The 124,215-nt window shown below is 52.3% G+C and overlaps 5 protein-coding genes and 1 long non-coding RNA gene across 17 annotated transcripts; 5 read left to right on the top strand and 1 right to left on the bottom strand.

Annotated features, from left to right (window-relative positions):
• Nucleotides 1-9,709: 9,709 nt before the first annotated feature.
• On the top strand, nucleotides 9,710-23,431 carry CSF3R (colony stimulating factor 3 receptor). Of its 4 annotated transcripts, none has more exons than XM_047085847.1 (18): nucleotides 9,710-9,839; nucleotides 10,914-10,968; nucleotides 12,908-12,991; nucleotides 14,947-15,015; nucleotides 15,112-15,408; nucleotides 16,333-16,456; nucleotides 16,606-16,793; nucleotides 17,631-17,800; nucleotides 17,915-18,068; nucleotides 18,161-18,240; nucleotides 18,667-18,874; nucleotides 19,849-20,037; nucleotides 20,419-20,520; nucleotides 21,147-21,293; nucleotides 21,408-21,548; nucleotides 21,785-21,878; nucleotides 22,119-22,200; nucleotides 22,628-23,431. In XM_047085847.1, the coding sequence occupies exons 3-18, from the start codon at nucleotides 12,928-12,930 to the stop codon at nucleotides 23,105-23,107; spliced, it is 2,589 nt and encodes an 862-aa protein (XP_046941803.1). In that variant the 5' UTR covers nucleotides 9,710-9,839; nucleotides 10,914-10,968; nucleotides 12,908-12,927; the 3' UTR covers nucleotides 23,108-23,431. The 4 variants fall into 4 exon arrangements, with proteins under 4 accessions (XP_046941803.1, XP_046941805.1, XP_046941806.1 ...); XM_047085849.1 differs by having other exon boundaries at nucleotides 22,122-22,200; XM_047085850.1 differs by having other exon boundaries at nucleotides 9,711-9,839; nucleotides 14,986-15,015.
• Nucleotides 23,432-23,920: 489 nt separating this feature from the next.
• MRPS15 (mitochondrial ribosomal protein S15) lies at nucleotides 23,921-32,121 on the top strand. Its single transcript, XM_047082960.1, has 8 exons — nucleotides 23,921-25,543; nucleotides 25,821-25,865; nucleotides 26,905-26,980; nucleotides 28,132-28,180; nucleotides 28,657-28,741; nucleotides 29,930-29,988; nucleotides 31,527-31,718; nucleotides 31,965-32,121. The coding sequence occupies exons 1-8, from the start codon at nucleotides 25,408-25,410 to the stop codon at nucleotides 32,100-32,102; spliced, it is 780 nt and encodes a 259-aa protein (XP_046938916.1). The 5' UTR covers nucleotides 23,921-25,407; the 3' UTR covers nucleotides 32,103-32,121.
• Nucleotides 32,122-35,980: 3,859 nt separating this feature from the next.
• On the top strand, nucleotides 35,981-65,975 carry OSCP1 (organic solute carrier partner 1). 3 transcript variants are annotated; one of them, XR_006962593.1, is made up of 11 exons: nucleotides 36,148-36,329; nucleotides 45,790-45,944; nucleotides 50,139-50,306; nucleotides 51,076-51,156; nucleotides 58,322-58,425; nucleotides 59,128-59,256; nucleotides 59,796-59,865; nucleotides 61,245-61,384; nucleotides 62,867-62,930; nucleotides 63,197-63,423; nucleotides 65,787-65,975. XR_006962593.1 is itself a non-coding variant. In XM_047082185.1 (11 exons), the coding sequence occupies exons 3-11, from the start codon at nucleotides 45,813-45,815 to the stop codon at nucleotides 63,311-63,313; spliced, it is 1,005 nt and encodes a 334-aa protein (XP_046938141.1). In that variant the 5' UTR covers nucleotides 36,260-36,329; nucleotides 44,583-44,723; nucleotides 45,790-45,812; the 3' UTR covers nucleotides 63,314-63,544. The 3 variants fall into 3 exon arrangements, 2 of the variants coding, with proteins under 2 accessions (XP_046938140.1, XP_046938141.1); XM_047082185.1 differs by lacking the exon at nucleotides 65,787-65,975 and adding an exon at nucleotides 44,583-44,723 and having other exon boundaries at nucleotides 36,260-36,329; nucleotides 63,197-63,544; XM_047082184.1 differs by lacking the exon at nucleotides 65,787-65,975 and having other exon boundaries at nucleotides 35,981-36,329; nucleotides 63,197-63,544.
• Nucleotides 36,566-38,823, bottom strand: LOC124514129 (uncharacterized). The gene is made up of 3 exons (XR_006962594.1): nucleotides 38,608-38,823; nucleotides 38,179-38,468; nucleotides 36,566-36,849 (listed from the first exon to the last, which is right to left on the bottom strand). It is a non-coding gene; the product is annotated as an uncharacterized LOC124514129 (long non-coding RNA).
• On the top strand, nucleotides 63,335-75,239 carry LSM10 (LSM10, U7 small nuclear RNA associated). 3 transcript variants are annotated; one of them, XM_047082188.1, is made up of 2 exons: nucleotides 63,335-63,423; nucleotides 74,443-75,239. In XM_047082188.1, exon 2 carries the CDS (start codon nucleotides 74,466-74,468, stop codon nucleotides 74,835-74,837), a length of 372 nt encoding a protein of 123 aa, XP_046938144.1. In that variant the 5' UTR covers nucleotides 63,335-63,423; nucleotides 74,443-74,465; the 3' UTR covers nucleotides 74,838-75,239. The 3 variants fall into 3 exon arrangements, with proteins under 3 accessions (XP_046938144.1, XP_046938143.1, XP_046938145.1); XM_047082187.1 differs by lacking the exon at nucleotides 63,335-63,423 and adding an exon at nucleotides 72,686-72,973; XM_047082189.1 differs by lacking the exon at nucleotides 63,335-63,423 and adding an exon at nucleotides 72,757-72,843.
• Nucleotides 75,240-81,243: 6,004 nt separating this feature from the next.
• On the top strand, nucleotides 81,244-121,519 carry STK40 (serine/threonine kinase 40). Of its 5 annotated transcripts, none has more exons than XM_047082258.1 (11): nucleotides 81,244-81,267; nucleotides 101,524-101,643; nucleotides 103,401-103,486; nucleotides 103,833-103,976; nucleotides 106,387-106,614; nucleotides 107,493-107,545; nucleotides 112,903-113,018; nucleotides 116,902-117,046; nucleotides 117,191-117,310; nucleotides 117,749-117,833; nucleotides 119,179-121,519. In XM_047082258.1, exons 2-11 carry the CDS (start codon nucleotides 101,532-101,534, stop codon nucleotides 119,395-119,397), a joined length of 1,308 nt encoding a protein of 435 aa, XP_046938214.1. In that variant the 5' UTR covers nucleotides 81,244-81,267; nucleotides 101,524-101,531; the 3' UTR covers nucleotides 119,398-121,519. The 5 variants fall into 5 exon arrangements, with proteins under 5 accessions (XP_046938214.1, XP_046938213.1, XP_046938216.1 ...); XM_047082257.1 differs by lacking the exon at nucleotides 81,244-81,267 and adding an exon at nucleotides 81,559-81,702; XM_047082260.1 differs by lacking the exon at nucleotides 81,244-81,267 and adding an exon at nucleotides 82,071-82,323.
• Nucleotides 121,520-124,215: the final 2,696 nt, after the last annotated feature.

The following is a 124,215-nucleotide window of genomic DNA, read 5'->3' on the forward strand; positions in this document are numbered from 1 at the left end:
CTTACATATCAAACATTAGAAAATAGTCTTTCAATAAATTTTAAAAATATGTCTAGGGACAATTGGTGAAATCTGAGCAAGATCAATAGATCAGGGGCGCCTGGGTGGCTGAGTTGGTTGAGCGTCTGACTCTTGATTTCAGCTCAGGTCATGATCCCAGGTCATGATCCCATGGGATCAAGCCCCACGTCAGGCCCCATGTGGAGTCTGCTTAAGATTCTCTCTCTCTCCCTCTGCCCCTCTCCCTTGCTCATGCTCTCTCTCTCTCTCTCTCTCTCAAAAATAAGAAAATAAAAATAAATTAAATTAAATCTTTTTTAAAAAGATCTATAGATCAGATAATAGGATTATTAATTTTCTGATGTTTAGCATTGTGCCGTGGTCATGTAAAAGAATGTCCTTGTTTTTAGGAAGTACACAGTGAAAACACTTAAAGATAGTAGAGAATCACATGTGCAACATACTCTCGAATGGTTCAGAAATGGATTGTAGATGTAGATGTAGATGTATACACACACACAAATTGCTTGCTAGGGCTGTCATAGGAAAAGACTGGATGGCCCAAACAACAGAAATTTATTTTCTCATAGTTCTGGAGGCCAGAGGTCTAAGATCAAGGTGTCATCAAAGCTGGTTCCTTCTGAAGACTCTCCCCTCAGCTTGCAATCAGTCACCTTCTCACTGTGTCCTCACCGTGAGGTCTTTTCAATGTATGTGCTCATCTCTAGTGTCTCTTCCCCTTCTTATAAGGACATCAGTCATATTGAATTAGGGCCCTATATTAATGGCCTCACATTAACTTAATCACCTCCTTCAAGACCGCATTTCCAAATACAATCACATTCTGCTGGGGGTTGGGATTCAACAACGAATTGAAGGAATAGGGCACACAACTCAGTCCATGATAGATAAAGGATAGATGATAGATGGACGGATAGATAGATAAATAGATAGATATATAGATAGATAGATAGATTAGATAGATAGAAGATAGCATATTTGGTAAAATGTTAAAGATCTGGGCAAAGGGTAGATAAAAGTTTTCTGTACTATTCTTGGAGCTTTTCTACAAACCTGAAATGATCTCAAAATTAACAGCTTAAAAGCACATATGTATATAGTTAAATACGCTTAAAACAAAGCCAAAAATACAATTACAATTGTACATTGATGCATATATGTTACTCCTCAATAAAAACCCATGAAGTCAAAAGGAATAGGAGGTTGACATTGGCAAAGCCAGCAGCCCAGCTGAGTAAGGGGAGGACTGAGAAGGATCTGGTCACCAGAAGGTTGTGGATGATCTGAAAAAAGACACTCTTTGGGAATTACGAGGTGGAAGCTAGATTAGATTGGGCAGTAAGGAGATGGAAATAGCAAATGTTGACAACTCTTTACCATATTTTGGCCTGAATGGGAGGAGAAAGAGTCATACCGAAAAGGAAATCATGTGAAAGGAAGAAGGAATGGAAGAAGCTGGATCACGGTGAAATGTGCTGGCAGAACCACAGAGCAGGAAAAGCCTAGAAGCCCATGGTATACACACAGTGGAATCAAGCTGCCTGGCTCAGAACCAGATCCTGACTCTGCCACTTGCCGGCTCTCTCAGTTTTCCCATTTGTGATATGGGTTTATGTGATAATAGACCCCACCCATAGAACAGCCATAAAGATTAAATCAATGAATAAATGTAAAGCACCTCAAGGAAGTCATGGTGGTTACAGTCAGCACAAAAGCAGGAGGAGAAGTCATGGAGAAGATGGTGGGGAAATGGAGGAACTTTGAAGAGGAGTGGAGGGTGAAGGTGGACCATGAGAAGGACCCCCATCCTTGGGAAACGCCCGGAGAGGCATGTTTTGATGGCACAAAACCAAGAGTGGTCTCGCTTCCTGGCCAACTGAGAGTTGGTGGGGGAAACTCTTGAGAAGGGGCCTCAAGGGTCTCAAAAGTACTGAAGGGACAGTTTGAGGACAAAGGACAAGAACAGACTTTGAGAGACGGCTTGAAGGCCCAGGAGAAATTGGACGAGACCCCCGTCTGATCTTCCACAAGCGTCTTCACAGGACCCACAACAAGCCCGGCTTGGGTGGGGAAGAGGAAACAGCTGACGACAGCCCGATCTGGGGGGCCCTTCCGGCCAGGGAGGTGGGAGCACAGGGCTGAAAAAGTATTGAGCATACAGGTAAGAGAATCACCGATGAGTTCAGGCTGGTCTCCGAAAGCGGGAAGAAGGAAAGAGATGAGGTCAAGGCGGATAGCAAGGAAATAGGAGAACTGGGGCCTGGAGGCCTCCCTGAGCTCACAGAGCAGGAACCTTGGAGGTGGACGGGAGAATGCTAGACAAATGAGGGCTATGGTCAAAGAGGGAGGTATGAGGTATAAGGTCGTAGAAGTTGAGCAGTTCCAGGTGCCAGTAAGGGCCACAGTGTGACCACTGTATTGGTGGCTAAAGTGACAAAGCCCCTGGAGATGACTGGTCAAGGAACTGAACAACCAAGGTGTGGGTGCATCATCCATGTGGCTGAGAAGACCTCCCAGATGGTGGCAGGATGGTAGTGGAGAGGATGACCATGAGGCAGGCACCCAGGTCAAGAGAATAAGGCCAAGTGACTGGAGATCAGTAGAAGAGAGTGATGGGGCGGAAGAGACTGTCACAGCTTCGCAGGCAAGAGCTTCGAATGAGGACCCAGGAGCCATGTCTAGATCCAACACTGGGATCAAGAGAAAATTTAACCATGCTTCTGGCTCCTGGTCTACCTGGAGCTTGAGAGGAGGAGCCGCCTCCATTCGCAAGGGCTGTAGGGAGGCGTCCTTAGGGATGGGAGGCACTCAGAGGTTCTGCGAAGAGCTTGAGGATATGGGAAGTTTGTTTGTCAAAGACCACTCCATTCATACACTATCCTCAGGCTCAAGCGCAGGGCCCGGTTGGTAGCAAATATTTGCTGAATAGATAAATGGGTGGTTGGGTGCGTGCACTTGGGTGGTAAATGAATGAAGGAATGGGAGTGTGATGGATGGATGGGTGGCTAAAGTGGGTGGATGGATGGATGGGTGAGTGTGATGAATAGGTGGGTGGCTAGATGGGTGAGTAGGTGGGTGGGTGGGTGGATGGATGGATGGATGGATGGGTGAGTGAGGGGACGAACAGAAAAAAGAATGAGAAGGTGGGGATGGGGGTGAGTGAGTCAACAAATGCAAGAACTGAATAAACTGGGCATTCCAGGAGAGACCAGCCTGGGAGACCAAAAAGGTGATGGAGATGATTTGGGAAGCCCTACCCTAGCAGTCCAAACCACTCACAGGACAGTTATAAGCACAAGGAGGTTGCAAAAGCCATCATCCCTCTGCTCCCTGGTGCCCCCCAGCCCAAAGGCTAATCTGTGGCCAGAAGCCCCCACCTGTGGCCCTTGGACCCAGACTGGTAAGGCAGAGGAGCACTAGAAACCACTGAGGACCCCTCTTCCCTCTCAGCATCCAGATCGAGCACCCCAGGAAGCAGGGGAGAACGCAGACCCCAGTTGTCAACACAGAGTTATGGACCCGTCTTCACCTCTCTCTTGCCTTAAACAGGTCATTTTGTTTCTCCTGGATACCCTTCCTCACAAGATTTTTAGGAAAAATGCCCCTGTCTTATCCCTTCCGTGGGCCCACCCCAGTGAGGATGTGAACCAGCTGCCTTGATCCAGCTCCCTCCCCCAAGGAAGCCCCATGATGAGGGCAGATGCTGGCCCGGCCTGGGGACTCTCCCCTTATCTGGCCACCCCCCACCCCTCCTGCCAGCCACAGGCTTGCAGAGGGAATAGGTTTCCTCCAAGCCAAGATAAGTATCTGAGCTTTATCTCCCCTCAGCCTCTGATCTCCCCACCCCCTACCCCCAAGACTGTACCCCCTCCCCGGCCACACCATGGAGAGCAGAGATAAGGCCCTCCTGGCCAGCAGACCACAAGGGAGGATGGGGGCTGTCTTCCCTTTTGCCCACCCAAAGTTAGAATTCTGCTTCCTTCCCTAGAGGCAGGCCCCAAGAGAGTATCTGGACAGCCAGCCCAGCCCCTTCACAGCTTGGGCCCTGCACTTTTCGATCTAGCACCCAGCATTGATTACATCCTAATTGGTTCATTTTTCATTTGGGGGCAGCAATCAAAGGGAGAAAATCCTGCCAACCTGAGCGCCGGAGAAGCAGGATAGTGGAGTCCTAGCTGCCACCAGGTGGAAAAGACTCCTCCAGAATCTTGGCAGGAAACCCGGGGACCCCTTGGCCCTGAAGACCCAGGTCCAATGTCAAACTGTTCTGCACCCTTTCACGCACCCCCTCCTCTATGCCAAGTCCCACGCTGGGTGCTGGAGTCACGTATCAAGTCCCTGCCTTCACAGAACACCTGGGAGCTCAGGTGAGCAGCACCTAACCCAGCCTGAGAAATCCAGGGAGGCTTCACAGAGGAGGTGACATTTCAGCTGGGTTTTAAAGGATAAAAGGCATTCCTTCAGACACAGAAATAAGGCGAAGGGCATTCCAAGCAGAGGGAACAGTGTGGAGAAGTCTTGGCACTGTGAAAAAACAGCACACGATAGGACGGCTACGATAAATGGAGTGGTGGGGCTGTCGGGCCCACGAAGGGGAAGAGGAGGTTTAGAAAGGGAGCATGAAGGGATGAGGCTCGAGCATCAGGGAGGGTTAAGGGCTGGTTTTGAAGGGCCTCAAAGGCCGTGAGGAAGACTTGGAACTTTATCCCACGGGCAGCGAGGCACCAATGGAGGGTTTTCACTCGGACAGTGGCCAGCCGGGATTGTGTTTTGGAAGAAGCTCTCCAGCCGAGTATAGCAAGGGTGGCGTCCCCGGAACTAAGGTGGGGAGACCAGGTGGAGGCTGCCGCAGTCATCCCGAAGAGCAAGGACAGTGGCCTGACTCCAGCAGTGGCAGTGAGATGGGAGAGAAAGGACCCACACAAAGGGGTGACAGGCTACATGTGGGGCATAAGGGACAGCAAGGAGGGCAGGTCCAGATGCCATCCACCGGGACAGAAATTTTCAGGGAAAATGTGGAGGGGCCCAGTGTGGGGCACGATTAGCCTGGGGGGCCTCTGGAGTATCGAGGAGCTGATGGGGATCCGAGAGGCAGGACCATCCTGCAGTCAATGTCACTGCTGGGTCTAGAATGCAAGCCGGTTCCTCCTGTTACCTCCTCCTACCTCTCTGATGGCCTCCATCCACACTCTTCCTGCTCCCAGGCTTGATGCCTTTGCTCTTGCCCAGAGTACCCCTTCCTCCTCTGCATAATCCCACCCACCCTCCAGTTCCAACTGGAGTCCCAGCTCAGTTTAAGGGCCGGAGCGCAGATCCACAGTCAGAGGATGGGGTGGGTTTCAAAAGAGAGGCAGAGAATATAAGAGAAGGCGCAGAGACCAGACTCAGAGCCCAGCTCTGCTGCGAGCTGGCTGTGTGACATGGGGCAGTCCCTTGCCCTCTCTGGACCTGTTCCCTAACCTTTCAGAGGTGAACAAGGAAAGGTCCTTGCCCCAGGAAGCTCAAGGTCTAGAAAGTGCCGTGAGACCAGGGATTTGAGGTGTACTGAATCCCTTGGGCACGCAAAGCAGGAAAAAGTTTATGGAGAAAGACTTAGTGGTATTTTCTCCGAGCCATGAAGAATGGGTACAATTTCAGCAAGTGGAGATAGAGGCAGGAGAGGGCCCTCCAGGCAGAGAGAACGTTCCGAGCAAAGGCTGGGAGGTGCAAAATTCAGGGTGTGTCCAAGGAAGAATGAGTGTCCAGATTCTGGGGTTTTTTTTGTTTTTTTGTTTTTTTGTTTTCTGAGTCAACAGCTCGGGCCCTTTTTGTAAGCAGACAGCCCGAGCCAGGCAGCCTCCAGTAAACACCTATTTGCACAATCGAGGTCACACACAGGGACGTGTTTGCACAACGACCTGTTTGCACAATCTCAGCCGACTGCTATATTCCAGCCAAACCAGGCCCCGGCGGATGAGCACGGCCTCGGCTTCCGGACACTCACCCTGGCTGGCCCACCGGTTCCTGCCCCTCAGGAACAGGCTGCTCCTTGACCCACCCCCTGGCCCCACGCACGACAGGCCATAACACACCGAACCGATCCGACCCACGGGAGGGCCGCCCTCCCCAGGGCTCCCTGACTGGGCTTTCCAGCCCTCAGAGGTCACTGTCTGATGGAGGAGGGGGCCCTGGCCCCAGCAGGAGAGCTGGAGGAGGAAGTATCCACAAAGCAGACACTAGGTGATGGAGGGGTGGACTCCACATGTGTCTCGTGTTTGCCAGCTCTCACCAGAGGACACATTTATTGAGCCTTTACCGCGTGCCTGGCTCTGTGCCACAGGCCTCACGTGCATTCTTTCGCCAGTTTCTCTCACGAATCCCATAAAGCAAACGCTACCATCCCGATTTTAAAGACGCTGAAACCGAGGCTCAGAGAGGTTCCACAACTTGCCCGGGGTCACACAGCTAGTAAGTGGCAAACCCGAGCAGTCTCCTCAGCCCCTCTCTTGACCTCTCTATGCTAACGTAATGTCTCTAAAGTCTCTCGCCCTGAGGAAAGTTCTTCCTTAAATCTCACTTTCATTTCAGCTGCTGCAGTTTTGTTTCCTGGTGCAGGTCCCCGGTGGAGAATGGAGCACACATGAGCAGGAAAATCCTGCTCCGAAACACTGAACTGTGCAGTGATGGGAAAAGGAAAGGAACTTTATTGAACACCTACTACATGCTAGTTAGCACACTGGGTTTCATACCTCCCATAGCTCAGTTAATCCTCCCAAAACCCCTGGGAGGAGTTATTATCTCTGTGGCAGATAAGGAAATGGAGGCTTGGAGAGGGAGTTTCTGCAGTCCAGTAGATCCTCACTGGGAATCCTCTGTGCCGAGGCTGGAGGCGGAGATGGGAAGAGGGTTTCTGCCCTCAAGGAGTTCACAGTCTAACGGAGGAGGCAGACAGCCAACAGCCCACTGCAATAATACAGGATCGCCAACGAGGGAGGGCACCTGACCCGGCCCAGAGAGGTGCCCAGCGCAGGCTGGAGGTCTGAGCGGGGTCAGAGGCTGGACTCAGCCAGCCAGAGGTGACCAGGGGCTCGGCGAAAGCAAACACACAGAGGTGTTCCAGAGCCCGGGGCAGGCAGGAAGATGTAAGCAAATCCTGCACGACTACAGCCGGAAAAAATGTGTCTGGGGAAGTGGAGGCAGATAAGGCAGGAGAGGGAGGTGGGGCCAGCTGGTGGGGTACCTTGATTGTCCCGTTAAGGAATTAGGGTGCGTCATAGGGCCTCTGAAGAAAGGGGACTGGCATGGTCACCCGTGCCTGCGTGTAGGAACGCTCACTCTGCCAGGTGCTGACAAAGGGTGGAGTGAGAGAGCCCAGAACAGGGGGCCCGCGGGGAGGCTGGGGCACGCCCAGGTGAGGGGTGGGGAGACCTGACAAAGGCAGGGTCAGGAGATGAATTTCAGAGCTGTGGACAAGCCCAAGAGCTCCATAAAGGCAGGAATGAAAGCTGCTTTTGGTCACCATTGTACCCCCGCATCTGTTCTGGGAGCGTGTTTTCTGAATGATGAACCGAAGGCCCGTTCTCCTTCATTAAGGACTGGTTGGATGTGGGAGTGTGGAGAAGCAGGTGTGAGGAAGGATTCCTAGGCCCCTGGGGTGGGTGACTTGGGAGGAGTGGGAATGGTGATATACTCTACCAAAATGAGGCACGTGAGGATTGGGGACAGGTTTGGCAAAGTGGGGGGAAGATTCATCCATTCAGTCATTCACTCGACAAAAATATATTGAGGGCTCACTAGATAGCAGGCAGTGTTGAAGACAGTGGAGAAAAAGGTTTGAACAAAAGAGACTAAAACCCTTGCCCTCGTGGAGCTTCCATTCTGGTGGGGGGTGGAGAAAGCCAATGACAGATAGTGAAAAGGGATATGGAAGAAAAGAGAGATAGGAAATGAGGGGGGTCAATTTTTTAAAAGGGTGGTCAGAGAAGGTCTCAATGAGGTGATATCTAAGCAAAGACCTGAAGAAGGGGAGGAAGTGACTCCTGTCATTATTTGGGGGGAAAGAATCCAAGCAAAGAAATAGCAGGTGCAAAGGCCCTGAGGCAGGAGGGAGCCTAACAAGTTCAAGAAAAAGAGAGTAGCTGGAGCAGAGCAGTAAGGGAAAGAATAGGACAGGAACCAGGGAAGGAATGGGCCCCCCCCCCCCCCCGGGTTGGGTGAGGCCTTGCAGATCATCGAAAGAACCTGGACTTTGACTCTGAGTGACATGGGGGCCATTGGGGGTTTGAGACAGAGGCTGACATGAACCAACTTTTTTTGGTCAGTATCACACTGGTTCCTGAAGGTACAATAGACAGGTTGGTGGGGGACAAGGATAAATGGAAATAGGGGACCAAGAAGGGGACTATTGGAAGGATCTAAGTAGGAGAGAAGGGTAGTTTGTCCTGACTGGTATTGGTTTAAGTGATATTTATATTTTCCAACTTTTTATCATGAATATATTGACACACAGAGCCAAGCTGAACTGTATAGGGAATATCCATCTACCTGGGATTCTGGTTATATTTTGAAAGAACAGTCCATAGGATTTGCTGAGCATGTGGGGCCTATGGGACATCTTGGGGAGGTTGCCACAGACAGTTGGGTATTTCCATCTGGAGCCTCGACTGCAGCCCAGGTCTGTCCCTCACCCCAGACTCAGAAGCCCGCTTTTTTCTAAAAAGGATATGTTAGGGACACTCTCCTAGTCAGTTGGCACCTAATCTTATTGGGTCATAAATCCAACAAACTATGAACAGTCTGAGCCCTCCTCGGAAAAATGCACAGAAAATTATTTGTAAACAGTTTCGGGGGAATCATGGATACAGACAATGGAAGACGCTAAATGCAGTCTACTTCACTCAATCAAAAAATGTTCAGGGTAGCAGAATCCTTGCGAGTAAACCAATTTCTTTTTTTTTTTTAAGCTTTTTTTTTTATTTTATTTTATTTATTGAGAGAGAGAGAGAGAGCATGGGAGGGGCAGAGAGAGAGGGAGATAGAATCCCAAGCAGGCTCTGCACTGTGAGCACAGAGCCCAATGTGGGACTCGAACTCACAAACCGTGAGATCATGACTTTAGCCGAAATGAAGAGTCGGACCGACTGAGCCACCCAGGCGCCCCGATGAGTAAACCAATTTCAAGTGAGCATGTGAAGGCTGAGCCTCACCAGCTCATCCCCTTATTTTGTTCCCAGAATCCCCATTTCTCCATCGCCTGTCCATGGTGGAAAATGTAGCAAAGAGGGGCACTGTGAGTAAGGTGCTGGGTCACAAAATTTCCTGTCACCTGGAAGCTGCCGCCTAGAGTACTGGGAGGATCAGAGCCCCAAGCCTAGAGCCAAAGAGGCTTAGAGCCGAGCGAGCCTTCGAGCCAGGGTCTGTCTCTGACTGATGTTCCCCCAGGAGTGGACCATGGGAATGGCACCCAGGCGGGTTGAAGCCTGGGCCCTGGCCAGCCTCAAAGCTTTGAGGTCAGGAAATCCGGAGGCAGGGGAGAGGGACACTGTTGCCACATTCCCCGGCCCCTTTGAGACCCCCGAGGCAGGAAGGCTGCCCGGCCCCACCGGCTTCCCTCCCAGGCTCCTTCCTGTGCCTCAGCGACTGAAAGCGCAAGGGAGAGAAGGAGGCCGGGCAGGTGTTGCAATCCACAGCTCCTGGGCCTGTCACAGACTGAGCCATTAACGACAGGGCTGGGGAGAGAAGCCGGCCTGCGGCTGTTTTCAGGAACTTGCCCTCAAAAGGAGAGCAGAGACGGTTCTCCAGGGCGGTCCTCCAGGCGGGTGCCCGCTGCAGGCTCCAGCGTGAGTAGGGGATCCCCAAAGAGGGCTGCATCTCCGGCTTGACGAGTCCCAGGTCCACTCTCCCCCGAGCTCTGCCAAATGCCCGTATGCAGGCCTGGGACCAGGGCTCCTGCCTTTCGGATTGGTCCCTGGGAACCAGGAGCCCTGGACACTGAGTGTCTTTGACCAGGGCTGCCTCCTCTTTGGGGGCAGGGGGTGTGCATCGGGGAAGTCATAAATAGCCGAATATTTCTTTGGGGACATCAAGTTGGGCTCGGGGAAGGACACAATCGCCATCCCTCTCCGCGTCCCTGTCTCGGACCCTGTGTCTCAGCCTGTCCCTGTCTCCCCTGTTTCTGTCTTCCTCCCCAGCCCCTCCCTGGCCTGGGCTCCGGGTCTTTCTCTGTCTGACTCAGAGTCTTGCTGTGCCTTCCCCCCTCTCTTACATTTTCCTCTTGAATCTTAAATTATTTTGGGGACCTCTTGCTTCTCAGCCTTGAGTGCTGGGGTCTCTGGGTCAGCGTCCTTATCTCCTGGGCTCTTTCTTTCTCAGAAAGAATCAGTCCCAGATTCCTTCCCCCCAGAAAGAATCTCCATGTAGGAGAGTAAACACAACAGGAGAGAGAGGGTGTGAGCTGGGGAAGGGAGAGCAGGGGAGAAGGCTGAGTGCAGGGAAAGGAGAGGAGAGCAGGAAGACGTGGGTGATAGCAGTGCCTCCAGGAGGCAGCGGGTTCGACTGGAACGGAGCGGGAGAACCGGGCAGATGGCTGGAGAGAAGGCGAGACTGGGGTCCCAAGGAGCCACAAGTAGGGAACCCAGAAATGGGGCTCTGAAGCCATGCCGTGTGACACGGATGAAAGCAAGGTGGCGGTCCTGGGGGGCTGTGACCACACAGCCTATAAGCGGGAGAGGAGGCCAGGAGGGTTCTGGATTCCATGATGCAGTGCCCCGCTTCATGGCACGTGAAAACAACCGACGGTCCCCGAGGGCTTCTTCTACACGGGCTCTGCGCTGAGCGCGTTTATCACAGACCATCTCAGTGCATCCTCACTACAGCCCTGAGAACGGGGTGCTGATGTTCTCCCCCTTTCACAGATGGGGACGCTGAAGTTCAGAAAGGTGAAGTAACCTGTCCAAGGCCACAAAGCTGGTAAGTAGCGGAGTCGGGGCTGGAGGCTGGTCTAACTCAGAGCCGGACTCCCCACTTGTCTACATACCGGCCCCTAGAGAGTGAGACCACGCTCCAACAGGCCCCAGGTCACTCTCAACACTCTCAACTGGGGTAGGGGTCACCCAGGGCTGCAGTGGGGGACCAGAGACTGATGTCAGACATGTCGACACTCAGCAGCAACCCAGGCGGAGGATGCCCGGCCTCTCAGGGTGGGGTTTGGCTACCCATTCTGGACAGGAGTCAGAGGACAGGGATGAAGTGGTATCTCACTGGGCACAGGCTGGGCCTTATGCTGATCCTTGCTAGAGCAGCAGGGCTGGGGTATGATCAAAAGCACAAAGAAATGGAAACCAGTGTCCCAAAATCTGGGCCCAGGAGGCTAAATCTTCCCCAACAAGTGTTTGGGGGGGGGAGGCAGGGGGGTTGATGCTAATCAAACTGGTATAATGTAGTAAGAAAGCCGCCGACCACTGATTAGTAGACCGGGGTGCTCTGAACAGTGGTGCGGGTTTCTCACTGCACAAAGCTGCCCAGCTAAGGAGTAAGTAGAAGCTGAAATCCAGTCTATTCTTCAGTTGCCAGGTCTTAGTGTGAGCCTGCATCTGCCCAGAGGAAGGGGCGCTTTTTTCCTGATTGGCAAAAAAGTGACTTACGGGCTAGCAGTCCCTTGGCATCCTGATACCGAAGCGTATACAAATAGCCCAGGGGTTGGGGTAAGGCCCCTGCCTTGGGTGTCTGGGAAGTTCTTATTCATACCCCTGCCTGGGAGGAAGAGAAAAAAGGAGAGAAGCTTTCCCCCTTCTGAGCACAGGGGGTCTGCTGGGACACCACTTACATGCATGTGTTCCTATATGTACACGCAGGCTAGACAGTGATTCCCACTGACCTGCCACCGAGGGTGCCAATTAGTGCTGAAGAAGCAGGTGCCTGGCCCCAAGACCCCAATGGGAGCAGAATGGAAGGTTAGGCTAGAAGCCCGCCATGGCAGAATACCTTTGGCATACTTCCAGAAACAGAAGCTGGAGGCTTCCAACAGGCAGGCACTGTCGCCAGGACCACAGGGCACCTGGCTCCAGAAAACCTCCAGAGGTCTATGCCCAGAAGCGGGGGTGCATGGACCCCCGTGCCCTCCCTTTCCCACCATCGCCACAGAGGCCAGCCTCCCCCAGGTGTAACCTGACAGCCCCTTGCCTCAGCTACTCCATGCAATTGTCACTTTCCGCCAAGGGGCGCCTCTGACCTTTCTGGCATGGCTCACTCAGGAGAACATGCCTAGTGCTCACGCGTGTGCAACCTGGACGTGCCAGGAAGTTAACACCCCAAAGAACAGCCCTTGACTGATGGGGGATAGAAGTCAGTAGATGGATGTTCCCATCCTCCCTCCTGTTCAAGGGATAAATTGTCCCTTGGGTGGATAGTTCTGACGTGTGTTCTACACGGCTCCTCGGAAGGTTCCAGCAGGATGGAGCCCCAAGTCTGTGATACACCCTTATGTCGGCTTTCCCTCCTTACCTGTGATCATTCTCCCCACCCCCTCAGTGTTCCTGGGATCCTTCCTATTAAACTACCTGTGTGCAAGCCCAGCTCAGATAAAAGGGAAGGGGGAAGAATGCTATTCCTTGACGCTCCTGTCCCCGCTCTCTCCTGGAAGGCAAATATAATAACAACAGTGGCAGTCACTCACACAGTCATTTCCTACGTGCCAGGCACTATGCGAAGCCCTCGTCTTGCACCATTTCTTGTCTTCCTCCCAAAGCCCTTTGCAGTATAGGCTGTTGTTACCTCCATTTTGCAGACAAAGAAACTGAGGCTCAGAGAGGTCAAGTCACCTGGCCAAAGCCACACTGTGGCAGAGCAAGGGTTAAGCTCAGCTCTTACTCCGAAGCCCATGACCTTCACCATCCCCCTCTGCCTCCAGGTGAGCACCAAGTTGGCACTATGGTGGAGCTGGGAACCTGGAGCCTGACCAGAGCTGCCCTGATTATCCTGCTGCTCCCCAGAAGTGAGTGTGGCCGGGGATAGGGGTGCCGTGGGGAGGGAGAGGAGTCACAGCGAGAAAGACAGAGTGGGTGGAGGCGGGAATCATTTCCCTGCACTGCCACACTGCTCCTGGGGTCCCCAGAGAACCAAGGCTGGGCCACAGATGTGGGGTAGCCGGCTCCCACCCACAGGCCTCTGCGGGCAAACCACCATCCACGAGGAATGGTGAGCGGGCCTGGGCTGGTCAGCCTGGAAAGGTCTGGGTGACCCAGGCCTTGTCTGCAAATCTCTGCCAGGCTGTCAGAAGGAAGCTCTGAGTCCCCTGCAGGCTTCGTGGGCAACAAAGAGATCAGGGTGGGAGCCACAAGGAGGCAGGATTCATCCTGGAATCGGGAAGCCCAGGCAGAGCTCCCCAACTATGGAAACTCTATCTTGAGAGGTAGAGAGCTTCCCATCTCTGGGGATATGCAAGCCGAGGCCAGGGTTGACAGGGAGGCTGCGCAGCAGGGCCCAGCGCACTCTGCTTGATAGGACTATGGAGGCCACATACAGTCTCTGTTGCATGCTGTTATCTGTTTTCTGTTCTGTTTTCACCCTTTAAAAATGTAAAACCCACTCTTCGCTGGCAAGCCATACAAAGCAGGCCACCCTCAGCCCTGCTGAAAAGGATGCGGTGCCTGGCGAAGTTCTGGAGTGCACAGTTTTGCGAGGTCCCTTCCAGTCTGAAATTCTGAGTCTGTGAAGTGATGGGAGCCCCACGTTGAAAGTCATGAACTTGCTTCGTGATCCTGGGAGAATCCCTTCTCCTCTTAGGACCTCAGCCTCCTCATCGGCAAAACAGGCCCAGGAACACATGACAGAGGAGAGGAGGCATTTGGGGGGGGGGGGGGCAAAGTGCAGCGCTGCCTTATTTGTTTAGACAAGAAATATTCACTGAGAGCCTACTCCGTGCTAAGCTCTGGGAATACAGTCGTGAGCCAAACAGCCAAGGTCTCTGGCCTCACGGAACTTCTGGCCTGATCTCTGGGGAGACAGACAAACAACTAACCACGTGGCTCCGTAATTAGCAAGGATGAAAAGAGCTTTAGGAAAGTTCAGGGCACTTGGCCTGGTCTGGTTGATCAGGGCCTGGTCTGGTTCCCCCAAGATGCTAAATGTTAAGCAGGTGAGAGAGAGGGAAAAAAAGAGCCCCTGAGAAAGGAACAGCAGGTACAAGGATCTGGAGATTGGAGAGATCGTGGCATTTTCAAGGAATAGGAAGAAGGCCAGAGTGACTGCCGACGAGAGGGGGTGGTCTGAGCTAGAACTGGGAGGCGTAGCATGGACAAGGCCAGGAGGGCCCTGAGAAGGACCTGGGTTTTCATCCTGATCGTGGCAGCAAAGACATTGGTGGTGCCTGGCATGTCATTACATCTAATCCTTGCAGCAACATGAAAGTAGGGACTATTTTTCATCCCCATTTTACAGATGAGAAAATTGAGGCACAGAAAGCCTCGGTAACATACCAGGATCACACAACGAATAGGCAATAGAACCAGGCTCTGAACCGAGGCGGTCTAGTTCCAACATCCGTGCTCTTACCCACCGCACGGCTGCAGTGCTGAAGCGCCGTGATCCGGAGGCAGTAACACAATCAGATCTGAATTCGGAGAGCTGGGGCTGTGGGCTGCCTATCATTCCAACCACCGCTTTCACCACCTTTGGGGAGGGTGCTGCAGGGGGGACCTGTCTCTGTCCTGCGGGGTGCTGGAGCTGGCTTGCGAGACCTAAGGGCGCACGTTTCCTCCCAAGTTCACATTCAGTGATGTCACACGGGTGGCTGGGAAATCAGTCTTGGTGGGACATATTTACACCAGGGAAAGCAGCCCATACTACAAATCAGGATGTGGCTTTCTTGTACAGTCAGTTGATAAGCATTGATCAACACATCATTCTCTCTCTCTCTCTCTCTCTCTCTCTCTCTCTTTTGCCCCTGAGAGCCCCTCACCGTCCCCATAGACATTCTCCCCTTTCCAGCCCCCATAACTTCGGCGGGGAGGCAAGAAGGTAAGGGCCCTGAGTCTAGGAGTCCAAAGACTTAGCTTTTTGGCCCAGCTCTGCCAGGCACAGGGGTGACTCATGGCCCGTTCTCTCCCACCCCAGGCCTGGAGGAATGCGGGCACATCAGCCTCCCAACCTCCACTGTCCGCCTGGGGGACTCCATCACAGCCTCCTGCACCATCAGCCCCAACTGCAGCCACCTGGGCCCGGAGTCACAGATTCTGTGGAAGTTGGGAACACAGCTTCAGCTCGGAGAGAGGCAGCAGCGTCTGGCAGATGGAAGCCAGGAATCCACCATCACGCTGCCCCCGCTCAACCGCCCGCGGGACCTTCTCTCCTGCTGCCTGCGCTGGGGCAACAGCGTGCAGATCCTGGACCAGGCTGAGCTGTGGGCAGGCCGTAAGTCCCTGCGGCCGTCTACCCACTCCGCCTCCGTGCCCTCCTGCCAACACGAATAAGAGCTAGGATTCACCGAGCACTTGCTCAGTAAGCACATTTTGGGCATGGTATCAGATAACCTTCCCTACCAGCGAGGAGTGCTCTTTAGCCCCATTTTGCAGATGAGGAAACTGAGGCTCGTTTGGTGAGGGGCACAGGCGAATAAGGATGTGGCCGAGATGTATATCAGCCGGCGTGGCTCTGAAGTGAGTGTAGTAACCACTACTCCATATGGCTGCCACATAAGCCCAACTACCCAGCCACTGGAGGGTGGGCCCAGGGAGGACACACTTTACCATCTGGGCCTGCTCTCAGTTTCTCTGCAACTCAGTCTCAGCCCTCTGCTCAAACTGAGAAGCAAGGAGACGATGCCAAGCCAGTGCATGAGGAAAGAACTAAGACCAGGTTTCCTTGTTAAGAGTCACTAGGAGTAGAGCAAACACTTACACAGCACCTGCCATGTGCCAGACATTGCCCTGAGCACTTTGTACATAGTGAGTCACTCAGCCCTACCCAGGGGGTAGGCATATCACCATCGACCCGTTTTACAGATGAAGAAACTGAGGCACAGAGCGGCTAAATGACATGAAGATCACAATGGCTAATAAATGGCAAACCCAGGATGAAAACCCAGACCTACACTGTCACGGTCAAAGGGGGCCGAGCTGAAGGGGTCGGAGGCTCTGTGATGCCTGCCCTGTACATGCCTATAATTTGACTTGCCCCAGGGATGCCCCTCCAGGGTCACCCCGAAGGAGGCAAGCGAGTAGACAAGGTGACCCCAGAGGGAACAACCCCGAGCAAGGAAACGAAAATAACTGATTCCAGTCAGAGCTTTCCGAGTGGCCCTACTCCAAGCCCTCACTCTCCCCACCCTTCGTGCAGACCCTCCCGCCGCGCCCCACAACCTGTCCTGCCTCATGAACCTCACAACTAACAGCCTCATCTGTCAGTGGGAGCCAGGACCCCACAACCACCTGCCCACCAACTTCACCCTGAAGAGCTTCAAGTAAGGAGGGGTCTCTGGCCGCGTTCCTCTGGGTCCTGGGGTGGGGCATGGGCAGGAGTGGGGCTGGGGGAGCCAGAGGCAAACACGGGAGGGAGAAGGGAGCCTCGCTTTCTTCTTCTGCTAGACACCCAAGCCTGGCCTATTGGCAGGAGCCGGGACAACTGCCAGACCCAAGAGGACTCCATCCTTGACTGTGTGCCTAAGGACGGAGATAGCCACTGCTCTATCCCACGCAAATACCTGCAGTTGTACCGGCACATGGGCATCTGGGTGCAGGCAGAGAACGCACTAGGGACTGGAAAGTCGCCACAGCTGTGCCTCGTTCCCATGGATGTCGGTGGGTGATGCCGGGTGTGGGGGAGGGGAAAGGCCTCCACAATGGGCAGATCCACAGAGGCACAGAGAGGGACTCCCAGACCCAGTGACAGACAAGGAGATCCCGGATGGCCTAGAGATAGAGGCAGACGAGAGAGACGGAGACGAAGTGGAATGCAGATGGGGACAGAGCTACGGACGGAGACACAGACACACAGACGTGGGAGAAACACCGAGGCAGGGAGACACGTTCTTTCAGCAAGCTTCTTGAAGTGCCCACGGCACGCTAGGCAGGCGTTGTTCTAGGTGCTGGAGACCTGAACGAAATATCAGAAGTCCTGCCCTTGGAATGTTACGTTCTAGTGGGCAAAATAAATAAAATAGAATGTCAGGCAACCAGAGTATGAGGAGGGAGTTAACACAGAGGGAGAGGTGGGGAAAGCCGGGGGGGGGGGGGGGAACAATTGCTCTTTCAGTAAGGTGGTCAGGTGTGGCCTCACTAAGAAGGTGACATTTGAGAAGATCCTTGAAGGAAATGAGGGAGCAGGCTGCTGGATATCTGAAGGGTAAGATCTCCAGGCAGAGGGAATGACGAGTGCAAAGGCCCTGGGGCAGAAGGATGAGACAGAGACCTAGGGAGAGGCAGACACATATATACAGACAGACCTCCAGAAACATGATGACATGGAGATGAAGAGACACAGAGAGACGGAGAAAAAAAGAAGCAGGCTGACAGAGACCCCAGGGGTGGAGACCCCAGGGCAGAAAACGGAACAACAGGCAAAGAGAGAAGCAGGAATAAGGCAGAGCCCTATAGGATGGGGCAGGGAAGGTTTCTGACAACCCCTCCTCCTTACAGTGAAGCTGGAGCCCCCCACACTGTGGGCCCTGGCCCCCAGCCCTGAGGTGGCCCCACCCCAGCCAGGCTGCCTGCTGTTGCGCTGGGAGCTATGGAAGCCGAGCCTCTACATAGAACAGAAATGCGAGCTGCGCCACCAGCCACAGCTCGGAGAAGCCAGCTGGGCCCTGGTGAGGTGGAAGGCAACCTCAAGAGCCTGGAGTGGGGGTGGCTGAGGGGAGGGTGGCTGAGCTGGGCCTGAAGGGCACAAGGATCCAGGCTCAGAGCCACGGCCATCCCACCAGGTGGGCCCCCTGCTCCCTGAGACCCTCCAGTATGAGCTCTGTGGGCTCCTCCCGTCCACAGCCTACGCCCTGCAAATGCGCTGCGTCCGCTGGCCCCTGCCTGGCCAGTGGAGCGACTGGAGCCCTAGCCTGATACTGACCACCGCACAACGGGGTAAGTGGGTGGGGAGGGGCCAGGAGCAGCCATCAGGACAAAGTCCAGCCTTCAGGGCCCTCCCTGAGCCCCTCTTCCTGCTCCGTCCCCAGCCCCCATCGTCAGATTGGACACATGGTGGCGGCAGAGGCAGCTGGACCCCAGGACTGTGGATGTGCAGCTGTTCTGGAAGGTGACCCCTTCTGAAGGCCATCCCTCCACCCCTGAGACTTCTCCCAACCCAGACAGATCCCTGTGGGCTGGGGCTCAGGACTCCAACAGTTCTGGGAGGTTTGGATGCATTTGTATGTGATTTGCATGCACTTTGCATGCACCTAGGAAGCTGGGTAGCACCCTTCTGGAGAGACTACAATGTAGGACTCACCTATGGCAAAGAGTCAGCTCAGGGAATGGTTAAGTGCCAACCTGCTCCTTCCTTTCCTCCCTCCTAGGACCTGGCATGGGGAACAGGGAAGAAGGAAGGGAGGGAGGAAGGTTGGCTCCCAGCCTGTGGGGGCTCAGTTCCTATGACCCACCCACCCCATCTAGAAGCCGTTCCCCACTCAAGATGAGCTGTGCGCCCCCACCCCTTATCTTCTTCTTCCTGTGTCCACCGCAGCCAGTGCCCTTGGACAAATACAGCGGGCAGATCCAAGGGTACCTGGTCAGACCACCAGGCCAGACTGGGGCAGTCCCAGCCCTCTGCAACACCACGGAGCTAAGCTGCACCTTCCACTTGCCCTCGGAAGCCCGGGAGGTGGTCCTTGTGGCCTATAACACAGCGGGGACCTCTCATCCCACCCCAGTGGTCTTCCTGGAGAGCAGAGGTAAAGGGCGCTGGCGGCTAGTAGAGTGTAGTGGGTGAGCATGTAACGTTCAGAGGCTAGACTGCCTGGGTTCACAACTAGTCCCGTCACTTGCTAACAGTATGACCCAGGCAAGTGACCCCTGGCCTCGGTTTACTCACCTAGCAAAGGGGGACAATCCAGTGCCTACCTCAAAGCCCTGTTGTGAAGGTCACATCCATTAAGACATGTGCCTGGCACCACGTTCCCGCTCAGTATGTGTTAGCTACTCTCGTTATCATCAGCCGGAACCAAGTTAAGCTGGTGGTGGTACCACACAGGCTCACATTCACTCACATGCTCACAAATGCAGACGCTCATAGACACGCATTCGCGTGTGCATGTATGCACATGCGTGCATGCGCGCACACACGCACACACACACAGTCCATTCTGCCAAAGAAGATAGGAAGAAAGCCCTACATTTTTCCGGCTGGAACACGGTCCCTGAGTTAACTGCTCATTCTCAGTGGATCGGCCACCACCACCCCCAGGTTCCCCTGAACATGGGTCCTCACAAGGTGACACCAGCGATAACAAGAGCTCGTACTCCAACTTACGAGCCGCATGACCTTAGGCAAATTGCTTAACCTGTCTCAGTTTTCTCCTTGATAAATTGGGGCCAGGGTAGCGCCTCCCTCCTACGACTCTTAGCAGACTCAGTAAATTCATACATACCAAGGCCCATAGCCGCACAGACCATGAACTACACAGTGTTAGCACTGATCCCTGTCAGACACTCCTCGGCACGAGGCACTGTGCCAGGCTCGTTCTAGGCATCATCTCATTTGATCTGCGCCAGGACCCTTACAGAGGAGCAAACTGAGGTCCTGATGTTGACTTACTCAAGGCCACCCGGCTTGTAAGTAACAAAGCCAGGATTTGAACCCAGGCTTCTGGCTCTGGGACCCGCATTCTTCTTGCTTTTGCTCTCTCACCTCCTACCCTGTCTCCAGGCCCGCCCCTGGCCAGGCTCCACACCACAGCTCGAGATCCCCACAGCCTCTGGGTGGGCTGGGAGCCCCCCAGCCCTCGGCCTCAGGGCTATGTGATTGCCTGGGACCTGGGTCCCCCCAGCCCCAGCAGCAGCAATATGACCTGGAAGATGGAACACAACGGGAACATTTCCGGGACCCTGCTGCAGGGTGAGGCAGGCCTGGGGACCTGGGAGGCAAGGAGGCAGTGTTTGTCAGGCAGAAAGCAAGGGGCGGGCTGAACCCCCCTACAGAAGAAGCAGACTCCCCAGTCTTTCTTGACTCCTTAGTCTCGTCTCATACCCCCAGAATCAGGAAGTTCTTCCCCCAGTCTAGCCAGATCCTCCCTTTTCACAGCCCTGCCCTGCCACCTTCCTAGCTCTCCTCCATTTCTGCCCTTACGTCCATCAAATGATCTGAAGAAGAGATAGACGAGGCTAGCCCTGCAGCACAAGGCCTGGGTTATTCCCCACTGGAGGTCTGAGGTTAGCTCCTGATCATCTGCAGAGGTTAGCCCCTCACCAGGGGGCCTGCCCCATTTTCTCTCCACAGAGAACATCAGGCCCTTTCAGCTCTACGAGATCACCGTGACCCCTCTATACCAGGACACCGTGGGACCCTCCCAGCACATCTATGCCTACTCCCAAGAGATGGGTGCGTCAGCCACCAGGCTCCTCCCAGAATCCTCCCCTCTCAACGCCTGCCTGGGGCCCCACAATCAGGACTATGAGGGAACATTTCCTTCCTCCCCCACCTCTGACCCACAGGAGACCCTCTCCCAACCCTAAGATGACCCCGGGCTTACAGTGGACCCCTGCAGCCGGACAGAAGTCAGGTGGTGGGGTGACAGAAACTGGGGAGTGAGTTGGGCAGAATTCACGAAGCGAGTCTGGCAAAAATCAACCAGTTTCCCTGAAAGAAATCAAGTGTCCTGTGTGGCAGAAATTAGACAGAAGGCCCGCCATAAAGTCAGAGAGCGAGTGGCAGAAATCAGATAGTGAGCCCAACAAAATCAAGCCTGGCAGAAATCAGGGGGCAAGGCTTTGGAGTCAGAGAACCAAGTGCAAATCCTGACTTAGCCACTTATTAGCAGTCTGTGGAATTCAGTCAAAGGTGCTGGCAACATGAGGCTTGGGCACGGGTCCCCTTGGACTCTCTTCTCCCACTCCCCGCCATAGTGTGGCTCAGTTCTGGGCTCTGGGGAGCCACAAGATGTCCAGCTAGGCTCTCCACTCTTCCCTGCTCCCCGTCAGCCCCTGCACCTCTCTCTCTCCCGGCAGCCCCCTCCCACACCCCAGAGCTGCATCTAAAGCACATCGGCAAGACCTGGGCCCAGCTGGAGTGGGAGCCCCAGGCCCCTGAGCTGGGGAAGAGCCCCCTGACCCACTACACCATCTTCTGGACCAACGCTCAGGACCAGTCCTTCTGTGAGTCTCTGCTCAGTACCTCACAGTCCCTGAAGGCCCGGGAGGGGACGCCCAGCAGCCTTGGAGGGAGCCTCGGCATCTGGGCCCAGGCTGACCATTCTCTTCTACTCCCAGTCACCACCCTGAATGCCTCCTCCCATGGCTTGGTCCTCCACGGCCTGGAACCTGCCAGCTTGTACCACGTACGCCTCATGGCTTCCAGCAAGGCCGGGGCCACCAATAGTACAAGCCTTACCCTGATGACTTTGGCCCTAGGTAAGGAGAGCAGGGGGCTGGCCAGCCAAGGCTGTTGGGAAGGTTCATCACCCAACGGATCTCTCATTTTGAGGCCCTGCCTGGATCTGCTAGTCTGAGGGAGGAGACTGAGCCCAACCCATGAAGCCCAGGCTGAGGGAGGAGGCCCATTCCTGCCCTCAGAGCCCAGTCTGAGGGAAGAGGCCCGGCCCCACTTGCATGCACTCTAATCTCTTCTGGCTTTCCCCTCACCCCAGAGGAGTCTGAGCTGCATATCCTCCTGGGCCTCTTTGGCCTCCTGGTCCTGCTCATCTGTCTCTGTGGGGCTTCCCGGTTCTGCTGCAGACCCAGGTGAGTCCTCTCAAGACTCCTAACACCTAGCTACCCCCGCCCACAGGGAACTGCAGGCTGGAGTGGGACCGTCCAGGTCCCTCCTTGCCTTCCCAGGCCTCAGGGCCCATGCCTGGGTCCAGCCCCGCACCACCTTCTCTCTGTACTAGGGAGCCTTCAACTGCTAGAGCGGGTGGGAGAAAGGATGGCAAGATGGGAGGGGGCATGCCTGACCCAGCCTTCACCTGCCTTCTTCTCCAGCAGGAAGAATCCCCTCTGGCCAAGTGTCCCAGACCCAGCCCACAGCAGCCTGGGCTCCTGGGTGCCCACCATCATGGTTGAGGTAAGAACCCCCATGGGAGAGGGAAATGGGGCCGGGGGCGCCGGCCCAGGCTCAAAGTGAAAGGAACCTCCCCCAAGGATGAGTCCTCAGGCCTTCCCATCACTTCCTAGCAAGGTGCCCTCCCTCTGGAGTAGAGCAGATCCGAGTTTGCATCCCAGCTCTACCCATTTCAAAGCCTCAGCCATCTCACTGTGAATTGAGGTGAATCTCACACAGAATCATTGGGGACATGCACCGAGCTAAGTCTGAAGCCCATAGCACGCGTCAGGAATGTATGAGGTGCTTTGCAAGTGTCACCCTTTGGGCTCCAGCAGAGAGCAGCAGGAATATCCCCACAACTGGCCCACCGCAGGAAGGCACAGTGGCTGGGATGACTACGAGATAAATCATGCCCTCACCCCACGTCCCCCCACGTCCTTGTGTCCAGGAGGCCTTCCAGCTGCCCAGCCTTCGGGACCCCGGCATGCCACCCATCACCAAGATCACAGTACTGGAGGAAGAAGAGAAGAAGCCGGGGCCCTGGGAGTCCAACGACAACTCAGGGACCTGTGGCCTCCCCACCCTGGTCCAGGCCTATGTGCTCCAGGGGGACCCAAGAACACCTTCCACCCAGCCCCAGCCCCCGTCTAGCACCAATGACCAGGTCTTTTATGGGCAGGTGCTGGGCAGCCCCACAGGCCCAGGTCCAGGGCACTACCTCCGCTGTGACTCTACTCAGCCCCTCCTAGGGGGCCTTACTCCCAGCCCCAAGTTTTATGAGAACCTCTGGTTCCAGAACAGCCCCCTGAGGACCCCAGAGCCCCTCGTCCCAAACCAGGAGGATGATTGTGTCTTTGGGCCACTGCTTGACTTCCCCCTCCTGCAAGGGCTCCAGGTCCATGGGGTGGAGGGGCTGGGGGGCATCTAGCGCTTCCTGGGACCCCCGCCCAGGCCTGCCTCTTGAAAGGCCTGGGCCATCCAGAGGAGAGGAGAATATCAGTAAACCCATCATGAAAAAATCATCTCGTCCCAGAAGGGCAGGAAGACTACCAGTATCTCCCTATCTCTGGTCCCCAGCATCCTTCCTCCACCTCCCAGGCCCCATGGGCTGACCCTGCCTCTCACTTTAGTGGCCAGAGAATGCTTCATCCAACCCTGCCCACTAGCCTTCTGTGTTTAATTCCTGTAATTTTAGTCTCTTAAACCGGCTCAAGGTTTGGTTTGTTTTGGTTTCGAGAAACTCTTGAGTGTGCCTGAGTCTCTGTTCTTTTTCTTTTCAGGGCCCTAGCAGTGATGGGGGGTACTTATCAGAACTGTTCGTTTGTGTATTCTCTCCTTCGCTCATTAATTCCACCAGCTCACATGTAGCATTTAGGTCCTGTGCTGGCAGCAGGGATTCAAAAATGATTTGGCTCAGTCCACCCTTAGAGGGCTCCCATTCTAGTGGTGGAGACTTGAAAACTGGCCATTAGGGCACAGTGGCCAGAGTTATCTTGTGAGGGTGGGGGTGAGGGGTCACAAAATGCTATGGGATATGGGGAATACACTTCAGAAAAGACCAGTCCCTGTTGGAAAAATATAATTAAAAACAAAATCTCCTGGGCTGCCTGGCTGGGTCAGTCAGTGGAATGTGTGACTCTTGATCTCAGAGTTGTGAGTTCCAGCCCCATGTTGGGTGTAGAGATTACTTAAAAATAAAATATTAAATATATATATTAAATATTAAATATATATTTTATTTAATATAAAATATTAAATATATATACATATATATATATATATATATATGTATATATATATCCTGCCAACCTAGAAAACCTCTCCACAAGGGTAGAAGAAAAAGAAATCTGTTTTATTATTGAATGAACATTAAACCGGAATGTGAAACACATGTGCATCACCAGCAATCCCCTAAAGAGCTTGAAAAGACAGAAGTCTTACCCTTGTATATAGCCAGGTGGATACAGGTTATTGCATACATTTTCTTAAGATAAACAGTAACTTGTCCTCAATGACACCATCTGTCTTTGTCACACAGAGTTCATCCTAAATTCTCCTGGTAAATGGGGTAGCCACGCAAGTTTACTAATTGTCTTTACCCAAAAGAAAACTAAATTTCTCATATCTTTATGAGAAGAGTCAGGTTTGCAACTCAGAGGCAGGCAGAAACTGGGAGACAGGGCCACTGCCTCCCTTAATGATTACATTTCAAGAGATGGCTCCCAGATCCTTGAGAAAAACATGTTGTAAAACTGGCAAGAGGCTTATTTAGCTTTTAAAAAGATTTACGAGTGCCTCAAAAGGGCAGAGAAAGAATTCACAATTACAAGTTTTGAAAAGTAAATGCTTTAAGCAAAGTGAAGGGGAGAAGAGCTTTCTCCCTCTTTGCACCAGGGAGGATTAAAATTTTATTTTTGTGTCATCAAAAATTTATTTTCCCTACTTCTAATTTGTAGTTGTCCTTACACCCCTCATTTCACCAATATTAACACAGCAAATATTTATCAAATGCCTACTATATAGCGGGTCCTTGGCACACAACTGCCTCAGGTAATCCTCCAACAATGCAAAAAACTGATACTGTTATTACCATTCCCATGTGATGAATGAGTACACCGTGGCCCAGAAAGGTGGAGTGACTTGCCCACAGGATCATACAGTGAGTAAATACTGATGAGTAAAATGAGCTATGATTTCAGCCCAGGACTGTCCCATTCCAAAATCAACGACCTTCATCACGAGGCTTACCAGGCTGCCCGAGAGGAGGCTGGAACCCAGTAGTTCTTAGGGGGCCTCGTCGTGGAATACAGGAGGAGAGGAGGTGGAAACACTAGGTTGGGGGAGAAGAATACGGCAGGCCCCACGGGAGCCTCCAAAATGACCGGGGCCCGAGGCCAAGTACATAGAGTGGGATTAAGGGCGGGATGCCCAAGGGGGAAAATGGCATCTTAGAATTTATACAGCACCGGACACCACTCACCAGGCCCGCAATCACCCAGGCCCCAGCCCCGCACGGCTGCTAACCGGACCTCTCCCCTGGACCCAATCGCGCCGCATCCCGGGTCTTGCCTTTCCCATCCATTCTCTCGGTCTTCATCTGCTCCGGTCTCGCAACTGCACTCCATTGGTCGAGCCTGAGCCAGCATGGCGGCGCCCTTGTAACGCGGTCCGTGCAGCAAAAGGGACGGCGGCGGCCGTGGCGCCGGCCCCGCGGGGTCACAAGTCGGCATGCTGAGAACAGCGTGGAGGGCGCTGAGGTCGATTCCGACCCAGGCAGTGGCCCAGGCTCCAGTCCGCGGGCTGCCGGGCGGAGCGTGCGCCAGGCCTCCCTTCCGCCAGTGGGGCCTTTCCTCCCCTCCTGGAGGTGAGGAGCTGAGAACCTAAGCAACTCGAGCAGGGAGGTGGGGTTGGGCGGAGATGGGGGACACGCGGGACGAGGATGGGGAAGAAAGGCCATTGGGTGGGGAAGAAGTAAGACGAGGTGGGAGAGGCGTGGGGCCGCGGGGTGCGGAAGAAATGGGGCGGCTGCTAGGCGCCGAAGCGCCAAGACCTTACAGGAAGGGTAAATGCAGGGGCCACAGAAAGGAGTCGAGGCTGGACTGTTTAAGGAGATGGGCCTCGGCCCTTTCTCTTCTGCACAGGTGTTGTCCTTCCGGCCGTTCGCGGATATGCCATCCAGAAACCAGGTAGGAGCTCTTGGGGTGGGATTTCCGCGGAGAGAGGGACGTCTGGAGGGACGCCGGGTGGCCAAGGGGACAGAGGCGGCTACTTAGAACCACTCGATGGGGGTGGGCCAGAGGTCCTGAGCAGAAAACCCCCACGTCCGCCTTGTCAAAAGACTGTAACCTGAAACCTGCCCGGGACCGGGTGGGGGGTGGGGGTGGCGAGCCGGAGCGGGAGCTTTCGGACTGGGTTTGAGTGAGAGTGAGCTAGCAGGGGGAGGGCGTGTTGGGCGTACCCAGGCCTACCTAGAGTCTAGGTAGACACTTTGTGTCTACCCTTACGTGGTGGAAGGCTTGGTTTCCCGTTCCAAGGCAGTCTGCATCTCTCTTACTAAAGAGATCTCTCTTCCTGGGCACATGATATTGGGCAAGTTATTTCCTCCAGTCACATTCTAAAAAGATTGTAGAAGTTATCTATTTGAGAGGATTGTTGTTAGGATTCAGTGATAACACATGAAAAGCATTCTTAGCACTGAGCGCAATAAATGCAGTCTATAGTTATCTCCCTTGTACCTCTCCCTCATCCCCGAGGGAGGCACACACCGAGGCCCGAGGTCGAGGGTTTCCGATTTGTGCTTACATTTCAGGTGTCCTAAAGCTAGGGGTCCTTCCTTAATCCCCTTATTTCATTCATGCAGTCAGCCAGCAAGCGTTTGTCAAGTACCTGTTCTACATGAGGCCATGGACCAGACCGGGGATTCAAAAGGAGTCAAACTCAGTCCGTCCACAAAAGGCCCCATCCTGGTAGGGGATTCGATAACTGTAGAGTCAGAGATGTAAGAGGTGGAGGCACAATATGGGATCTTAGGAAAGGCAATCTACTCCCAGCGTGAAATATCAAGACAGTTGCCTGCGGCGTTTGCAGAGGAGAAGCTGAGCCCAGAGATATCCAGTGTTTTGCTTGAGACCCTGGGTGCCTCACGGAGTTGGTGCCAAAAGCCAGAACTGAGGGGGTGGGCAGTGAGAGTTGACTCTTGGTGTTTTCCATCTCTACACTTGACAGTCCAGCGCAGCCAAGAAGATGACCCGCCCCCTTCCATGCTGCTCAAAGACTACCAGAACATTCCCGGAATTGAGAAGTAAGCAAAAAGAAATCTCTTTGATGAGGTAGGGTGCCCTAAGAGGAGTGAGGAGGAGGAAGGGAAGACAGTGACTGGTCCGGCCTGGCCCACTGTATCTGAAGCTTGGTTATAGAATCAGGCAGAGGACTCTTGAAGCCCAGGCTTGGTGAGGGTGAGTGGCAGGGCAGAATGGCATTCATGGAGCTCAATTTTTTGCCTTTTTTTGTACTCTGGTTTAGTTAGCAAGGAGGCAACATACCTCATGGGTCTTTGTGAAATCTCTCATCTCTGCATCCTCAAAAAAACCCTCTGAGGGAAGAAACAGTGTCTCCCTTTTATGCATTACCAAGTTGTTCTATGTCATACAGCTCCTAAGGGACGGAGCTGAAAGACACCAAAGCCGGGATCCTTCTGCTCAGTCCCTGCCCTATGCCCTAGGAGCTGTCCTGTGTGACATGAGAAGAAAACGATTATAGAATTGAAATGTCTCAAGACAGATTGAACCATACCTTTTGCTGAAATGAAAATCTTCCCTTTGCCCTCCCTGTGATGGGCCTGGAACACTCACACGGACAGCCCCAATTTTGTGTAGTTACCACATCGTTCCATGTTCTCAGCGCAGCACATCAGATTCATGCTGTTAATCCCCGAGAAATGGCTCCCCGCTTCCACAGAGACTCTTTTGTTGTAAAAGAAATTTTCAGGGGCGCCCGGCTGGCTCAGTTGGTGGAGCATGAGACTCTTGATCTCGTAGAGATCTACGTTGGATGTAGAGATTACTTAAAAATAAAATATTAAAGGGGCGCCTGGGTGGTGCAGTCGGTTAAGCGTCCGACTTCAGCCCGGTCACGATCTCGCGGTCCGGGAGTTTGAGCCCCACGTCAGGCTCTGGGCTGATGGCTCAGAGCCTGGAGCCTGTTTCCGATTCTGTGTCTCCCTCTCTCTCTGCCCCTCCCCCGTTCATGCTCTGTCTCTCTCTGTCCCAAAAATAAATAAATGTTGAAAAAAAAAATTTTTTTTTAAAAATAAATAAATAAAATAAAATAAAATATTAAAAAAAAAATTTTTTTTAACCGTAATTGCTTTTCAAACTAAAATGGAAACAGCATCGTTTCCCCTTCCTCCCCGTCCCCCCACACCTGTCTCTCATTGCTCTGGTTTCTGCACAGGTTTGACGATGTTGTAAGAAGACTCTTGTCTTTGGAAATGGCCAACCAGGTAAGTGACCTGTGCAAAACCCCGGCCTCTCCTAGTCCTCTCCTCTGGGACTTCCTCCTACCGTGGTAACACCACCCCAGGCTTCTCAAGTCACAGTATTTATCCCAGTGTCATTCTGTGACCACTCGTCCATCCCCCAGACTGAGCATCTCGAGGGCAGGGACGGTCTTGTTCTCTCACTGTATCCCTAGCACCCGGCAAACAGTAGGTACTCAGTAATGATCTAATGCCTGAATGAATGAGCAAGGTTTGGAGACATTCATTCAACAAACCATTTCACCTGTCATTGGCCTCGGACTCACCTAGATGTGAACAGCTACGTGCTGACCAAAGGCCTTGCCCTGATGAACAGAGTGAAGCCAGGCGCTGAACTTCATGGCCTAGGTTCTATGACTGTAGCCAGGGCCTGTGTGGTATGAAGGCTAGCTCTTAGGGGCTGGCAGACCACACAGATTCTCTGTCTCTATCCTCAACAGAAGGAGAAGCTAAAAGTCAAGCAAGAGCAATTGATGAAGAAGATTGTGGCAAACCCTGAGGACACCAGCTCCCTGGAGGCTCGAAGTTGGTCAGGGGACCCTTGGGGAGTGGGAGAGCGGCGGGAAGGGGAGGGGGGTCTGCTAGCTGGTACTTGATCCAGGGCTCTTGTCTATAAGTACACTAGGTATTAGATGTGACTTGATAAAGGGAGAGACAAGAAGGACCCAGAGTGATGAAAATTGGACTCTGTGATGCTAGAGTCAGCGCCCAGGTCCCACCTCATACCTCTGTGTGAGCTCAGGAGAGTTTCCTCAGGAACCAAAGCTTGTCTCTGTGTCTCTCTCCACTCTGCAGCGAAGGTGGTGTAAAGGGGCAAGTGGTCAGGGCCAAGATTCCACCTCACTCCACAGTGCTGCCAGAACTTAATTGTGTGTCCAGGAAGGGCCTGCTGTACTGACAGCATCTCCTTGGGGCCACCTTCCGCTTCTGCCTTTGCCCCCGTCTTTGCAATAAAGGCAGGGATCAAATATGAGGCTACCTAAGGAAGGATATTGCAAGAGTTTAGGAGATGAGTGAGAGCTGGTAATTCTGAAAGCTCACTAGTGAGGGGTGCCTGTGTGGCTCAGTCGGTGAAGCGTCCGACTTCGGCTCAGATCATGATCTCACAGTTTGTGGGTTCGATCCCCGCGTCAGGCTCTGTGCTGACAGCTCAGAGCCTGGAGCCTTCTTCGGATTCTGTGTCTCTCTCTCTCTTTCTCTGCCCCTCCCCTGCTTGCACTCTGTCTCTCTCTCTCAAAAAATAAATAAACATTAAAAGAATTTGAAAACTCACTAGTCAAAAAACAGAAAGGTAGCCACTGGAAGGGCAGAGGCAAGGAGTAGACCCTTGATGGTTTGGGAATCTAGTCTTACTACATTGGGTAGGACCACCAGTGCAGCACTGAATGATTAACAATGATAGCATGGACAGTAGACTGATTCCTGAATTCAACAGGAACGCTCTAAAGTTTTACCATTAAGAATGCTATGTGCTATGGTTTGGGGATGATATGTTCATAAGATTAAGGAACTTGCCTTCCTTAGACTTTGCTTTCTGAAGGAAAGAGAGTCCAAAGTCTTTTGAGATCTTGAAATTCAGAGTGCTTTGGGAGTTGTAGAGAGCTACACAAGAGCACTGGTGATTGTTATTCCTTGAGGTCTTAAAACATAACCCCGGCCCGGGCCCTTCCTTCCTCTGTGCCAGCTCTCATCCTCTGTGGTTTGTGGTTTCAGTTGTTGCTTTGACCGTCAAGATCCGCAATTATGAAGAACACAGGCAGAAACACCGAAAGGTAAACCTTGGGCATCGCTCCCAGCTAAACGCCAGCAGCCGGGGGAGAGGAGTCTGAGAGGTGAAGGGCTCTGGGTCCAGAGAAGCAACTTGAGAAGCCAGATGGCCACAACGCCAGGGTGCCCGGCCCTCAGCTGCGGTGGAAAAAACATTCCCCTCCTGCCGCCAGTGGAAAAATGGGAGCCTTACGGTGCTGTGCTGAGTGTCACCAATGGTCAAGAATGCAGACTTCAGGGCATGACCGCAGTGTCTGGCACATAGTGGGTGCTCAGTATTTCTAAAATGCAGGAAGGGAGTCAGGTTGGCACTCGGTTCAAATCTCAGCTTTGCCATTTCCGCTAACCAGATGTGTGACTTTGGGGAAGTTACTTTACATGCCCAAGCCTCAGTTCTCCTGTCTGTAAAGTGGGGAACGTAGTAGTACCTGCTGATGGGATTGCAAGGACTAGGTGAAATCATAAAGCACCAGCATGGTCATAGGAAGTATTGGGCCTTGTGCAGAGTACCTCACGTGCATCAGTTCATTTAACCCTTAGAACCATCTTTCTATCCCATTTTACAAAGGCGTAATCTGGGCATGGGGTGATTAAGTTATTCCTCAAAGCACACCACTGAGAAATGATGTGCTAGGACTTGAAACTAGGTGGTCTTGCTCTGGGGCCCATATTCTTTTGTTTGTTTGTTTGTTTGTTTGTTTGTTTGTTTTGCAAAGAACACAAGTTTATTATCTCGTAGCTGGGGTTTTTTTTAAGTTTATTTTTTAATTTGTGTTTTTTGAGACACAGAACACGAGTGGGAGAGGGCAGGAGGGGTGGGGAGAGAATCCCAAGCAACTCCACGCTGCCGCGGGGGCGAGGGGGGGAGGGGTCAATCTCATGGACTGAGATTGTGACCTGAGCCGAGATTCAAGAGTTGGATGTTTAACTAACTGAGCCACCCAGGTGCCCCTCCAGAGCCCATATCCTTAACCATGATGCCATATCTCAGCACAGCAGTGGGCACAGAGCTACTGTAATTTAGGCAGCTGCCCATATTTTTAATAAATACAGAGTGGTCCGGCTCTGCATGGGCGGCACCTCAGGGTTCCCTGGAGCAGGTTGATCTTGCTTCTTGGCGAGGAGAGTTTTGCTCATTTGGAGTGTGAACAGCAGCCCTCACAGAGGAGCACAGACCTTCCCTCCTCTCCACCCCAGCTGACACTTTGCTGAGCTGTGGGGAGGCTGAGTAGGTGGTGTAGTAGAAAGAGCATGAGATTTGGAGTAAGACCCATAGATGTGGATTCAAGACCTGACCTCACACAAGGTCCCTGCCTGGCACAGTTCTAGGACCTCCTATGTATCAGGTGACATCTTTGAGCCTTTATTTTCCCCATCTGTAAAATGGGAATAACAATGACAGTACCTACCTGAGAGTTGCACTGACATTTGCATAAGATTGTTGGGAGGTTTCAATGAGATGATGAAATGGCCATCCCTTGTTACTGTATACTGGCTCACACTTACATAGGACACTAAAAGTAATATACCAACTCTCTCACAGGACAAAACCCATAAGCGCTATCTGCTGATGAGCATCGACCAGAGGAACAAGATGCTCAAAAACCTCCGTAAGACCAACTATAGTGTCTTTGAGAAGATCTGCAAGGAGCTGGGGATTGAGTACACCTTCCCCCCTCCATACCACCGGAAAGCCCACCACCGCTGGGCGACCAAGAAGGCGCTGTGCATTCGGGTACGAGTCGGAATTGCTGCTTTCGTTGGCCCCACTCTGGGACTGTGGTGGAGAGATCAGAAGGGAGGGTAGTCTGTTCCTGACCGAGGCGTGGAACTGGCCCCAAAGCCTTGAGGCTCCCAGGCCGTCAGCCCTGTGGAGAAAGGCTGATGTGAGCATCCGGGGGAGTCCGTTCTCACCCCAGCTGCTCCAAGTCTGAGGTTTTGCATAGGGTTACAGTCTCTTCCTGCTCCCTTTCATCCCCAGGTTTTCCAGGAGGTACAGAAGCTGAAGAAGCAAAAGAGGGCCTTAAAAGCTGCAGCAGCGGCAGCCCGGAAACAAGGCCAGAAGAACCCGGAGAGCCCTTCCAGAGCCGGACCAGAGGCAATCAAAGAAAACCAATAAATTGTATTAGAGTTCTGTCTTTCTGCCTTAAAGGATAATAGAGAAGGTGGGGCTCTGTGCGCTGAGGACAAGGAGGAGGAATTTGTTTGTTCGTTCGGCTCTGGGATCCCAGGGTTTTAGGAGGCAGAGCCTCTGCCCTCACACACCTGAGGACACGTTCTCACAACACCCCTCACACACACTCACATAAACAGCGCCCTGTTGTCCACCTCCTTCCTGCAGAGGGGAGACTGAGCACACAGCAGCACAGAGGAAGTGTGGCCGGCTGGCTGGCTGGTGGCCGAGTGAGAAAGCCGGCTGTAAGAGCTGCCTTCTGGACAGGGCCCTGGAAGTTGAAGTAGAAGCTCACCAGACAGAAATGGGGTGGGAAGGTGTCCTGGGCCGAAGGAATTGCAAGTACAAAGGCAAAGGAGTCAGCAGGTGCAAGCTGTGTCCAGAGAACACTGGGAACAGGAAATAGAGCTTGACAGGGAAGTTGAAGCTGGGGTGTGAGAGGCTTGATATGCTGGCCGCCCTCTGGGGAGTGGGGAGACGGTCGTGGTTTAAAACCAAAGGAGTGAAGACAGCACCAGGTCTGTTTAGATGGTTAAGCAGCAGCAGTGCAGGGCGGGGGATCAGAGGGGGAGCGATCAGAGCACTTTATTGTTTGGGGGGCAGAGCTGCTGGTGTTCAGGTTAAGAATCTGATAAAAGCTACAAGTCCTATCCATGAGAAACTGCACATACGCAAAACATTCCTTGTAAGTTCTGGGGAGTTACGAGTACCCCTTTTCCTGCAAAGTTCACCCATTCATACCAAGTGAAGTGTCAAGGCCTTGACGTCTGAGCGTGCTTGGCAGGTTTGCAGAAGCAAGGGAGACTGTGTCTAAAACAGAGTGAATGAAGAGATGAGGTCAGAGGGAAAAGCAGACACCAGATAATCTAGACCTTTCTGGGTGTGTTAGTCTGCTCAGGCTGCCATTAAAAACCATAAACTGGCTTAAACAATGGAAACATTTTCTCAAAGTTCTGGAGGCTAGGAAGTCCAAGATCTAGGTGCTGGTCAATTTGGTTTCTGCTGAGGAATCTTCCTGACTTGCAGATGGCCGCTTTCAGACTATGTCCTCACTTGCGAGGGGGGAAAGATCTCTTCCTCTTATAAGAGCACTAATCTCATCATGAAGACTCTACCCTCGAGACCTCATCTAACTCATTACTTCCTAAAGGTCCCTCCAAATACCATCATGTTAGGTGTTAGAGCTTCAATATGTGAATTGGGGGAGGTACACATTCAGTCCACAACCGCGGGGAAAAGAGTCTGGAATTCATTCTGAGACGGGAAGCCATGGAGGAAAGAACGGGGGAAAGTTGTGTTAAAGTGACGTCCAAGGAGAAGTTGGAAACTTAGATCCAGGACTGCAGCGAGGCCTAAGCTAGACACAAGTTTACAGGTTATGTTTAGATGGTGAGTGAAACCATGGGTGTGGGTGAAATTGCCCAAGGAGGGAGTGTAAATGAAAAAGAAAGGTCCATGTCAGGATGGGAAGGATGATCTCTGAGGGCATAGCCTGACTCAGGAGCAGCTGAGGGGTGGGGGATGGTAAAGTGAGGGTAGAACAGAGAGGCTGGGGTCCTGCAGAATCAGAAGTGGGATGAGAGGCCCAGAACGGCAGACAAGCTCTTCAGATAACACCTCCAGGAACAGCGGGGAAGGCCCTTTATGGGGCAGGACTTGGAGTGGACACAGTACATGGAGATACTTGCTGGAGGGCCAGGTGCCATCATATAAGGGGCCCAGTGGAGAAGTTGAGAAAAGGGACACAACAGGGCAGACCCTACAAGAAAAGCATTGTTGTAAGTGCTTGTAGGCACAGTATCATCTAATCTTTAAAGTCACCTTCTTGGGGTGCCTGGGTGGCTCAGTCAGTTTAAGCGTCCGACTTCGGCTCAGGTCATGATCTCGCAGTCTGTGAGTTCGAGCCCTGCGTCGGGCTCTGTGCTGACAGCTCAGAGCCTGGAGCCTGCTTCGGATTCTGTGTCTCCCTCTCTCTCTGACCCTCCCCCGTTCATGCTCTGTCTCTGTCTCAAAAATAAATAAACATTAAAAAAAAATTTTAAAGTCACCTTCTCTATCCAACCATCCCATATTGGCACAATTATCCTTATTTTAGCATGTGAGAACTGAGGCTCAGAGGTTAGTAACTTGTCCAAGTTCACACAGCTGGTTAGAGGCAGGCCTAGAATTCAAGCCCACGTCCATCTTTATTCCAAGCCTGTGTTCTGCTCATTTTACCACGTTGCCTAGGGGCAAAAAAAAAAAAAAAAAAAAAAAAAAAATGGCCTGAGACACCATGGAAGGAGTCTATGTTACAGCAAACTTAAGTGCCTTTAGCAATCAGGCAGGTTAACATGATGTATGAAAGGCCAGGTATAGCTGCTTGATACATTCCTATCCCAATTATTTCCCCTTTTAAAACTGCAGATAGGCAAAATCAAATCAAAGCCTTGGGCTGCCACCTTTCAATGACCATATAGTATCCAATACTGAAATGTTGGTTAAGAACCACAGTCTTCATGGCGAAGTAGTTTCAGTGGGATGGAGAGAACTGAATCCAACTTGCAGTGAGGTACGGAGTGAGGATGTTAAGGAAATTCAAGTTGTGAGCGTTGACTACTTTTTTTTTTTAATGTTTATTTATTTTTGAGAGAAAGGGGAGGGGCAGAGAATCCCAAGCAGGCTCTGAGCTGGTCCCAAACTGTCAGTACAGAGCCAGATGTGGGGCTCCAACACACAAACCCTGATATCATGACCTGAGCTGAAGTCAGACACTTAACCAACTGAGTTACCCAGGTGCCCCTCGACTACTTTTGAGAACTTGGCTGGGAAGGGAAGGGGACTAGAGAAGGAATGGGAAGGACTTGAGCTGTCAGGGCAAGACTTTGCAGTAGTAGGTGTGGTTATGAAGAAGATGTGCTGTTCCACTGAGGGGGCAAAGCCAATGAGATAGATGAGTTCTGCTGCATTAGGGGGAAATGGGGGAGTGCTGAAGATGTCTCTAAAAAGGTAGTTACAGTCAGAGTGGAGAGTCTTGAATGCCATGCCAGGCACTTAGACTACAATCTGGCAAACAGTTGGAAAGCACAGAAGGGATGCGTCATATGGAAAATGGCAACTGCTGAAATTTAGCCTAGCAGCCAGTGCGGGTGGAGAGAAAACATACTAATGCAGGCAGAAAAAGAAACGAAGAGATAAGTGTGGAAAAGATTTTGGAGGTAAAAGCAGAAGTGGTGACTGATAATAGGACCCAAGGAGACCAGAATTGTTAGCCAAGGCTCAGATTTCAAGTCTGAGGGGCTGGAGGGAAAGAGGATTCATAGGTTTTAGAAGTACTGAAATTTACAGAAATGGTTGCTCATCAAAGTAAAAACGTACAGCAGGAAACAAGAACGTGATGCTGGAGCTCATGACGCGAGTGAAGTGTGGTCGCTGCTCTCCAAGCAGACAACTGCTCGACAGTGTGAAAGGAGGGAGCTTCAGAGAAACCCCAGCACGCTTGCTCGCGGGGCGGCCAGACGTGAACAGGCCTTGTTTGCTTCACGGAGCACGAAACCTAGGTGGGACTTCACTCCAAGTCTCTTTTAGGACGGAAACGCAAGTTAAGGCCTTCTGGCCCTCCACCCATCCAAAAGATTACTGAGGGCTTTCGGGGCATTTTGCACGATCTCAGGGATTCCTCTCTGCAACCTTGTGTGGCGGGTGACCCCTCCACGTATAGGGAAGGCCAGCCTCGCAGAGCTCTTAAAGGGCGGGGCCGGGATTCCACCCCAGGTCCGGCTGCCCACTCGGAAGTTCTGCTCGGGCTTTCCGCGTCCTCCGGCAGGGGGCAGCCCAGCCACCCCAGCTGGAGACGAAAGCAGCGCTCGAACCGCGAGGCCCAATCCACCACGGAGGCGGCAGCCGGCGGCCCAATAAGCGTCCGCCTCGGGCGCCTCCCAACAAGCGGCCCGCTGATTGGCTTCCTCGGCCACCCGCCGCGTTACCCTGGCAACCAAACGAGGGGACGCGGCGGCTGTGAATCTAGGCCTCCTGCCACCCAACCCCGGGGCTCGTCGCCTGCCCCGCTGGTGTCTGGCACCATGTCGGTGAGGACGCTACCGCTGCTCTTCTTGAACTTGGGTGGGGAGATGCTTTACATCCTGGACCAGCGGCTGCGGGCCCAGAACATCCCGGGAGACAAGGCCCGCAAAGGTGAGAGGCGCCCGGCCCGCGCAGCCAGCCCCACGCCCCGCAGCCCGGCCCCCTCCCCGCCGCCCCGGCGCTCGCAGCCGGACCCCGTCCCCCCAGCCAGGCCCCCCTGCAGACTGACCAACACCGCTGCACCCCGCGCTCCTATAGCCAGCCCCATAACGCCACAGCCCCGTCTGGTCAGAGCCCCTCAGGAGTCAAATTCTCCAAAAAAAAAATTTCGCAGCAGAAGGATTAAATACCCGCGCTAAGGTATATCATTAGGGGACCTGACCCCCTCACCTCCAATTTCCTCCCCCCTCCCTCAAATTGGAGAGATGATCTCCCAATCTCTCTTGACAAATGATCCCTCCCAAATGTAGGAGTCCCAGCCGCCCACCACCTGGCGACAAACTCCTTGCCAGTCCAAGAATCCTCTACTCCAACGAGGTGTGGATTCTCCTGTCCTCTGTGTAGTAGCCTCCTTCATGAACTGGAGGCAAGTCTTGCTCATTTCAGAAGCTATTTCTAGAAAGATGGGGTTCTGGAATAACAGACAAATAAGAAAACACAAGTGACTTTTAAGTTATTCTCTTTACAATTACTGGAAGAGAAGGCAGTTCTGGAGATAATTATATGAGAGTTTCTGAAATGCAAACGCTGTCACCCATATACACCACGTCTAATTTCCGGAGAAATGACCACCCAGAACTCTCTGCCACCCTTATCCTCTCCCTCTTTTCCTTCCTCTCAACCAACATCCGCTTTCACCAAGTTTCCTGGGATTAAGTATGAAAGAAATCTGTATTTGAAGGTAGAGAAAGAAGAGTTGATACAAAGGTAACTGACATGACCCAAGATTAAAAATTTATTCTCTCCAACAGTCTGTATGCTCAACTGATGTTAAACGTGCATATTCGGACGTTAAGCATACACATTCAGATATTCACTGTTGTGCCTGTGCGATTGAGTCCAAGTCTATGCACAAAGAGATAAAAAGAGTTCCCTGCAGCATACCCCCTCCATTCATTTGGCACACTGCCGCCTGTGAGCTTTCTAAAATGCAAATCTGTCCATACTCCCCGCCACTTAAAACCCTTTGTCAGCTTTCCACTGCTGTTTGGATGGAGACCAAGTCTTTGGCAGGATGATTCAGGGCCCTCGCTGACATGATCTCTCTCCACCTCTGCAGTCCTACCTTCCACCACTACCTGCCTCCTACTGTGTATCTTAATCATAGGTCTACATTTAAAGCATGTGCATTCAGATTTCCATGCTAGTAATCCCCATTCTACCCCAAACCTGCCATTTCTGTGCTGATAGTTCCCCTTCCATCCTGCATTTTCAGCTTAAGAATCATCTCCTTCGGGAAGATGGGGAAAGGGTCTGAGAATCCTCCCATAGCACTCCATGCATGCCTCTCCCTACCTTGTCACTGGCCATGTTATACTGAAACAGTCTTTGGGTGTCTCCCCCACACGTGAGGGTTTTATTCAGCTTTGTACTCTAGCACCTAGCGTAATGCCTAGGCCAGAATAAATTGGTGTTGAGTCAGTGTTTGTTGAACTGATGATCTAAATTGGCTGTTTGATATGATGTTGCCATTTCTTCCTCAAGAGGGTTCTGTCTTCCTTGGCCCATATGTTCTGTGATTTCACTGCGCCTGATGGCACTAGTGAGCTGACAGGTAGTCCTTGCCCTGGCTGCCTGCATCTCAGAAGACAGTGTAAATTAGCAATTAAGAGCACACTCACTGCAGTCATACAACTAGGTTCCAACTGTAGCTCTGCCATTTAACCAGCTGTGTGATTTTGGAGTGTAACCTCCATAAGACCGTTTCTTTTTCCATAAAATGGGAATCAAACATACTTACAGCAAAGTTGTAAGAATTGAATGAGATCTTGTATTCAGCATATTTTGCACAATGAGTAGCAGGTGCTGGCTTTCAAGAGGGGGGGGGGTCAGGACAAGACCCTCTGAATGCGAAGGGACCGGTTTCCTTTGTCTTCAGGAGCTATAGTCCTTCTGGGTTTGCTGAGCGCAGCTCTAGGGAGTTTCGGCCATGGTTAGCAATTCACATCCACTCGCTGGTTCCTTCCTTCCACAGTTTGGGTGAGTGTCAGACATCCTGTGAGATGCTGGGTGGAGCCTGATCCAGCCGTTCTGTGTATTCACAGAATTCAGGGCTTTGGATCAGTCTCATCCAGCAACTGATTCTAAAACGGGGCAGGCCGGGGGGGGGGGGGCTGGGGAGCTGACATATCTTCCTAACAACAACAATAAACATTTACTAAGCACTTACCGTGTACCAAGGACCTCTCTGAAGACCTTAATCCCCACAGCTATACTATCCTTTAGTTAATACTATCCCCTTTCTACAGTTGGGGAAGCTAATTTGCCCAGGGTTACATAGCCAGTAGGAGGAAGAGTAAAGGATTTGAACCCAGGTCATCAGGCTCCAGAGCTCACACTCTCAATGAATATGTCCTCAACTGCTGCACTATACTTCCATACGTCGGGGGACTGTATCAGAATCTTTGGGAGGGGGGATGGGAGGTGGGGAAGAGAGGGAGAGCTTTGAAAAACGTATCCAACATACCCCACTGATTTTATGAAAGGAATGACAGAGGGTAGCTGGCTCATGGGGACTTGTAGAAGACAGTGACAAAACAGGGTAGAGGGCTCAGGATTCACAAAGCTGAGAAACACCCTTCTGTCCCCCTATTGAGAGTTGGCGTAGCTGCAGGAGCCACCGTGGCCATTACTGGCGCACAGAGGCCTATAAAACACCAGACACGGTAAACAAGTCCTCGTTGATGCCATGAATGGAAATCATATTTCTTCTAGGTGTTTTCATTTTCTTACACAACTAATTGGTCTCCTGGAGGCCCTCCCGCTCCCACGAGGCCAGCGCACATATTGCAGTTTTTCGCCACAATGCAGCCTCTAGTTTAGCATTCAACAGAAAGGAAGTGCCCTCTGTGGGGCAACTTTTGAGTGTTGCATATGAATGTCCCACGTTTTAAGCAATAGCGAGAATAATAAAAGCTGCCTTTGCCTCCTGTCCTCTCAAAAATACTCCTAAATAAGACCCTGTTACATTTTGTTTACATTCCTCATTTTACAGAAGGGGAAACTGAGACATAGAGCCAGTCAGTAAGTGATTTTTCCAGGACAAGCAGATCACAGCAAATGGCGGTGAGATACTGTTTTTATTTTTCTAGTTCCAATTTAGCAGGCAGCTCTGGATAATCTTGAGCCTTCCTCCCATTCAAAATACCAAAGTGAAATTGTTGCAACCAAGTCATCAGGAAAAATAACAGAAAGTCAGGACGTGGTTTTTACCTTCCTGAGGTCCTCAGGACAGGGACGTGGGGCGCACAGCACTAGAGCGACCTCTGCTGGAGCTGAGTGTCATTGCCTGCAGGAGTGCCCTTACCCAGGACCCGATTTTGCCAGCAGCAGGGAGCCACTGTCTCTTAGAGTACTGGGCCCCTTGCAGCACCACCCCTCTGCCCACGAACGCATCAGGCAAGACCGCCTGTAAAATAAATGCCACTAAAAGACAGAGGATGTGGACATTATGCCAAAGAAACCAGTATCTGCTCCAAGAAGGCCAGGTTCTTGGTGCTGCTTCCCCAGTATTTTCTCTCCAAAAGCCTGTGACTTGTGGGGAAAAAGATGGTGAATTTTCCCAGAGGAGTCTAACCTTGCAGTGGGAACCTTTTGCCACCAGTTAGGGCACGGCACTGGCTGTGCTTTCGAACTGATTTCTTAGGTGCTGTCGGTGCTGTATGTTGAAGGCGCATGGATGCTCAATTATAACTTCAGAAATCACCTCTGAAACAACCTATTTTGCAAATGTTTCCAAAAGAGACCATTAATTACAAAACGCGTTTAAAATGTGGATGCAATAAATAAACAAACAAACAAACAAATAAATAAATAAGAATGTGGATGCACGTAGAACCCTGCTTAGAGGGCGTGGTATTGGAGTTCAACATTGAAATCTGCCCCCAGAAAATTAAGGAAAGAAAAAAGCCACATTTCATCCTTTATGGGTAGTGTCCAAAGTTGTGTGGTACAGAAAGCGAAGCCAGAAGAGAAGCCAGCTAAGTGTTTGATGCGTGTTATCTGCTTCATCCCCACAGCAACCCTATGATGTAGGTGCCGTTCCGATGCCCATTTTACAGATGAAGAAACTGAGGTTCAATAAATTGCTTGAAGTTACATAGCTAGCAAATGGTAGAGCCGGATCTCAACCTATAAAGGGTCTTGATTCTCACGGATTTCTCCAGCCAAGTACCTTTCTCCTCATTTGGTTTCCTCTTGGCATGTCCCCACCCGCTTTTGTCCTCAGGGGCTTTCTTTACAGTGGTCCCCTCATTATTGCCCTCTTTTTACATGGGAGTCATGCATCTATATGTAAAAAGTAAATCAGAAACAAATGGACATTTTTTCCTTTTGGTTCACCTTTCAAGTTTTCTATCTGGAGCAGTTCCATCTGTACTCTGGAAAGGGAAATCTTGATCAAAAAAAAATCAGGCTGTAGAAAAAGAAAATCCTCTCTCTACCTACTCTGGGGAGTCTTCCTCATGAAAGTTAGTGTTTGTAAAAGCCTTTGAATGGTGTGTATTCTCACAGCATCAGAGAAAATGACTCCTCAGGCCTTTCAAGATCAACCCCAAGGTAGCTAGTTTCTCCTGGGTTTCCTCTCCCACGAGGCCCCCCTCTAAAAGACATAGCCTCTCCAGGGCTCTTTTGGAACTTGTTATTTACCTGTCGTCCTTTCCAAAGTCTCAAATGGAAGGCAGGGTATCCGCATTAGACGTCAGTGCCCACGTGCAAACTAAAGTTTCATAGGCCACAACGTCGGAATTGGTGTTTTTAAAGCCTCCTTGAAAAAAATGTTCTTGCTTCATGAACTGGTGTTTTCTTTTTATATGCTTCATGTAGATGAATGGACAGAGGTGGACAGAAAACGAGGTATGCTATCTCTGGGCTGCATGCGTTCAGTCTGCATCCACAGGCTCACTCGGTCCTGTATCGTTGGGCTTCCTGTGGGACCACTCTAAATACTCCTAAGGGAAAACACAGGCGTGAGTTTCTCTTTAGCCAAGACGTTGGTTGTATGGTGGAATCTCTTACTTAAATACATGCAGCACGTAAGATGAAAACCAAGCAAACTTTGGCCAAAGGACCATATGGCGCCCTAGGTATTTGTCTCTTCTCATCAGTGCCAAGTTTGACAGGGACCACCAAGACAGCAGCTACACATCTGGGGAGACTGTCCTATCCGGTAGTCCTTAAAACCATTATGTGACAGTATTGTGCAGCCAAAGAATTGCGCTTCGACACCGGTGCTCCTCCCCGAGGTGTTCTCCTTAGCACACACAGATCTCTACTGAGCAACGGAGAAAAATGGGAGCCTGTGGCTGCACAGCCGCCAGGACTGTGGGCTGCAGCATGCATGCACCAGGACCTAATCGTGCCAAATCTTCAGTTTCCCCTTCACCTACAACCAGCAGCAAACCTGAAAATTTGGCCAGTTCCCCAGAATAAAACCTTAGCCTTCCCCACCTTTAAATGTCACAAGTACCTTCCATCACTTGACATTTGGGTGCGGTTTATGCACGCCATCAGCCATCGTCCTCAAGATTTTAAATGCTCTCACCATACCAAGTATGCCAAGGAGATGACATACGTAATATGTAAGAGCACAGACAGTAAAATCAAACACCCATCCTAATTTCACTTCCACCACCAGCTACGTGACCTTGGACTTTAACCTGTCTAAGATTCAGTGGTCCTCCTTGATAGAATAAGGAGAGTAATTCAGTGTTGTCTCGGGGTTTAAATGAGATAATGCACGGAAAGTTCTAAGCCCAGTGCCTGGAACATAGTAAGGTTTCAAAAATGGTAACCACCTGGAAGTAGCAGCTTCTCCCTTTTAGGCTCCGTTCCAAATTGCATATTCCCCATAACAATTAAATGTAGAGCAGAGGTAGTTGGTAACAAGCCAGTTGCCTTCAGGGGTGCGTGGGTGGCTCAGTCGGTTAAGCATCTGACCTTGGCTCAGGTCATGATCTCACTGTTCGTGGGTTCAAGCCCCGTGTCGGGCTCTGTGCTGACGGCTCAGAGCCTGGAGCCTGCTTCAGATCCTGCGTCCCTCTCTTTCTGCTCCTCCCCTGCTTGTACTCTGTCTCTCAAAAATAGACAAACATTTAAAAAACCCAATTGCTTTCATCAAGAGAATTATTTAATCTAGGCCAGAATCCAAGAAAAACACACCTAAAGTCCTCGACACACTTTTATTGCATTTTACCACTTCTCTTGAGCGATTTTTGGCCCACCTCTTGACACATGGTGGAATTTCAGGTGAGACGTGAATTATGAAGGCTGTGAGTATACATAATTGAATCACTGGAATTTATTTTAACTTAGGCATTTTTAAAATTTTTTTTAATGTTTATTTATTTTTGAGACAGAGAGAGAGCATGAATGGGGGAGGGTCAGAGAGAGGGAGACAGAGAATCTGAAACAGGCTCCAGGCTCTGAGCTGTCAGCACAGAGCCCGACGCGGGGCTCGAACTCACAGACCGCGAGATCATGACCTGAGCCGAGGTCTGCCGCTTAACCGACTGAGCCACCCAGGCACCCCAACTTAGGCATTTTTAAATAACAAGCAGAACCGGACCTCATAGTCAGAACCCAGGACAAGCAGCCTGATATGTTAAGAACTCAGCTACTAACCCTCTCTGATGCACCTGTTAAAAATTACTTCCTTCCCTGCCCTTAGTCCCTGCAGGCTGTCGCCTAGCTCCTAGCACATTCCTGCCTCGTGAAATTAGGCAGAGCTCATGTGAGTGCAGAAAGCTAACACCAAGACAGACCGACAGGTCTGCTTAAAATCGTTTCTCGGGTTTAACTTCAATATAGCATGGACTGCTTCTCTAGGGAAGGCCAGCCTTCCGTTCCTCGTGCCCTGGCGTTTATCTCGAGTCCGGTACAGATTTAGGCCCGCCTCAACCAAGTGCCGGGTAAAGCGCATTGTGAGCTGTAAGCCTGTTAATTTGTGCCCCCATACTCTTTCCAAAGACTTAAATTTGAGAGGCGAGAGCCCTGGGTGCCAGAGCCCAATCATAAAACGGTCATTTCTTCTTTGGGGGCATTTGTGTTCACCGCCCTGCCCACAGAGACAGGGTGCGCTGTGCTCCTAATGACAGGTAAACTTTCTGGTTGTTCTGGTACAAGGAGCCATGGTGATACGTGGCCTATTCACTTCCCAGAGGGAAAGGTTTCACTTTGCTTTGTATTTTGCCAGAGTGACTAACACTCACCCTGCAATTTTCTGTCTTTTAGAACTGATGTATTTGGGGCTAAGCTGCTAGGGACTCAAAGACTCTAGAGAAACGACCCAGCACCCGGGTAAATGGCAGCTTTTGTAAACACTGACATAACCAGAGCTGATGTGATTCTTCAACTGGAATTCTTCCTCTTTGGCACTCCTCCTTGCCCTACATAAATCTGGAAAATTCTTCAAATTCTTTCTTTTGAGGGCTTATATGTGGCTTTGCATTTGTACCTATTCCCTTGCAAATTCTGCACTTGATCTAGGCTACGGTAAGAACAGGGTTAGGAAACCCAGTTCCTTGCAGGCCCTTTCTTGTTTTGACCAAAGACAAAAGACCATTCATGAAGCAAACCCAGAAGAGTTCATATGTCCCCAAACTGTCCACACTGGGGAAATGTTAGGGCACATTAGAGGCATGCTGCAATGGGTTCAAATTGTCAGAGGTGACGCCTACCCTATATTGGTAATGGAGTTCTTCCTCACAAAGAAGATAGAGCCTAGAGTGAAGTCCTAAGGTCAAGTGTGAGTTCAACACTTCTGCAAGGAGCCACAGTCATTTAGTTCTTTTCTGTTAAAAAAAAGGTGGGGGGGGGCTTCCGCTCTTTCTCCGTAGCCCTTCCATGTAAGATTTAAAAACAGCCTTGGGGTGCCTGGGTGGCTCAGTCGGTTAAGCGTCTGACTTTGACTCAGGTCATGATCTCATGGTTCCTAAGTCCAAGGCCCGCATCAGGCTCTCTGCTGTCAGCGCAGAGCCTGCTTCAAATCCTCTGTCTCCCTCTCTCTCTCTGCTCCTCTCCCCTGCTCACACATTCTCTCTTAAAAACAAATAAATAAACATTAAAAAAAACTAGCCCCCAGCTCCCCTTTCCCCCCAAAATGTTCTTCGAGATGCTTTTTTTTTTTAAGATTTTATTTTTTTTAAGGAATCTCTACACCCAACGTGGGCTCAGACTCACAACCCCAAGATCAAGAGTCACACGCTCCACCAACTGAGCCAGCCAGGCGCCCAGATGCTTTTCAGTGCTGGCCTGAGCGCTCAGGGTACTTCTATCCATGACTTAAAGGTATGACGTGAACATACTACCTTGCCTTCAGTCTCTAAAATTCATGGTCACAACCAGCCACCTGGTGCCACCTTTGTGTGGCAAGAGAAAGGGGCATTTGTATCCTTCGGTGATAATCACTCACGTTTAGTAATTGATTTTGTATCATTATTCTAAATAATCAGTTTTCTTGCAAGTTTTAATTGCTATGAATGTATATTCTCAGCATTCATATACTCTCACCCTGAGGTCAGCATATATCTGGCTTAATTAAGAATAATCTGTGTTCATACATACCTGGTCCTATTTCTTGTACCAGATGGTTTTCCTAGCCCTCAACTAATGTTATTTGAGCAGCACAAAATAGTTAATTGAATGAGTGAATGAACGACTAGAATTATAGACACTTTGGTTTGCACATGCCTTAGGACTTTTATTCTCACCAGATGGAAACTTTCCATTTGAACAACACTGAGACATGTCACCACAGTGTAATATCAATATTATAGATCAAATGTAGAAATCAAGGCATTCTAAAATGGTGCATGAAGTACATGTCTTGTAGAAACACTAGAAATCTCTAACCAGTGGGTAGACTTATCTATTTTCATAAAGTATTTTTTCTTTAAACAGAGTCAATTACCATTATTGGTCCCATTTTTATGAAATTTAATTTTAAGTAAAAAGTTACAGATTAGCTAAACAAACAAAAAGAGCAATACTGCCTTTCATTTCAAGGAAGAGATCGAAAATGTTCATAGGAATCTTTTTTAAAGAAAGAAGAAACATTTCCCCCATCAAGTGAGATAATACCTGTATAAAAGTGGCTTATAGCCCCTAAAGCATGACACATTTATACATTGTCACATTTATGTTTGCTCTGGGACAGGCTCATAAGGCACTCCGGACCCTTCTTTCTATTGGGACACCTGTGTGGTTTATCCCAAGGGAGCACATCTCGCCAGCACATCAGCATCCCCAGCTCTGCTTAGACCGGCCCCTGCATCCCATTCATACACAGAGACCATTTCCCGAATACAGCTTCCTCCAGTACCTCGCTCAGCTGTATTCTCTCTTGTCTCTACAGTTCTGCACGACATCATCTCAACCATGTTCAATCGAAAGTTTATGGAGGAATTGTTCAAACCCCAAGAGCTCTACTCCAAGAAGGCCCTGAGGACCGTCTACGACCGCCTGGCTCATGCCTCCATTATGAGACTGAACCAGGCCAGCATGGATAAGGTGAGAGCAGACAGCTGCCTCTGTCCCCTTGGTTGCACCTCTTGTACCCTTTGTGGATGAGCACATACTGGGTCAAATGAGATGATGTATGCAATGGTTCCTTGCCAAAAAGAAAAAAGAAAAGCCACTCACAAGTATCAGGTGTTGGTATTGAGTTTTGGAGTTAGAAAGGATCTCAAGTCATCCATCCCAACCCCTCTGATGTTCGTGTCCTTCCACCTGCCCAGAGAGGGCTGGCATCTGTGCCCATATTTGGGAACACTAGGAACACACCTAGGAACCTCAACCCAACACAGGTGCCCCACCCTAAACACTAATTCTGCTTCATTCTTAACAAATCTAAGCTTTGCGATGAGGAAACCAGACATTTTTAAAAGCAAATTCGAGACTGCTCAGTCTTTACTTAGAACGTGAACATATCTATTCCTTTGGGGAACAAATTGTTGGGGCACTCTGATTTTTAAAACGATAATTTCAAATAAATAAATGGCAGAGAACAGACAAATCTCCTATTCAGAAGAATCTCCTGTTCAGAGCATGCTCTGCCATCAAGGAAGGAGAGCATAACCCCGCACTCCCTGTGTGGGGGCTGCACTCAGTGACTTCCTTCCAAAGAGGCCAGTACAGAAGGGGAGGGGGACAGCTAACTTTCAGTGGAGAAATGACAAACATTACCTCCACCGGGACGATCAAGGTCCACGTCAACAGTGATAAGTCATGTTGGTAGTATGTGCCCCGATGGGATGTGATGAGGATGGCACTCGACCCCTGTGGTCTCCCCCCCCTCCCCGAACACTCACAACCCCGGTCTAATCGTGAGAAGAACGTCAGATGACATTTGGAGGTCACGTTACAAAGTACCTAACCGGTACTCAAAGCTCGCAAGGCCACCAAAACCAAGCAAAGTTAGAGAAACTGTCACAGCCAAGAGAGGCCTAAGAGACCTGATGACTAAATGTAACATGGGGTCCTGGAACAGAAACAGGACGTTAGGGGAAACTAATGGAATCTGAATGAAATATGGGCTTCAGTTATTTTTTTTTTAATTTTTTTTTCAACGTTTATTTATTTTTTGGGGGACAGAGAGAGACAGAGCATGAATGGGGGAGGGGCAGAGAGAGAGGGAGACACAGAATTGGAAACAGGCTCCAGGCTCTGAGCCATCAGCCCAGAGCCTGACGCGGGGCTCGAACTCACGGACCGCGAGATCGTGACCTGGCTGAAGTCGGACGCTCAACTGAATGCACCACCCAGGTGCCCCTGGTTATTTTTAATAATAGCAATAACAATAATAATTTTTAAGTAATTTATTTTTTAGTGTCTCCGTTATGTGAAGGTTTTAAAATCCTGAGGACTGACAGTGAGCGCTGAGTGTGCAAAATCAGTGCTCACTTAATGCTGGAAGCTGGGAACCTTGGGGAGACAGACTGGCTTTAACTGTGCCCTTACCCCCTCTCACTTACTTCTGGAAAGTTACTTGATCTCCCTGGGCCTCCGGTTTCTCATCTATAAAATGGGGATAATAATAGCTTGTTTGTATCAGTTCAAGGAGGATTCAATGAGAAAACATAGCACACCTAGACTTGGCACGTAATAGATGTTAAATCAGTGTTAATCACCTTCTCCGCTCTGCTCACTCTTCTGCCTTTAAGAAGGTCTACATTTTCGTAAAGAAAGCACACAGAATTTGGAATCAAAAAACCTAGATTCTTGGGGTACCTGGGGGGCTCAGTGGGTTAAGCATCCAACCCTTGATTTCGGCTTGGGTCACGATCTCACAATTCGTGGGATCGAGCCCTGCGTCAGGCTCTGCGCTGACAGCAAGGAGCCTGCTTGGGATTCTCCCTCTCTCTCCCTCTCTCTCTGCCCCTCCCCCACTCACATGTATGCACACTCCCTCAAGAGTAAATAAATAAAACAAATTTTTAACCTGGATTCAAGTATCTAGCTCTACCAGTTACAAGCTATGAGACTCAATTTACTGAATAATCTGAATTTTCATTTCTTCATCTTATACCTGTTTTTATCCTTGATTCCTTGCATGGTGTCCTATCCACAGCAGGTGCTTCATGTCTGGCAATGACGGCAGAGAGTCTCAAATCTATATCTTTAGTATTTTATGTTCACACACACACACACACACACACACACCAGGGTGCTCCTCTTGCCTTAGGATCTGACCATCCTGAGTTCAAATCTCACCCTGCCACTTACTACCAGCTATGTAAAATTAGGCAAGTCTCTTCGTTTTTAAACTTGGGCTAACCTCTACATCATAGAGTCCGTGTGAAGATTAAATAGGACCAAACTAGGTGATGTATGTGATCGTGCTCAGCACCACACTAGATCGTCATAGCTTATAGTCTCCACCCTGCCTCGAACGCGCCGGTAGCTTCTCTCCCAGACTGCTTCCTTCTGCCCCGCGTCCCCCAGACTGCCCTGCCACTGTCAGCATTGGCCTTCTCCTGAGCACTAGATGGAAAACGCATTTCAGACAGCCCTTATCTTCGTCCCCAAACCTAGTCAGGCAGTCGCCACATGTGATGCTTTTCCTTTGAAGAGTCACGTGTGCTTCCTTTCCCTGCCTTTTCCATGCCCACCATCTTTATACCAGGCCTTACATCTGGATTACTCCAGCAAAGTTTCTTTCATTCTTTTTTTTTTTTAAGTTTTTATTTTTTTAATTTGAGAGAGAGAGAGAAACTGCGAGCAGCGGAGAGGCAGAGAGAGAGGGAGAATCGTAAGCAGGCTCCGCACCATCAGCACAGAGCCGGATGCCGAGCTTGAACCCATGAACCACAAGTTCATGACCTGAGCCGGAAGCCCGACGCCGGATGTAACAGACCAAGCCCAGTTTCTTTCATTCTTGTAGTCACTAGATGTTATTACACACCTATCAGGAGCCAGGTCCTAGCCAATCTCCCCAACTCCAGTCTCCCTTCCACTCCATCTCATTTTATCATTGCCAGACTCACTGATCTGGCTTAACCACTACCTTTATCCTGACAGCTCAGAAAAATTTAGTAGCTCTCTAATCCCCACCACGTCTAGTCTAAATTATTTTGCCTGCCTTGGAGCGCTTGGGTGACTCAGTTAAGCGTCCGACTTCGGCTCAGGTCATGATCTCGTGGTCTGTAAGTCTGAGCCCCGCTTAGGGTTCTGTGCTAACAGCTCGGAGCCTGGAGCCTGGAGCCTGCTTGGGATTCTGTGTCTCCGTCTCTCTTTCTGCCCTTTCCCCGCTTGTGCTCTGTCTCTCTGTTTCTCAAAAATAAACATAAAAAAAATTTAAAATAAATAAGTAAATAAGTTTGCCTGTCTTTCTAAAACCTTTAATATTCTAATCTTGCCATACTTATCCAACTTTGTTTCCCACCGACCCCAACACGAATTCCCCTCTCCAATCAGGCTGTCCTCCTCCTTCTCCCAGGAAAATAGCATACTCCTTGCTGCCTTCAGGCCCTCCTACATGCTGTTGCCCTCAGCTAGAATGCCTATCCCCTCCCTCAGTCGGTGTGAACCTATGACTGCAGCCTTCTGCTCCCGCAAAACCTATCCTGACCACTTTGGTCCTCACCGGTGTCTCGCCTCTTCCCGCTCATGGGCGGTCAGACCACGTGGGGGGCTTGTTGATATCTCGTTAAGTACCATTCAGCATTTAAAACTGCCCCTACATGGTTGTGGGACCTTACATTTGCCACATGTGCACATACCATCTCCCTGCCTCCTCTCAGCAGTTCCGCAATGACAGGAAATTAGGGAATAATTTTTACACATGTGAAAGCTCAGGCTCAGAGAGGTGGAGGGACTTGGCCAGGGCCATCCAGCACATCAGCCACAGTGGTGGAGGGCTGGCTTTTGGGTTTTCGCTCTCTGAGGCCAGCACCAGTCCAGGGCCCCGTGGCTGCCGATACTGTCCCAAACGTGTTCCATTAGCAACACATGTGAGCTGACCAGAAATCCTGGTTTTCTCAGGAATGCTCCTCCACTGGTCTGGCTTCATGCTCCTCCTGCTGCTCTGACTTAATTACTGATGTTATCCCCTTTGACTCTCAAAAGTATCTTGGTTTGAGTGATCACTGACGTGGTCACCTGAGCTGTAAGATATGCCGAGAACTGGTTTTCAGTAAATGCTTGACCGAATGATTGTGTGGAGGTGCTGATGTCTACTTCTCTGATCCCCTTTATTTTGCTCAGCTCTATGACCTGATGACTATGGCTTTCAAACACCAAGTGTTGCTGTGCCCCCGCCCCAAGGATGTGTTGCTCGTCACTTTCAATCATTTAGATGCCATCAAGGGATTCATCCAAGACTCCCCAGCCATCCTGCATCAAGTGGAGGAGATTTTCCGGCAGCTGACTGAAGTAAGAGGTCACCGCCAGTTCATCATCCCTCAGCCCTGTTCTTGTTCTCATTCCCCCTGATAAGAACAGTTGGATTCTGGGGCTCCTGGGTGACTCAGTCAGTTAAGTGTCCGACTCTTGATTTCGGCTCACATCATGATCTCACTGTTGTGAGTTCGAGCCTCACGTCTTTGGGGCTCTGTGCTGACAGTGCAGAGCCTGCTTGAGATTCTCTCTCTCCCCCTCTCTCTGCCCCTCCCTCCTCTCTCTTTCTATCTCTCTCTCTTTCTCTCAAAATATAAATAAAATAAACATCTTAAAAAAAAAAAAGAACAGCTAGATTCTATGACAGACAGAATAGGCAAAGCCTGCCACTCTCCCCAAAATTCTAAAAATCTACAAGTATCTAAAAATAGATTAAAAGGTCATATAATAGGCCTTTCCATCTTATGCGCTCTCACCGTTGCCTTCAACGCTGGGAAAGCAATGACACAGAGCCCGAGCACGGCCATTTTCTCCTGACCCCTCTGAGAAGGAGTTCACGGTGGATGTTCTGCTAAATCTGAACGGGAGAAGGGAGAAGTGAAGGGTACCATAATGGGGTCTCTCCCCCTGGGGAGGGAGCCGGGCTGGCTCTCCTGCTGCCCCTCCTCCCCCAGCAGCTGAGTTCCCTGAGTCCCCTGTTGGCCTCTCTGGCTCCAGCCCCTGAGTGCCCGCCTAGCCCTGCCTGTCTGCCCTTCCCACCTCACTTCTGGAGGTGAAGTGCTTCTTTCTTCTTTGCCTCTGGCAGACATACGGGGGCCTCTCTGCGGGGGAGTTCCAGCTGATCCGGCAGACCCTCCTCACCTTCTTCCAGGACCTGCACATCCGGGTGAGTGAGTGGGTGGCCCCAGGAGCACCCTGCCACTGCTGTCCTAGGGAAACAGGGTGCCAAGGGGCCAGGCAGAAGACGCCTGAGGTGGCCCAGGTAGTGGTGTCCTCAGCGCTTGGCTCCATGATGATAAAATTGCCGATAACAAATCTCAGCAGTTTTCAAATGGACCAAGGAAGACAGTGATATCGCCATTCTTGCCCAGTTACCTTATGTCTCTCTTTAAAATATGGTCTGTTCCCTTCTCCAGAGGAAATGTGTTCTCTGTGGACCAGGGAAGACAAATAGATTTCAACGCAGAGGCCAATTTCATTTTTAACCCTCATGAATAATTTTATTCGGCATAGATGGGAGGAATAATAACACCAACATAAATTAAGATCTCTCATAGTCATCGATTAAAATTTTAAAAAATATATGAAAGTACAAATAAGATTAAGTTTTGTATTGCTTTAAAATATTGAAAACCCTGCATCATATTCTTCTCAGGACGGTGCCTGTGTGGACATTGTTTTATGGATTGTAGTGATACAAGCAGCCATACTGATTTCTCAATTCTGACGAGATAAAATCCATTATAATGAAAAGACACGCCTAATAATAAGTTTATAACAAAATCATTAAAATATATTAAACCACAAAATATATGAAGCTTTAATTGCCAAGTAGGCAGGCAGTGAAACATCTGAACGTCCATGAAGAAAAATAGGAATCTCATATCCTGACGATATTCCGCTGCTGCTCCGTTACACTTGGCTGGTTTTCCGAGGCTGGTCTTTAAAGGTGTTTCTGTTCGGCCGCAATGTCTGATTGCCTACACAGATTTTCTCTGTTTTCAAAACAGTCTTGATAGTCTTTATATTTGTTAGTGGGAATCCACTTGAAATTCTGAGCAGTTCTTTACAACCATCCCAATCCCCAACCCCCTCAGCCCTCCAGAACCCTTGCAGAGTTGCCTCCTCAAAGGCAGTCTTCTCAGATCACCTACCCTCAACCAGACTCTCATTCCCATTCCCATTTCCTTCCCTCGTGGACCTCCCTCATGTTCTTCCCATTGTTTCGGATGTTGGGACACATCATTCCGTCTTTGCCTCTTCATAGAATGTTCCCTATACTTCCCCTCGATTATCCACCGCCCTTGGAATCTGTTCATTCTGTAAAACTAGTCAGTCCAACACACGTTTATTGAGTGCCTACTCTATACTCACTCAGTGTCTGAGATACTAGGGTGAGAGATACATGGGTGAACAAGACAAAGGCCCTGCCTTGGGGAGGTTCTACACTAGTAGGAAGAGACGGGGAGGACAAGTAAGTCATGTTCTGGTTCTGATAACTTTTAGGAAGATGACAAGATAAGGTAAAGTTATAGAGAGCAACTGGGATGGAATGTCCCTTTAGACCAGCAGCGTCTCATAGCACTTTCTGTCGCGATAGAGATGTTCTATATCTGTGCTGTCTACCATGATAGCCACTAGCCACATATGGTTATGGAACACTTAAAATACGGCTAGTGTGACAGAGAAACTGAATTTTCAAGTTAATTTTAATAGCCACACTTGACTAGTAGCTACTGTACTGGACAGCACATCCTTAGATGATAGAGTTAAAGACATGTCAAGGGCAGCCTTTCTGAGGACAGACACATGAGTTGACATCTCAGGGAAGTGCATCTAAATTGAAGGGACAGCAAGTTCAAAGGTCCTGAGATGGAAAAAGCATGATGTGTTCCTTGGACAGAGACAAAGCCAGTGTGAGTGAAGCCTATGTAGGCAGGAGTGATACAGTTAACAAGCTGTGTGGCGTGGGCACTGACTCATCAGAACAGATGCCAGTTATAACTAAACTGGTACCTACCAGTTGACTTAGCTTTGTACCCAAGTGAGGAGTTTATTTTAAGAGTAAAGAAAACATTTCAGGCATCCTAAGGTGAACAATAATGTGATCTGATTTGTGTTCTGGAAGATGAACTGTATGGGACAAGGGTGGAGATAGGACTGTAGTTAGGACACTACTGTAGAAATCTGGGTAAAAAATGAAAGTTCTTGGGGCCCCTGGGTGGCTCAGTCAGTTAAGCGTCCAACTTCGGCTCAGGTCGTGATCTCACGGTTCGTGGGCTCTAGCCCCGCATCAGGCTCTCCGCTGACAGCACAGAGCCTGCTTCGGATCCTCTGTCTCCCTCTCTATCTGCCCCTTGTGCGCTCTCTCTCTCTCTCTCTCAAAAAAAAACCAAACCATTTAGAGGCACCTGGGTGGCTCAGTCGGTTAAGCGTCCGACTTCAGCTCAGGTCATGATCTCACAGTCCGTGAGTTCAAGCCCCATATCGGGCTCTGTGCTGACAGCTCAGAGCCTGGAGCCTGCTTCACATCCTGTGTCTCCCTCTCTCTCTGCCCCTTCCCTGCTCATGCTCTGTCTCTGTCTCAAAAATAAATAAACATTAAAAAAATTAAAAAAAAAAAAGAATACAACTCTTGATTTTGGCTCAGGTCATGATCTCACTGTTCGTGAGTGACAGCACAGAGCATGCATGGGATTCTCTCTCTCTCTCTCTCTCTCTCTGCCCTTTGCTCACTCATGCCCTCTATCAAAAAAATAAAATAATAATTATTTTAGGGGCACCTGAGTGGCTCAGTTGGTTGGGCGTCCAACTTCAGCTCAGGTCATGGTCTCACAGTTTGTGAGTTCAAGCCCCACATCGGGCTCTGTGCTGACAGCTCAGAGCCTGGAGCCTGCTTCAGATTCTATGTCTCCCCCAGCTCTCTGCCCCTCCCATGCTCATGCTCTGTCTCTCTCTGTTTCTCAATAATAAATAAACATTAAAAATTTTTTTAAATAATAATAATTATTATTTTATAAATAAAAATTAAATAAATAAACATTTTTTTTTTAAAGACAAAGTTCTCGGGGCACCTGGCTGGCTCAGTCGGTGGAGTATGTGACTCTATCTCATGGTTGTAAGTTCAAGCTCCACATTGGGTGTAGAGATTACTTAAAAATAAAATCTTTAAAAAAAAAAAAAAAAAGAGGGGCGCCTGGGTGGCTCAGTCAGTTAGGTGTCTGACTTCGGCTCAGGTCACGATCTCATGGTTCATGAGTTCGAGCCCCACATTGGGCTGTGTGCTGACAGCTCAGAGACTGGAGCCTGCTTCGAAATCTGTGACTCCCCCTATCTCTCTGTCCCCTCCCCAGCTCATGCTCTGTCTCTGTCTCTGAAAAAATAAATAAACGTTAAAAAAATTTTTTTAAAAGAAAGAAAGAAAGAGAATGACAGTTCTTGCTGCCAGTGGAGATAGTGAGAAGTCTTCACATTTGGGGTATCCCTTCTGGGCAAGAGCAGTTAAGACTTACTGAGAAATTGGACATGGGGAGGGAGAGAAAGAAGAATGAAGAATGACTACGTTTTTGGCCTGAGCAGCAGGTGGTGCCATTAACTGAGAGGGGGAAAGCCTGAGGGAAGTATATTTGAGTAGAAAAATTAATTAATTTTATCTAAGTTTGATTTGCCTATTAGGCATCTGAGTAGCAAAGTCAAATAAGCAATTGAATATATAAGTCATAGAGACGGCATTCAAAGTCTTCTGGTCTCTTGGTGGAGGCTGGTCATCCTCCCTTGTCCACAGGTAGGGTGTAAAAAGCATGGTCAGCATTCCACCACCTTCCCCCTTGCTTTCAGATCATTATTCTCCTGCCCTCACCAGCTTGGCCCTCCCCTAGTGAGGACAGACCTATAAGCCCAACACCACACAAAGCCCTGCACTCATCACTCACTGAAACTGACTGCCCAGTCACTCACCCATGTTCCCGGAGCATTGACATCCCTGGCTGGCTCTCCTCCTGGCCGGCAGAGTCCAGCCACCGTCCTGGGGAATGTGACTGCTCAGGGACACGCCTCATCCGGCACTCCAGACCCACAGCCCTGTGACTTTCATTTCCTCTTTCCATAGGAAACATGCTACCTGCCCCCAGGAACTCATTCGAGAAGGGGGAAATGCACTAAGTGCCTTACAGATGTTTGGTTTTAAAATAGAAGAGCGTAAAGAGGGAGGACACGGGGGTGGGAGCAGTCAGTTCTACCTCAGAGAATCAGAAAAGTTGGGGTGTCTGGCTGGCTCAGTAGGTGGAGCATGTGACTCTTGATCTTGGGGTCATGAGTTCAAGCCCCACATTGGACATAGAGATTAGTTATATGTCTTTTTAAAAAAAGAAAGAAAGAAAAGTCTTCATAGAGGATCTGGTATCTTTTTTAAAAAATGGATTTTCACCAGGCCCGTGGGAAAATAGGAGCGGGGTTAAGTGGACATCCGAAGTAGAGAACACCATCTCAGTAAAGGCATGAGGCACGTACCTGTTTGGTGTATTTCGTGGTGCAGAGGCAGCAGAAGGCTGCAAGCATTTGGATATGGCAAGAACATAGGATTCAAGGAGGAACATGGCTGCAGAGAAGAACACGGGCCAACTGGACATTATCTGGCAGGCAGCAGAGAGTCACTAAAGCAGGAAAAGGACACAGCCTGATAGAAGTTTAGAAGTGTCTCTTCACGGGTGCCTGGCTGGCTCAGTTGGTTAAGTGTCTGACTCTTGATTTCCGCTCAGGTCATGATCTCATGGTTCATGGGTTCAAGCCCCGCATCGGGCTCTGCACCGACAGCGTGGAGCCTGCTTAGGAGTCTCTGCCTCTCTCTCTCTCTCTCTCTCTCTCTCTCTCTCAAAAATGAATAAACTTTAAAAAAAAAGAAGGGTCTTCACCGCAGAATGGAGGATGGCTCACAACCAGGTGAGGGGGGGCAGGGAGGCCAGTTAGGAGGCACCTGCAGCGGCCAGGCCAGAGATGACGAAGGTCTGCACTGGGGACCAGGGTGGAGAGGAGGGGCCAGACACAAGGAGTAATTACTGGATCTGCAGGGCTTGGTGACTGAATACACATGGGAAGGTGGTGAGGAGAGGAACTCAGACGGCTGAGGTGGTGCCCTGAGGTGGTGTCAGTCGCTACAACTGGGAACACCAGAGGAGAATCAGGTTTGGGAAGACAAACGATGACCCTGTTCTGAGCAGGGTGTATTGGAGGTACATCTCACGGAACCCATAGGTAGACACGTCTAATAGGCAATGGGATAGATGCACCAAGTGGCCAGGGTAGGAGACCAAGTGGCAGCTTGAGATCTGGGTGCCATCAGCACAGAGGTGAACACTGGGAGTAGAGGAGGTCACTTGGGGGGAAAAAGGGTGAAAGAAGAGGAGAAGGACAGGAGAGCCACACTTAACAGCTGAGGGCCAGCAGAGGGGCTGGGCAAGCAGACAGACCCAACAGTCCCATCCAGCCAAGGGCAGGTTGTCGGGTCAGACACAACCACACACTGGACTGAAGTGTATACATTTCAGACCTGCTATGACATAGTCAACTTTATTAGAATTAGGCTCACAGAGGGTCTAGCACATGCATATATTCCCACTTCTCTCTCCAAATTTTCTTTCTCCATGCTTGTATTCTCATCTCTTGGTCACAGAATCTTAAGGTTAAAAATTCCTTAAAGGTCTTCCAGCCAAACCCACAAACCAGGAGATCGTGACCTGAGCCAAAATCAAGAGTCAGATGCTTCACTAACTGAGCCACGCAGGTGCCCCTCCCATCTCTGCTTCTAAAGTGTCTTCACACCCACCTTCTTCCGGGCCCAGCTCCAAACCCACACTCACCCCTGCCCACTCCCATGCCTGTGGTCATTCTCCTCAGTGGGCTACTGTGCATATACCATCCAGCATATCCTGCTGTGTATTGTCCCCTGTTGCCATTGTACGCCCGGGTCCTGGGTCCGGTTGGACTGTAATCCTAAGAGTATTAGCTACCACGTATCGAGCACTTACTGTGTGTCAGACGCAGCGATAAGTGCTTTTTCATTATCTGATTTAGCAGGTAACACTTACCCATTGAATACATGCTATTATCACCCCCAGTTTGCCAAACAGAAAACTGATATGCGGAAAGGTTGTAGAACTTGCCCAAAACTCAGAGCCAAGGAGTGGCCCAGCTGGGGTGTGAGCCTAGACGGTCTAACATCAGCGTGCCAAACTGCCATCTTACACACTCTTACCCCTTTGCATTTTCACTGCTTTGCACACAACAGATGCTTATTTTTGATGATATTATGAATAAAATCTAGTCGAGTTTTAGAGTTTGAAGGGATCCTCGAATTTATCTCGTTTTACAGATGAGGAAGCCAGGATCCAATAGAACTGATTAACTACTGCAACCTTGATGGAGTTTCATCTGATCCAGACCTTGACACAAAGTATGCAAACCAGGGGGCGTCTGGCTGGTTCAGTTGGTAGAGCATGTGACTCTTGATCTCAGGGTTGTGAACTTGAGCCCAACGTTGAATGTAGAGATTACTTAAAAAAAAAAAAAAAAAAGCCAACCAGGAAGTAGAAATCAGCGTATTGTGGTGTTTGCAGTCACATAAAAGACCTTCAGACTCTAAGGCCAACCAGATCCAGATCCACCTGCTTGGGCCCCTTTCCACCGGTCTAGCACATGGCCGAAAGCTCAGGCTCCAGAGACAGAAACACAAGGGTTGAATCTTTAGCTCTGCCCCTTCTGAGCTGGCTGGCCTTGAGAAAGTGTCTCAAGTGCCAGTTCCTCATCCTTATTGTTCTCTTTGGCAAGTCCCCTCACTCTGGGAACCTCAGCTTCCTCATCTTTAAAACGAGGGTAATACAGCTCACCTGGAAGACTTGCTGTGCGTCTCAAAAGAAGGTCTGTTTGGAAAAACACTGTAACTCTGTAGGGCTAGTTACGCTGAGTCTTTCTCGTTGTTAGAAGCTCACTAGGGGGGCGCCTGGGTGGCGCAGTCGGTTAAGCGTCCGACTTCAGCCAGGTCACGATCTCGCGGTCCGGGAGTTCGAGCCCCGCGTCGGGCTCTGGGCTGACAGCTCAGAGCCTGGAGCCTGCTTCCAATTCTGTGTCTCCCTCTCTCTCTGCCCCTCCCCCGTTCATGCTCTGTCTCTCTCTGTCCCAAAAATAAATAAAAACGTTGAAAAAAAAAATTAAAAAAAAAAAAAAAAAAGAAGCTCACTAGGTAACACCCCCAAGCCATTACACACTTTCCATCCTCAGAATGCTTATGTCTAGGAAAATATACCAAGAAAAATGACAAGAAGTGTATTTTTTCCCAGGTATCCTTATTTCTAAAGGACAAAGTTCAGAATTCCAACGGTCGCTTCGTGTTGCCGGTGTCTGGGCCCGTTCCCTGGGGAACTGAAGTTCCTGGACTCATCAGGTGAATTCTCAACAGTAATTGTCAGACCAATGTTTGGGGTGCCAGGAAACCCACATGCAGGCCACCACATAGAAAGTGCCGGGTTCCTACCCACCCCAGCCTTCCGTCAATGAAGCACAGCAGTTAGAAGGTCAGGTTCTCGGGGCGCCTGGGTGGCTCAGTCGGTTAAGCATCCGACTTCAGCTCAGATCACAATCTCACGGTCCGTGAGTTCGAGCCCCGCGTCAGGCTCTGGGCTGATGGCTCAGAGCCTGGAGCCTGCTTCCAATTCTGTGTCTCCTTCTGTCTCTGCCCCTCCCCCCTTCATGCTCTCTCTCTGTCTCAAAAATAAATAAAAACGTTAAAAAAAAATTTTTTTTAAAAAGATACATAAAAAAAAAAAAAAAAGAAGGTCAGGTTCTCATCCCAGCTAGGCCACTTAGCAGACACTTGAGGCCAACCACCCAGTTCTTCAAGATTCACTTCCTCATCTATGAAATGGTTGCTGTGAGAATGAATAAGATAATAATGCTCTGAAGTGCTTACACAGCACCTGGCACCTCACATGTCCTTGGTGAATATTGTTATTATTACCTCAACCAGCATCTTTATCTTGAAGGAGTGCATGAATCTCCTTTTTGTCCTGTAGTACAAAGAATAAAGAAGCCTCCAGGACTACCCAAGCTTGGAGAACATCCCATCATGTCATACTTTGTATTGTAGAATGTTCGACAGCAAAGGCAAAGAAGTGAAGAAGGTAGAATTCAAGCATGGTGGAAACTATGTCACTGCACCAAAAGAAGGTTCTTTTGAACTTTATGGAGACCGAGTCCTGAAACTGGGAACCAATATGTAAGCACATTCTCCCTCTCCGAATGAATTCAAGTCTGAGGGAGGTCACTTCATTTTTAAAAACCTGCTTGACTTCCCCTATGAAAACCCCTGCTGACAAGTGAAATAATTTCCCCTCAGATACAGTGAATGCAGAGCCCTGACATTTTCCAAGGGCCCCCAAGATGCCCAAACATCAGGTAACTCAACAGGTTGAAAAATAAATAATTTTAAATAGCCACGGAAGAGCACTAGCCAAAACCCTTGTTGCCATGGAGATCCAGAATGGCGTGGCCTTCACGTACTGTTGACGTTTTTTTCAGTAATCTACATTACTTTGCGAGAAGAGCCATTTCCACCTAACTTCACAGGTATTTTTCTTTGGGAAGCCATGAAATCTGCGTGGTTGCTACCCACTTAGTTATATTCTGTAATCCTGGCACATTTCTGGATGCTTTTTAATGTCTCAGGATAAAAGTTAACGTGCTGTATTTCTGAGTTAGAAACAAGTCGGTGTAAAAGGGCTGGAAAGTGTTTTCACAGTTTTCTGTTGACACCAGGTACAGTATGAACCGGCCGGTGGAAACCCACATGTCTGGGGCATCAAAAAACTTAGCTCCACGGACCCAGGTGAGCTTCCGCCCTCCTTATTCCTCTTCAGAGCTTATTTCTAGACACAAAAACCGGGATGGGGAGAAGGGTGGAAACTCTAGACTTCAAAGCCAGCCAGTGTTTCCCTCATTGTTTACACTCTTCTCAGTTCAGCCTTGCAAGTACAAAGGTTTTTAATTGTAGTTTCTCATGAAGACTTCCAGTGATCTGACTAATTAGGTAATTTCAGCCTTGGCTCAACCACCATAATTAAGCTGGAACCACACACCAGGACACGTGAAACGGCATTGTACCCGTGCCACTAGGTCTGTGGTTGCTGAGTCTAGCGCTCGTGTGTTCTGATCATTAAACCGTCCCTTTGCAGTGCTACCCGACATAATGATGTGGTAGCTCCGTTCAAAATGGGGTTTTAGATTCTCTGAATGCCATCTTTATAAATTTTCACAGCATTAGCTACTAGTGAGCTATAGGACAAATCATGAAATAGTTATGTGCAAACATTGATTGAATGACTTCTGTGGGCTGGGAACCCAGGGACACAAAGCTGGCTTAGAAGGAGAAATGGGCCCACAGACCAAGGTGTCAGTATAAGCAAAGGCACCAAGGGACAAGAGAGCCTAGTGGTGTTTGGGGGGAGCGGGGAGGCAGCGTCTCTCCCACGTGGCTGGGTCATAACGCAATTGAGGCAGGTGGCCGGAGAGCCGCCCATACCAGGACACTGGGGCCTGATCCCAAAGAGGCTTAAACAACTTGGACTTGTCATTTAGGCAAGAGGCAGAGGGGTTTATCTCAAGCGAGAGAGAAGTCTACTTGAGATAATGGGCTGGTGGCAGAGCGACAAAAGAAAGGCAGAGTAGCGGACGAGGCAGAGCAGGGGGCGGCTGGGTTAGAGGAGCCGGGGTTGGAAGGAGGGGTGAGGGTTGAGCGGGGCCAGACAGCAAGAGGAGGGAAGGGATCCCGGGTGTGTTCACCACAGTCACCACCTGAGGGCAGTGTGGTAGCTCCGATGGAAGCAGTGCCCTTGGACCTGGAGCTTTTGCTGAGGCTACTTGTAAACTCAAGGGAACTAGACTGACGAAAGAGGAGGTAATGTTCTTCCTCTGCAAGGAGGAAGGTCGTCTGAGGAGAACGGGGATCCCTGGGGGCCCTCCGCTCATCTTGAAAGTGTGAGAATCTCTGGTTTGCTGCCTTGCTAAGGGTCCTTCTTCTTCTCATGTGGATTATTTCTGTTTTGGTTAAGCCTCTTTTCTATGCTTTGTTTGGACACATTTCTTCCCCAGATAATGTAAAGAGTCATTGTTTTGCCTTGTTCTGTAATACCACCCTGGGTCTCCGGGGTCTCAGCAGGAAATGTGATCACCTTCATGTAGCTAAAAATCATGAAATTGTTTCTGCAGGAAAACATTGCTCCAAACCCTCTTGCTAAAGAAGAGCTGAATTTCTTGGCCAGGCTGATGGGAGGGATGGAGATTAAGAAACCCAGTGGCCCTGAGCCAGGATTCCGGTTGAATCTCTTCACCACTGATGAAGAGGAGGAGTACGTTTTAAACCTGTTTCTTACAAGGCATATATAAAAATCCTAAGTGTGATAAGAACCAAAAAAAATGACCATTGTAACCAGTAACACTTAAAATATAGGTGTAAAGGTCACAGAGGAAAAAACAGCACATTCAATAACCTAGTTAAAGAAGAATCCACCAGGGACGCTTGGGTGGCTCAGTTAGTTAAGCGTCTGACTCTTGATCTAGGCTCAGGTCATGATCTCACGGTTCGTGAGATGGAGATCTCAGCTCAGGTCATGGTCTCATGGTTTATGAGATCGAGCCTGACGTGGAGCTCTGCGCTGACAGCACAGAGAAAGTATTCTGTCTCTCCCTCTCTCTCTGCCTCTCCTCTGCGAAAACACACACACACTCTCTCTCTCTCTCTCTCTCTCTCTCTCTCTCTCTCAAAATAAGAAAATAAACTTTCAAAAAAAGAAGAAGAATCCACCAGTATTAAATAGCATGCATTTTCTGGATTCATTCAAGAAATAGTTCTAATGTCTTACACAGCAAAGCATAGCTGAACAAGTATCGGAAGTCAAGAAAATCATAGTAAGAAAAATCTGTTAAGAAACCAGAGGGAGGGGCGCCTGGGTGGCGCAGTCGGTTAAGCGTCCGACTTCAGCCAGGTCACGATCTCGCGGTCCGTGAGTTCGAGCCCCGCGTCAGGCTCTGGGCTGATGGCTCAGAGCCTGGAGCCTGTTTCCGATTCTGTGTCTCCCTCTCTCTCTGCCCCTCCCCCGTTCATGCTCTGTCTCTCTCTGTCCCAAAAATAAAATAAACGTTGAAAAAAAAAATTTTTTAAAAGAAACCAGAGGGAAGTCAGAGCATGAGTCTTCGGGATATGGCAGCCTCCTCCAAAACCAGTAGGGAGAGTGATCCACCCAGATTTATACAAAGCTTCATAGTTTGTAGAGCACGCGTGCATCATTATCTCATGTGATCCTCCTTGCACCCAAGTATTTGGGATGGGAGTTGCCCTCTGTTCCTGTTGAACTAACTTCTTCCGTGCACTTCTGTGTGAGAGTCACTCTGGTGAGTGCTGGGGACACAAAGATAGAGCATAAGACCTAGAGCCTGTCCTCAGTAGCCCGCAGGGTAGGAGGAGAATGCACGCAGACACAAGTTAGTTCAGTGCCGAGTCATAAATGTTCTAATGGAGGATGTAGTGATTGACTTTGCACCAGCAGATGAAGGGAGTTGGCATCTGGGCTTGGTGTTGGAGTTTGCCAAGCAGAGGAAGGGGAAAAACATTCTGGCCAAGTTCAGTACATGCAAAGGCACAGAGACATACAGGGACTTGACTTTCTGGAGCATAGGGTACACTGCTTGGGGATAGGACGGCCAGAAAGCTGGAGGGAAACGGCAGAAGGTGAGGCAGAAAAAATAGGCTTCTAAATTATCAAGCGCCGGTGTGCCACGCTGTCGGGGAGAAAACCCTAACCTTTGACCCATTTCTCTACTATCTCATGCAGACAAGCAGCCCTAACCAGGCCAGAAGAGTTGTCCTACGAAGTTATCAACATACAAGCTACTCAGGTGTGTGCGGGCGATTGCACAAGCCAAACGTTAGTCCCCTCCTCACCTCCTAATAACCTTGAACTTCACTGGCCCTCCCTTCCCTTGAACTTCACTGGCCCTCCCTTCTCTCTAATCAGCATGTATCTAGAGCCCCTAGCCTGGCAATCAGGTGAGGAACTGACCTGCATCACGGTGGCGGAATGAAAATTAAACACCAGGTGCACAGAGAGGCAGTCGTGCTGACACGTCCCTTTCACTGCCTTCCCCTCGTGTTTCTCCAACAGGACCAGCAAAGGAATGAAGAGCTGGCTCGCATCATGGGGGAGCTGGAGGTCACGGACCAGCCGAGGCAGAGTGCCAGCAAGGGGGATGATCTACTTGCCATGATGGATGGGCTGTAGGTGTACTAGCCCGGGACCCTCGGCCCCCTGTGGGGCGGGCTCCCCGATAAGGACCCCAGAGACGCCTTGGGGAGCAACATGATGTCGCTGGTTTTCTTCGGAGTGAGCAGGTACCTCCCGTTCCTGTTTGTGTTGTAACTGAACTACACAAGTCTCCCTCAAGGAGCACAGTGTCTGGAAGGCACACACATACCCACGTTCTCACCAAAATATATTCTGCATTTTAAATTGGACCTTCTCCATTTTCTTCTGGTTTTATGGCAACCATCTAAAGCCATAGGGCCATAGGTTCAAGCCCCAGAGCCAGGAAGGGGGCGCGCCTGTTGCGGCTCTCCATTGCGGCTTTCCTGTGGATGCCTATGGCTCATGGGCACCTGTGAATTGTCACAAAACTTCAGGGCGTCCTGGGATGTACTCTGCCTTGTAAGCGACTTTGAAATGGGTGGGGAAAGCAGTTGGGGCCCAGCTGAGACAGCCCTCCTCTGCCTGGCACCCCGGGAACCGTAACCTCAGAGGCAGAGTAAGTAAGGCCACTACAGGGAACACGCAGCTGGGCCCCCGCGCAGAGCATGTGGGTATCTGTCCTCCTCTGCACACCTCGCTATCCATATGCGGTGTGGGCGTATCCCATACGGAAGCGTGTGCCAAGGAAATAGTTTGCTTGGTATGTACTCTTCAACCCCAGGGTCTTCCTCTGCCGCTTAGTGTCCTTGCCTTCTAAAGACCCCCGGCACGATGTGCTGTGACACCCATCTCAGCTTCACCATCAGTGGCCGGACAGAGCCTTAAGTGAGTGGAATATGTGGGAGGTACACGTGGTGTGGCACTTTCCCTTTCATGTACCAGATGAGTTACTTCCCTTGGCGGGAAGCCAAGTCTAATTGAGATCCATGTAAAATATCTCAGGCCAGGGCAGCCCTAATTGCTTCAAAGAAGGAGCATTAGCCCACCACCACAGGCTCATCCTGGACCCAGTAACTGGCAGGCTCAGGGCCAGCCAGCATCCAGAGGTCAAGGTCCATTCAGTCCCAGGGAAGAAATACCCAGAATGGCAGAAGGCAAGAGAGAAACGGAGGTGAGCCAATCACTGCCTGAGATCGAGCCAGCCACAGGGACCACTCGGGCCCCTCATGCCGTGGCAAGAGTGGAGGCAGACATAGTTCTGGAATGTGAGGGCCAGGGAAGCTGCCTTTAGCCTGCCGAAGGCATAGCTTTTGGGTACAGAAAGATAAATCACTAAATGAACTTAAGTTGCTTCCTATGAATGAAAGTTACACTTCCTTACCTACAGAACCCCCCAGAAGGTCCCTTGGGGAGGAGACGCATATCATGCCACCTGTTAACAGCTTACAAAGAGCCTTCTGTTTTAGCCTCTTTTAAGCACTCTGGCTACCAGTTGGGGCGGCCTGAAGGGGGGACAGATGAAGGGGAAGGCTCTTTCCTGTTCTGGGCCAGGCTCCCACCACACTGCCACAAACCGAAACTCCACGGCCTGCTCCGGGCCTGTCCTGGAGCCTTGGAGGTGGGCCACCAGCTGCTGAGAAGCAGCCACCTCCCTTCACCTATCCCAGAGCCATGTGGATGATTTCAAACGTGTCTGCTTCCTCAATAAATAAACAAGATACAGATCTCTGGTAGGGCAGCCTTGTGATGAGGCAACCTTTGCATTTCATGTCTCTAGACTCGCACAGCTATTGAGAAAAACAAGTTCACTTGCGTGGTGGTTGAGGACATGCAGAGAAAGCAGGGGAGGCAGGAGGAGGCAAAGAAAACAGAAGACGGGGGTTGATCCGGCAAGAATGTGGACTGAGCACTAGCACTTCATCAGTGTTCATTTAAAACCAGGCCCCGTGTCCGAGGGTATCCTAACACAGTATTCAGTGTGTGTCAGGGGAAGGCGTCCCACGGTCAGAGTCAGGACACTGGGCTGTGGCCCCATCCCTGCCTCAAACTCACCATGGCCTCTGGGGCACTCACTCTCCCTGAGCCTCAGTTCCCTCATCTGGAAGAAAGAGAAAGAACTGGTTCACTGGCTTCAAGCTGGTGTTGAGTTTACAGATTCCTTGCCCCCGCCCCAGGTGGGAGCCGAAAACTGGAATCTATACGTATGCCACCCCCCCCCCACTCGATGCTTTGGGGGTAGATCTACTCTTCCAGCTCCTTCTGTGACCGACCTCCTCCCAGCTCAGCTTCAGCCTGTTCCACTCTTGTTCACATAGTGTCGGAATGCCCTACAGATTAGTAAGGCAAAGTTCTAGAAACGTCTTCTGAACAAAAGGTCTTTAATGGCTCCCAGAAGAAAGACGTAAAAAGTTAACAGTGAAGGGGGTAAAAAGGGGTGGGAAAGAGCATTTAGCTCTCAGTTCTAAGAGGAAAGTCACCTCACATGGTCCATGTGAGTATCTAACAATTCTTAAAGGCAAACTCACTTTTTCCAACCCCAGCATGGGAACCAGATCCTGGAGATCCCCAGGTCTAAACAAGGGCACGTTCCTGCGTCCACTTGCACCTGGTTTGTGGCCAGTTTACATCCAGGAGAGAAGCCAACTTAAGCCATGTGAAACCACAGGAAGAGAAATGCAAATTTTAGAAAATACACCTATTTACCATAGTGCCTAATCATAAAGACCCAAATTGTTTTTTTATTAAATATAATTTTTTGCCAAATTGGTTTCCATACAACACCCGGTGCTCATCCCAACAGGTGCCCTCCTCAATGCCCATCACCCACCTACCCCTCTCCCCCCACCCCCCATCAATCCTCAGTTTGTTCTCAGTATTTAAGAGTCTCTTATGGTTTGCCTCCCTCCCTCTCTATAACTCTTTTTTTCCCCTTCCCCTCCCCCATGGTCTTCTGTTGAGTTTCTCAGGATCCACATATGAGTGAAAACATGGTACCTGTCTTTCTCTGCCTGACTTATTTCACTTAGCATAATACCCTCCAGTTCCATCCACGTTGCTGCAAATGGCCTGATTTCATTCTTTCTCGTTGCCAAGGAGTATTCCATTATAAAGACCCAAATTAAAATCTGAAAACTAATACAACCTTTACTTATCCCTTACTCTCTTTGTTTTAGGTCCTGGGTAACTCCTCTTCAGCTGCCAAATTCCTGGACAGCTGACTGTAGAGGGGGTCAAAGGGAGTGTTTACCAGGGATTGGATTGAGGAAACCCGGTCACAGTTGGATCTTCCCCACATAGCTTTGTGATTCGTGTGAAGTAAATTCTCAGATCATAACTCACCCCTTTCAAATGAGAATTTCAAAATGCATTCCAATGGCCCATGGATTGTTTGATACTCTGGATTATTGAGTAATGTAACACTCCCCCCACCACACACACACACACACACACACACACACACACACTCTCTCTCTCTTTTTGTTTCTGGCCTGTGGTGCTTCTGCTGACAAAAATAACATTACCTTCTCTGTTAGTTCCCCGAACCACACAAAACCCTAATTGCATTAGGCCTGGTGAAGCCACACAGCTGGCGTGGGCCCAGATGAGCCGGGAGCAGACCCTGGGCTCCTAAATCCTGGACGTGCACATTTGCCTCAGATCACTCCGCCCTCCTTTGTCTTTACTAAACTCTCTAACTTCCTTTTGAAACACTGGGGCTATTGTTTTTTTCGGGTTTTCAAGAAGTCACGGTAGCAGCCAAGGACCTTCGACACGGGTTTTCTGGGTGTCCTAAAGACCTCTCGGCTTCTGTGACAGCTGCTTCCTGTGCTTTCCCTCATCTCTCCTCCCCACCTCAGTGCGCGTCTTCTATCTGTGCCCTTCTTCCCCTCAGTCACACCCAGCCTCCTTTCTGCACCTCAGACATGGGTCTGAACGGCTGCTGAGGACGCACCCCCAGCCCAACTGCTCCCACCCACACCCTGGGGCTCTGCTTCCCCAGGCTGTCCTAGTTCCTCTCTGCTCACTCGACCGTCTGTCCGCACTCCAGGCTTCCTGGCCGGCTCCCCTCCCCTCCTTCCTACATGCTCCCGTTACCACACAGACCCCTTCTCCCCTCATCCAGGCTCTGCCTGCTCTGCCAGGTGCGATGGCCTTCTCTCCTCCCCATTCCCCTTGGCCTTTGGAAGGCTCTCGGCCCTGCTAAGCTCCATTTGCTTCCCAAAATTCTCTCCCCCTTTGGCCCCGGTGGCTCACATCCTACTTTGTGCCCACACTTCCCTTCTCTCCCTCGGTGGCTCCTGACGGAGGACTGCCCAGCATGATACAGATGCTGTTGCTGTGGGCATTTTTCAAAGGCTGTCAGAATGGCCAGGTCAATTGCCAGATGACCCCAATTTCACCCTTAGCCTCTCTCCCCGCCCCTCACTCTCCCCTCGCCTCCCCCTCCCCCTGCCCCCTAGACCGCCCCCGCAGCACCCAACCTTCATTCTTCTGCCAAGCGTTTGCCTCCTTTTCTTTCCGAGGCCGTTACTCTCAACTCTTACTATTGACTCACAAATCTCCGTGACCCCTGTCCTCGCCTCGGCTGCAGGTTCACTTTCCCTGAGATCTTCCACATCACCTCACAACTCGGTGTCCAACACTGACATCTTCGCTTATTTAGTACATTTACTTCACTTTCTTTTTTTTTTTAATATATTTTTCAATGTTTATCTATTTTTGAGAGAGAGAGAGACAGAGTGCGAGCGGGAGGGGGCAGAGAGAGAGGGAGACCCAGAATCCGAAACAGGCTCCAGGCTCTGAGCTGTCAGCACAGAGCCCGACGTGGGGCTCGAACTCATGGACTGTGAGATCGTGACCTGAGCCGAAGCCAGAAACACAACCGACTGAGCCACTCAGGTGCCCCACATTTACTTCACTTTCAAAAGGCATAGAGAAACTTCTAAAATTAGATATAATACAGAATAGGACAGTTTTCCATAGAAAAGGACTAGAAGCAAGAAGTTACCAAGAACATCCGACCGCAGAGTCCAATGCCTGGCAGCAAAGTGAGCCGCTAGTCACCAGTGCATCTTCTGAGCACCGTAGAGGGGTTTTAGGGCACTGGGTGCTGAGCTGGAGCAGGTGACCTGGGAACTGCCCTCTTGGGATTCTGTGATTCTCCAACAATTGGAAACTGAACCATTAACAGCTCATCTAAAGGGAACATGGGAATTCAAGGCTCCTGAAATGAACTCAATTCAAGTGGGCCCAGCACTAGTCTAGGTTTTGGGTTGCAAAACATTGAAACCAATTCTGGCTACTTAAGTAGAGAAGGAATCGACTTACAGGGCTCTGGGAACGCACAGTTGTCAGGAAGACTGAAGAACCAGGAGAAAATGGCCAGGAAACAAGGGTAAGCAGGCAGCAGAGGAAAGGACGCTGGCACCAGCAGCAACCCCAAGAATGAGGACTGGACGATGCCTAAAAAGTCCATGCTGGTTTATGTCACTTGCTCCAGATTTAGAACCTGGTAACGCCTGAGTTTAGGTCATCAGCCCATGCCATAGCCAACAAGGATGAGAGACAGTATCTGGCCCTGAAGTCATCTGGAGTGGGAAGCCAAACCCCACTCAAAATGCGTAGCATGCCTGATTTCCCCAACTGTGGGGAAAGGAGTTTAGTGGCTGAGTAGCCAAAAAATGGGATCTCCCCCACAGGGTCATTCCACCATCTCTCTAGATAACCAGAGTTAAAATATAAATCATTGAGGGGTGCCTGTCTGGCTCGGTCAGAAGAGCATAGGACTCTTGATCTCAGAGTCGTGAGGTCGAGCCCCACAATGGGCATAGAGAGTACTAAAAAAATAGACTTAAAAATTTTTTTTTAGTCATCGATTTCTCCTCCTCCCACCCATACTCCAGATCTAATCAGCCTCCAGGGAGTCTTCTTATTCCATTCAGTCTTTAACATTCAGCACTTCTTTCCATTCCAACTGCTGCCATCTTCATCCAGATCCCTATCACCTTCTCACCACATTCATAAAGCTGGTGTTCCTCATGTAACTCTGGTTTGTAATGTGAAGCATTTGGGCCTCCTCAGGCTTTCTCCCTGTCTCAACACCCAGGAGACCAGTAGGGGAGAAAGTAAGATTTACATAAATAAGGGTGCCTGGGTGGCTCAGTCGGTTGGGTGTCTGACTTCGGCTCAGGTCATGATCTTGTGGTTTGTGAGTACAAGCCCCGCATTGGACTCCGTGCTGACAGCCCAGAGCCTGGAACCTGCTTCGGATTCTCTCCACCACCACCCCCCCCCACCCCGGCCAAAATAAACGTTAAAAAAAAATTGTTTTTAAGATTTACATAAATAAGTATGCAAGTCTGCATACAACAAGCAAACATACAGCAAGCAATATGCTATAGGGGTTAGGAGTGAGACATCACTCCCAAACAGGGTTATCGGTGAAGACTTCAGAAAGATACAGCACTTGAACCAGACTTTGAAGTAGGGATTGGATTTAACATCCAAAGACAAGAGAGGATCCCAGGCAGATGGAGCAGGATAGCAAAGGAAGAGGCAAGAGTTCAGGGCTTGTCTGAGTTGCTGAGCGGCTAGGTCTAACTAGAAAGGAAGACAATGGGCCTCAAATTGTAGTGTGCATTGTTGGATGTGCAGATTCCCGAGCTCCACTTCTGATTCTGTGAAACAAAGCATTCCATTAAGGCAAGTTGTCCCCATACCACACTTTAGGAAACACTGGTTGGAGGGTTTGAGTAGAGAACCTGAAAAGAGATCCAGCTGGAAGGTGAGGTGAAATCAAATCAATGTCAGCACTGGAACCTTTATTCTGTTAATTAATCAAAAGTTTTCTTAGCAGGTAAGTAATATCATAACTGTGCTTTGAATCTGTTGGCAAAGATCATGAGACACACAGGCCAGTAAGATGGTTTTCATAATGAATCAAGTGAGAGAAAGTGGGTCTCAACTAGGATGGCGGCAGTCAGAATAAAAATACAAGTGAGGGGTGGGAGACGCACTTCCAAGAATTTGCAGGGATCAGTGACTGACAGGTGTAAGGAATAAAAAAAATGATCCAAGTGGGGCGCCTGGGTGGCGCAGTCGGTTAAGCGTCCAACTTCAGCCAGGTCACGATCTCGCGGTCCGTGAGTTCGAGCCCCGCGTCAGGCTCTGGGCTGATGGCTCGGAGCCTGGAGCCTGTTTCCGATTCTGTGTCTCCCTCTCTCTCTGCCCCTCCCCCGTTCATGCTCTGTCTCTCTCTGTCCCAAAAATAAATAAAAAACGTTGAAAAAAAAATAAAAAAAAAAATGATCCAAGTTATCATATTTATGCGAGGTGGTTGAATGACTGAAAACTGGTGGTAGCAACCACAGAAATAGAAAAATTCAGGGCAACAACTGATTTGGGAAGAACTTGACAAATTTATCTTGTAGACATGCTGAGTTTCAAGTACCACTAAGACACGGGGGCATGAGCAACAGACAGCTGGAAAATGGAGTTTCATAGAGTGGACTGTGCCCGTGATCTAGACAAGAAACTCAGCACATAGTAGTTGACAACATGGATAGATGTGACCACGTCGAGGGTGGGGCTGGGAATACAGCCCAAGAGAAAGCACACGTGTTAGGAAGCAGGAGAATGAAATGGGGCTTAAAAAGAGAGGGAGAGAGATGGGAGAATAAACAACCAGAGATCCATAAAACCAAATGATACAATGCCCCCCGTGGGGGAGGAGGGGCGGAATACCAAGGAAGAGAATGGACAATATAGTCAAGCACTAAGAAGGATCATGAAAGTAAGGACTAAGGAGAGAAAGGTTCTCCTTATAAACCATCAGTAACCCCTGCCAGAGAAGTCAGTGGAGTCTTGGAAGTAAGCCAGATCACAGAGTTGAGTGAGAGGATGACAGCCCTAAGACAGAGTAGCGATTCTCAAACTTTTTCGAAGTGTGAAATAAAATTATAATATTAATTCATTGTAAAAGAACAATAATAGACCCATTAACATATTTTTGTATAAAAATGACTATTTTGCGGGGGGGGGGGGGCGCTGGGTGGCTCAGCCCTTTAAGTGTCAGACTCTTGATTTCAACTTAGGTCATGTTCTCACGGTTCATGAGATCAAACCCCACGTCCGGCTCTGTGCTGAAAGCACAGAGCCTGCTTGAGATTCTCTCTCTCTCCCTCTCTCTCTCTCCCTCTCTCTCTCTCCCTTTCTCTCAAAAATAAATTCATTAATTAAAAATAATTTTCAACTGTATTTTCAAAAAGAAAAAAATTGATGGGAAGAGTCACATTGTGCTGTGTTCTTGCAAATCTCTTTAATGCCTGTCATAACAGAAGTCAGATTTTCATATGTGCTTCTGCGTTCAGTCCCTTGCAATACGTTGTTTTGCTTGAAGTGCATGCAGGAAATCCAGCCTCACCAAGATAGGAAATTGGACAAAAGATTACACTTAGAGAACCACGGGTGTAGGGGCCTCCTGAGAAGTTCCTTGTGTGGAAGATTAGGAGAACCAAGAGCAGCTTGCATGGAGGAGGAAGGCAGTTTCTATTTTTAGGACAAGAGAGACCAACTGTGATCCTTGGGAGAAGGGGAAGGCTTGTGGGGGAGCTGGAAATCAATGAATGAGAGTGAAGGACTGAAACAAGCCTACACCTTAGGGAGCCAAGTGCTTTCATGTATCAATGAAGGTCAATTCTCCGAGATTGACATCCTTTTTTTTTTTTTTTTTTCTAATGGGGAAATTAAAGCTTTTACCAAATGACCTCTGAAAAATGTAAATCAGATCATGTCACCCCCACTTTGATACCCCATCAACTGCACTTGTAGAAACTGAGGCACAAAAAGGATAATTAACTTGTGAAAAGTCAGCAGGGAGCAGATTTGAAGCCAGGCACTGCGGCCAGAGCCTGCACTCCTAACCGGGAAATCCAACCCCTTACCTTGGCTTACCAAGCCTTAAATGCTGAAGCTCTTGCCTTCGTCTCCCACCTCTTGGCATACTACTCTCCTGTCTTACTGGCTTTTCCGTTTTTCCAAATTGGCGAGCGCCATTTCCCCCAGGTCCTTTGCACAAACTGCTCCCTCTAATTGAAGTGCTCCTCTCCTAGTTTTCACAAGGTTGGCTTCTTGTCATTGATCTCAGCTCAAACGTCACCTTCTCAGGACACCCCTGACCTTCCGATAAGAAGCCACCCAGGACTGAAGGACTCTTATAATTTTCTTGTTTTGTTATGGACGCCCACCCTCAAGTAGTTTTAAGGGTTTCCAGATCAGGGGGCTTGTCTCCTCGGTCACCGCTGTTGTGTCCAGAGCCTGGGAGGAAGCCTCAATGAACATTTGTTGAAAGAATGAATGACTGCCGGGGAAGAGAGACTCCCAAGACGCAGGCCCACAGTCGCCCGTGCGCGAGCACGCCGCCCGCGAGGCAGTCTGGGGATTGTAGTTCCGAGCGCCGCCGCAGTGGCGCGGGCCGGCGCAGGCCGCGCTCTCTATGCTCCGGGAGGACCGAGCGGCCAGGCTGTTGCCATGGCTTCCTAGTCCCGCCGCGGGAGGGAGGCGGCCCCGCCAGGCGCTCGCTAGCTTCGGCAACTAAGCCGACCGGGAAGCGGAAGGAATCCGGCGCGGTGGGTCCCGGACCCCGGGGCGGAGCGCGGGGGCGCCCGGAACCCCGGAGAGCGGCGGGGAGCGGGGGAAGCGCTTCCTTCCCGATTTGCGGAGTAGATTCCATCTCCCCACGCCCACCCCCACTGCTCCGTGAGTAGAGGTTCTTCGCCGTCCCCATTTTCCCGATGGGCCAACAGGCTCGACGAAGCCAAGCGGCTTGCTCGAGGTCGCCCTCCTGGGAAGTGGCAGAGCCCATCCTAAAGCCCAGGACTGCCTCTTTGCAGTCACCGGGCAGCCCTAACCCTCGCTTGGGCGCATTCTGGTGAAGCCTGCGTGGGGGGTCGTTACACACACACCCCCGGCCCAATCCCCCCATCGGTGGTGTGGTCTGGCTTGCCACGCTTGATGCTGTCCTGCACAGCCCGGCTCGGGTTTGAGTGAGGTCGTAAGGAGGAAGTCCCCACCACCTCCCACTCAGGGTCTGAAAAGAGGGGATAGACGAGACAGTCACGTTGATACAACATCAGGGCGTGTTGAAAGCAAAGTACGTTCAGTGAGATTCTGTTAGCCTCATTTAGCCTGTGGTTTCATAGATGTGGAAACAGGTTCAGAGACATGAAGTAACTGCCCTTGGTTTACAGAGTTTGTAGGTGGAGTGAGGATTTCAACCTATTTTTCTCTGCCTTCAAAACCTATGTGTTTTATATGCTGCCATGTTTTTGGTGTTGTTCTTTTTCAATTTACTTAAATGGTGGCTGCATGGTGTAGACCAGTCATTCAGGGAGCACGGGCCCCAGACCAGCAAGCCACTGTTAACTAAGAACATGTTAAAAATGAACATTCTTGGGCTCCACCTCAGACCTACTAAGTTTGCAAGTTGGGGGGGGGGGGAGTCCAGCTTTCTGCATTTTAACATGTCCTCAGGTGATTCTGATACTCACATTTGAGAACTTCTGGTGATTCATGCAGGGGTTATGATAAAGTGCAGATTCTTTCTGCAGGTCTGGGGACAGACCAGAGATTCTGCATATCCCTAACACGTGCCTGAGTGATGCTGAGAGTTCCGGTCCACAGACCGTATTTTGAGTAGCAAGGGTGTAAACGACATTTAGAGCAGCAGTTCTCAAACTTGGATGCACGTGAGAATTAGTTGGGGAGCTTTGAAAAAGAGGATACCTGGACCCCACCCCTGACCAAATGAATCAGAACCTCTGGGGTGTGGCAGCAGGTAAAAACTCACCAGGTGACTCTAACATGCGGCGAGGTTTGGGGAGTACTGGTGTGGGGTTTGGAGTCAGGCAGTCGTAGATTTGAATCCCAGCACCTCCGCTTATCAACCGTGTGACCTTAGGCAAGTCACTTAACGTCTCTTGGCCATATTTTCCCTACTTATGAAGTGAGTAGGAGTAATTCTTGGCCTCGCCGGGTAGCGCGAGGCTTCTGTGAGATGTGTAAGGCACCTGGCATCGAAGGGTGTTCCACAGACACAGAAACCGGGGAGGTAGGCAGACTTGCAGAAGTCTGCGCTGGGAATTACGCGTAGGACCTGTTGGAGGGGAGTTGGCGACTGGGCCCGCTCGCCTGCTACAGCTCCCGTCTGTGTGCTCCTCCTCCCGCAGCCGACAGCCCTCGGTGTGGAAGAATGGCCGTGAGCCACTCGGTGAAGGAGCGGACCATCTCTGAGAACAGCCTGATTATCCTGCTGCAGGGCCTCCAGGGCCAGGTGACCACGGTGGACCTGCGCGACGAGAGCGTGGCCCGCGGACGCATAGACAACGTGGACGCTTTCATGAACATCCGCCTGGCCAATGTCACCTACACGGACCGCTGGGGGCATCAGGTCGAGCTGGATGACCTCTTCGTGACAGGCCGTAACGTCCGTTACGTCCACATCCCGGATGATGTGAACATCACGGCGACCATTGAGCAACAGCTGCAGGCCATCCACCGGGTGCGCAACTTTGGCGGCAAGGGCCAAGGCCGGCGGGAATTTCCCTCCAAAAAGTATAAATGAGCCGGCTCGACAGCAAGCCCCCGTCCCCACTCAAGTTCCCCCGGGGTTCTGCCGAGCCAACCGCCTGCGCAGCCTCCCTGCCCAGAGCCCAGAGGGCGCGCGGGGCCAGCCCAGAAACGGGTGTCTCTGAGAGACACCCCTGTCACAGCTGCCTTTCGCAGGGTCCCATCTCCTAGGCCCCCCCTGGGATCCTGTCTCTCTGCCTGTGGCCTTGAGGCAGGGGACATTGATGACCTTGTGATGATTTGCATCAGAATCTGATTTACTGATTTAGGGAATCTGCCAAGTAGTTTCCAACCCTCTCCCAGTGAGAGTTACCAAGTGTACTTAGCCTGGGCCACCCCTCAGTGTTCCGGTTTCCCACAGTTGTTTTTCTTTCTCATAAAACTTGGATGCAAACAAGTCCATGCCGCGTGCTTCCTGTGACGTGTGCTGGGCTCCGTCTTGTCCTGCCTAGTAGGGCAGTGGCGCTCACACTTGCAACAGATTGCAATCACCTGTCCCACCATCAGTTCAGATTTCATTGGTATGGGGTGTAGCTTCTGAGGTGATACTAATAAGCAGCAGGTTTTGAGAATTGTAGGCAAGTGCTTCAGTCTGGCCACATGGAAGGTGGCTTTTTCGGTGCAGATTCTCTGTTGAGGAGGTTGTTCGTCTCATTGCTCTTTCCTGAGGTAGAGAGGTTGAGGGAATCCTGGGCCCTCCCCTCAAGTGTGGCAGCTCAGCCAACAGCAAGAGATCAGGCTCCAGTTCTGAGAGTTTTGGGGTCCTCAGGGAAGAAGGGGTGCTCAGGGGTAGAACCCAAGTCTTTGTTGTAGCTGCCTCGCGGCCATACCAGCATGACCACAGGCAAACGACCATCTCAATAAAAGCGGCTGTGTCTTCATCACATCTCCACAGAGCAGCTGCCGTGTGCCAGGCCCTCTGCTGAGCACACATTGTCGAATAAGATTTGGTCCCTTCCAAAGAGGGGCTTACAATCTAGTGGAGGAGGTGGTCCAGAACCACGAGATGAAATCCAGCCTGAGAACCTGCTGCGCTAGAGTCCTGAGTAAGGCAGGACCTTTGGCCTCAAGATGCTTTCATTTCTTGAGGGGGACTTGAGAGGAGCGTTCACTTGGGCACTAGCAGCCCGAGGGCCCTGCATTCACGTTCTCGCCCAACGTGAATCAAAGTGTCGTCCTTGGACCGCCTCATCAGAACCAACTGGGATGTGTCTGGAAAAGCCAGTTTCCTGGCTCCAATCTGGAACCCAGGGATCTGCCTCAGTAACATCCACACAGCCACCCACCATGATTCTTCTGAATACTGTGTATTTCATTGCCTGGAGGTCCCAGAAGTCCCCAAGACTTGACCTTTGCCTTCGGGAGAGAACAGTGGGTCCTAGCAGGGAGAAAACAACTGTTTCCAGGCCCCGCTGACGGCTAGAGTTAAGGGGAGCGATGCCACAGGGTGACTGCTGCTAAGAGAAACCAGAGGGCAGGCACGGAAGGGAGGCCCTCGCTGTGGAAATGTCTGTGTACTTGCGGGAAGCGGGGGAGCCACCCCATCTGGAGTAATGAACTGGCAGGGAGTCCCACAGCGGCCCCCATTGCAGACGTTTCCCACATGTCTGCAAATGTTTCCAAACTTGAAGAGGGCTCATGCTAGGAGTGTGGCCTGGAGATGAAGGAGAAGTCCAGCTCTTTTAAAGGGTGTGGCGGGACTTCTGCAACCTCGGCAGAGCAAGGAGGATCCCCCAGGCCGGGGAGGGAAGTGGGAAGGACAGTTGAGAAGAGGGGCTCAGGCCAAAGCCCTGTGTCCTCTTTCCAGAAGCATCGTGCGCCAGACCCCGATGGGCCCTCCGTCGTCCCCAGATGAGGTGCTGGAAGGATAGACCAGAAGGAGGGGAAATGGGCCTGCTGAGACACGCTCGTGCTGAGCCCCTGGGATAGGGCACAGCGGAGTCTTTAAGCCCCGAGGATATGGGTCTCCTGGCATCTGGTCCTGGGTTGTCGGGGGGAAGGCTGGAGGGAGGGAGGTCAGTGCCCACCGGCCTGTGGCAAGCCGAATTCCCTAACTGCTGCCCACCCTTCGTGCCACAGGTATCACTAGTGACAGTGCCAGCTACTGAGGGAACATCAAGACAGACAAGGGTCCTGCCCTCAGGAAGCTGACATTCTAGACGGGAGACTGACAATAAAAAAAGGAAAAATTCTTACAGTTGTCATGAAGGAACTAAACAGGGTACTTGAGAGAGAACACGGAGGTGGTTTTATTTTGGAAAGTATGGTCTGAAGAAGCAAAATGTAAACCGAGAAGGAGACTGCCATTTCAAGAGCCAAGGGAAGGCAGGGGAAACTAGCAGTGCAAAGGGCCTAGGTGGGAACGCTTGGGGGCTGGGGGCAATAACAGAGCACCACTGTGACTATCGGAGGGGGGAGAGGCAGGTGAGGCTAGAGAGAGGGACGGGGCTGGGGCATGTGATACCAAGCCTTGTGGGTAAGGAGTGTAGCTGGTTCCAGTTTCCCGTGTGTGAGAAATAGACCTTGAATTTTTCCTAATTCAACGGAGTTCCTATGTCACCCCATTCAGCCAGAGTGGCAGAAACTTAACTGCGGTCGATTCAAAGTTCTCCTCACTTTCCTTGGAACTGGTCGAAAGTTAGGGCATTTCCTCTTAACGTGCCCAACGTCGGAAAGGCGGTCTGGTCTGGTACTCATCCAATCACACATCCACTGAGATGTCCTCATTTTCTCCTGGTCCTTTGTCATCAGTCTGCTAAGGCTACCACCAACCCAAAGACCCCTTCAGGAGTCACCCATACCCCTCTCAGCGTTCAGAATTTTATTCTGCTTTTCCCAGGAGATTCTTAGGCCCTTGGGCTAGATAGGCCCTGTTTGCCCAAATGCAGCACACAGCTGTTTCTTCGGAGGGTTTTGTTACTTCCTGGCACTCCCCCCAGGAAAAGAGCACAATTCTTCGTGCTCCCCAGTCCCTGAGACCCAGCTGACACTGTCCAGCTGAAAGCTGAGGAGAAGCTTGTCTGTTCTCAGGGACCACCCTAAGTCTCAAGTCTCCCACATGCCCCTTGCTACAGTTTTCTAAATTTGTACGTGCACAGACATTCTCCCATTCCTCCCTGAAGGCTAGGCTTTCGGAATTCAGAAGCTAAAAATGAGCTCTGCATTCTGTTGCATCCTTTGTTTCCCGAAGCAATGAAGGCAGAGCAACCTAACTATCTGCATAAGGAAAGGAAGGGACACCAAGGAAAAGATGAAAAACCCATTTCCAAATGTTGTCTTCCCCTTGGGTTTGTTTTGCTACTCATTGCTTCTTCATTCAAGCACGTGCAAAGACCAACGTGGGGGGCCCAGCTGATGACTGAGCCCCCAGGAATTCTGAGTGCTCAGGTGGGCTGGTGGGTCCCCACCTCGCCCTGCCTTCCTGGAAAGAAGAGTGCAGGGTGGAAGGGTCTCTGTCATTCGGGGCAGGGGACTGCCAGGGTGGGCACACTGCTTGAAGTTCAGATCTCCCTGGGCCCATACAAGTGACAGAGCACCACCGGCTGTCAGCTGGCTGCGACACGAAGAGAGCATCCAGCTCACTGAGTTCCATCCTCAGCTGACGGGGCCCCGAGGCAGCAGAGGTCCCTTGAGCTCCTGTCAATGTTCCAGAAAGGACCCGGAGAAACAGCACATGGTATGTGAAGGGTGACCAAGCTGGTATGCTCTCTGCTTCGGGCTGGAGTTACCCCGATCACAAGCCCTAGCGGCTGTAACATGAGGTTATAATCAATAAAAAAGGAAGAAATGACTTGATGTAGGTTTAGAGGAGACAAAATCTTATCAGATATGAGGCTCATGAGGGAAGTTTGATGGCAAGGAGACTGGGAACCACTGACCCAATTCAACTCTGTCATCTTACAGTTTAGGAAACTGAGGCCTGGTTTCCCCAGGGGGAAGGGGAAGGGCTCTCCCCAGGTCTCATGGTGAAGTGAATGGCTGGACGTCAAGATGGCCATCATAAATAGCTACCGCTTGCTGCTGATTGTGGGCCGGGGCCTGGGCTGGGGGCTGCAGGAGGGCAGAGCCGTAGTCTGTTTGGTCCCCCTGGGTCCCTGCCATCTAGCTCAGTGCTCTGCACATAGCAGGCACACCATAAATCTTCGTGAAATGGAAGAGTCCTCTCCTTTCATCATTACAACAACTTTGGAGGTGTATATTAATAGTTTCATTTTACAGATGAGCCAACAGGCCCAGAGAGGTTACGTGACTCGCTCAAGATCGAAGAGCCAGTGACCAACACGGTGGGGATTTGAACCCAAGCCTGTATGACTCACACTCCGTGATCTTGACTACTGCATTACACTGTTCTGCTTCCCACCACTCCCGACATCACACCGATGGCAAAGATAAGCAGTGTCTCCACTCACCTCAGTGGTGGTGCCCACCGGGTGTGGTGCTGGCATTCAGAACTTGTCATACCCGGGCCCTGGGGCTTGGCCATAAGGAGAAGCCAGAAGCCAGCAGTGAGTAGGGTTCGCTGGGTTACAGAAGCCTGTGGAAGCTCCTCAGGGTTGAAGGTTTCTTCCTCTCCTTCTGTGATAGGCAGATCCGCCTATACCTCGTCAAGCAACCATCTCTGCTGTTGTGACAGGCGTCACTTTGTTATGGCAGTACCATCTGCCAGTATGCCCAAAGTTGGAGAGCCAGCAGGCAGCAGGAGAGTATGTCACCGTGTGTGTGTGTGTGTGTGTGTGTGTGTGTGTGTGTGTGTGTGAGAGAGAGAGAGAGAGAGAGACAGAGAGAGAGAGAGAGATGCAGCAGTCTCCTCATGTTGGTGGTGTCCTGAAATGAAATATTTTTCATTTCCTCTGGCTGGCACCTTTCATTTCTATTCACTACCTCTCCTCCCCTCTTTTTCTTCCTTCTCCTCCTCTTCTTTGTTAAAATCCTATATTTTGAAGCAACTGAAGGTCTGGGGGGGGTTGGGGGAGGGGATGGTGGTGTCAGCTCCAAGTGATTCATCTAGCTGATAATTAGAGCCCTGGAAAACCCAAAACTCACTCATTCCTGGCAGTCAGGGCTTCCGGAATCCCTAGGCATTTCCCTTTGTCAGGCACAGAAGCTGGGGGGCTGTGGCCGGGCCTCTTTGTACCTGACTCAGTCCCGAACTTTACGGAAGCCCTGTAACAGAAGTGAGTGTGAGCACTCTTGCTGGCCAGGTCCCGTGAGAAGCTGTTTCCATACTCACTGAATCTTCTCAATGATCCTGTAAGGCGTTATCCCTATTTTGACAGTCTGAGAAGGTCAAGGAACTTAACGTGGAGTCACTCAGCTTGTGGGAGATGCAGCAAGGACTCAAATCTAACCCTTTTGGAATCTGCCACACTTGGTTCAAATCACAGCCCTGCCATTATTAGCTATGCGCCTTTGGACAAGTTTCTTTCCCTCTCAGAGCTCTAGCTGCTGCATCTGTAAACAGACTCCCAACACTGATGTCTCTAAAGTGCTGTAACACAGCAGTGGGAGCTGTTTTGATTCCTGCTGTCACTTAGCCCCATCAGCTTAGTGGGCACCAGGCATTTAGAGAGACAAAGAGACGGACAGGAGAAAGCAGCCAGACTCAAGTCACATCACCTCTCATGTCCTGGCACTGCCTGTGTGGAGACGACAAATGCATATCCATGTGCACCTGGCCACACGCCCCTAAGAAAACCCAGCAGTGCACACCGGCTTGGACACATGTGCCCACACATGGATACAGAGTGCCCCAGGAGACAGCTGGAAAGACACCCACGAGTTAAGACAGTCACATGCGGCCAGCACTCCGGCTCACACCTCTGAGACAAAGGAGTGGGGTCATGGCTGTTGGTGCTGCTGCCACTGAGCCCTTCTAGCTGCTTCTGGGTGCCAGAGGAGGGAAGCCAGGCTCTCAGAGGGCCCCAGTGAGTCACCCGTCTGATGCAATCCCTTTAAAGGGCTCATCTGCTGGTGCAAGAAGCTGATTCATGGAGGGCGTGGTTGCTGGAGGAGGAGGAGAAAGGGACCGAAACTGCAGCAGGAGGGACTGAGGCTAGATAGCTGGAATCGTTAATAGGATCTTTTCACTGTAAACCTCCCTGGTCAAGACTCCAGAGATCTTTAGGCTGAAGCAGGGTTTCTACAAAGGCGAGGGGCCCAGAGGGAAATAAATTGTGAGGGCTGAGACAGGAATTCTGTCATTTTATTGAGCCTAATTCCAGCGCTCTTCGCACACGGCTCCAGAAACCGAGAAATGGAGATCAAGGAAGAGCCATTTCTCTGACAAATGCACTGCGCTGGCCGATCTTCCAGCTGCGGAAGACTTCTCCAAACCCAGCAGGGCGAGTGTAGGGCACTCGAGGTCCTGCGGAGTCGGGGCGGGGGCGGTGTCTGCGTCCCAGCCTCACCGCAGACGTAGATAAGCGGTAAGTACCGCCCCTTTAGAGTCTCAGTCTCCAATCGTTTCACAGGTTTCGGCCCAGACCTCACTCTGAGCCAATCGTCAATCGGATTCCGGACTCTTGCCTGAAGGCTTCCGCCCATCTTCAAGATGGCACCCCAATCCGGAGGCCGTGAGAGCGCAGACACAGGCGAGGGGCGGGGTCCGGGGAGAGGGGTGGGGCTGCGGCTCTGGCCCGAGAGGAGGGGGCGGTGCGTCACTTCCGTTGTCAGGTGGCGGCGCCGCAGCCATGGAGGGAGGCGGCGGCGGCGGCGGTGGCGGCTCGGGTGGCTGCGCTGGGAGGCGGCGGTGAGCGGCTCCCACGCCCCCGGCCCGGCCCCGGCTCCCCGGGACGGAGCGCCGAGCAGTCCTGGCTCCAGGCTACGGACTATGGGCGAGCAGCGCTGAGCACCGGGGGAAGGTGAGGGCGGGGGTCCCGGAGCGGGGAGCCGGGCGGGGGGTGCGGGTTGGCGCGGCGGGCCTCAGCGGCTGTGGCACGGGGACCGGGGTGACAGCCCGAGGCCGTCCCGGTGCGACAGAAATGGCAACAGTGAACGCCCTCTCCTCTTCTGGGGTCTGCCCTTCCTGGGCGGCGGGGGCGGGGACTGCTGCGCTCGGGGTACCGGGCGGCCTCGGGGAGCCTGGGTCCCGCCGCAGCTCTAGGAGGTGGGCGCTGCCAGCCTTGCCCGGAGTCATTCGGCTAGTGAGGCCACCGACGTTTGAACTCAGCCAGGTCTTCCCCAGGAGACACCCTCTGCCTCTCCATGCTTCCCTCCCGATCCCGAAAGGGACTTGAAAGTTAGAACGAGTCCCCAAGGCGGGCCAGCCAGGGCTTCCTCCAGGAGCCCTCACCCGTCGCTGCTGGGGAAATTTTCGCATCGCGGGAGGCGTTCAGATGCGGGTCAGAGCTACCTGCTTGCCAGTGCTACGTTTGGCCGGCCTTTTCCAAGGAGAGAGCACGCCGCTGTGGTCAGTTTCACCTGCTGTGCCGGGTCTGGCCCGCCCATTCCCACGCGACTCGGCCACACCTTCCAGGCGGTGGGTAAGGGCTTTGGGATTTCCGATGCTACGTTCTCTGCTAACCCCCACTCCCTAGGTTTGATGCCCGTTGGCGGAAGGAAGAGATGACAGCTGCCTTCGGTGGCAGAGTAGACTTTGCTCTGTTTTAAGTCACGGGAGAAACCGGTTGGCTTTGGTTGGTTTTGAGAGCAGTGGGGAAGAAGGTAGTCACTCTGGGCTGGGCACCTTTCCCTCTTGGCTTAGTTTTGCATGAGATAAGGAAGAGCAGAATATGTCATTGTAAAGCCAAAAGAATCCTTGTTTGTAAACAGTGCTTGTGAGCTGTTCCAGCACTCCTTGCTGGCCCTGCTCTGCCAGTGGTTTGTGGAGGTTGCTCTCATTTATTCATTCATTCCCCGCATGACAACAACAGTGTCCTTGCCTAGAGAGGCAAGTACCCTATGGTATAGTGGTGAAGAGTGGGCTTTGGAGCCAGACTTCCTGAGTTCAAATTCTGGCCCTGCAGCTTCTAAACGTGTGTCAGTAGGCATGTGGTATAAGCTGTCTGTGCCTCAGTGACCTCATCTGTAAAATGGGTGATTACCTAGAGCTGTTGTGAAGATTTAAAAAGTTAACACATGTAGGGGCGCTTGGCTGGTTCAGTTGGTGGAGGGTGTGACGCTTGATCTCGGGATCGGGAGTTCAGGCCCCACGTTCAGTGTAGAGATTACTTAAAAATAAAATCTTTAAAAAAATTGGGGCACCTGGGTGGCTCAGTCGGTTAAGCGTCCAACTTCAGCTCAGGTCATGATCTCTCGGTTTGTGGGTTCAAGCCCCACGTCGAGCTCTGTGCTGACAGCTCGAGCCTGGAAACTGTTTCAGATTCTGTGCCTCCCTCTCTCTCTCTCTCTCTGCCCCTCCCCCACTCACGCATTTTGTCTCTCTCTCTCTCTCTCTCTAAAAAATGAATAAACCTTAAAAAAAAACTTTAAAAAAATTAACACATGTAAAACACACAGAACCATATCTGCCACATGATACATGTTACCTATTATTCTTATTTCAAGAAGCTCATGGTCTGGGTAAGGGAGACTGATCTGTAAACAAGTAGTTAAAATAGGTCTAAAAAAGCTAGTAGCAGCGGGCAGAGGGCTGTAGGAGCCCACAAAGATCCTGGGAAGACTTGGCAGAAGTGATGACCCTGGAGCTGTGTCTAGAAGGATGGAAGGCTTAATCAGTGAGAATGAAGGGGTAAGGTGTTCTACTTAGAGAAAGACAAAGGCACACATAGTTTGGGGTTTTCCTAAATAAAAGCTTTAATTTACTTATTCATTTAAGTAATCTCTACACCCAACGTGGGGTTCAAAGTCACGACCCCGAGATCAAGAGTCACATGCTCTTCAGACCGAGCCAGCCAGGAGCACCTGAGTACACGCATAGTTTACTCCAGAAACCTCAGATTGTTCAGTATGGTGGTATGAAATTTGACATGGTGCAAAGTAAGGCAGTACAGGCTGACAAGGGAATGCCACGTTAACAAGTTCGGACTTTATGCCAAGGGCAGTGAAAAGGTTTCTAAGCAGAGGAGTGACATGATTGGATCTGTGTTTTAGAGTGATCTCTCTGGAGTTGGTTCCAGCTGAGGAGGGGAGAGCCAGGACTGGAGTCATCTTTAGAGGCCCCTGCAGGCCTCTGAGTAGGGAGAGTTGGTGCCAGGGTGGGGGATCTTTGCTGAGAAAGCCCTGGATGCCATGGGTGGCAGGTGGCAGGCTCCCTGCCTTGCTCTGAGCTTCTCTGCCCAGCACAGAAGTACCTGGTGCATGTGTCCCTCTCGTCCTAGGATTGCAGGTCACACGAGCACCGCCTTCTCCAAAGGCCTGTGGCCGGGGGTGCTGCGCTTGCTCCCTTGTGCCTTTCGTTTGACCTGGGAAGGCAGCAGACTGTGGGTGTTAAGAACCTATTTGGCTCTGCGGTAAGACAGATCTGAGTTCCAATCCCAGCCCTGCTGGTCGCTAGAGGTTACTTATTCTCTCCATGGCCAGCCTTCTCATCTATAAAGTGGGGACAGTAAGGCCCCTCCCTAGGAGGGCAGTTGTGAGGATTAAGTAAGACGTTGCAGGTTGAACACTTAGCACACACTGAGAAATACTTGGTAAGTGTTATTACAGACTGCAGGAAAGAACTTCCAAGAATTAGTGGGAGCAATTAGTCGCAACTGGAACTGTGTCCCTTGGAGCTGTCAGGAGCTGTCAGAAGTGTCCTGAGGGATCACAAGATCACAGAATTTCATTGTATTCTTTGTGAAAAGGAAATCTGTGGGGAGTTTACCCAGTCTTTATGGGAGCCATGCGGATGATTCAGCTCAGCTCTTTAAGAGAACCATTTTGGGGGACACCTGGGTGGTTCAGTCTGTTAGGCATCTGATCTCGGCTCAGGTCATGATCTCATGGTCCATGAGTTCAAGCCCCACATTGGGTTCTGTGCTGACAGCTCAGAGCCTGGAGCCTGCTTAGGATTCTGTGTCTCCCTCTCTCTCTCTCTCTCTCTCTCTCTCTCTCTCTGCCCCTCCCCTGCTCATGCTCTGTCTCTCAAAAATAAATAAATGTCAAAAAAAATTTTTAAGAGCCATTGTTTTTAAAAATAGAAGAGTACTTGAGAAAAAATTGTATTTTAAAGTATTCATGACAGAAAAGATGTTTAGAGGTTCTTCCGTGTGTCCCTATTAGATACCCTTGTCTGGTATCTGAATTAGTATCACCAAGAAGCATCACACACATTGATGTATGTAGTGGCTCAAAATCCAGGGCTCCATATGTGGCTGGGGTGTGCTGGGTGCCAGGGGCAGAAGGAGAATAGAGAGGTAGCCCCTGCCCTGGAGGAGCTTGTGGTCTAGCAGGGGCCTAACCAATGAACACTCGCATAGTTTGGCAAGTCTTTCCCAGAAGTCTTGTAGCATGTAATGGGAACCAGGAGGAAGGAGCAGTTCCACTGGGGGATGTGGAGGAGACTGGGGAGAGCTTTGGAAAGGCCTCAGAGTTTAGCTCCCAAATGGCGAGTAGAGTTTTCCGAGGGCTCACAAGGCACCCCAAGCGGGGGAACAGCGTGGCACAGGCCTGGATGCGTGCTGGTGTATGTGCATCTTTAGGAACCACAAGAGGTTCTAGCACAGGGTGTGAAGGACCTGGCTGTAGGATGTGCTGGAGAGGTAGGTACCAGTCTAAGATGCTTGAACTTCTCAAGATCTTGTGATGGAACGCTTTGTTTTATGTGGAGGGAACACCATGAGGCCTGCATCTTCCCAAGAGCCCTCTAGCTGCGGGTGGAGGGTAGACTGGGAAGAGAGTGGGTCTGGAGTCCAGGAAGAGGCTGTTGTAATGGTCAGAGCAAGCCCTTGTGTGGGCCTGGATCAGGGCAGAGGCATTTGGGATGGAGAGGAAGGGCAGAGATCAGAGCTGTTTGAGGAGAAATCAGTAGGACTCTAGGAATATTTGGAAGGGATGGTTGAGGGAGGAGCAGTGGTGGCAGGTGACCCACAAGTTCCTGGTTTGGGTGACATAGTGAATGGTAGTGCAGAGGCTTGGGAGAAGACAGTGGCCAGTGAAATCTCCCTTCAGTAAGATCCGAGTGCATCTCACGGGACAGCATCAGTTGTAAAGTCTGTGGCACCTTGTCCAGCTTGGGGCCAGGCTTCCCTCTGGTTACGCCTGAGTCAGCACCTGGGAGAAGGGCAGCTCCCCTCCCTTCACCTTTCCTCTGCCCAGATTTGCCCAGGGAGGTGACCTTGTGCAGTATTTCAGAAACTCAACTGGCTGAGTCTGCAAAACTTGTGTAATATCTCCAGCCTTCAGGTGGCCCTACAGAGCAGCTCTTTACTCTGCGCCATCCACACTGCTTCAGCTGATGGGGTCCTGGTCAGCAGCATACCTCTAGGTTGTACGTGGCTTTCCCATTGTTTCCTGGAGATCTTATCTGGAAAGAGATCTTGAGATTGGATTTACTCCCTAGGCTGGGTTAGCAGACTCTGTCCCTCTTCTCAAGAAGGAGAGGTGTCTGCCCGAGGCCACCTAGGACTCAGAGCCACCAGAGAGATGAGAGGAAGTTGCCCTGGTGCCCTCGTCTCCGAGCTCTGTGGGAGTGCAGAGCTAGACCAGAATCGATTGTGCTGTGCAGAGAGTGTGCTGGGGGACAACAATTCAGACAGGCCCTTCGGAACGGGGGGAGATTTTCACAAGATTTGTCCTTGGGTTTGTGGGGTAAAGAAGGTAGAAGAGAAAGTGGCCTGAAACGAGAGCATTTCTTCCTCTCCCACCTGCTCAGGTGACACTGTGGCCTTGCAGCATGTGGCCCAGGGCCCACAGCAGCCCTGCATATCCTCTCAGGATCTGTAAGACCCTTGAGAGAAAAGGATGGTATTGTTTGTTTTGATTTATACTGTCTTAGAGATGGTCCCATTCTGGCACATGGATGCTTGGGTTGTTTTTCATTGTGGATGTGTGTAATGTATTCAGCAAGCTCTCTACTAATAAATTTAGGTTATTCTCTGTCTTTTGCTCTCCAAACAGAGCTGTAGTAACCGCCTGCATATATATGATTTGGCCCACCTTAGGGATGTGCAGGATTCTAGAAGAGAGGTTGCTGCTTCAGAGTACCTTTTATTATTATTATTATTATTATTATTATTATTAATTTCTTGAAGAATTTCTCGGCCTCCTTTTAATAAACTTGAGTGGCCTGATTTTGCTCCAGTGAGCAAAGGTAGTCTTTTGGGTTGAGGTACCCCATCCTGTGGGGACACTGAGGAGTCCTTGCCCTGAACAGGCTGCAGGTCTGTGGTGGTCATCCTCTTCTGATTGACGGCAGTCTACCTCAGGAGTGAGTTCAGGCTCCCCAGAGCTTTCACTGTCCAGTAGTATACAGGCTTGATGATTTCCAAGCAAGTCTAGTTTTTGGGAAGCCCCAGAGAAAACTGAGAAGGGCTCTTGTCATTCAGAGTGAAGCTGTGCTCTCTAAATATGTTTATAGACTGCCGCCTACTTGGCAAAAGAGACAGAAGATGTTTAGCCTTTAAAGAGTCTGTGACCCAAGGATCCAGGAAGAAGAAACAGTAGCCTGGACATTGTGGTGGGAATTGGCAAGAGCAGGACTGACGTGCCTGTCATTTGTCTTTGGGTTTGGGGCAGAGCTGGTTTGGGGTGTGATAAGGAGACAGCAGGTGCTTGTAGAGAGAAGCTCAGTTCCTTGGAAGACCTTAGCACTGGCTAGCCCAGAATTCGGTGGGGCATTTGGAACCCCATTTCTGGCATCTGCCAGCCCTAGAAAGCAAGAGTCCTACATTTTGCAGCGGGCGTGGAGCTCCTGGTGTTACTGTGTTTGGCATGAATTCCACAGGGTGCTTTCTCCTCTGACTGCTCTCCCAACGTGGTCCCTCCTGAAGGAACCGGAAGGAAACCAGCCAAAAAAGGGCAGATTGCCACCACCTTCCAGGTCCTTTGCTAAGTACTCAGCAGTACAGATTGAATGTTTCTCAGACTCTAAGGAAGGAGGGACTGTCTCTTACGGAGGAGAACCCCTAGGCTCAGAGATGTTAAGTAACCTGTCCACAGCTTCATAGGCAGTAGGAGCAGAGCCAGATTTCCAGCCTACACTGTGTGATTCTAGAGCCCATGCCATGCCATTCACCCTGGCCCCACTCTGGCCCCAGGGAGTCCAACCTACGTGGAATCTTGGACTCATAGAGTTTTAGAGCTGGAAGGGTCTTTGGCAAAGCTGAAGCAGTCCTTTCTTTGCCAGAAGAATGGAAACTACCACTTTCTGGAGGCAGGTCCTTCCCCCTCCTGCCCTGTGGCTAGTGAGTAAGGAGACTATCAACCGTATCACTTAACAGTTAAGGGCCTAGGCTCAGATCACCTGGCTTCAAAGCCCACTTCTGCCACTTGCTCGTTGAGTGACCTTGAACCAGTCACTGACTGTCTCCAGCTTCATTTCCTCCCCTGTAAAATGAACATAATACTGCCTGCTCCTCAGGTAGTAATGGGGATTAGACATGAGGTGTTATTGTCTGTAGCAGGTTCAGACTGATTTCTAGTCCGCAGTCAGGACCCAGGGGCGGCTCTGATGAGGCCCAGCTAAGCTCTTTGCTGGCGGGTCTGTGAGTGTTCTGAAAGAGGCATCGTGAGCCAGGTTCCAGGTCTCCAGTTCGAATGCTTTGGTGGTCCTCCCAGCCCCTCTGGATCCCAGCTGGCGAGCAGGAAATTCCTTCTAGGCATGTTTGCAAGTTACCTGAGAGAGCTTAAGTGTGCCCAGAGTGGTGGTTGTGTCCCTCCCGCCGACTCTCCTGCTGCAGCCTTGCAACGGCACACGGGCTGGTACCTTCAGGGCACTTCTGCATGTGTCCTGTGCCGTACCCCCTCAAGTGTGCCCTCTCTGAGGCCCAGCCTCCCTTGGGCCTGTTACTACTCTTAACAATTCTAATGGGTTAAACATTTTTTGAGATTTAAAAGAGAGTATTGTTATAGTAGTGTATGATAAAATAGTTAAGCAGTATGGAAGAATATAACATAAACTCTCCCTCCTCTCCCTGGGCCCCTCATCCTGCCGGGAAGTATCCACTGTTAAGTTTCTCCTAGAAATTTCCTGTGCATATTAAAACCTTGTGTATGATCTTTTTGTCTTTACCCAAATGGGATCGTATTATACACATAGTACTGGTTTGTTTGTTTGTTTTTTAATGTAATATGTTGTAAACATCTTTACCAGCAGGTGCAGACCTAGTCTCATAGGCTGCATTGTATTCCATTGGATGGAACATGATGTAGTGAACCAGTCCTTTCTTGGTGGACTTTTAGAGTGTTTCCTGTCTGGATGTGTGTGAGTGTCTATGTGTGTTTTGATTTTTGTGGTTTTATCTTTTGTGGTTTTTTTGCTGCGACACATGGTTCTGTAGGAACCCTCGTTGAGCACATTTATCTTTGTGGACTTGTGTGGATATTTTTGTAGGATAAATCCCTTGAACCGGAAAGGCTGGGTCCGAGCCATGTATTTTCTTCTGTTATGTTGGCTGTGGTTTAGCACATGTTTTCTGCACACCTGCTGAGCCTATGCAGGGCATTCTGAAGTGGACAAGGCCCAGGCCTCGCTCCTAGGAGCTCACCCTCTCCAGAGACACACGCAAACAGACATATGAGCATGCTCTTGCCATTGTGTGCGCTGTCAGTGGTGGCTCGTGGATCTCAGGATTGGCCCTGGCTGGCCTCCTGGTGGCTCAGAATAGGTGAAATCCTCATGTAGGCCTCCCCTCCAAATGGCTCCCCGAGGGGCACTCTGCTGGCCCAGCCTGCCATCAGCCTCTGCGACCCTGCCCCTCCCAGCCAGCGGCATTTCTGAACTGTATTGTTCATGGTCAAAGTTGTGAAATTGAATTGAATTTAAATTTTTTTAAGTTTATTTCTTTATTTTGAGAAACAGTGTGAGTAGGGGTGGGACAGAGAGAGAGGGAGAGAGAGGAATCCCAAGCAGACTCTGCACTAAAAGTGCCCCAACGCCGGGCTCGAACTCACAAACCGTGAGATCATGACCTGAGCCAAAATCCAGAGTTGGACGCTTAACTGAGCCACCCGGATTGCCCCTGAATTTAATTGCTGATAGAGGCAGTTACGGAGAAGCAGTTTGCTGACCTCAGTTCAAATTGCCTTTCTTACAGCATGATGGTAGTGATTTTTGCTGTTAAAAACAGTATAAAGAGAGAGAATCACGTGTACCTGGGCCTGGCCCGGGCTTTCCCGTCTGTCGCTCTGGAAATCTGGAGTGGAAGGAAGGAAACTTAACATTTGTCTAGTGCCTCCCACACGCTGGCTCCCGGCAGTCCTCAGGGAACCCTGTGCGGGGGCAGCGCCATCCCCCTCCTGTAGGTGAGGGGACCGTGGAGCACAGAAGCACATATTCAGGTTGCACAGTGGACACAAAGGGTGGTTCTCAGACTCAGCCAGCCTTCCTGCAGTCACTTGCTGTTTTCTCCCCGCGTGATTGGGGCCACTGTGGGTGGCAAGAACCTGAACTCCATGTGGGACCCCGTGGCAGGCGTTGTTCCCCGGCTGAGTCACTGCACAAGGCAGGAACTGATGGTTTGAGCTGAGGATGGGTCCCCTCAGGAGCAGGGCAGGCTGGCATGAAAGGGGAGAGCTGTCAGGGACTTGGCCTGCCATCACTGCGCAAGGCAGAAGGCCCCCCACAGAGCCAAGGGGCCACCAGGAATGCCTCCCGAGCCAGTGTGCTTGGCTGCTTCCCCAGGCTCCTTCTCTGGATGGGAGATACCAGAGCAGCACGGCCTGAGAAAGAGCTATTAAGTCTGTCCCTTCCTCCTCTGACACCCACACACAGTGACGGATTATTTGTTGTCACATCAGCTGCTTCCGGAGGCCCTTGGGAGGGGTGTGCTGGTGGCAGGACTGGCATTGCTGCCCTGGATTCTGCTCTGGTGGCGCTCAGAGTGACCGCTGGTGAAGCCCTTTGCCCCATCTGCAGAGACTGGTCTCTCTTCCATTTATTTGTCTTTGCCCCAGAGGGGCCCACGGGTCCACCTGTGTGTGCACAGCCCTGGAGCCTTTCCTCCCGGAATCACTCTGGAACACATCCTCCTGGCCAGAGGCCTTTCGCCTCCAGTCTTCCCCGCCCAGCCGTCATGGAGGCCACAGAGAAGCCCAGTGGGGACTTCCTCAGGGCAGCGGGGTGAAGAGGGACATCACTGATTATGTAATCTCCTTGTATGTGAATCTGGCCTCCTAAAGGAGACCAGAGCTGGACCTCCGAGCTGCAGACACTGGGCTCTCTGTGAGCAGTGGGGTCTTTGGGCCCCCGCTGGCCCCCAGGACTGCTGCGCTGGTCACACTGTAGTCCTGCTGGGGAAAGGCGGCGACAGAGGATGGGTCTGGTGCGGATGTGCTGAGGGGGAGCAGGCTGGGCACAGGGCCCTCTTTCTGACCGCCCCTCCCACTTCCCACTGGGCTGAGTCACTTCCTCCCTGGCTGCTGCAGGTAGGTACTCTCCCACACTCCTGCGCCTGCCTGCGAGCAGACCAGCAGACCGGGCTTCAGGGGGCGGGGTTCACCCCGGGCAGTGAGAGCAAGCTCTGCTTAGAAGCCGCCAGCTCACTCGGTAACCCCGAGGCAGGAAAGCAACGGCGTTTAGGGAATGGTGTGATGTTGTGTATCCTTGACAAATTGGAGCTGTACATATCCTGCATTTTCAAAATGAGCAAAATCATCACACTGTTTTGGAACAGCGAAGATGACAGCGCATGCATGAATCTTTGTCATCAGGGAGTCCTGGCTGAAGCCAAGGGATTACTAATCCTCCTCCCCATCCCCCAGCTCCATCCTGAGCTCTGAAGCAAATGGCTTCCAGTGGGTTCCTGGAGAGGTTCCTTATAGCCTTCAGACTCCCAGGGAGAGGGTTCATGCCTACTTCGGGGCGGCTGCCATTAAAACTCAAAGGAAAAGCTGACCACAAAGCCCCCGTTCACTCTAGCTAGCAGAAGTAGAAGAGAACAGGTCTCAGGCAGCCTCCTCTGGGCCCGGTAAGCTGGCCAGGGCCTCTAGGCCTTGGCTGGTCAGCAGTAGAAGGGGGAAATCTTTACTTCATCAAGTTGTGAGAAGGAAAGAAAATCTAGGAAGACACTAGAATGGTTCCTGGCAGGCAGTAGGTACCCTTTAAGTGATAGTTCAAAAAGGATTGCACCCAGAGAGGCTTGTCGCCAGGGAGGTTACCTCCACTTAGAGCAGGGACCCCTCACCTTCCCCAGCAAAGACCTCATGACACAGCCAGCCACAGCATCGCATCTGGCCCTTTAGTGTTTTCTCTTTTACACATGAGGAAACTGAGGCCCAGAGAGGGTAGATGACTGTCACAGAAGGCAGGTGACTAGTTCAGGGAAACAAAGCAACTAAGTGATGGAAACTGGAATTTGAACCCAGACCTATCTGACCTCAAAATCCATCTTGCCCTCCCACCTGGCATTTGGGTCCCTGGTCTATGCTTCGAAACATTTAGTTCCATGGGCTGTGAATTCCTCTGGTTTCCTGAGTTGACTTTGTGGATGGAAAGTGGGTCTGTCAGGAAGTTGGGAGCCCTGGTAGCAGCCCCTGCATGAGAGTATTGGGGTGCAGTGGGGGTGGCTTCCAGAATGCTTGGGTCACAGAGGGCTGGGGGACACCGCCTGGTTGGCTGTTGGGAGGATATCTCAGTAACCCCACCTCGACTTGGCCCCTCTCTCCAGAGAGACCTGCTCGGGGGCCGGAAACACCTCCTTATCCAGGGACAAGCATGGCCCCTCTCTCCCTGCTCACCTGCAGCTTTCTGGCTGGCAGCTCCCTGATTCCAGGAGAATGACTGCTTATGAGGAAATCCAGAGGGTACCCCCCTCTCTCTGGTTGGCACTCCTAGGACCATAGCCATCATCAGGTAGGGAAGGAGCAGTCAAGGAAGCAGTGTGGTCAAGTACAAGGAATATGGGATTCAGAGTTGGGAAACCCGTGTTCACATCCCTTCTCTTTCAACAACCAGCCGGGTAACTTCAGGCAGGTCTCAGTATCTCTGAGTCTCAATTTCTTTTTCTAGGAAAAGTTGTGTTTGAGGAGAGGTGGGAGGGATCAGTTACAGTCATGTACGTGAAAGCGCTTTGTAAGCTATAGAGCTCTGTGCAAAAGTTAGTTGCCGTGAGAGTTCACGTGAGGGTGTGGGCCTCCCATGTGGGCTCCGAATCCGAAATTCACCATCCAGGAATGAGCCTGGAGAATTTTCGAGGGAATTGGCAGACCTCTAGTGTGGGGGTGTCTGGTCTATAAAGCAGATCTACAGGTCTTAGTTGGGTCATGTGTTCAGATTTCACACTGCTCACCCCAAGCCTTGGTATTTCTTTCCAGGTATAGTCACATAAAATGCAGAGTTGAGCCAGAACTGCCCTTTTCTGGGGATAGCAAGAGTGCTAGGAATTTTTCTGACCAGCAGAAGGACCTTCACACCATGAGCCTAGAGGGACCCAGAGGACCTGTCACTGGTGTGTAGGGGCAGGACGAACTATCATTCACATGCCCCGCATCTTGCTGCAGGAAAGCAGGTCTTTTCACTGGATTCAGCCAAAAGGGGGCTAGTCTGTCCCTTTGCCAGTGAGGGGTCGGGCGCAAGCCTCAGGCATGTGCTGTGAATGAGTCACTCCTCTGTGGGGTCTGCTTTCCGGCAGCAAACACTGTCGAAGCACAACCCCCGATGATCAGCCCGCCCAGAACCCTCCCTGCCCCAGGCATCCAGGCATTTCTGACATGGGGCTCTGCCTGGACAAATGGTTCCCAGCATCTTGCAGCCCACTTACGTGCAGCTGGGACCCCTTGTCTCCCTGACCCTGGATTCTGTCTCCTGCCATGAGCTGGTGGACCATCCATCCGTACACCTGGCGTCCAGTTGGGTCATCCCTGTCCCCTGCCCCAATATGGTCCTTAATGTACTCTGGGCACGTAACAAAACAGTTCTGCAGTCCGTTTTCTCATTCAGCAGTGTGCCAGGCCCCGGGCAGGGTGCAGGGAAGCAGCGATAAATTGGACTTGCTCCCTCAGGGGTGGTGGAAGTCAGATACACCATGGTTCCAGGACAGTGGGAGGGGACAGAGGTCTGCTCAGTGCTCTGGGAGCTGCAGGAGGAAAGGACTCAGAGTGAGGACGGAGGGAGAAGGATGAGCCAACCAGGGAGAAGAGGGCAGGGTGAGGGTGTTCATGGCACACTCAGGGAATTGTGAGTCATTTGGTGTGGGTGGATCTTGGGGGCCTACTAACGCAGTGCAGCCGGAGAGCTCGCCTGGGTCTGAGGAGTTGGGGTTTCTTCCTGAGACCAGAAGGGCATCGGAGGACCCCCGCCACGAAGACAGAAACCCTGCAGGCCCAGGTCCCGGAGCAGAGGAGAACGTGCAAGGTGCTAGACTCTGTTAGTCTGAGCCCCATTTACACAGGTAGCTGAAGTGGGGCCTTCTCCCGGAGTCCTTCCTGCATCCTCCCTGATCAGCCGCAAGAGAGGTTCCCCCTGCTTGGTGCACCTGATGCAGTAACCCTTTGATGAAAGTGTGCTGCAGAAAGACGCCACCAGGTGGCAGACCTAGAGATTGCACAAAAGCCTCCTTTTCCCCTTTAGCACAGCGTTTGCAGGGGCGGAAGAGGGTCGTTCAAGACTGAACTCCTGTTCATGCCAGCCTGGCTCTGCCCAACAAGGGTGAGATCCCGCATCCTGCCACTGTGGGCACAAGGAGTCCCTTTGTGAATCTGGACAACAGATTCCTCCAGGGCCTTAGGAACTATTCCGTCCAGTGGCTTGCACTTTCTCCGGTCTCTGACCTCAGAGTAAATTGCAGGCATTGTGACCCTTTGCCCCCAGACCCTTCAGCATCTGTCACCTCAGAGCAAGGGCATTCTTCCGTGTAACCAAAGAACAATTTTCAAATTCAGGAAAATTGACATCGATACGGTCCGTATTTAGATTTTGTCAGTTACCTAGTCATATCCTTTAGACCACCCCCCTGCCCAGGATCACACACTGCATTTACTTGTCTCTAGTCTCCATTAATCCAGACCGGTCCCTCATTCTTCCTTTAGCTATCAGTCATTGATGTTTTTGAAGCACACAGGCCTGTTCTGTTGAATGTCCCTCAACTTGGGTTTGTCTCATGATCACATTCCGGTTACACATTTGGGGCAAAATGATAATAATGTAAGTTGTGATTTTATCAGGAGTTACACGATGTCAGTTCTGGTGTTGGTGATATTACCTTTGGCCATTTGGTTAAGGTTGCAGCTTGCTTTTTTTTTTTTTTTTTTAATTGAGGTATATTTACACACAGTGAGTCTCACAGATCTTTTAATTATAGAATTCAGTCATTCTGACAAATGCACGTCTTGGACTAGAGGCACTAGGTCTCAATTCCAGACTCCTCCCCACCCCTCCACTGGATCATGACAGAGGATCCATGTGGGGCGGCCTCATCATCCTGGACAGTCCCTTACTGTGCCCCGAGTTGATAATTGCCAGCTGGTGTTCCAGCCTCTGCTTCCCCCTAGGCCCGTGAACAGAACAAGACAAGAGCATGAGGTGCTGTCTGCCTCTGCCCTCCTATTGCTGGGCACCCCGCCCCTCCTCAGCAGCTCGGCCAGCCCCCTGGGCCTCCTCCCCTCCCCACGCTGAGCTGAGTGTGTCATTCGGGCTGGCCATCAGACTCCCCTGGCCTTCAGTGCTAGGCCAACAGCCCAATGGCAGGTTCAAGGTCTCTTAAACCTTCACTCTGGGTACCCTCTTCTGCCTTCTTCCCCCACCACACACACCCATTCGGTGCCCAGTTAGTAACAATCCCTTTCAGTTTGGGCAGGAGAGATACAAAGCTACTGTGTTGAAGCTAATAATAGCACAGGTTACCAAATGCTTACAGTATGCTGGTAGGTACTATTGCATGGCTTATCTTACTTAATCCTTAGACCAACTTCCTAAGGTAGGTGTTGTGCTCTGTATTTTGTAGATGCTGAATACGTAACTTGTCCAAGATCTTATCACTATCAAGTGATGGTGCTGGGGTTTACACCGGATTGGACTTACTCCTAAACGCTTGCGCTGAGTTTGAGGTTCCCAGCCAGTGTGGGTTATGGGGATCAAGATGGTGCTCCCTTCAGCCGAAGGGTGACCGGGCCAGGCATAGGACAGCTGGGGTCCCCTGTTCTTTCACCCCCAAGTGTCATACAAATGGTTCTGTGTCGTGCTGTGAAAAAAGACTAACACACGTTGCTCTAACCATGTTATTGTGCCGCCTTAGTGTCCTGTCAACCGAGACTCTTTTCCCTCCCTCCAGGGCTGATGTGGGTCTAGGCGCACAGACCCTTGACACATGTGTAGCAAACAGGATTGAGGCCAGGGATGGGTGGGAGCCCTGCCCTCACGTTTAAGTGCCAGGTGGGCTGCCCAGTGGTGCGGGTCCCTGCCTTCAGTAGACACAGCCAGAGGTAAAGTCCAGAAGACAGAAGTCTGCCCAACTCAGGGAATTTTTTGATTTGTTTGTTTGGTTCGTTTTGTTTTGACAGAGCCGGGAAACTTGGGAATGGGTGTAGGGGCTGCTGACAGGGACAGCTTGAATCTCAACACCATCGGCTCAGCCTGACCCTAGAGTGTAGACACAGTCCTTTGGCTCCTAGCAGGCATTGGAAGCTGCTAACAAACTGTGGCTACCAGCTGCCATTGTTGTCATACACACACACACACACACACACACGCGCGCGCACACGCACACGCACACGCACAGCAAGCAGTGCACCGGGCGCGGGTCTGTTGCCTGCTCCTTGCGGGGACTGCCCTTGCACTCTGCCTTGACTGGTTTGGCGTGCAGGGTTACCCATCTCTCCAGGAACCCAGAAGTTGCAGCAGGAAGCCCAGGACAAGGTGGAGTGCAGAACTTTCTGCACAGTGGGCAGGCTCCATCACTGCCTTTCATGCTTGCAGGGGGATGGGGTGCTCCCCCTGGCTCTGTGCACGTGTGAATGTCTGCTGCATGGGGCATCTCTATACCTGAGTGGAGGGGGTGATTCTGGGTGTGAGTGATGGGCCCCTCCTTGGTTCGGCCAGGCTTCAACTGCTTCATGGTAGGTGGAACTGAGGAAAGACCGAGCTGGGGAGGCCTCAGCACCATCTCTCTTTGCAACCCACCTCCTTTTGGGGTTGATAGTAGGTAGATCCACCATGTTGAACCATGCCCTGCCATACAGTGCCCTGCCTGGCCCTACCCCACCCAGCTGTCCTGTGTACTGTCACACTGGATTTGGCACCACGGGCCTTAGAATCTTATGTGTTGCTAATGGCCCAGCCATTGTTGCCTTCTGGGAGAGCTGGGCTGACATCACCCAACAGCTTTAGAGTGAAATGACCTTAGCCCCAAATAGACAGGATAGGGCAGGCATCCCCCTCCTTTGGGCATGCCATGGTGGCTGTCACAGAGCTTTGGCCCTCCAGTGCTGGCCCAAGCAAGTGAACCCCCAGCTCTCAGGATTGAGGCCCACAGCTTGCAGATGGGGGGTACCAATCTGGTTCTCTTTCAGTGCCTGCCTCCTAGCCTCTTCCCTTCACCCCCATTGTTGCCTCACTGAGCTTCCTGGTGAGTGCAGGTTCTAAGGGAACCGGTGCTAACTTGGGAGGGTAGTGCATGGAATAGTTGACAGATTGAAAGCTCGGGAGACTTCTAAGCCAGGACTGCTGAGTTACCAGGGAGCTGAGCAGTAGGCCCAGGAAATACCAGGCAAATGGCTGCCCCTTAGCCAGACTGGGCCAGGGTCCTTCACCCCAGCCTGAGGACTAATGTCTCTGGAGGGGCCTGGCCCCAAGTCCTTCTAGACCAGGGTAGCCAGACCTTTCACTTCGCAGATCTCACTGTGAAACCAGGATCCCTCAAAGCAGCCTTCCCCACGGGAGCATTTGTGGACCGTTTGTAGGTGTGTCTCTGGAAGAGAGCCCGTCAGGATGATTTTGGGGTGAGGCACATCCTCCCTGTACATCAGTGGGGGTGCGGGGGACAGGAGGGTCTATCCCCAGGGGGGTTGTCTTTGCTCACCCCTCCAGTGAGCCCGTTAGCGGCTCCCCATTTTCCAGGCCTGCCTCTTCACACTGCTTCCTTTGCTCCCCCAGCCCTGGTGGCAGGAATGGATGTTCAGGAAGGGAAACAGCCCTGCCACCGCTTCCCCTGCCAGCATCTTTTCCCTCTCCCTGCCCGTCTGCTTCCATCCTTCTGTCAGCCTACATTTTGGAGCAGTTCCCAAGCCATTTGCTTGAGCTGAATCCTGAGTGGGGTGGGTGGGGTCAGGCTGAGCCCACTCATTGTCTGTGCTGCAGCTGCTCCCGACAAACTGTTGTCTAGACCAGGCGTGTGTGGAGGCGTCCAGGCAGTGTCTACACAGATACGATGGAGGCTCCACGGTGCTCTCCAGGGAACCAGGAGGAGAGAGGGGGCTTAGTGTTCCAGGGAAGATGGCAAAGATGGTCGGAATGGGAGGGAAACCAGCTCATCTCCCAGGGCAGGGGCAGCTCCAGCGCAGGGCTGCTGACCCAGCAAGAACCACCACCAATATATATATACCTATATATATATATATATATATATATATACCTATATATATATATATATATATACACACACACCCCAATATATATATTTATATATATATATATGTAAAACCATTGTACCCCTCACTGTACCCCATATATATTATATATATGGGGGTAGAGTGGTTTCATATACACACACATATTTTTTTTTCCTTGTGGAATTTTTAGTCTAGTGGTGGGGAGAAGACATTAAGCATATAAACACACAAATAAATACATAATCACAAAATACGGAAAATTCTGTGAACAAAAATTCCACAATAGAGTGCTGGGACCCAGTGGCGGTGGAAATATCAGGGAAGGCTTCTCTGAGGAGGTGATATTTAAATTGAGAAGGATGCAGAGAAGTCAACCAGGCAAAGGGCAAGAACACTGTTCCAGACACATTACTGTCCAGCTTTTTAAGATTTTTCTCGAAGCAGTTTCATTCTTCTCGTAGGAATGATCTTGAATCTGCATCCGGCATAAGCCTCTTTGGCAGAAATCATGGCCAAGCCTAACTGTGGCTTCTGCTCCACCTGGGAGCTATCAAGGCCTACTGAGTTACATGGTCCTAGTTACTCTCAGAATGAAGTCATGGGTCTGCGCCCCAGTGGCATAGCTCTGAAAACAAATAGGGGCTTGATGAGAGGCAAGCCTGGTACATTGGACCAGAGGTGTGCCAGGCCATCTCTCCTGAATTCCATTTCACTGCTGGATTCAGGCTCTCAGGGTTTAGAATAAGGGCCAGAATGGCAGCACGTGAAGATTTAAGCTAACTGGTGAATGTGCACCTGTTCTCAGATTAGGGGTGGCCTTCCAGGAATAACAGGCAAACAAACTAAAGGAAAAGAGAGCTATTTGACTACATAAGCATGTCACCGTTTTTTAAATTAGCAAAATGTTAAAACATTGAGAGAAACTACATCATATGTCAGCTATAGCCTTCATATATAAAGAGTTTCTAAAAATCAATAAGACTAATACACTCAACACAGTAAAAAATGGAAAAAGAATATGAACTGATTCGTGGAAGAAATAATGCATGCAACCAGTATGTATGTAAAACAGGTTCAACCTCGTGAATAATTGAGGAGTTAGGTAGGCATTTAAACAATGATGTTCTTTTTATTACCCATCAATTGGCAGTTCTTAAAAATTATATTCAGTCCTAGTGCAGGTTCTGGGACTTATTCGCCCACACCACTAATGTGGCATAAATTGGGACAGCCTCCCTGAGAACAGCTTGGCAGTGTATGTCAAGCATCTTTGGAAACGTGTGCTCCATTTGACCCTGCAGTTCCCCTTCTTGGAATTAATCCTGAGGGAGAGAGACAAGTATGTCAAGCTGTATGTGTGTAACAGTTAATAAAAAAATAGGGGAAAAAACCCCAGATGTCCTGATGGGTGTGTGGACCAATAAACTATGGTATATTCTTACCAAGGAGACCGGGTAGATATTTCAAGTGATGCTTCAGGATATTGTCATGTAAGGTTGTTCATAATTTTTTTTTACAGCCTTATTGAGATATATTTCACCTACCATAAAATTCACCCTCATAATGTATTTTAGATGGGAGAAAAGGAAGCTTATAAAATGGTATCACAGTGTGGTCCAAATTCCTGTAATAACGAAAACTAGAAGTGTGCGCACGTAAACATACAGGATGGTTTGCCTGAATGTTAACGGTGATTACATCTGGGTGCTGAGATTATGGGTACGTTTTAATCTTATTTTTGCATATCTGTGTTTTCTAATATTTCTGTGGGGAATGCCAATAACTTCTGTATGAAGAAAAAAATTATAGAAGTTGGGGTTTGGTGTCCCCCAGGCCTTTTATGGAAGGATAAAGGCTACACTCCTAACTTGGCCATCAGGTCCCCTAGATCTGGCCCCTGTCCCTCTCTCTGGGTCACTTCTCACCACCCCCTGTTTCAGGCCATACGCTCCACCAACACAAACTCCTTGGAGTTGGTTGCTTACGTACCGTTTCTTACCTGTGTGGGTTTGCTCACCCAGGTCCCCCTGCCTGGAGTGACCTTGGCCCCTGCGCAGCCCACTTCAGTATCACTTCCACAGGGTTTTCCCTGGGCTCCCTCAGGGCCAAGGGCCCCTCCTCAGGACCAGGCAGCTGGCCTTCCCCAGGCACCCCTGTGACCCTCTGCCCTCCCTGCCCATTCATCCGTGTACATCTGTGTCCTTGCCCCCCCGCTGTCCAGGACACTGCCTTCCCAAGCTGTTAACTATAGGCGGCTGGAAGGAGCAACTCTTGTCTTTTTAAATCCACATCCAGAGGTTAATATCTTTTAGAATCTGGCTCCTGTGTCCATCTTTCCTCCTAACCCTGGAGGAGATAGGGATTTCCAGGCACATCCAGGTGCATCCTTTAACTGGCTCTTAAATGCACAATATATGTTTTTCTTAAAAGTCACTCAAGAAAAATTTGAAAATAGGAGAAAGAGAAGAAAAAGTAACACCCCCCCCATGACAACTTTGGGGTGTTCCTCCATCAGAGAGGACCTAAGAGTCAGAGGAGTTTGAGAGAGAAGATCCTCGGGGCAGCCATCCTCACACTTGGTGGGCATGAGAGTCCTCCGGGGCCCCCTCCATCCTACACCCCAGAGATCGGACCAGTGGGGATGCAGGGGGACCCAGGATTCAGCACCTCAGGCCATTTAGCTACAGGTATTTGGGGGGAAGACTTCACCTTGGGAACAGCCACTTCCAGGCCATCTCTCCTCTCTGTCTCTGTGGTGGTCTCTCGGGGACCTCAGTTTGCATCCACACAAAGCCAGTGTCCTCTCTGCATCTGATTGGCCCCTTTGAGATGGGCTGGCTGCCCACCTCTGTAGCCAGTATATGCTGCCTGGAAGGACATTCCCCTTGAGCCCCTGATTAATGCCAAGGAAAGGAGCTGTGGTTCTTTGTCACTGAGAACCTTTGATGCTCCTCCGGGAGGGGGAGGAGGTGGCGGCGGCAGCGGGAACAGCAGCAGCAGCTGTGTGACGCATCCCCAAGTCAGACTTGCAGGCTGAGTTCGCGTGAGGAAACTCGCTGACTTGCTCAGTGAGAAGGGCTCTTCTGTGTCTTGTCTAGAGCTGAGAATGAAGCGGAGAGCATCGGACAGAGGAGCTGGGGAAACGTCGGCCAGGGCCAAGGCTCTAGGAGGTGGCATTTCCGGAAATAATGCAAAGAGAGCTGGACCATTCATCCTGGGTAAGCCTCTGACCACTGGGTGAGGCAGGTTGCGGGGGGGGGGGGGGGAGGGGGGTTGGGGGGGCGGGGGGCGCAGGCGCAGTCTGACATGGTGAGCGGGGCGGCAGGCCTAGGCGCAGCAGTGCAGGGTGAAGTGCCACACCCACCACAGTGCAGGGCCTGACCCACCCCGGCCTGGCCCTAGCTTCCCTGCTCGACACGCAGTCTCTTTGTGCCTGTGGAAGATCCAGAGCGTTAGGTCATGTCTTACCAACAGCTGTCATTTTTGTCGTAGCCTCATGAGCCTTAGGTCCACTGCAGCTGAGAGCTAAGCTATCTCTTCCCCCATGGAGCCCCGCGTGTGCCCCCGCCCCATGCCACCATGGGAGGCACACAAGCTGCATCTGAACCCAAGGTCCATCATCCAACGCACTTCTTGGACCATTCTTGGAGGGCACAAGTAATTCCAGGAGGCATTTGGTATAGCCCTCCAGAGGTCTTATAAAATTGGCACACAAGTCCCGTGGAACTTCCCAGCGGGGGTTCCCGGTGGTCCAGAGTAGCAGCAGGGCCTTTCTGCCTGATGTTGGAGGCCCAGCAAATCTGGGTTGCTGGGCTCAGCGTTGCAGGAGTGAGCTGGGTTCTGAGGACGCCAACTCTTCCACCAGCCAGAGACTGGGTGTGAGTTTTGCTTTGGGGCGCTGTCTTGGACTTATGGGCACAGGATGGTTCAGCCCCAGGTGTTGATCAGATGGTTCCCCGTGCCTACTATGTGCCAGGCCTGGGCGATTTGCTAGGGCTGCAGCAGTGAACAAGACAGGCAAGTTACTGCACTCACCAGAACTTCATATTCTAGTTGGAAAAAGAAACAGAGTAAACCGTGCACAAGATCATCATTGGGTCAGTAAGGGCCTTGAAGGAAGAAAATAAGACGATGTGAGAGTGACGGGTTTAGAGGGGGTGTATACAAGGAAGGTTCTGTATGAGGAAGTGATACTTGGGCTGACACCCGAGGGTGAAAAGGATCCAGCCATGTGAAAAGCAGAGGAAAGCATCCTGGACAGAAGGAGCAGCAAATGCAAAGGCCCAGAGGCAGGAAAGGGCTTAACAAGTTAGTACCTAAGAGCGCAGTGTAGCTGGACTATGGTGGTGGGGTGGGGAAACATAATCAGTTAGGTGGGCGGGAGCCAAATCGTACAAGACCTTGGAAGCCAAAAAAGAAGTTTCAGCTGTATGTTAAGAGCAGTGAAGCGCCATTAAGTGACACTGTGACATTGTCTGAGTTATGTATGATCTGAAAGCTCAGGCGGGGTGCCATCAAAGGACAAGGAGCTGTGTACATCTCCAGAAGTACAGAAGTTCCCCAAACCGGGTGCTCTGACGGGCCCGGCGGCCCCCTCAGACTACCAGGGGAACTCGCCAAAGCTCTGGTTTCTCACCCGGGAGATGCTGATTCAGAGGCTCCAGGTTGCAGCTGGGATCTCTCTCTCTCTTTTTTTTAAACACACGCTCCTCAGAGATTCCAGCACACAGCCACTGCTGAAAACCCCTCTTTTTGAGAAACATGCCTGTAAAAGCCAGGTGTGCCTCAGACAGATGCACATCAAATCCTCCACTTCTGGAGGGGAGCCCGTGAGAACTGGCCCCCAGGAGACAAGAGGGGTAAATCAGTGGATGTAAATGACCTTCCCAAAGAAGAGATCTAGCGGAAAGACCGCGTGGTGCCACGAGAGACAGGGCTTCTTCGAAAAGTAAGCCCGAGGCTCTGTGTGCCGTAGGTCCCCGTCTGGGCAACTCCCCGGTGCCAAGCATCGTGCAGTGTTTGGCGAGGAAGGATGGCACAGATGACTTTTATCAGCTGAAGGTGAGTGAAGCACCCCGGGTGGGGGAGGCCTGGGACCCAGGGCCGTCCTGCCAGCCTGCTCGCCCCCCTCCTCCACCGCTTGCGAACAAGCTGCTGCTTCCCGGGAGGCAGTCGGGTTCACGCAGTCTCGCTCTGAGCGGGCCCGATTCGAAGGGCTCCACCAGAGCAGGAATCACACTGCCGTCACACTACGGAAAACCTTGCACGTCGTATGTGCATGTGTGAGTGCGCGTGCGGTGTTGCATGGCAGAACGTGAGCCCCCCTGCTCCTCCCGTTGTCACTCGGCTTTGTAAAGTAAGGGCTTTTTTGGCTTTTTGGTCTTTTTGTGTGTGTGCCTTCCTAAAGATCCTTACCCTTGAGGAGAGGGGGGACCAAGGAATAGAAAGCCAAGAGGAGAGGCAAGGCAAGATGCTGTTACACACCGAGTACTCTCTGCTTTCCCTCCTCCACACGCAGGATGGCGTGGTTCACCACCACGGGCTCTTCCAGGTGAGTGGCAGAGGGGGCTGCCTGTCCCCACCCTTCCCCCGGACCCCCTCCCCGGCTGGTCTGCGGGGGCCGCCTGTGTGGCTGGAGCTGCTCGCCCGCGCGGCCGCCTGGGAGCCCTGCCAGCCGGGCGCACCAGGACTTCCCGGGTGGGGCGGGCGGGAGGCCAGGCTGCGGCCACGTTAGCTGGGGCGTCCAGGCCACGATGGCCACAGCCTCGCAGGAGTGCACAGTTCTCTCCAAGGAGACCCGCTGTTCCCAAAAGGGAGGAAAGCACGGAGTCCGTTACAGACCCACGGGCTCTTCCCAGGTGTGTCGTGTGGAGAGCTGGCCAGGCCAGGGCGGGAGGGCGGCGAAACCAGTTGTTTCTGGTGCCGACAGTCCTTTTTCCTGCCCGGGCGTTCCAGTTAGTTCAGCAAGTGTCCCTGTGCCCTCGCGCTCAGATGTGCCAGGTCCCTCAGGGAAGGTACTAATTCGTCCTTGTGCCCTGAAAGGAGCCGTCCTCGGGGCAGAACCGAAATCATGTCTCCGGAAATGAGGAAGGCCCGGTTCAGGGTGCCCAGGAGGCCTCCTGCCCGGGCCCCCCACACAGCTTCTGAAGAGCCCTCAGCTAGACGCGCTGGCCAGGGCCACTCTTGCTAGAGGCACCTGGCCCTCGACAGGCCGTGTGGTGGCAGGGAGGCGCAGACGTTTTGGATCCGGCAGCCCTGAATGCCGGCTGCGTGACCTCAGGCAGGTCACTTCTGCCTACATCTCACCTTCCTCATCTGTAGGATGGAGGAAGCGATGGACGCTCGCCTTGTAAGGTCGGGAAGGTGAATGGGAGTGTGTGCAGCCCGAGCTGTTCCTGTACATGCTATCATTGGCATTTTCTTGTCAGCTTGATTTTCTGGATAAAATAAAGGGGAAATGCCCCCCCCCCACTCCCATACATAAACACACTAAGGTGTTTATTATTAGATGTGCAATGAGAGACAACTCTGGAAAATCAGAGTGCTTCCCTTGAACATGAAACCCAACTGAGCGGGATTGTGTTTCTTTAGTGTTTCATCTCTGATAGCTTCCAAAGCTTGGCCCTGCTTTATGTCATCTTGAATAATAGAACCTGCGTGATTAGAAGCATTTCTGGAGTCATCTGTGTGCCAGACACTGCTGGGCCTCTGGGGAAGAGTGAACAAGAGGTGTGATCCGCTCGGAAGGAGAAATGTGGATATTCAGTCCCCAGGGGTTCCCCGGAGGCAAGCGTCAGTCTGCTGGGGATGACACTGAGGGCCTCCCTGAGCTGATAGAGTGAAAGTCCCCGTGTTTTCTGTCTTACTAAATACCTTTTCAGGTCGGGTGCCTGGCTGGCTCAGTTGGTAGAGCATGTAACTCTTGATTTCAGGGTTGTAAGTTCAAGCCCCGTGTTGGGTGTAGATTACTTAAAATAAAATCTTAAGGGCGCCTGGGTGGCTCAGTCAGTTGGGCATCCGACTTCAGCTCAGGTCATGATCTTGCGATTTCGTGGGTTCAAGCCCCGTGTCGGGCTCTATGCTGACAGCTCAGAGCCTGGAAGCTGCTTTGGACTCTGTGTCTCCTTCTCTCTACCCCTCCCCCCTTCTCATGCTCTGTCTCTCTCTCTCTCAGAAGAAAATAAACATTAAAGATTTTTTAGAAAACAATAAAAAATAAAATCTTAAGAAAAAAGAAGAAGAGGCACCTTTTCAGCAAGGAAAATGGGCCCAGAACTTGCTATCACATGTTGGTTACAGAACCCACTTCCTGATAGCAGGCATGGGTTGTCTTCCTCTCTCCACAACCTGTGAGGTTGTGAGGGCAGGGTGCTAGGTCCCTTTGACAGATGAGGGGCCAGAGACGGAAAAGTGAGGTGCACTGCCCCATGTCCCACAGCTGGGACAAGGGGGAGCTGGGGCCTGAGCCCGAGCTTACCCACTGTTACATGGCTGCCCAGGAGTCCCGCTTCCCTGTGAAAGCAGTTGTCTTGGACATCCAGAACACCTGACTTCCACCGCCTCGGACCTTGGTCGTGGCTGGAATCCCTGGATGTGCCATGGAAGGAGGAATGCCAGGGCCCTGGGTTTGCTGCCTGGACGCTGGGCTCGGAGGTCCCTTTGGCATTACATTCCCAGCCCCGATCCAGACCCTTTGCTTTGGCATCAGAGCGTGAAACCCGAGCCTGAGCCGCTTTCACCCCAGCCCCTGGCTGGGCTTGGCCCTGGCACACAGGAAGCTGGGCATTACCGAGCGGTCCGCTGGTCCAGGCTGCCCAGGCCTCGGGCCTCCACCACCCCACACGTGCAGCCTGTTCTAGGCTCTTGTGTGTGTATCCGGCTGCAGAGGAGAGTCCCAAACCCCTGGCCCTGAACCTGCTGGCCTGTGGCCAAGCCCCCGGGTCTGCCCCCTTGCCCCCCAGGACCGCACCTGTGAAATCGTTGAGGACACAGAATCCAGCCGGATGGTTAAGAAGATGAAGAAGCGCATCTGCCTCGTCCTCGACTGCCTCTGTGCGCATGACCTCAGCGACAAGACTGCCGACCTGATCAACCTGCAGCACTACGTCATCAAGGAGAAGAGGCTCAGCGAGCGGGAGACCGTGGTCATCTTCTACGACGTGGTGCGCGTAGTGGAGGCCCTGCACCAGGTGACACCCTGCCCCGCTGCCTGTCCCTTCTCCTCTGCCCGGCGCGTCCTGGGCCCCAGTGACCGAGAGGCCTCCAGGTCCCCCTGCCGCAGAAGTCCACCCTTGTTGCTGCTGCTCAGCGAAAGCAGCTCTGGTCCCCCCTGCCGCCCCTCCCCTCCGGCCGGGTGCGCTTTGCAGAACATCCAGGCAGAAAGCGGCCGGATGACCTGTGCGCCCAGTGGGGCACAGGGCTGCAGGCCTCAGCCCGTGTTCCTGGGGACGTGCTGCCCGGGCAGCCTGGTGGAGCGCAGCATAGCAACTCCCCGGCCGCCGAGAGGCCGCCCTGTGGTCTCCCGGTGAAGGTGACAACTGTGAGGTCCCGCTCGGGCAGCCACAGCCTGTCTCTGAGCTTTTCCTAGGGTTGGGGTGTCAGGCGCCCCGAGGTCCAGGTGAGGAGAGCCTGGCCTGTCCCGGGCACACAGCTTCTGCAGGCTGAGCCTGCACTGCTTGCTCGCCAGAACCGGGAGGGTTCATCTCATAGCGCAGATCCACGCAGGTGCCTGTGGTTTGGTTTTCCAGCGGGCTATTTACTGGAGGCAGAGAGAGGAGTAGTTTTCCCCACTGGCTGCTGCCCAGAGGGGAGAAACCTGGGGGAGCCGCCCCGGGTGGGGCAGAGACTGCCTGGGTTCGCCTATTACCCCATTCCTGCCCACGGTTGTTGAAGCCTTAGGATGGTCCTCACCTGCCCGTGGCTGACAAATCAAGGCATGAGCCTAAAGAGACACATCATAGAGCTTTTTCCTGCCTTCCCCAACTCCTGGAGAGCCCACGGCTTAGAGGCTGGATCCAACCATGGCCTTAACCTTCGCATTACAAACCACATGCCTGTTGCTTTCCAGAAAAACATTGTGCACAGAGACCTGAAGCTTGGGAACATGGTGCTCAATAAAAGGTAAGATTCTCTCTTCTTCTTTCTTGATGTAACGTTGGGGTTGGCACGGGCCACACGCAGCAGCTTGCCAGCGCCCTACAGTGCCCCCGTGTTTCTGGCTCAAAACAGCCCACTTCCCCCAGGAATCCCAGGGGGCGGGGGGTGCAGTGTCTGCTTCTTCTGCCGTTTCCCACATGGGAACATGGTACTTGCTTAGAAGGGGAGTCTGGGGCGCCTGGGTGGCTCAGTCGGTTGAGCATCCGACTTCAGCTCAGGTCGTATCTCACAGTGTATGAATTTGAGCCCGCTGCAGGCTCACTGCTGTCAGGGCAGAGCCTCCTTCAGATCCTTCACCCCACTCTCTCTCTTCCCCTTCCCCGTGCATGCGCTCTCTCTCAGAAACGAATAAACGTTAAGAAAAAAAAAAAAAAAGGGGGGGAGTCTTAAAGCCCACAGAAAGGGAGCTCTGAGAAGGGCTCCAGATGTCCTCTTTGGGCCATTCACTATGCCTCGGGGGTGCTCAGTAAATATACAAAAGGGACAAATGAGTTGAAGGAATGACTGATGAACAAAATAAGGCCTTGTCACAGGTCAGGTTCCCAGGAAAGACTCCAAGATGTGTGTTCCCGAGGGTTACTAGGAGGCGCGCTCAGGGGAGAGGGTGGGATTGGGCGGGGGGAGACACGGAGCTGTGGTACAGTCACAGCAGGGCTTCAGCCTGGAAAACTCGAGATCCAGAGGGCGCCTCAGATGTCCCACATCGAGGCAAGGGGCCAGCCTGGGCATGAGGGCTGTGGCCCGGGCGGCTTACTTTGGCTAAGGAAGCTTCCTGGGAATGAATGCAGCTCAGTGGTCAGAAGTCACTACTCCCAGCAGCAGGGAGAGGGTGCTCCCCCTTGGAGGGGGTCTGGGTGGCTCACCCTAGCAGCCTCGGTCAGTCAGCGGGCAGAGGGAGATCATACAAGGCCCCTGCGTCAGGCCGTCACCCCCTCAGGCGGAGGGGCCCCAGCCTTGCAGGGGCTCCGGACTTCCAGCAGGCACCACCATGACCAGGAAAGTGTAGGGCTGGGAGGGGCTCCCACCTCCCCTACTCTCCCTGGGCTGGCATCTCACCCTCGTCACCCTCTCACCTCCATGTGTTGCAGTGGCTCGGGGGGGCTCGCAGATGGCAGGCATCAGTCTCAGAGCAGAAGTGGTGTGTGTGGCAATTTGTTCCGTGACGGGGCCACCCACCCAGGCGGGGGTCCATTGCCCCCGTGAAGCATCCAGGGCCATGGCAGTCACAGGGGAAGCTGCAGGGAGATGGGCCTCTGGGGAGGAGGCGTGGGGGTACCAGATCCTGCAGTGCCGGCCTGAGATGCCGTGGGGAGGATGCTGCGGACAGACATGGTTCCAGAGTCCCCGTGCGATGGGGCGCCGACCAGAAAGCACTGGCTGGGGCCCATGGGGGGGGTGGGGGCGGGGCGGGCAGAGACTCTGGCCGTCTGAGTCAATTCACGAAGGATGAGTAAAGACTGCCAGCTGGAGAAAGTGAAGCAGTGAAAACCTTACCCTGTCATGCTCCACAGGGAGGAGGGAAGGGAACTGAAATTCTAGGGCTGCTCGAACCCTTGCCTGGCCAGGTGGGAGAGTTGGGGAAGCTGTGGAGGAGCCAGACGTAGGGGTCAGGCCTGGCTCAGAGCCCAGCGCCCCCTCTTAGTTACCCTGGAGACCATGGGGATTCATTTGATGATTTGTTATGGACTGATTTGTCCGTGTATTGAGAGGCTGCTGTGGGATCAAGTGCTTCTCTGAGCTTCCGTGTCCTCATCTGTGAAAGTGGAGGTGACCAAACCTCCCTGTAGAGATTGGCCTCAGATGTGGAACTGCCTAATGGGGCCGGGCCCGTCGTAAGTGCACCCCGTGCTAGACAGCCTGCGGCTCACTCCTCCCGCCCCCCCGGGAGACGAGGCCTGCTGGGTGTCGGGTGGCTGGTGGGGGCACCAGTGGTGAGTCCGGCGAGGCCCTGGCCTGCTGTGGGGTGTTGGCCCGGTCACCATCCCACTCTGGACCACAGGCTCACTGCTCACCCAGAGAAGGCACATCTTTGGACCACCTAAGTACATCTGGCTGCGGAGCCCGTGTCCTCCAGCCTTCCACACGACTGTGCACTGGCTCTAAATGAGCGTCCTGAGGGGGTTGTGGGAAGGCACACTCGGGCTCCTGTACCGCTAACCATAGCAGTCCTCCAGGCCTCTGTGTGTCCGTGGTGGGTCTGCTTCCCCCGTCACTTCTCCGGGCCCCCTCTCTTCTGGGAGTGTAGTCAGGAGGCCACACCTCTCTTTAATAACGACAGTACAGCTAGAGCAGCTCCTCCACATATGTGTCTGTCTGTCTGTCTGTCTGGTCTGCACGTGTGTGCGTGCCGGTGTGTGTTTTCCTCGGATTGAGGGGCGCCAGTACCCCGCTCAGAGCCTGTGTCTTGGCTGCATTGTCTTTAATCTAATGATCCTCCTCTCCTGGGTCTTGGGAAGGACAGAGGTTCTGGCCACCTCTTACCTCTCACGGGTGCTCCGGGAGGGGGCGGCGCGCCTGGTGCAGAGGGACCCACTCCGGACGCCACAGCCCACCCTGTGCGTGTCTGCGGGCACAGCCCGCCCCTCTTGCGTGCACCCTCGCAAAGTCCAAGGCCGACCTGGAGGAGCTCCAGCCCTCGCCTGCCCGTCAGGTCTGGCCCTGACACCAGCTGCAGAGGCAGGGAGCCAGGGAGCCAGGGAGCTGGAGGCCTCTGCTCTGGCAGAATGGAGCGCTCCCAGGGGAGGAAGCGGGGAGAAGTGTTTGCAAGGCAGCTGGAGTGACGAGTTCACCCTGCTTTGGAGAGAAGGCAAGGGTTGGAACCTGAAATCCCCTTTTGGGGTTATATGAGGTCTGCTGTGGGTTCTCTCTCCTTCCTCCTTTCTTTTTGGGTAAGCAAGTTGCACACCAAGTTCCTAGAAAAGGAGAAAAACACTGGTAGCCCGAAGGGTCATAACTAAAGAGTGACTCACGCAGAGCAGATCCTGCTGACGCAGAGCTGCCTCCCTTCGCTCCCGCTGCCCTCGCCCCCTCCTGCCAGGACGAGCCTGGGGGGTCTGGGGGCTCCCAGGGATGTGGGTGCCTCCCGCCGACTTGGGTGGTGGGGGCAGGGCAGGGGAGCATGGCCAAGCTTCGGGAGGTCTCGGAGCTGACCGTGTGGTTTCCCGTGGGACAGACTCTAGACCCTCGGCAGCGTAGGGTCGGCCGGCCCTGCTGCCCGCCGCACAAGGTGTCCTCAGGCCCCACCAGCCTGGCCCACGCAGGGGACATCAAGGCCTGCGGCACAGTCACTGGGAAGCACAGCCTGCACTGCGCTCCGGGGCCTGTGGTCACAGTGTGGCTCCCCTCGCCTGCCGCCTCAGATGGGGTCTTTCCCGGGGTCTCCCATGACCAGTCCCTGCCAGGCGTGCCCACCATCTGAGGAGGAAAGGATAATCCGAGCTGGCAGCTAGCACTCGGATACTAGTCACCACACCCGGGGCTGCATGCTTTCCCTGGGACTGTCTTCTTGTCACATCCTAACACGGTCCTGGGAAGTGGGTGCTAATATTCTGTTTGACAGATGAGGAAACTGAGCTTTGCTTCATCAGAGATTAAATAACGTGCCCAAGGTCTCACAGCCAGGAAATGGCCAAGCTGGGACTGGAACTGGGGAATCTAACTCCCCAGCCCACCAGACGCTGCCCTGAGCGGTCCCCTCCCAGGGCCTCGCGCCTGAGAGATCCCCTGCAGGATGCGTTTCCAGCTGCCATCTGAGCAGAGGGGAAGAACGCAGTGCTTCCTCTCCATGGGGGCCTTGCCGAAGCGCAGCCCCACGTTCAGGGCAGTGACCTGGGCGGTCCAGAGCTGGAGCAGTCCGCTTCTTGACGTGGTGTCCTTGGCCAGACCCTTGGCCCGCACGCTCAGGCTCTAGCCGCCCCTGGGAGCCACCAGGCAGATTTCTGTGGCATCTGACAGGGCAGGCCTGTATGCAGAGCAAGAGTCGGAGGTTTCTGTTTGGAATGCAGAGGACAGACTAACCTTTGTTTTGTACCAAGCCCTTTGCCAGCAGAATTCCCCGAGATAGCTGAAGGGCCCGCACAGCCTCTTGGTCACAGCTCCCGGGGAATTCCGTGCTCGGGCCCGCACAGCCAATACCTCTGAGCCGACCCACTCTTCACCCTTGAGACTCACCTGGCAGCCTGAGGACCCCTCGGGGCTGCCCTTCCTGCCATCCTCCAGCTTCTCCGCCTAGCCACCGACATGGAGCCCTCTGTGGGGGGCGAGGCGCCCTGCCTCACTGGCCCTCCCCTGCCTACCTGCCCACCCCCACCCCCACAGCCAAGGTGTGGAGTAAGGCGTCCTCCCTGGGCCACTTGCTTTTGTGCACATTGCGAGCTTCATGAAAGGATCAGAGCCCTAAGCTCCTCTCACTCATGATTCTCAGATAGGGGGTTCTGTGGTCTTCTAGGTCAGAGGAGGGTCTGAAGCACAAGACAAGGGGTGAGTTAGCTTTGATGGAACTGAAGGGAAATTCAGGGGCAGGGCACTGGTCAGGGACACATGGGTACCAACTGGTGTCAGTCCAGAGTACAGGCTCTGGAGCCAGACAGACCAAGGCTTGGATCCTGCTCTCTAGCCGTGTGACCCTGGGCCAGCCCCTTTATTACTCTGTGCCTGAACTGCATCATCTGTGAAAATGGGACAGAGAGAAAGTCTCCCTCGTAGGCTTTTATGAGGGGTGACTGCAAACAGTCCACAGCAGACACGCAAGCCAGGGCCTGCACCTGCTGAGTACTCCACAGGCATTAGTTTTAGTACTGCCTGTGATGCTGATTGACAATGACAAGGGTGATGACCAAAGGGATCAGCAAAAGGGAACAAAGCCGGCACCATGGGTGGATTCCAGAGCCCTGCTGGACTTACTTTCCTTTGTGTATAAATGAGGGAGCTGAACTAAACCTCTGGTCATTCCAAACCAGATGTCACGTGAGGTTGTTTTGGGAAATCTCTGAAATTGTTCCGAGTCCTAAACTGTAGCCCCCAGGCTCAGCCGGGGCAGTGGTTCCCGGGAGTACTTCTGGAGCACTCACCTGGTCAGAGCAACTCATTCCTCTGATCTCAGATGCCCAGGGGACAGCTCAGGTGGTGACAACCAAGGGCAGCTGGCTGGTGTCAGCACCCCCGATGGCACTGCTCACACAGCCGTAGGAAGGCGGTGGGGGCCAGGGGAGCAGAAGAAGATGTGGGTGTGATTCCTTTGTTCCCTGGATGAGAGGTGGGGCAGCCAGGCGCCCGCGGGTACAGACACGGAGGTTTGTTCATTCTCTGCCCCTCTCTCCCAGGACACATCGGATAACCATCACCAACTTCTGCCTCGGGAAGCATCTTGTGAGTGAGGGGGACCTGCTGAAGGACCAGCGGGGGAGCCCTGCCTACATCAGCCCAGATGTGCTCAGCGGTACGTGTGGTGTGCCAGGCAGCGGGCCCCGAGGCCCCCACCCAGCCGGGGTGTGCAGCAGTTGGTTCCTTCAGCCGGGCGGGTCTGTGGGCAGGCCTGTGCTAGGTGCGCTAGGTGCCGGGGCTTCGGTGGCGGTCCAGACCAGTACTGTCCCTCTGTGTGCAAAACTTGGGGCCTTATGGGAGAGGAAGATGGTGACCCTCACACCGGTGCCTGGTTAATTACTCTCTGAGATGAGTGCTTGGAAGGAATGAAACATATTTCTGTGAGTGTGAACAATGGGTACTTGAAGGACTTTCCTGAGGAAGTGACATTGGAGCTGTGGTTGGAAGGATACAGAAGCACTCGAGGGGGTGTGACTGGGCAGAGGCACACAGAGCAAAGCTGGAGGGCCGTGTGGCTGCTGCTGCTCCAAGAGGGAGGGGGGTGGGGCAGACCAGCAGGGCCTGAGCGAGAACATCGTCCCCTATTTCAAGTGTAAAAGGCAGCCACTGAGCAGGTCTTTACCCTGTGCCACCATGAGTTTGCATTTCAAAGACATCTTTCCCTTTGTTCTGTCCCTGCCTTAGTTGGGTTGGCTCTTCATTTGTTCCTTCCTTCCTTCCTTCCTTCCTTCCTTCCTTCCGCCCGTATTTACCAGGGCCTACCCCGTAGAAGGCCCTGTTCTAGACACTTCAGATACAACATTGAACAGGCAGACAGACATCCCTGCTGCCACGGATGGTGAGCTGACTTTCTGATGGGGCTGAGACAGATAACACACAAAATGAAAAAGCCAGCTGTGTACTGACTGCCTCCTGATCGTATTGCTAAGCGCTAGGCGCTATGCCAAGCACACGACACACATTATCTGTTTAGAGCCACACAGCTACCCCGTGAGGAAAATATTCCAAGTCCTTTTTTTACAGATGAGCAAAGGCTAGGAGAGATCAAATCTCTTGCCCAAAATCAGAGCTAATGGTAAACGGGAGAACTGAGGCTCCAGCCCGGGGCCACCTCCTGCCCAAGCCCATGTCCGACTGGGCTTTCTTTCCTTTCCCCTGCGTCCTTTGCCACATCGCGTCTCTGAACCTTAGGGAACCAAGGGCTCCACCTCAGTTCCCATCCATTCCACACGGAGCTTCCGAGGTTGCCTCCGGGGCCATCATGCCCGGCACGCACGCACGTACGCCTCCTCGCGGTGACAGAGCTGCCCCTTCCCAGGCCATCACGTCCTTGCGGGGAGCAGGCTGCCGTAACCCGCCAGAGCATTTGCAACACCTTGGAGGCCTCCCCCAGCTGAGGCCTCTGCTGCAATGCCAGGCCCCTCCTGGGCAGCACTGCCACTCTCCAGGACCTCAGGCTTTGGGTTGGAGTCACTGTGGCCCTGCTAGAGGGATCCAGGCACCACGGTGCACCCTAACTCCCTGGGGACCGGCCCAGCCCGGACACCCTCCACGAGACTCCCCAGCTCATCCCTGTGGGTGGCAGAGCCAGGATGATGAACCTGGCCTGTGACATGGGGCCTGTGACTGGGCTGGGGGCAGAAGGGGCCCCCAGAAGGGGCAAGGGGCCCTTGGTCAGGCCTGCTCAGCGATGCCAGGCTAGCGTGTGCAGATACTGCCTGTAGCTGCCGGTGGCCTGTCTCTGGCCCTTCCGGATTCATGCCAGTCTTGGAGGATAAAACAGGAGCCCAGTGCTTCAGAGAGAGCCCTGGACCAGAGACCAGAGACCCGGCTTTCAGCCCCCTTCTCCTCGTGGGTTAAAAGCAGAACGCATCGCCGCCTCCCCTCCCCGTGTGGTTAAGAGGATGGAGCAGGAAGATTAGTTACTTACATGTCCTGCCCTCTGGGCTCAGAGCCGAGGTCAAGGTCAGCCACTTTTCTTCTGTGTGCGGAACGTAGCCTCAGGCATCGGGCCTGGAGCTGTGAAGGGGCAAACATGACCTTGCCAGCGTAGAGTTTATAGTCTGGTTAATAGCTGTGTGATGTTGGAAAAGTTACTGACTTCTCTGGGCCCCAACTGCACATCTGTCTATAAACCAGGGATGGTAATAGCCCCTACTTCATAAGGTCCTGTGGGATCAAATCAGGCCTTTAACCTTAACCTGCCGTCTGGCTAATAAACATTGGCTGCAATTATCATTACTAAAGGAGGGCTTGAAGTTCAGCGTTCCCTCAAAAGGGAAGCTCAGGGAAAGGTTGCCTGCCCAGGCAGGGCTCCTGGGAGAGCTTGTCTGCTGGAGGGGGCCTTCCATCCCCCATCCAGGTCCGGGCAGACGTCCTGGGGCTCAGGCTGAGGGAGCCCACACTGCCCCGGCCGCGGTGCCCCTGCATCCTTGGCCCCCGATTCTTTCATGGGCGTCCCGGCAGGAGCCACCTGCGGCTGCTGCAGGACAAGCCGGTGCCTTTTTTGGAGCCATACTAAGTAGTAGCACAGACGGACTCTGTTGGTGACCCCACATGGTGGAGCAGGGTCCAGAACGGGGCTGCCCTTGAGTTGACCGTGGGGTCAGCCGCACAAGGTCACCCAGGCTGCTCTTCGGCAGGGCCGGGGTGACACAGCCTTGGAGAAAGCGTGGCAGAGGCTCATCCCCACAAAACTGCCTGCCGCACCAGCCAGGGCAAAGAGACGCTCACTCCCCAGGTGGCCCTGTGAGGCCGGCTTCCTGTCCCATTTTGCAGACGACGGAACAGACTAGATGAAGGAGGCCCGTGGAACAACACGTGTGTGCACAGGTGCCATAGACGCCCATTGGTTAAGCCGCTTGACCCTCAGCGGGCCTGGAGAGACCTTCAGAACCAGCATCTCCCATCCCAAAGGTGTCTGTGGCCACCCAGGCAACTTCAGGACCATCCAGGGATCCTGGATGTCCAGGCGCTGCCTGGTACCCAGGAGGTGACACTGAGGCGCCTGGCAGCATTTCTTCCATGCCCTTGGGGGGCTGAGTCACATTCTGGGGTCTGGGCTGCCGCCGAGTCAGCTGCTGTGCCAGACAGAATGCTGTCCAAGGACCAGGCGGGCAGGGAACTTTGAAAGGCCTCGGTTCTGTTTTGTTTGCGGGAACAGGTCAGGCAGTGACTGGCACGGGAGGAGCTTGAGCACAGGTGGGTGCGTGGATGGCTTGCCCCGAAAGAGGGAGGAGCAGGGCTTCTGTGGCCGGTCGTGTGGCCTTGGACAAGTGACATCCCCGTGCCTCGTTCTGGAAAAATAGAGACAATATCTAATTCATGGAGTTTGATGGAGACATAATGAAATAAAAGCATCTCTTCCAATGCTGTTACAACGTGGATGCTCAGTTAAATGTCTGCTCCCTTCTATTTTGCAGGGACGGAAACTAGCACAGAGAGTTAACTAGATATTCATTCCTTTAGCAAAATATTTGGGTCCGTGCTAGGCACCGGGGCTCAGCGGTGAGCCAAGCAGAGAGGCGCCTGCATCTGAGAACTTACCTCCTTCTAGTGGGGAAGATGAGGGAGGGGATCCTTACAGATTGGGCTAAGTGCTTTGGGGTGAGGGGATAGTGATTGGGGTGGGATGGCTAACTGGTCCCGAACCGGGTAGCTCTTTGTTCTACACACACTACTGGCCACCTGCTCTGTGAGCTGCTTTGCTGGGCGCTGGGGCCACAGACCCAGGCCCAGCCCCCAGGAGCTCGCAGCCTGGCAGAGCAGGGCCGGTGTGCAGGTGGGTGGCCTTCGCAAGGCCCAATGTAATCCCTTCTCTTCCGGGAGTCACTCCAAGGTGGGGCATCAGCCTGCGTGGAGGTAGAGGGGGAGAGTGACAAGGTAGAGGGGTCCCATGGGTGGGATTTCAGGCAGGTGGCTGGTAGGCTGAGGGAATCCCAGCACTTAGCTCTTCCCCGGCTGTGGGCTGAGCGTGTGCGTGTCCATGTGCCCCACAGGCCGGCCGTACCGGGGCAAGCCAAGCGACATGTGGGCCCTGGGCGTGGTGCTCTTCACCATGCTTTACGGCCAGTTCCCCTTCTACGACAGCATCCCACAGGAGCTCTTCCGCAAGATCAAGGCCGCCGAGTACACCATCCCTGAGTGAGTCCTGCTCCCTGGGGAGGGGAGGGAGGCCCAGCCCTCAGGCTTGAGGGACGGGAACAACAAAGTGAGACTTGGAGTCGTGGGTCACAGAGACCCAGCACCAGCCTGCACCGCCTGAGCCCTCTCCCTCTGCCACATCAGGGACGGGCGGGTTTCTGAGAACACCGTGTGTCTCATCCGGAAACTGCTGGTCCTTGACCCCCAGCAGCGCCTCGCCGCGGCCGATGTCCTGGAGGCCCTCAGTGCCATCATCGCATCGTGGTAAGCGGGCAGGTGCTGGGCCAAGTGGAAGGCTGGGTTCTGCCCGGCCTTAGGCACTGCCCATCCCGTTCGGAAAAGCAGCCTGAGGTTGAGCCTGCTTCTTTGCCAGACAGAGTCAGGTTTCCAGATTTTCCCCATGGGCAAGATTGGAAGTGTGCCGGCAGAACTCAGGGTCGAGCATCTCCTGCATGCCAGTTAATACCAACTGTGGGATTGGCATTATCTGACAGCCTGTGACGTAGAGATGTTCCCCCATTATTGGATGAGAAAACTGAGGCTTGGGAACAGGTCATTCATGTCAAGAACTTGCTGAGCTGTGATCCCCCCAGGTCTGTCTCAGAGCAGTGGGGACCTGGCCTTTCTGGGCTCCGGCCAGCAGGCCTGGGGAGCAGGGGCCAGGGCTGCCCGCGGCCAGCCCGACTCGTCTGTCCCCTGCAGGCAGTCCTTGTCATCTCTGAGCGGGCCTTTGCAAGTGGTTCCTGACATCGACGACCAGATGAGCAATGCAGACAGCTCCCAGGAGGTGAGTCGGGAAGGCCAGATGGGCCATTACCCAGTCCCAAGGGACCAGCGTCCCGGGAGGACAGGCATGGCCGGGGCAGAGATGGCAGCTCCCGGCAGGCCACAAGGCCGCCGTGGCCTCAGCCTCATCCTTTGACGTAGGAAAAGGACACTTAGGTCCTCGGTCTGAGCTGCCTGGGGCCTGCCTTGCATCCGGCTCGGTTGGCAGCCGTGCAAGAGCGCCGTGGGGCAGTGGAGGTGGGGGCCCCGCCTGGCCCTCTCTCAGCTTCCTCTTGCTGCCCAAGCCCTGGCCCTGCTGTGTGCTGGCCCTTTAAACAGCCACATTTCTCTGCCTCTGACTCACAGAGTCTCTCTCTCTCTCAGCCTTTCTGCTCTTCCCTTTCCAGATGATTCATTTTCTCCCAGTTTTCTCTCATTTCCTGCTCCCTGCACTGGAGAAAGTGCCGGGCCTGGGTGGGGGCAGAAACCAGGGCCCTAGACAGCCGCTGGCAGGTGATCTTAGGGTGCCCCCTGGAGGGCAGGGCTCGGTGAGCCCTGGGAGGGCTGCCGTAAGGCCCCTCCCTACCCCCCACTCCCCCACTGCAGGAGGAGCCTCCTGGGACAGCATGGGAGCCCACTGACCCTTGAGGAGAGAGTCGCAGGCCCTGCCCCGCCTAGGTGCCACCGCCCCCAGTGCATTCCAGTGGGTCGTCCCCACAGGCCCGGGCGGCCCGTGTCCTTATCCTCCTTTCACGAAAGAGGAAACTGAGGTTCAGAGAGGTGAACTAATCTTCCCAGTCACACAGCTCAGAAGTAGTGGAGCTGAGACTTGACCCCAAGTTCCAGTCCAGAGCCCTGCCCTCCCCGTGTGATGACCAGCATGGGGACGGACCACTTCGGTTTGCTACCGTCTGCCTGGGTGCTCCAGGCTCACCCAGGTGGTGAGCCCCCAGCCCCAGACCCCTCTTAGCACTTGACTTGTATGGGCCCCCCACCCCCCCGGCCTCTCGAGACCGCCTCTGAGGGGGGGACTCCTGCCCCTCTTCACAGCTGAGGAAGGTAATGCGACCTCTCCCAAGGTCAGTGGGTTAGGATCGGGGTGGGGGTAGGGGGGAATCCGGCTCACACCCCAGCCCTGTGCTTCAGCTGGGGCGACCCCCAGGACGGCCAGCAGGCTAGGTCCAGGCTGGGTGGAGGGCTTCGGGGACCCAAACTGCGGGCCACCCGGGCAGACGCAGTCCAAGGGGCTGCTGCCTGGGGAGGGCAGCCTCTGGAGCCGAGTCACCTAACACAGGCTCCCTGCTCTTCTCTCCCCCTCCACCTCTCTCTCTCTCTCTCTCTCTCTCTCTCTCTGTCTCTGCCCGAAGGCGAAGGTGACCGAGGAGTGCTCCCAGTATGAGTTTGAGAACTACATGCGGCAGCAGCTGCTGCTGGCCGAGGAGAAGAGCTCCGTACACGAGGCCCGGAGCTGGGTGCCCAAGCGGCAGTTCGGCAGCGTGCCCCCCGTGCGGCGGCTGGGCCACGACGCGCAGCCCATGAACCCCTTGGACGCGGCCATCCTGGCGCAGCGCTACCTGCGCAAGTAGCCCCCTCGGGCAGGGCGCCAGCACCACCCGCCAACCTCTTCCCGGCACCCCCCCCTCCCCGGCCCCCCGGCAGGCGGCCCGAACTCTCTCCCAGGCCGCGGCGGGGACGGGGCAGGGACAGCGCAGGTCACACAGGGGGTCAGCAGAGGTACCACGAAGCTACCTTGGGAATGATTGCTTGATTGTTTGGTTTTTTAATCTGAGAAGCCTAGATAACTAATCTGCTTTTAATCATGACGTTTTAATCTACCTCTGGCTCTTTAACCATGCTGTCTCTGGACTGAGTGAGAGGGAGGAGGAGGGAGCCCGCCCACCGCCCAGCGGCCCGGCCGGGGCGGCTGTCCCCCCACAGACAAATAAGCTGAAGGCGCAGCTCGCTGCTGGCTCCCAAAACGAACGCCCACTCCCCACCGCCCTCCCCGGCCCCCCCCACCCCCAGTCTGTTTCCATCCCTCCCCTTCTGACCCCGGGCCCCTCAGTCCAAGCTTTGGAAAACCTTCACCTCATCTTAAGCAGAATTCAGATATATTTATTTTTGTACTGAAACCAACTTCTCTCCCATCTCTAGGTGGCTCTGCCCATGGCCACTCCCCGCCCCCCCCTACCTGGCTGGACAGCAGGGAGTCCACCGCCCACAGATGGGCCCCCTCCTCATCCCCCAGGCTCAGAAGCCCCTTCTTGCCGGCCCCCCCACCTCCAGCCCACCGGTCCCTCCTGTTTCTGGTGATGGGGAGGCCTTTCTAGACTTGGTTCTCTTTCTCCCATCTCAGTAGCTTCTCTGAGGTGCTGTACACCCTCGCGTTAACCCTGGTTTCCTTCTGCACCCCTCACCGTGGTACCGAGGTGACGTTGACAGATGTGAAAGGGGTGCCTGGTGGGCGGGCGGGGAGGGGCGTGCCGGGCTGGCCGTGGACAGACGGGCCCTGCCCGCACGCCCTCTTGCTCCCCACACCCCTCTGTGTTCGCGGAGCGGTGGGGACATCTCCCCTCCTGTTCTTCCCCCATAACGGATGGGGTGTCTCTCCCAGCAGACCCTGGCCAGGCCCCTTCATGTGGGCCGTGGGGCTTGTGGGGAGAGCTGCAGGGCCTGGGGGGTCTGCCTGGCTTGAGAACAGGCCTGTTGCCCTTTTTGAGCCGAGATTTTGAAGTGGATGCCCGTCTTGCCAGAACACTGTTCTCACCAGAATGCCCTTCCCTCCCGCTCTCCCTCACTGGACTTGGCCTTGCCCAGGGCCAAGCAAAGACCCCTCCTCTGGCCTACCCCCTCCAGGCACCCCCGGAAAGGCTGAGTGTGCTCTTCCAGGCAGCCCTGGGCCCCTCAGGTCCTTCCTGTCTGTTCTCGTTCCCCAATGGGGAGGTGACCGCGGCCTGTGTGACCTTGTTTCCCAGAGTGTGAGCCGCCCCCCCCCCAAAAGCTGACTCACTGTGAGTGACTTGGGCAAGTTCCCAAACCTCCTTGTGCCTCAGTTTCCCCATCTGGAAAAAATGGGGCCACCTCTTGCCAGCAGTAGCAGGGCCGCCCATGCCCCTTCCTCCCCATGCCCCCATCCCAGCACTTGGGCGCCTCATGCCTCTGCCTCAGTGGGTCTGTGGGAGCCCGCCTGAGCCCAGCACTTACTCCCCCTGAGCACGAAGCCCTGCCTCTATCGGCTGGCCAGCGGCTGAGAGCCAGGGCGTTGTGCTGCAGGGGCAGGGGATGTCCTCTTTTCTATATTTATTTCAAAAAGTCTCCCAAGGGAGCAGAAATGCAGTCTGGCCTAGGGCTCCCAGCCCCTGGGACTGTCCTCCTGTGAGGGTCTCAGCCGGGCCCCTGCCCAGACCCTCCGGGCCTTCTGGCCACGTGTCGGCTCTCCCCTCCTCTTCAAAGCAATACCCTCCGGGTCTGCAGGGCCTTATCAGACCGGCTGGGCCTCCGGGTCAGCCCACGTGTCTGATTGGGTTTGTGTCAAAGCAAACGGGAGGAGGCTGGGCCGGCCCTCACTGGGCGTCACACAAGGGGAGGTCCTGTCGTAAAGACACAAAACAAAACAGAAAAAGTCACAAAAAAGTTTGTATAAAGACATATTTTTGTACTACACGGGGACTCTTCCTGCATGTCAGCAATAAAACTTCCTGACCTGGAGCCGGTGTGGCCTGTACTGTCTGCTGTTCTTGCCCTTCTCACCTGTGTGTCTGTGCTCCCCGCCCCCCCCTCCAACCCAGGACAGCACCCCTACCCCCAGTCGCCCAACCAGCGCCACCGCCTGGATGGGGGACCGGAACTCCCCAGGCGGTCTCCGACCCACTAGTGCGCACCCCCACCGAGTGCCCCAGGGGGCTCTCCCTGCTTGGCCTGCTCAGGACCCGTGCAGGCAGGAGGCAGCCCGGAGCGGCCGCGGCTCACAGAGTAGTGATGTGGGAGCGACCACCTGGGGTTGGGGGGACCTGGCCAGCCAGACTGCCCATGCGCCCACAGGCCCGTCCAGGGCAACTGGGGTAAGAAGGGCCAGGCAGGCCTTTTCCTGCACTGCCCTCCCCTCTCGCTCCCTTCCATAGGAAGCCACGGGGCTTCCTTCCTTCCTTTCTTCTTTCCTTCCTTCCTTTGTCTGAATTTAGACTTTGCGGATGGAGCACGGAGCGGTGACGCTGGAGGTAGGCCGGCCCCTCCCTCGGCACACCACAGTGCCCCGGAAGACGCATTTCTATGTTGGGGAACCCGCACACAAGAGGAGCAGAGCTCCACGCCGAGGAGCCCCCTCCCAGTCAAGCATCCACACGGCAAGAGTGAGAAGGCCCTGGGTCTCTGCAGGTACTCAGAGCCGCCTCCAGCCCCTCGCCCCTACCCTCCACCACGCCCACCCGGCAGCCCAGTGGCCCCCACCTCCCTGGTCACTCCCAAGTCTACACACATTTCCCCCGTCTCACCTGACCCATAACTTGGCTGTCGAGCTGTCCGGATGCTCGGCCAGAAGACACGCCCGCCCCCAGCGCGCCATTGCCGCACTCTGGCTCTGCCGGCGGCCGCGCCTGGGCCTCGTCCCCATGTCCGCCTCCTTTCTGTCCCCCCACCTGATCAGCCTCAGTTCCGTGAACAGGTGTCTCCTGCGCACACGCATGGATCAGGCTTTCCACTCACCGACACAGGCAGGGACTCTGTTTTGCTGACTAGCGTGTCCCCCGCACCTAGAACTGGCTTGGCGTGCAGCTCGCGCACCAGAACTGTTGGTTCGTTGATCTAAACTTATCAGATGGCTCCTCCGTTTTTATTGTGAGCCCTGGAAGCCACGGAAGGGGAAGGTACCAGAAAGGTGGGGGGGGGGGGGGGGATGGCGATCAACAGCCTCCTCTGCTCCTGAGAAGTCCAACAAGAACTGAGAAGTTTCTATCAGCTTTACCTCGCAGTCTCCAGCGTATCAGGGAAGGCAGACTGGAGCTGCCCAGCTCTCTGAGGTGGGGAAAGGAGGGAATGGAGTCTCGGTGGCTCAGTTGCTCAGGTTCCAAAACCAGCCTTGCCTTGACTTCTTGCCCCTCCTGCAGTCCTAACCCACTGCTAATCCTGTCACCAGCCAGGCAGAATCTGACCACTTCTCCCAGCCCCTCCTGTTGCTTCCTGCTCTCCCCGCTCCCACCCTGCCCCTACAACAGCCCAAGGGCCACACGGCAGCCAGAATGAGCCTTTGGGAAGTCCGATTTTGTCCCCCTCCTGCTGACACCTCTGATGGCTTCCATCCCATGCAGGATAACATCCAGATGTCTGTGTCTTAGCTCCACACCACAGGGCTCTACGCCTGGCCTCCCTCTAACCTGTGGGCCCCCCACCCCTCCTCACTCCCTGTGCCAGCCACACTGGGCTCCTTGCTGATCCCAAAGGACGGTTCCACCTCAGGGCCTTTGTATAGGCTATTACTTCTGGAAGCCTCTTGCCCCAGATACTTACATGGCCCCTTCCCTGGCTTCCCTCTGCTCAAAATGTCACCTCCTCAGAGAGGCTGTTCCTGAACATGTGGCCTTCTCTAACCCCTCACCCTGCTCTGTGTTTCTCCACTGGGCTTATCACAGCCTCGTATCAGATCCTGTATCGGATTATTAGTTATATCTGTCTTCCCTCCTCAAACGCTGAGCTCCATGAGGGCAGGACTCCTTGCTGTGCATCTGTGTGGGGGCGAGGGAGTTGGGGGGAGCTTATCAGAATGACAGGGGTGCTGCTGGCATTTGGGGGGGGGGGATGCGGAGACAGCCCCACAAGGCAGGCAGATTCCACATCCTGCACATGAGTGAAAAGTTGTTTACAATGACCAGAGCCAAGAATCTAACTCCCTCTTATACATAAACACAAAGGACTGGCAGACACATAACATACACTGAATCTTCTGGGAACGCAACCCGTGTAAAAGTGGAGGAAATCGGTACTCGGTCTTGTTCAGAACTTTACCAAGAGCCCTTCACCGTTTCCGTGACACCACCGCAATGTCCCAGTGCCTCAGAGCTGTCACCTGCCCGGCAATTGACCCTGTCACAAACACAGATCATTACCTTTCGTTTATATTACGTTGTATTTTTAATTAGATGTGGAGGTGGGTATATTAGCCATAAGTTTCGTTTCAGGGGCATAAAAGCAGCAACATAAAATATGGTGAAAAGGCGGCTTTGGGCCTGACTGGGTGGAGAACCGTGACCTAAAACCGCCCCGTGGAAGGCTGGTTGGGAGCTTGGGCTCACGTCCAGACCCCACCCCTGACAGCCACATGACCACACACACGTGCTTGACCTGAGCCTCACTTTCCTCCTCTGTACAATGGGAATCATGCTACAAACTACACACGGTTACCGGGGGATCTG

The sequence above is a fragment of the Lynx rufus genome, unplaced genomic scaffold (assembly GCF_022079265.1).
Source record: "Lynx rufus isolate CCGP_SWC_20201006 ecotype Redwood Valley unplaced genomic scaffold, mLynRuf1.p SCAF_2, whole genome shotgun sequence".
In the NCBI taxonomy this organism is placed as follows: domain Eukaryota; kingdom Metazoa; phylum Chordata; class Mammalia; order Carnivora; family Felidae; genus Lynx; species Lynx rufus.

What these genes read in the sequence shown, in the direction of transcription:
- MRPS15 (XM_047082960.1), top strand. Translation starts at nt 25,408, where the DNA reads ATGCTGAGAACAGCGTGGAGGGCGCTGAGGTCGATTCCGACCCAGGCA. An exon ending in CTTTGGAAATGGCCAACCAG is followed by an intron (nt 28,181 to 28,656) that starts GTAAGTGACCTG and finishes TATCCTCAACAG; the next exon opens with AAGGAGAAGCTAAAAGTCAA. An exon ending in CAGCTCCCTGGAGGCTCGAA is followed by an intron (nt 28,742 to 29,929) that starts GTTGGTCAGGGG and finishes TTGTGGTTTCAG; the next exon opens with TTGTTGCTTTGACCGTCAAG.
- CSF3R (XM_047085847.1), top strand. Translation starts at nt 12,928, where the DNA reads ATGGTGGAGCTGGGAACCTGGAGCCTGACCAGAGCTGCCCTGATTATC. An exon ending in TATCCTGCTGCTCCCCAGAA is followed by an intron (nt 12,992 to 14,946) that starts GTGAGTGTGGCC and finishes TTTGCCCCTGAG; the next exon opens with AGCCCCTCACCGTCCCCATA. An exon ending in GGTCTTCCTGGAGAGCAGAG is followed by an intron (nt 18,875 to 19,848) that starts GTAAAGGGCGCT and finishes CCCTGTCTCCAG; the next exon opens with GCCCGCCCCTGGCCAGGCTC.
- LSM10 (XM_047082188.1), top strand. Translation starts at nt 74,466, where the DNA reads ATGGCCGTGAGCCACTCGGTGAAGGAGCGGACCATCTCTGAGAACAGC.
- OSCP1 (XM_047082184.1), top strand. Translation starts at nt 36,218, where the DNA reads ATGTCGGTGAGGACGCTACCGCTGCTCTTCTTGAACTTGGGTGGGGAG. An exon ending in CTGAAACTGGGAACCAATAT is followed by an intron (nt 59,257 to 59,795) that starts GTAAGCACATTC and finishes TGTTGACACCAG; the next exon opens with GTACAGTATGAACCGGCCGG. An exon ending in ACTTAGCTCCACGGACCCAG is followed by an intron (nt 59,866 to 61,244) that starts GTGAGCTTCCGC and finishes TTGTTTCTGCAG; the next exon opens with GAAAACATTGCTCCAAACCC.
- STK40 (XM_047082256.1), top strand. An exon ending in TAGTGGAGGCCCTGCACCAG is followed by an intron (nt 106,615 to 107,492) that starts GTGACACCCTGC and finishes GTTGCTTTCCAG; the next exon opens with AAAAACATTGTGCACAGAGA. An exon ending in AACATGGTGCTCAATAAAAG is followed by an intron (nt 107,546 to 112,902) that starts GTAAGATTCTCT and finishes CCTCTCTCCCAG; the next exon opens with GACACATCGGATAACCATCA.